Raw genomic sequence first — 144,179 nt, 5'->3', positions numbered from 1 at the left:
ATCCTAGCCCTTTGGGAGGCCGAGGCAGGTGGATTGCTTGAGGTCAGGAGTTCGAAACCAGTCTGGCCAACATGGAGAAACCCTGTCTCTACCAAAAATACAAAAAAGTCAGCCAAGTATGGTGGTGGGCACCTGTAATCGCAGGTACTTGGGAGGCTGAGGCAGGAGAATTGTTTGAGCCCAGGAGGCGGAGGATGCAGTGAGCAGAGATCGTGCCACTGCACTCTAGCCTGGGTTACAGAGTGAGACTCTATCAAAAAAAAAAAAAGACCCAAACACTTGTAATATTAAACACCGAAGTACATGTGAGCTATACATACATTTAAGAAACATGAATAAAAACAAGTAAGATCATTTTTTATTACATTTTTGCTGAATCATCAAGGAACTGCAGTGGCAGTGGTGGTCGGTTAAATCAAGCAATAAGTGTTTGCAAGACAAAAATTGTCAGGAGCACGTCCTACTACCATGCAGTTCAAAAGCAAGCAAGAACCAATCTGGCAGGCCTGCTGAGCTTCTTGGCCCTTGGTACCTCATTGGCCCTTATCGCACATTAGCGTGATGATCATAGACCTTGCACTTCCTTATTTTACAATGATTTGTATTCATCCACTCATTCCTTTTTTCCAGCCCTCTTATTGCAATTTATGGTAGTGGATGGCCAGAGCCTGTCCTGGCAATGCAGGGGAGAGGTGGGACCCACCCTGGACAGGACGCCGTCCCATCATAGGGTGCACTCACACCCACCCACACCCGTTCACTCACACTGGCATGTGTGGACACACCCATCCACCTAACCGACACACCTTTGGGATGTGGGAGAAACCGGAGTACCCTGAGAAGAGCCGCTTTCTCTGCTGGGAGAACTTGCAAACGCCACACATTCAGTGGCTCCTGGAAATCAGGAGTCACTTGTTTTTCTCATCAATGTTATAATGGAACCATGTTGTTTGAGGACCTGCTGAATCAGCTCATGGCAAGGGCTGTGAATAAGAAATTCAAGACCAAAAGGTCTGGCAACACCATGAGAAAAAGGGGAGCAACAATATACAGAGTGGTTAAAGGAGGTCTTTTTGAGGTGAATATACTGGAACTAAAATTGAATGACGAGAAAGAGACAGCCTTGTGATGATCTGGTTGGGAATTTTGGGTAGAGGGAATAGGCGCTGACACCTCACCTTTACCTACCATTGTTCCTTCCCTAGCCCTATTAGTGGGTCTACCAGGATGCATCATCACTCACATCCACAGTGTCCTTTGCACTGACGCTCTGAAATGCAAGCCTGATTCCATCAGTTTCCAGGTCCTCTTGCCATGCCTGTCAAAACACCCGATGGCTCTATGTTGCTACAGCTCTTAAGGAAAAATGCCCTCACCCTGGGAGCTTGTGACCCGCTGGTGCAGGACCAGCCCGTTGCTTCTTCTCCAGCCATGTGTTCACACCTTCTGGCCCCACATGCTGGGCAGCCTTCACAGCCATTGTACTTGTACACGTGCTATTTTTCCTGTGGTCAGAGGCCCTTTTCACCTCTGTTTTCCTAGTAAATCCAGGCTCATGCTTTAGATTCCACATTACTCCTCATTACCTCAGGAAAACCTTCCCTGAGGCACTTTTTTTTAGAATTAGATGACTCAACAGCATGTATTCAGGGCACAGTGGTCTCCCTTATATAGCACTGATCACTCTGGAAATTTCCCATGCAATTTAGAATTATTTGATTAATGCCTGTCTGTAAGATTCTGTTGTGTGGGGGATGTGCATGTGGTGTTTGTGTGTGTGGGAGTATGTGCGTTGTATGGGGGATGCGGGGTGTGTGTGTGTGTGTGTGCGCACTCTGGTGTGTATCTAGGAGAAAGAAGTGATGAGCATTACTAAATAATACTCGTCTCTGCAGTGTATATTTTATCAGCAGCTAGTAGAAGAGGGTTTGGGTTAGGTTTTTGTTTTCTGCTTTTTTTATTTTTGTTTTTTAGGTTTTGCTATTACATTGTCCTAGCAGATTGTACATTTCTGCAAAAGTAATAAGCCACATTAAATAATCTCAGAAGAACTCTGACATAGAAATGAATAAAAATTAGGTAAGGTAGTATTGAATAAGGAGGGTATTTTTGTTTTTTGTTTTATTTAAGCCCAAAACATATGAGGCACATATAAGAAGGCCCTTGGTAAATATTTTGAAAAGAAAAAAAAAGGTTTATTTCCTGGAGAAATTAGTTTTGGTATTTATTGCAAAATAGAAAATTGAATTTTCTCAAAATTTTAGAACAATTTCCATGACACAGCAACGTGGTGTGCAGAGCAGTCCTGGATACCCACAGTATTTCCCTGGCTCTGCCCCCGGCCTCTCAGAAGCAGTGATCGCCCGTGGATCGCTATGGAGTCCAGGGGTCATTTCCTGTGTACTGTCAGAGTCCCTGTGGCCGCCCGCTGGCGACCAAGGAAGACCTCACAGCGGGGCTGGCTTGCTGATGTCGGCAGCACCATCCCCGCCTCCCCTTCCCCACCGCTGGGTACAACCCTTCAAGGCTGCAAGCGCCAGCCTTCCCACGGCCTTCTGCTCTCAGTATTCTGTGCAGGTTTTCATTAGGAGATATTTTGTTTTCAGTCACACTTGGGTTGGACTGGATTGAACTGGACTGGAAACAATTGAAGCATAAGTTATTTCTTATAGACTCCAAATGACACTTTCTAGCCCTTACTTGCCAGGTCAAATCACAGTATAATTTTCTTGGAAATCAATTTTTTAAATAGTCGCCAAAGATCTTTCCAAAACAATTTTCCCCACACATCCGAGGCAAACAACTCCCATTTTGTCTCTTGCCCATGAACACAACATGAAATTGTGAAACTGGTTTCAGTTAGAGATGTGTTTCTGAAACTAGCCCACAAGGTACATGTAGATCAGAAATCAGAAGTTTATGCAAACATCTTCAGTGTGTGCAGCTGCCTGCAGATGACACTGACAAAGGCCCTAAGACCTACTATCTTCTCCCTTACACCTTCAACAACTTCCCTTGTTATCCTCTTATTACAATGTGTTTACCCACAAACATAAAACAAAGGTATACTAGGATTCTATCACGAAAGTTTGCATCTCTCTATATTTAAGCTGGCTAAAGTTACTATTAATTTATCTCTACTTGTTGATTCATTTTTTTTTTGTAAGAGTCTATGAGAAGATAATAGGCCTGTGTCTTTTTGGGTGAGGCTAAAGCTCCCAAAGAAAGAGTAGGCAGGAAAGAAGAAAGAGAGAGGCAGGGAAAATGCTGTGTGTCAGCAATCATTTCTACAGATCACTGCAGAGCTGTAATTATCTATAATACTGAAAGCTTCAGAAGGAGAAATTTCAGATCACTTCTACAAAACCTCTAGGACTAAAATTATCTACAACACTTAGAGAGATTTCAGCAAAAAAAAAAAAAAAAAAAAAAAAAAAAATTCAGACAAAAACCATTTTTTTCTTTCGGCGTAGCTAAGCCTGAAGCCTTGTGAATCTCAGCGTGTACGTGTTGCTTCATTGCTATGAGGGAGAAAGTGAGGTCCAAAGACTCTGTCACATTTCAGCTTTCTGGGGAGTAGAGATGTCAATTCACATCAGCAAAAGATAAAGAGGTCACTCCTCAATCCAAGAGAACACCTCACCTTTCTGGGTACTCTGTAGATGTGGCTCCCAGGAGCGTTGTGTTTCGGTTCTGGAAGCATTATATCACAGCTACAGGAATTACATGTTGTGTTATTGCCTTTCATCATTAAAGGAAACCCAACATTTCCCTAATGGGAAACAATTGCCTCCGAGTGGGCTCCGACAACTTTATTGTGCTGAGGAATGTAGCTGTGCTCAACCTGTAATTACAGTGACACAATAAACCTTGGCAAACGCTAGAGCAACCTTTGTTGTTGCCATGTATGCCTTCTGTCTGTTCTACCAGTGCTCCTGGGGACATGCTTCCTCACATGTCTCAAACACCCCATAAACAGAGCAGCCACAGTCCTTATTTAAGTAGATGGACCCAGGCCCACCCTGGACTTATTATGTCAGAATATCCAGGGAAGGGCTGGAGAATTCAAGGTGGACATTTTTATGATTCACCAGCTTGGGAAATGTTGAGGGATCCCTGAAGTCCCTTTCAGGCCTAATAGCACATGAGAATCTCAGCTCATTGATCACAATAAGATAAAACAAACAAACAAACAAACAAAACAGGTAAGTGAGAGCGATCCAAAAACATTTTTCAAAACACAATTTCCTTTTTCCTACAACCCTTGGTCATATTGAGATCTCTAAGGGCACTGGGTCTATTTGTGCTTTGAAATGACATCCAGATTTGAGACAGCCTGTGATGGCAGCTCGTATCTGGTCATTCACAGAGCACCTATCATTTATTTACTTGGAAAATTTTGAGTATTCTGTTCCCTACCCCCACATGTTTCCTATCCAATAAAACTACCATCACATAGAGTTTTAAGCTCCATAGAAAATAGAATAAGATAATACAAGTTCCTTGACCTCATGACACTTATAATCTGGTTGGAAAAGCAAGAAAAATTCCTCAAAGTCAAGTAAAAGTGTATGTCTATCACATAAAAAATATTCCAAAGGAGCATGTGGTTGAGGATTAAATAGCAATATAACCAACAGATGCCTTGAAAAGGAGACTTCACTGTGTGAAGCTGTTCTCAGAAGAAAATGCATAAATTAATAAAAACATGATTCGTTTATCCTGGAAAAGTTAAGTTACCCTATTTTTGTCAAATGGAACACTTTGTTGTATTGCTTTTGAAATGAAATTTATGTATCCTTTGCAAATAAAGAACTTGAATATACAATATTTTGCATGAATGTCAAGTCAACACAATTCTAAGCAAAAAGAACAAAGCTGGAAGTGTCATGCTACCTGACTTTAAACTATACTACAAGACTACAGTAACCAAAACAGCATGGTACTGGTACCAAAACAGATGTATAGACCAATGGAACAGAACAGAAGCCTCAGAAATAATGCCACACATCTACAACCATCTGATCTTTGACAAACTTGACAAAAACAAGCACTGGGGAAAGGATTCCCTATTTAATAAATCATGTTGGGAAAACTGGCTAGCCATATGCAGAAAACTGAAACTAGACTCCTTCCTTACATCTTATACAAAAGTTAACTCAAGATGGATTAAAGACTTAAATTTAAGACCTAAAACCACAAAAACCCTAGAGGAAAACTTAGGCAATACCATTCAGGACATAGGCGTGGGAAAAGACTTCATGACTAAAACGCCAAAAGCAATAGCAACAAAAGTCAAAATTGACAAACGGGATCTAATTAAACTAAAGAACTTCTGCACAGCAAAAGAAACTAGCATCAGAGTGAACAGGCAACCTACAGAATGGGAGAATATTTTTGCAATCTACCCATCTGGCAAAGGGCTAATATCCAGAATCTACAAGGAACTTAAACAAACTTATAAGAAAAAACAAACAACCCCATCAAAAAGTGGGCAAAGGATATGAACAGACACTTCTCAAAAGAAGACATTTATGCAGCCAACAAATATATGAAAAAAAGCTCATCATTACTGGTCATTAGAGAAACGCAAATCAAAACCGCAATGAGCTACCATCTCATGCCAGTTAGAATGGTGATCATTAAAAAGTCAGGAAACAACAGATGCTGGAGAGGAAATGGAGAAATAGGAATGCATTTACACTGTTGGTGGGAGTGTAAATTAGTTCAACCATCGTGGAAGACAATCTGGCAATTCCTCAAGGATCTAGAACCAGAAATAATATTTGACCCAGCAATCCTATTACTGGGTATATACCCAAAGGATTATAAATCATTCCACTATAAAGACACATGCACACTTTATGTTTATTGCAGCACTATTCACAATAGCAAAGACTTTGAACCAGCCCAAATGCCCATCAATGATAGACTGGATAAAGAAAATGTGACACGTATTCACAATGGAATACTATGCAGCCATAAAAAAGGATGAGTTCACGTCTTTGCAGGGACATGGACAAGGCTGGAAATCATAATTCTCAGCAAACTAACACAGGAATAAACACCACAAGTTCTCACTCATAAGCGGGAGTTGAACAATGAGAACACATGGACACAGACAGGGAGGGGAACATCACACATTGAGGCCTGTCGGGGAATGGGGGCTAGGGGAGGAATAGCATTAGGAGAAATAGGAGAAATACCTAATGTAAATGATGGGTTGATGAGTGCAGTAAACCACCATGGCACATGTATACCAATGTAACAAACCTGCACGTTCTGCACATGTATTCCAGAATTTAAGTATAATAAAAAATATATTTCCTAAGTTAAAAGCAAAGAAAACCTATTTACTAGAACTATACAATAGGGTATGATTCTGTATTTAGATATATACACCCGATAAATATTTCAACCATGAATTTATACAAGTGCACATACATTGATATTTTTGTAGGGAAGTATGAAAAATCCTCTTGAAAATGATCTAACAGAAAAGTTCTATTTCAGAATACTGCGGTTACAAAAAGTTTTCACTTTTTACACTTTTATTTGTTTTTCAAATGTGTGAATTTCTTCTGCAGTTAGACATGGATTATGACTGAAAAACAAGTGACTTTTATATAGATTCATAGTCAATATCATAGTCATTTATTTTAAAAAGCTGCCCAGGGCGTGTTAAGTCACTGTCAAGATGAAGAACCGGGGGATCGGCATGTTCAGGCCAAAAGGTGCTGCTCAGGGAAGAGGTGAGAGGAGGCTGCAGGCACTGTGTGCTGACTTACCTGAGCTGGCACAGATGCAGCACACGGTTCACACACCATGCCTTATGGCGTTATCGCTACCCAATCTGCCATTAGCGCATCCCATTAATCGTAATAGATTAAATTTTATAGCTCCCTCTACCACCACAATCTGCAACCAAAACCATCCAGGGGGTATCCTACGCTCTCAAAAGGATCTTTATGGGGAAGAGATTTGTCGAGGGTCAAGAACTGAGCTCTATGCCTTTGAGGATGAGAATTCTGGGGTCCTGGGTGCCTTTTAAAGTGATCTGGGAGAGGTAGGCTCTGGGACGGTATGTCCTGTTGGCATCACCAACTCCCAGCACTGTGAGGAGTTACAGAACCACAAGAAGGCCAGAGGAAAGACCTTGAAAGTGTGGGATCCCAAGCAGATGTCTCAGGTGTCCAGGTCCATGGGTGCTCTGGTAAGTCAGCTCTCCGCAATAAATAAAAATAAAAAGCACTGATTTGAAGAATTTGCCAGTTTTCATGATGTAATTTCTCCCACTATGGCCAATTTCAAGCTACTAATGGTTTTTTTTTTCCTTTGTTTTTGACAGAGTCTTGCTCTGTTGCCAGCCTAAAGTGGTGGCGCGATCTTGGCTCACTGCAACCTCCGCCTCCTGGATTCAAGCGATTCTCCTGCCTCAGCCTCCCGAGTACCTGGGATTACAGGCATGGGTCATTGCACTCAACTAATTTTTGTATTTTTAGTAGAAAGGGATGTCTTATTTATTTTTACTCGTTTATTTATTTGATATGGAGTCTCGCCCTGTCACCCAGGCTGGAGTGCCATGGCGCCATCTCCTCTCACTGAAACCTCCGCCTCCCGGGTTCAAGCGATTCCCCTGCCTTAGCCTCCTGAGTAGCTGGGACTACAGGCGCAAGTCACCATGCCCGGCTAATTTTTTGTATCTTAGTAGAGATGGGGGTTTCACCGTGCTGGCCAGGATAATCTCCATCTGTTGACCTTGTGATCCGCCCACCTCTTCCTCCCAAAGTGCTGGGATTACAGGTCTGAGCCACCGCGCCCGGGCTAAGCTACTAGTGGTTTTATGAGAAGAAGGTGAAACTCTTTAAACATTAGCTTTAGCCAGCTGCTGCAACCTCACAGCAGCACACACTGCTGAGTCCAGCACTGGCACAGCCACTCTCACTTTGTTTATAGTCTGGCAACTCTAATACAAACTGAAAAAATTGCAAATTGAAAAAATGACTAGCATCCCCCTTAATCAGAGGCTAACAGGATTCTGATAAACATAAAATTCCTAAGCCTTTGCAACAAGTAATAGTTCACCCCTATTTTCCACCCTCAAAATAATCACCATTCATGTCTGTTTTGCAAATGGGTCTTGAGAAAGATCCCCTTCTCATACATGCGCCATTCCAATCTTTGAATTTTAAATTCATCCTAAAATAAGTGGGATTGATGACTAAAACAACATCCAATTCCAGTTCACTATCTGCCTGCAAACGTGTTGTTTTCATCAAAGCACAAAGGCACTGGAGTCTATTGTAAAATGGCATTGATATTATCTAATTCACCAGACTGTTGTAAAAATTCAGAAAGGTGATGCATGAATACAATTTGTAAAATATGAAGTGCTCTTCAAATATTATTTAGAAATATTATTACATAGTTTGCAGATGCAATCAATGGCTCAGGGATTTCTGTCTAACAAAGACTTGGGGCAGTAGCGGACTGGGTGTGTGAACGAGGAGAATTCTTCTCTTGACATCATATTTGCATAGCAGCTGCATTGTTTCCTCTTCATGATTTATTTGGAATGACTGGCAAGGTCTGATGGACACTGGTGGAGCTAACATTCCCTAAGGCATTCTGTTGTACCATGCTATGTTCAGAGTCCTTCACTGAGAAAAAGCAAACCAAACAAGAATAACAAAACAAAACAAAACAGGCAATCCTTCTTATATAAAAAATTATGCCTAAAAACCAAATATATATGTGTGTGGGGGTGGGTATACACATGAGCAAATAAACGCAGGCACATACATATACAAATATACATGTGCATGTATATGTTACACATATATCAAGGAAATGACCTCTTAAAACAAATATGTTAGGGCAGAATCATAAATTATGCTCTTTTTGAACACCAGAATCTCAGGAATCGTCAACAATATTTTAAAGTACTATTTTGTAAAAATATCAAAAATGATGAGAATGACTGGACTGAGCCTATATTTTTTAATGAGAACTTGTAAATGCATTTTACTAAAATGATAAAAGCAGCATTAACATGTATAAATCAAATCACATATCATCTCTTTTGCTTTCCTGGGGTTAGCACTGTCTACCTAAGGACTAAACATAAAAATGAAGCACTTGAGCTAAATATGATCAGAGGAGATTTCCATCCCTATGCTACTCACATCCTCTGTGTTGAATGTCAGGAAGTGCCATGTTCATGTCCACGCAATTCTGCAGTGTGCAGGGGACTTCATGACATCAATGCTCTCACGCCTATTCTAAGGTAGTCTTGGTAACTTTACCTGTGATTCCTTAAGGTCCATACTTATTTAAATATAGTCCTCAAAGTATTATTCTTTCCAAATCATATGCAAAAATAGTTCTCAAAGTCTTATTCTTTCCATAGAGTTTATTGTTCCTGGGTCACTACTGCACAAGTCCATTCAATCAAGACCACGGGAAATCTGACTTCTCAGTGTGCCCCGAAACACACTGCTCATGCTTATTTCCAGCCAGTGGTAGCTCAGTTCTGTTTATTTTCCCCCAACAGCTTTCTAGACTATTCACTATCAGATATTTGCTCCATGTGGCTTAAGGAGCTGTTGTGTGGTTGGAGAATCTCTCCTTTTGGTTTCCTTCCTTCGGCTTTCCTGCACACCTAAATTTAAGAAAACGGAGAGAGGGAGCACGGAGACACTGGATCTGCTTCCAAGTAAGTGATCTGAAAGGACTTCCTCCTGGTACAGAGGTTATAGAACATAATGCTTCCTATAGATGATTTGCAAGTATCCTTCCCAATCTTAGAAATGCATTGCTTATGCTTTTGCAAGGTTCTCTGTGGGAGTCTTCAAACACCCTTTAGAGGACAGAAGACATTACATCTTTAGCAGACATTTATAATTTAGCCCAATTAGCCTATCAATTCTTCCCTTGTGATGGAGCATACTGAGCTAGGTGAGAAGAGGCTGAGCCAAAAATTCAATCGCCAAATCCAAAGCCACTGTTGCCATAATGCACACATGCCTTCCTAAAGTCACTAAGTGAAGGCTGCAGGGCAGATGGGAAAATGGGGTTATTGGTACAATACTCCACGACTGCCAGTGACACATAAAAAGACAGAAAGCTAATAACCATGGTAGCACAGTTTCTGCATGCTATACAGTTAAGATATACAAAAGTGCTATAGGACCTATGGCACCTCACCTTGAAAAAGACCTAACTAAGCCTTGCTTATGCCTTGTTGCTCTTATGCCCTCTTTGCCAGAGGAAGAAAACAAAAGAGAGAGCGAGAAAGAACAGAGGGTGAATAGAACTAGGACAGGAGGAAAGAGGGAAAATTAGAGTGGGCAGAGGTACGGACTACAGCCTGGAGCCAATGCGCAGTAACGGAGGGCTACTGGTGGCCCCGAGCTGCAAGGCCAGAGGTGCACAGTGCCCAGGGAGCCAGGGTGTGTTGGAAATGCAGGCAGGAGCCTTGGATTCCTGTTCAGTGCCAGTCAGCTGGTGGCTGTTTCCGACATCCGTCTTGTAAATCACATTTATAAGCAAATGCAAAGCCCACTTATACCCAGTCGTATACCTCATAGTTACCTAACTGTTACTTAACATACCCAACTGTGTGTACCTCATAGTTACCTGTTACCTAACATACCCAACTGTGTGTACCTCATAGTCATGTTTTGGTCAAGGACAGACCATATAGATGACAGTGGTCCTATAAGATTATAATACTGTATTTTTACTGTATCTATCTTTAGATATATTTAGATACACAAATATTTCCCATCCTGTTACAGTTGCCTACAGCGTTTAGTACAGCAACATGCTTTGCAGGTTTGTAACCTGGAAGCAATAGTAAATACCATGTAGCCTATGTGTGTAGGAGGCCACACCATCTAGGTCTGTGTAAGTGCACTCTGCAATGATCGGGTGATGATGAAACCACCTAACGACACATGTCTCGGAATGTGTCTACATCGTCAAGCAACGCATGACTGTACATCAATCCCATTGGCACAAATTTGCACTTTCATGCAAGCACAGGTGACTTGGCAAAGACTCTCTCCTTTGACCAGAACTTGACTCAGCCTCATGAGTTTTTTCCAAGAGACCTGACCTTGGGCTTTCCTCTCTGTCTTGTTGAATCCAGTTTAACCAAGAATCCTGCTAAGTCAGTTCAGTGAAGACACCTCGCCCTTCGTGTCTCACCACTGTTGGTATCTGATCACCCTGGCCCGCCTTCAGCAAGAATCCCAGTGAGTCAATGTAGCCAGAAACTTCTTACTCTTGGTGTTTCCTCTACACCTCTTCCCACCCCCTCACCCCACCCTGCTGCTTGGCTAAAACCCCCGCTTGTCTTTGTTGGAGTTGGAGTTGAGTCCAATCTCTCCCCCACTGCACAACCCTGTTGCTGTGTTCCCCATTGCTGTGGCCTGCTTGAATCAGGTCTCTCTTACCATCTCCAACAAGGGTTGGAAATAATTGTTTTTAATGGACTGTATTTGAGAGATGAGCCCAGGAAGACCTGAAAGGTGGGCGGAGTAGGAAGCCCAGACCTGGTGTGTTAATGAACAAGTTACATTTGAGGGCTATGGGGGCTGTGGAGCACCTGTAAGACTGATCCCAGTCAGGAGCGAGCAAGATACAGTTCGTGCCCCGCACTGTTGGAGGGCATTTCCGGCTTGCTGTGGATGGGTTGGAGGCGGATTGGTCAGTAGAACAAAGCTCTCACTAGGAGTCCCAGGTGCTGAGAAGGGAATTCCCAGAAGACAAGGGCAGAGCACTTGAAGCCTGTTTTGGTCCCCACAGGAGACCTGTGACCAATAAGAACGCACTCCTCCCCCTCTATGCAGTTTTGGGCTCATCTTGAGTTCCAACAACTGGACTTCCCAGCCCACACCTGCTGAGTGCGTTCAGCAATTAATCCTCCCAGGGCCTGTGCCTAGTGCCTCCCCAAGGCCCACCCCATCACCCTTCCCCAAGCAGTGTGCTGATTATCCCGCCCTGATCGACATTGTGCAGTTACTCTTTAATGTGGCATTTGCTTAAATCTTATGCACATTTAGTTTAAATGTGAGCAGCTTCAGCAATCATTTGCAAGAATTGTGTTCCACTAAAATGGAGGGCCTGCTGGGGCTCCTTCCAAATGTTTGCATTAAATAATAAAAAGTACTTTAGAGCTCTACCAGCTGCTTCAATATTAAGTTAAGAGGAATAATGGTAAGTTTAAAGACAAAACACCTAGTTTATATGAGATGGAACTTTTTTTACAAAAGTTACAAGAGTAGAGTTTGAAAGGAAGTGAGGGACTTTCTGACAAACTTCCTTCGTGGCTTTTTTTTTTTTTTTTTTTTTTTTTGACAGAGGCTTGCTCTGTCTCCCAGGCTGGAGTGCAGTGGCACCATTTCGGCTCACTGCAACCTCGGCCTCCTGGGTTCAAGTGATTCTCATGCCTCAGCCCCCTGAGTAGCTGGGATTACAGGCACCTGCCACCACACCCAGCTAATTTTTATATTTTTAGTAGAGACGGGATTTCACCCTGTTGGCCAGGCTGGTCTTGAACTCCTGACCTCAAATGATTCACTCACTTCGGCTTCCATAAGTGCCATAATTACAGGTGTGAGCCACCACATCCGGCTTTCCCTGGCATTTTTAACTGCCCAAACCCTCCCTCCCGCTGCCTCCGCCATCTTGAAACAAACTGCACATTCATTTTTGTCCACAAGTATATCCCTTATTAATAGAATCAAAGGCTGAGACCTTTAGCATTATTTACACATAAGAGATATGCTTAGAACAGTACTCAAAAAAGGTCATTTGAGGGAATTCAGGGCTACTATTTACCATTTATATAAAATTTTAAATCAACCACCAAAGGGTAAAGCAATTACATGAATTGAAGTCCTACTCAGTTGCGACCCTATGCTTCAGAAGTCCCCTGGGTCTCCCAGGCCATTGTTAATGGGGCACCGGGACGTGGTGAGCAGCAGAAAAGTCGGTCAGCAGCAGCTTCTCAATTCCAGTGGGATCTCGGGAAATGCTGAGTTCGCTGAATATTAGCCTGTACATCAAGTCTGGGAGGTTCAAAATCAGTTTGCACCATAATTCAATTTTATAGAATCATTAATGGTGAAGTGTAAAAAAAAACCCTTCATCTTACATTTTAAAAAAATGTATCAAGATTTGGGAATATTTTAATAATAGCTCAATATTACAGGGAAAGGACTAAAGAAATTTAACAGGGCCTTTAAAGCAAGCTTTCCCATAAGAAAAATCACAAAGGTAAAATGCGGCCTGGGGCATCCCTGGTGGTTTATGCTCAGCCATCTGAAATTTACCAAGGCTAAGGAGCAGCAGCAGAACCTCGGAGGCTCCTTTCTGCAGAGGGTTGGGTTTCAGGCAGCTCTGCACAGATCGGCTCACACTGTGGCCTGGGCCCCTGCTTCCAGATCCTTTTAAAGATCCTCCATGGCTTCATTTGCCTTCACAGCTTCAGAGCCTGGTTTCTAGATACAACGCATTTTTTTTTTTTTTTTTTTTCCTGAAGCATGTTTGAACAATGAAGATTTCAGTACTGAGAGTGCCTGTGCTGAGAGAGCACTCCGGTAAGCTGCTGGGGCAGACAGAAGTGAAGCTCTGTGGAAGACCAGGTATAAACAGGGACTGCAGCCAAGAGAAATAATAAAGGAAAGGTTAACATAGGATGGATTAGGAGTGACTCCATAGAGCATTTGAAGCTATGATAGTCTTGCCTTTTGGAATTTAAATAGTCTTCTTTCTTTTTTTTTCTTAAGGTAAAAATTTGTCAATTTTGTTGATCTTTGCAAAGAGCCAACGCTTGGTTTCTCTTATTTTCTTTATTGTTTTTCTCTTCTTTTCCCTGTTTTTTGCTTGCTTTTTTTTTTTTTTTTTTTTTTTGAGATGGAGTGTTGCTTTGTCACCCAGGCTGGAGTGCAGTGGCAGTGATCTTGGCTCAGTGCAAGCTCCACTTCTCGGTTCAAGTGATTCTCCTGCCTCAGCCTCCCAAGTAGTTGGGATTACAGGTACATACCACCACACCCAGCTAATATTTTTGTATTTTTAGTAGTTCTAGTCCAGCCTGGGCAACATAGAAACACCTCATCTTTACAAAAAAGTTGAATATGGTTTCACCGTATTGGCCAGGCTGGTCTCGAACTCCTAACCTCAAGTGATCCACCTGCCTTGGACTCCCAAAATGCTAAGATTACAGGTGTGAGCCATTGCATGCAGCCCCTATTAGTCATTCTTGTTCTAATTCCTTACATTGTAAAGTTGTTGATTTAACACCTTTTTTAAAATGTAAGCATTTGTTATAAATTACCCCTTTAGTCCTGCTTTTGCTGCAGGCCGTGAGTTTTGTCATGTTGTTTTTCATTTTTATATATCTCAAGATATTTTCTAATTTCTCTTGTGATTTCTCCTTTGACTCATTTGTTGTTTAAAAGCATGCTTTTTTACTTTTACATACTGTGAATTTTCCCATTTTTCTTCTATTTTTGGCTTTCTAGTTTTATTCCTTTCTGACTTTTTGAAAACAACTAGTAATCCAGACAATATTTTTTTAAAAATCAGAGACTTCTGTTCCAGACAAGATGGTATAGACTGGTTTCTCCCCCTGCTCCTTGCAATGCACAACCGTAGACCCTGGAAATGGCACCACACAAGCAAGGCATGACTCTGAAAGGGAGAAACACGAGAGTAGACTGGTTGGGGACTCCAGGACTGGCCCAACAGCATAAGCATCTTCTAAAAGAAGAAGGCCCTCCAGACGTGGCATTTCCCAACTCCCACGTACAGCAGAGGCCATCTGAGCAGGCTCATTCCTGTGCCAATGGAAGAATGCTCCATCAGACAACCATAGATAGGACCACACCACTGGCAAGCGGAATGGATCGGGGGCCCACCAGAAATACATGCCCAGTGGAGACATGTTCCTCCCAATCTGACACTGAAACTCCCTTTTCTGAAGAAAGATAACTGGGACGGCAGGTGAAATCAGGAGAAGGGACGTGGTCATAGCAACGTGCGTGACTAGGGAAGCTGCTCTGTCCCCATTGGCCTTGAGACTTTCCTCCATTGCCCAGAGACAGCACGTCTGCCTGTGGATAATGGCAGGGGGAATAGCACCACGTCATTCCTGGTTGTGTCATACTCCTGCTTTGCAAAATGTCACCATATGGGGAAACCGAGCAGACAGTACAATAAATTTCTCTGTTTCATTTCTTACAGCTACATATGGATTAACAATTATCTCAAAAATTTCAACCAAAAGAATATAAAGAGGGGGAAGGGCAACCAGGCTCTGAAATCAAGGAAAAACACAAAGGATGGAAATAAGCCATGACATGAAATATTCATTCTAGACCAGGTGGGATGGCTCACACCTATAGTCCCAGCACTCTGAGAAGCCTTAAGAAGGAGACAGAAAACCTGTAAGCATTGGAACAAAAAAAAAGGAGGATCAGTTTACTCCAGGAGTTGCAGTCCAGCCTGGGCAACACAGAAACACCTCATCTTTACAAAAAAATTTAAAAATTAGCCAGCCATGGTGGTGCTCACATGTAGTCCCATCTGCTTGAGAGGCTGAGATAGGAGGGTTGGGCGAGCCCAGGAGCTCAAGGCTTCAGTGAGCTATGATCACATCAATGCACAAAGAAACACACACACACACACAGAGAAAAGGATGTTAATTCTTGTTCAGTGTACATGAAATATTTGTCAAAACTGACTATATAATCTGCCATAAAAGTTAACAGATTTCAAACTTCTGAAATTATACCAAGTATGATTCTATGATCACAATGAAGCTGGAAGCCAGTGATAAAAAGAAAACTGGAGAATCTCTAAATGTGGAAATATTAAGCAATGACACTGGATATAGTCCATGAGTCAAAAGAATCACAATGGCTTCATAATAATGAAGATCCAACAGATCAAACATGAAATTTTTCTAAAGCTGTGTCTAGAGAAAAATGTGTAGCTTTAAATGTGCATATTAGAAAAGAAGAAAGGTTGGAAAATCAGTAAGGGCTGAGAAAGTAAAAAGTAACTGCAAATCAAACTTAAAGTAAAAAGAATGAATTGTTAAAACAAGAGCAGAATATTATGAAATAAGAAAAAAATACTTAATATATTGAGACAGACAAAGATGGCTCTTCAGAAGATTAAAAAAATGATAAATGACTGGCAATGCTGATTACAACAAAGAAAGAATAAGTAAGTACTTCAGACTGAAAGAGGGAACAAAGCTACAAATATAGACAGAAATGATAATCAGAGATCATTATAAAAAATTCATGGCAATAATTTTAGACAAATTTCTAGAAAAACACAACTAACCCAAACATAAGCAACAATAAGTCAAAAGTGCTAATAGTCCTGTAGCTATTAAAGAAACCCATTATTAAAATTATTTCCACAAATAAAACTTCCACACCAGATGGCTTTAGCAGATAATTATTTTGAGACCCTGCCTCAAGGGGAGGAAAAAAAAAAAAACACTTAATGAAGAAATAACACAAATCTTACATGTATACTTTCAGGGTATAACAAGAGGGAGTTCTCCACTAAATAATGAGAACAATATAATCTGATTATCAAAATACATATGTATCATTAAAAGAAAGGAAAATGTAGACTAATCATTCTCATGAACATAGATACAAATATTCTAAGCAAAATGGTAGCAAACAAACAGATGCATAAAATGATACTAGATCATAACCAAGTTTTGTTTATTTCCATAGTGCAATGTTGGTTTAATACTAGAAAATTAATCAATATAAATCACTATAGGCCAGGCACAGTGGCTCAGACTGTAATCCCAGGACTTTGGGAGGCTGAGGCAGATGGATTACCTAAGGTCGGGAGTTCGAAACCAGCCTGAGCAACATGGAGAAACCCTATCTCTACTTTAAAAAACTACAAAATTAGCCAGGCGTGGTGATGCATACCTGTAATCCTAGCTACTTGGGAGCGTGAGACAGGCGACTCGCTTGAACCCGGGAGGTGGAGGTTGTGGTGAGCCGAGATCGTGCCATTGCACTCCAGCCTGGGCAACAAGAGCAAGACTCAGTCTCAAAAATAAATAAATAAATAAAATCATGATAGTAAGGAGAAAAAAATCACATAAACCTAAAAATGCTGGGAAATAATTAAAATCCAACCTGTGAAAGGAAATGAAATCTTGGGACTCCCAACTCACTGCACCAAAGGGAAAGTTAAGGTTGGGGACTGAGTCACACAAAAACTGCCTTCCTTTAGTTCCCAGAAAGATAGCTGTAACTTCACATGCTTACTTTATCTTATGTGATAAACAGCATGGGAGGAATGCATAGTAGACTGTTCCTCTACCCCAGGGATAACCAGTATTTCGGCTTCCTTGGGCCAGATTGGAAGAAGAATTGTCCTGGGCCACACATAAAATACACTAACACTAACAATAGCAGATGAGCTAAAAACAAAAACAAAAAAACACAAAAATCACAAACAAATCTCACAAATGTTTTAGGAAAATTTGCTAAGTTGTGTTGGACCGCATTCAAAGCTGTCCTGGGTCACATGCGTCCCACAGGCCGTGGGTTGGACAAGCTTGCTCTGCCCCCTCCTTCCATAAGTAAAATGTGGATTCAGTGAGTGCTAACAAAGGCCTAACAATAATGTAAGCACTTCCTCATTGCCTACACTCTTCCTCTCTTTTTGCCTTTTGCCTTTTCCCACCTGCTCACTCTTCCCCGCTTTAAATACTGAAGTCCTCAAAACCCTCTTTGGAAGAATCTCAAGTCACAAATCCACCTGTAACTTGTGTTTCTTTTTTCCTAAGTGTCTCCTCAACTTTTTCAAAATAAACCTCAAAACCAATTGAGACTTGGCCATACAGTCTTTTTTTGTTTTTTTGTTTTTTTGGTTTACAAGCCCCTTACTATGATTAAAACTCTCAGCTCACATGTAACAAACAGACAGGAATGTCCTCACCCTGAGAAAGGATAACAGGATGACATGATTGTGCATGGAAAACATCCAAAAGAATCCACAAATAAATTTAGCATGTTAATCATTGAGATAAACAAAGTCTCTAGATACAAAGTTATACAAAACTTAACTGTATTGCTACATGCCAACAGGAGAAAATAAGAAAATGCTGTTTTAAAATTCTACTTGTTACAATAACCAATAAAATAAATCAAATACCTAAGCATAAAACACTCACAAAATCGCAAGAACTTCAGACACAAAAAACTAAAAAATATTATTGAGAATAATTCAGCAAGGCCAACACCAACAGAATATGTAGTGCTTAAGGGTTAAAAGACTCAACTCTGTGGCAACGTCAGCTCTCCTGGTATCGAGACTAAGGAATCAGTGCTCGTACTGTACAGATCTACCCTGATTTGTTTTGTTTATGCTTTTGGTTTTTTTGCAAAAATTAGCAAGCTCGTTAAAAAAACCCATATGGAAATACAAAGGGCCAGAAATAACCTAAACAATCTTAATAAGTGAAACAGAGTTTGAGGACTGGCACGATCGGCTATGAGACATTGTAAAGAATGTTAACTAGAATTCATGGGAAGCCATTGTTTTGGACTGAACTGCGCTGGACCCCAGCTGATCAGACCAAATCAGAATGGAGTCACAGGTCTAGGTGCCACATGATCAAACTGAACTTTGAAATGGGCCAGTTTTCCGAGAAACAGGAGATTCACCTGGCAAAAGGGGCCCAGTTTACCTGAGCCAGCATACTAAAGAAGTCCCCCTTGGTTAACCCTATAGAGAACTAACTTTGAAAAGACCAATCCCATCTCGTTTCCTGTTTCAGCTTTCTTCTTATTGCCAGTAAAGCCAGTCTCCTCTGCTCAGCTCATCTGAGCATTCATTTTATTTGTCCCGTTCTGGATTCACTAACAAAAGCCAGTTCGATTCTTAAACTAAATCTGTTGCATTTTGTCTTTTGACAAGGCAGTGTAGTGTGGGAACAAGGATAGATAAATAGTCCAATGGAACACAATAGAAAGTTTGTTAACAGACCCAAGCATAAAAAGACACTTGATTTTGGACAGCGGTAACACCATGGAACAGGGGAAAGTATGGTTCTTTAAAACAAAACAGTACCAAGTAAATTGAATATAAACGCAGAAAAAAATTAAAATGGTCACTCTGTTTCACAGGATAAAGAGAAATTAAGTCTTCATAGATTATAGGTCTAAATGTGAAAAATAAATTAACAATGTTTCAAAAAATAACATATGGTCTTATGATAAGATGATATTTCTCAAACAAGATTAAAAAATGGAAAAGATTGATCAATTAGAATCATTAAAATCAAGCATTATTTATCAAAATATCTTAAAAAAGGAATGGCTTGCTGCAGAGTAGAAGAAATTTGTGATACATATTAAATGTAGGTAGCAAAAGACTAATGCTCAGAATACATTTTTTAAATCATTAAGAAAAAGATAATTTAATTTTTAAGTGAATAAAAGTCAGAAACAGGTACTTTATAAAAGATAATATCCAAATAACCAATACACCTAAGAAAACATGCTCAGCCTCAATCATCAGGTTAATAAAAATAAGCTGAACTGCCCAGGTGCGGTGACTTATGCCTGTAATCCCAGCACTTTGAGAGGCCAAGACGGGTGGATGACCTGAGGTCATGAGTTTGAGACCAGCCTGGCCAACATGGCGAAACCCTGTCTCTACTAAAAATATAAAAATCAGCTGGGTGTGATTGCACCTGCCTGGAATCCCAGCTACTCAAGTGGCTGAGGCAGAAGAATCGCTTGAACCCGGGAGGCAGAGGTTGCAGTGAGCTAAGATTGCTCCATTGCACTCCAGCCTGGGCGACGAGAGAGAAACTCCATCTCAAAAACAAAAGGCGAACCTAAATACCATTACACTTTCACCCAAATGGTAAAATTAGGAAGTGTGAAAATACCAAATATGAGTGGGAACATGGAACCCCTGTAACCCTTGTGCTGAGTGTGTAAATACACGCGACCACTTTGGGAAACACTTGGCAGCTGTGTACTCAGCAGAAGTTTTATCAATATTCCCCAAACACATATAAAAGAATGAGGAGAATCGCTTGAACCTGGGAGGCGGAGGTTGCAGTGAGCTGAGATCGTGCCACTGCACTCCAACCTGGTGACAGAGCAAGACTCCGTCTAAAAAAAAAAGCCATTACAAAACATATGACAAAAAAGCCATTTTCGAAAACACTGTTGTTTGTAGTAGTATACAGTGTGATAGTAAACACTGCGACAAATGCAATCATTCCTGGACGGTAAAATGGAAACCGAAGTTGTGATTTGGGCCTCAATGCAGGGCCGTGCTTCAGTGGGAACAAAATAAGCTGCAGTTCCGCACAGCAGCACCGATGAGTCTCACAAACATGAAGCTGAGCAAAACAAGCCACATGCAAAACAATACACATTGCGTGATTCTCTTTTTTTTTTTTTTTTTTTGAGACAGAGTCTTGCTCTGTTGCCAAGGCTGGAGTGCAGAGGTGTGATCTTGGCTCACTGCAAGCTCTGCCTCCCGGGTTCACGCCATTCTCCTGCCTCAGCCTCCCAAGCAGCTGGGACTACAGGCGTCCGCCACCACACCCAGCTAGTTTTTTGTATTTTTAGTAGAGATAGGGTTTCACTGTGTTAGCCAGGATGGTCTCGATCTCCTGATCTCATGATCCACACGTCTCGGCCTCCCAAAGTGCTGGGATTACAGGCATGAGCCACCGCGCCTGGCTGCGTGATTCTCTTTAGATTAAGTATAAAGATCAGCAAAACTAATATGGGGTCTATATGAGAGAAAGTGTGCTGCTCCCTCCCCCTGTGTACTCCATAGGAGGCCTTCCATGCAGCAAGATGCAGCGAGAAGACCCTTCCTTGATGTGGGCCCTCAATCTTGGACTTCCCAACCTCCAGGACTATGAGCCAAATAAACTTGAATGTTTGTAAGTTATGCAGTCTGTGCTACTCTGTTATAGTAGCAGAAAGTAGACCTACACATCCGGGAAAGCTAACAAGAAAGCTGGGATGTTCTCTCCTTTCACATGGCTGGGAGAGTCAGACCCCACCAGTCTCTGCCTTCACAGACACCCTCACTCAGCCCATTCCCTAACCACAATAAAAACTTCAACCAGCCAGTTGTGGTTGTGCATGCCTGTAGTCTCAGCTGCTTGGGAAGCTGAGGAGAGAGGATTGCTTGGGCCCAGGAGTTCAAGTCAAGCCCGGGCAACATAACAAGAACTCATCCCTAAAAATCAGAAAACAAAAATTTTAGGCCAGTGTTCTTTCCTGGCTCTCTCAGGCCAGGATCTGCTTGAGAGGTCTGTGTTATTCTTCCCAGAAAGCAGTTATGTAAGTGATAAACCTTTTCACATGTTCTTTGGGTAGGTGTGCTGGTGTCATCAATATCAATATTTGAACCAAATTTTGCGTGAGAATCTTCGTGCTTTTACAGTGACCACAGCAGTTTGTCCAACAAATATTAGGGTTTTAAAAAGTAATGTACACAATTTTTGTGTTTTGTTCTAAATAGTCCCCAAACTTGTAGAAAAGGAATCGGAGGTGCACACACACATGTACGTATGCACACACACGTATAGTATCTGCATACCATCAGAAACAGCATTTTTTTAAAGGACCCAGAAGAAATTGACAACTATAGTTGCCTCTGGGGAGTGAGAAAATTATTTTGTTACAGGGCAACTATCTTTAACATTGGCATTTTCCTTTTATTATATTTACTTATTATTTCTCAAGTTAAAAAAGAAAAACTAGTTAAAGAATAAACAAACAAATTTAGTTCAGTCCAACCTTTAAAAAAGAGGAAAGAAAGGAAAAGAAGAAGAAATAATTTTTCTTAATAAATAAAAGAACAAATAAAAATGCGTGCAACAGAGTCTAAAGTCCATGGTACACACTGAACTGTCGCTTTTGCAGGTGCTATGAAAAGTACTCCACTGATGCTTTAGCTACATGGACCACTCCAGATAAAAAGGAAGATCCTCCTGTAACAAACAGTTAATTTTTGCAACTTCTTGCCATCCTTTGGAAAAATATATTTTCTAGGGTATACACTATTGTTAGGACTTTTATCCTTTTGTACACTTGAGAACTCAACTGTTGAAGAATAAAATAAGCATCATCCAGAGAAGCCTTTGAGCATCACAATGCAGTGGTCCTTTCATGGAACACATTCTAAATGGAGTTTCTCTTTTTGAGGCTATTGTTAAGTAATGGAAATACCAGCGAAATTTGCCAAGACTTTAAACATGGCGGGAGTTAGATGAATGTGGCTCACTTATTTCTGAAATAATGGGGCTGGAGCATATGCTCTTCAGACCACTTCTAGCCCAAATAATCCAATATCTGAGCAATTCACCCACCCAGCTGTCTTTTGTATGTCTCAATGTGTGCAGCATTTTAAAAAGTAATGAACTTTGAATCATTTTGAGATAATAGGGCACCTGGAGTGGAAAAAGTGAATGTCATCTCCAGCCATGTCTTGGACCTCTCTCCATTTCATTAAGTATATCTTCCTGAATTTAAGGGGAGTGTGTTGGATTGATGATTGTGTCTGTGTGACTTTGACCAAGCAGAAGTGACACTGTGCAGGTTTCCAGTTCGAGGCCATAAGAGATCAGCAGCTTCCACCCCCTGTTCTGAGCCACTCACTCTGGGAAAAGCCAGCTACAGGGTAAGAAGTAGGGCCCCGGAGGCTGCCATTCCTGGGCTGCCAAGGTGTGAGCATTGGAGAGGCTGCATGGAGAGACAGATGTCTGACCAGACTCCAGCTTCCCTTGTCTTCCCAGCCCAACCACCCTCTTTAGTGAAGAGTGCAGAAGCCAGTGAAAGCTGTCTCCAACATTCCACCTCCAGCAGGTGACATATGGCGAGTACAAAAGAACCTACTCTTGTACCAGGCACATGGCCACGGCCAAGCATCCCAGCCCTGTCCAGCCATTAATGTTGCCCTATATGAAGCTCAGGAGACCAGCCAATCCCGCCATGACCTGTGTGAATGCCCCACCCAGAACAGCATGAGGAAAAATAAAATGGCTATTTTACACAACTGAGCTTTGGGGGGATCGTTATGCAGCACTAGAAAACTGGAGCCAAAAGCCTGTGGGAAAAGGTGGAGAAGATGCAGGGGGTGGGCAGAAGAAGCCCAGCACAGCCATCCTGCTCATTCGTGCTGAAGCTGAAGACCAAGCTGTTACCTGCATGGCACCCAATTCCTAATAAAATGACCCAAGTAAGAAAAATCAACAAAGAAGCAGCAAACTGTAGCAGCAAATACATACAGAAAGGGGGAAAAAACATGTCATTGTTTAATGTAATAATGTAGAATATTGTGGCATGCCTTGCTATCAATCTTACCCCAGACTCTGTCTCCCCACACCTCAGGTGCACAGGTGCACATTGAAGTAGACACAAAACCCCAAGAATCCTTACCCATCCCTCAATTCTGGAAAGAAGGTAGATTTTTTGGTTGGAGTTCAGGGTAGTGGATATGATTGTTATGAAAGGTCTGACTTTTAGGGAGTGTGCAAAGTCCAAGGATCCATTTCATGGCCCTAGGAAACCCATTGTGGTGGTTTCTGTAAACTCTGCTGCAGGACGTTTAACAACATTTCACTAGAAAGGAGAGGAAAGCCCAGGTCTCCTGAGGGACCTCTCACCCGCACTCCACTCTGATTCCCTCCGGCCACTCGAAAGTGGCTAAAACTTGCAGTATCTGGTCTTGACAGTGAAAGGTGGAGGGAAAAGAATTAAATGAGTTAGTGGTCACCAGCCAGACCCATAGTATTCACCTTGAATAGAGCTGCCCCAGCCTCATTCTAATGAAAAAGAGCCAGTATGACTGCAAAACAGAAGCAGCACAGCCATAAAGGCAGGTGAGAGAAACAGCATAAAAATGCAAAAATGTAAAGTGGTTCCTAGGAGCTTTGTATGGAAATGTGAAAGGAAAATATCTTGGGCCCCCAAAATCATACCGGTAAAAGGAGATTTCAAGGTGGAAACTGCTCAGTGCAAACCTGCCTCCCACTCTCTTCAAAGTCATCCCTCTGCTCACTGAGATAGATGCATGTTCTGCTTGCCTCCTTTGGAAAGGTTTATCAGAAACTGCAAAGAATGCAATCATTTGTCTCTCACCTACCTGTGACCTGGAAGCCCCCCTTCCTGCTGCAAGTTGTTCCCACCTTTCTTGACAGAACTAATGTAGTTCTTACGTACATTGATTGATGTCTCATGTCTCCCTAAAATTTATAAAACCAAGCCGCCCCCCAACTAACTTGGGTATGTGTTGTCAGGACTTCCTGAGGCTGTGTCACGGGTATATATCCTCAACCTTGGCAAAATGAATTTTCTACATTAACTGAGACTTGTCTCAAATTTCCTAGGTTTACAGAAGAAAATCTAACCTAAGGAACAGAAATGAATTCCTGGTAATATTTCAATCCAGAAAATAATTTAATGAGAATGAGCACATATTTTTTTAAAGGAGTACTCAAAGACCAAACAATTAACAAAACAGTATTTAAGGAGCAATAAAGAGCTAAGAAAACAAACTGAAACCAAAATTTAAAACTGCAAAGAGCAAACTAAACAATCCTGAAAACTGAATCAATGACACACAGAGAGGCCTATTATGATGATAGAAAAAGAAAAGGACAGAAATTTAACCAACTAGAAGAAACTGAAAAGAAAGAACCCCAAAACACCAAAATTGATCTGATGTTAGGATAATTCAAGTCCATGAAACAAAGAACCAAAACTAACAGAGAAGAAAAAATTTTCCAACATAAAAAGCAAGAAAATTTCCTTGAGTTGAATTAGAAGAATCAAATCTTTCGGTAACAGGAAAATTAACAATGTAACATAATATAGCTAACTTATCGCAATTCAAGATTGACAAAACAAAAATTTCTACTCCTTGAACAAATCATCTAAAGGGAAAAAAATCAGGCTGCTCTCACAACTCATTACATTAATATTTACTTAATGCTAGATGACAATGGAGAGATATCTACAGTGTTCTGAGGAAAAGGCTATGGGACCACAAAAACATGACCCCACTAGTCATCTGCAATTGGTGATGCCAAAAAGAAAAGAAACAACCAATAAATCTTTGAAAAACAAAACAAAGCTCAGAAAAATCACAAGCAAAAGAAGAAATAATTATAAAAGCCTACTCATTACAAGTAGCTAACATTTGCTCAAGGTTTCTTGTATGACAGGTCCTGATTCTGTTATATTTATCGTCCCAGGAGCCTTGAGAAGTAAGCACACTGTCTACTGTCACTTAACTGAACATGGTGGTACACAGAATAGTGTGTTTAACAGTAATTCAGGATTTCTCTTTGATAGAGACAGGAGATAGTAAAGGGCCCCCTGCGAAACCCTGCCTTCAAGTCTAAAACAGCCTGAAGGTTGAAAAACCGGACTCCTAGTCCTGGATGAAGCCCACTCTTCCCGATTTATTTATTTTTTATTTTTATTTTTTGTGAGATGGAGTCTCACTCTCCCAGGTTGGAGTACACTGGCATGATCTCAGCTCACTACAACCTCTGCCTCCCTGGTTCAAGCGATTCTCCTGTCTCAGCCGCCCGAGCTGCTGGGATTACAGGTACACACCACCATGCTCAGCTAATTATTGTATTTCCAATAGAGACAGGGTTTCAACATATCGGTCAGGCTGGTCTCAAACTCCTGACCTAAAGTGATCCACCTGCCTCGGCCTCCCAAAGTGTTGGGATTACAGGCACAAGCCACGAGGCCTGACCACCCAACTGATTCTTTCTGAATAATGCCCACCCACGCCCTGGGAGGAAGGGGTGGAGCGGCGGGAAATTCATGCCCTTTGCAGCGAGGAGGAGCCTGGGCTCTCCTGTTCCTGTGTGGTGACCTGGGATTCAACCTGTGAGGTGGGAAACATGCAAGAAGAACACTCTCTCACTTTGCTGAGAATTACATTTCCTTTTTCCTTTTCACCCAATAAATTCCATTTTCCTCACCCTCCTATGTGTCTGCAAGCCTAATCCCTCCTGGTTGTGTGACAAGAGCCCAGTCTTAGCTGAACTAAGGAAAAAGTTCTGCAACATCTTGGTGATGAAAACAGCCCATTAAGACATCAATCAAAATAAACGAATAAGAAGCAAAGTAAGATGGGAGGACTGCTGGAGGCCAGGAGTTAGAAACCAACCTGGGCAACACAATGCGACCCTGCAACTACTAAAAATAAAAATAATAAATAATTTTAAAAAGAAACAAAGAAGCTGTAGTTTAAAATAAACAAGCACACATCTAGAACTCTTTATATCCATTTTATATTTTATAAAAACAAGTTATAAACTCTTGGTTAAAAGTTCTTTAAGACTTAGAGAAACTCAGTGGAAATGAATCCAGCTGGATAGTTACACTGCCCAAAAGTTACCCTGGAATTCAGAGTTAGGGCTTTTTATCCAAAGATAGTGCCTGAATAGAAAAGTTGAAAAATCTCAAGTTATAATACCTGATCGGACTGTTTTTATTTCTCCCTATAAATTATATTCCCAGATCTCAAAAATCTAGGATTGCTAGTCAAACGTATCTGTTATTTATACATACCTTGTATAAGGCAATTCGTTTCTACTATGGGTACTCTCAGGTTGAAATGTGGTACTTCTCAGAACCCTGTGAAATTCTTGAATAGACTGGCCGTTTCTCTAGGACCACTGTCAATAGAACAATAATGCTTTTAAATGATTGCCCTACAGCATTCAGATAAAAGTACTTTAAACCGTCAAAACATGTCTGGAACACCAAGTTCTGTAACCTGAAGTTCTACATGACACTAATAGTTTTTTGTCTATGTTACAAACACGTAACATGATAAAATTGTAATAACTATTTAAATATCTATGCCGAACATTCAGAGTGCCAAAACAGCCACAAATTTTGAATGAGAAATTACAGTTCAAATTATTATCAGTTAATGTACTCCAGAGACTGTGTTTTTCTATCTTATCAGAAGAGAAAGCTCAATTGTTATATATGACTTTTTCATGGCAAAGATCCATGTAATTATTTTGAGAAACTTGTGTGAATTGACTGTTATATTTCACATGATGCAAGGATATATCTTCAAATAGGTATATGTGAATCAAATTATGTAAACTGGAATATTTTCTAGTTCACTTAGTTTAATACCTTGTTTTGTCCTAAATTATGTTTCAATGGGTAGCGTCTCTTAATATTTTAGTTGATCTTTCTTTATTCCTCCTACTTCTAATCTCCCTAAAACACATACACACACATGCACACACGCACACACTATTAATGCCTTTTCTCAAATTCCCTGAAAGAGAATTTCTTAAAGCATTTATGAAATATAAATAATGAGTTCTAATTTATGTTCTGAGGAAATTGAATTATTTTGTATTGGTGCTGTCAAACTGTTATGAAACAGTGATATCTGCATAGAGTTTTGAGGCTAAAGGGAACCTAATCAATCAACTAATCGGCTAATCAAACTCATCAAGTCTTCTTATTTCATAAATAAGAAAACCAGGCATCAGCATCATGGGATTGCCAGAATTAAAAGGGAATCTCCCTTCTAGCACCTTGCATAGTACCAGAGAAGGCAATTTCATTTAGGGACAGCTGTAGCTTAGATCTTTCGTGATTCTTATTCAATATAAGGCTGGTAATTAGGGAGAACTTAGGTCCTACAGGTCTGGCAAATGTAGGAAGGATGATGTACAGTGTTTAAAAATACTGCGAGGGCAGGCTATGCTCCCTGAACTCCTGTCCTTCATGCCCACATAGCTAAATGCCTTCCCTGTCCATCAGTTTCATGGTAACTTCTTGAGAGCCTGATCTCTGCTTCATCTTCTAACCTTGTAACCAGCTACTACTTTCTACATAGCAATCTGACTCCACTCAACTTCTCCATCAAAGCAGCTCTCCCATAAGGTCACTGTCCTAGCCCATTCAGGCTGCTACAGCAAAATACCATAGACTGGTGGCTTAGAAACAGCAGAAGCGTGTTGCTCACCATTCTGGAGGCTGGGAAGTATAAGATCAAGGTACCAGCAGATTTGTTGTCTAGCAAGGGCCTGCTTTCTGGTTCACAGATTATACCTTCTTGCTGTGCCCTCACACGGTAGAAGGGGCCAATGACCTTTCTGGAGTCTCGTTAATAGACAGGGCACCAAACCCATTCATGAGGGCTCCACCCTCCTGCCTCAGTCTCCCGAGGAGCTGGAACTACAAGCATGCGCCACCATGCCTGGCTAATTTTTGTATTTTTAGTAGAGGTGGGGTTTCACCATGTTGGCCAGGCTGGTCTTGATCTCTTGACCTCGTGATCTGCCCACCTTGGCCTCCCAAATTGCTGGGATTACAGGCGTGAGCCACCGCATCCAGCCAGACCCCACTTTCTAATAACATCACCTAAGGGGTTAGCATTTCAACATATAAACTTTAGGGGGACACAAACATTGAGACTATAGCAGTCACCAAACACCTCTTTTGGGTAAATAGGTATTTGTCAGCCTATTTCTTATTTAACCTCCAGGAAGCATTGGGCCATGCTGACAGCTCGTTCTAGAAGTACTCTCATGAAATACTTCTCGTGAAGTAATCTCAGGGTTCTCTCCTTACTCTGCAGCCCTTTATAGCCTTCTTTGCATAGACTTCTTCCTCTGTGTGCCACACATGATAAAGTCAGCTAAAGCCTGCCCAGTTCCTTCTCTTTTCTCACACATCATCCTCTCCCTGGGAGGTGTTTCATCTAGTCCAATACCTTCATTGCCATCTCCCAATAAATGGCTCCATTCCAGGGTTCCCTCTGATGCCCACGTCCTGGAGGCAATTACAAATGGAACAAAGCCAACAGGATGCCTCATCAGATCATCAAATATAATCAGCCTCTGCCTAAATGTTCAGTTTCTCACTACAAGCTCCCTCCTGCCTTAGATGGTATTTCAAAAGTGGTATTCCCTCTGCTAAATACATTGAATTTATTTTTCGGGACTCCACTTAATATTGCGTATTCCCTGTGGTCCACCCTGACCACTCAGGTGCATTTCCCTTTGTAGTGCTTCCCCTTGGCCCCCCTCACCTCCCCATCATGACAGGTCACAGGTTTCATAAAAGACTTACTTAATTTTTTTCTTCAACCAAATCGTGGGCAAATAGCACTGATAATTCGCTACCCTGACTTTCACAGCTTAATTTTTTATTGTACTTCATAGCACTTAACCACCCTCTGATATATTACTTATTTGCACGTTCAATTGACTTTATCATCTTGCCAGAGCATAAGATCAATGAACCCATGAATAGGCTTTTCCGTTCTGTTTTTGCTATATTGATACCCAATGTCTGGTGGATAGCAGATACATAATTTATAATTTTAGATGAAAGAATTAACAGAACAGTTAATATCTCAAAAATAAAGTTATCATACATGCTGGGCATGGTGGCTCGTGCCTATAATCCCAGCACTTTGGGAGGCTGAGGCAGGTGGATCACCTGAGGTCAGAGACCAGCTTGGCCAACAGGGTGAAACTCCCATCTCTACTAAAAATACAAAAATTGGCCAGACATGGTGGCAGGCACCTGTAATCCCAGCTACCCCAGATGCTGAGGCAGGAGAATCGCTGGTACCCAGAAGGTGGAAGTTGCAGTGAGCTGAGGTTGTGCCATTGCACTCCAGCCTGGGCAACAAGAGTGAGACCCAGTCTCAAAACAAACAAACAAACAACAAACGTTATCACACATTAGTTGGCTACTCACCATTTTCCCAAGATTATTTCATGAGATGGATTGAGATAATTACTGAATTGCAGGAAGTGTTAGAGCACTATATTTGCAACCCATGTATATTTTCTTTGGATTTATTAAAATCGGCAGTGTGACTATATCTCTTCCTGTATATTTCATATAACCTCTATTTTCTGATATAGAAGTGTTCTCCCAGACTCTGACCACTGTTCCTATTTAGCAGGGATCCTCCTGGAATGGTGTGTATCCTAGCTCAGATATAAGTCAATGACAAACATCCGTGCCATCAACACAAATGTGTGTGCATTTATTTTCAGTTTTTCACAGCAGTGTATGTAATATTAGACTATTAAGATATAAATAATATGAACCGAGAGTTTGAGCTTGTCAATAAAGGACTGTCCTTGCATTACTATTTACTTTGATGCTAGCATGGTATTAAAATACATATTTGACATAAAAACAATAAATGGGATCTGTATTAAGCTCATCCTGATTTTTCCATGGCAGGTTACTATCTACTGGGTCAAAGTCTAACAATTGTCTGATAACAGCTTCACACAGTTTTGTCCTCTTCTTGAGAGATTTCTCAAAAGTGTATTCAATTATTCAAAAGGAAATTAATGATCCAGAAATCCACCATTTCTTCTAGAAAAATACAGAAGTGGGAACCCCAGACAGACCTGGAAATTGTTGAGAAGAAAGACAGAAAAGAGTTGCGAGACAATACATAGGTTGTTTCGCTGTTTCTGGCTTTGTTTTTTGTGAGCAGTTGTTGGGTAGCAGTGGATTGAGTGCTTGTATCAACACAGTCCCTATACTTTCAGAGATGTTATTGGTGTCCCCTAGATCGGGACTGTAATGTCAATAGTTATTATTCATTAGTTAATATGATAAATTACTCGCCAACATTCTACCCATGGAATAAATGCATCTAAAGTGTTTGTGGCCAGCATGGTGAAACAAAGACAGATAACAGAAAATTTCAGCTGTTCGTCGAGGACAAGGTGAGATAAAAAGACGCTGAGGAGCAATGTCCTAAGTGGATGTGGCCCAAGTAAAGTGTCATCATAGCAACAAGGGCAGGACAGTAAATTGGTGACATTGGGGGAGGGAAGTGAAATACTATTTCAACTGACTCTTCAAGGAATAGGAGTTTACCAAGCAATTAAAGAGAGAGTGAGTGACATTCAGGCAAAGGAACTCCTTGAAAATCACCTCTTATTTCTCCATAATTGGTTCAGGGTCATAGACATACGGGGAAGAAGCAATGGTGAGACTGAAGATGGTGTCAGATAATAAGATGCCCAGGATTGTGAAGCACTTGGTATACATAGCTAAAGATTTAAAATTTTATCAATTACAAAATGTATTCTTTTAAATTTTTACTTAATTGTTACCATATATGACTTTTAATTATTAAGATTTATTGGCCTGTCATGGTGGCTCATGCCTGTAATCCCAGCACTTTGGGAGGCCGAAGCAGGTGATCACAAGGTCAGGAGTTCGGGACCAGCCTGACCAATATGGTGAAACCCTGTCTCTACTAAAAAATACAAAAATTAGCCAGGTGTGATGGCACGTGCCTGTAGTCCCAGCTGCTTGGGAGGCTGAGGCAGAAGAATCACTTGAACCCGGGAAGTGGAGGTCACAGTGAGCCGAGATTGCCCCATTGCACTCCAGCCTGGGTGACAGAGTAAGACTCCGTCTCAAAAAAAAAAAAAAAAAAAAAAAAAAAGATTTATCTTAGAAACTTGAATTATAAACCCATCAGGTTTTAGCTCTTTTAAAATTTAATCAATATAATGATGATTGTGATGTATTGGATAAGCCAGAGTGAGAAGAAGATGGTGATAAAGAGATCGGTTAAGAGCCTACTGTAATAACATAAGCAAGAAATAATAACAGTTGGAGCTCAAGCATTGCATTACTGCCAAGTTTTAGAAGAAGCAGTGACGATGATCTGGTAAATAACTACTGGAATCCAGTGGGGGCTCAAGGGAAAACGTGGGGATGACACCGGGATTTCTAACATGGGAGAGAGAGAGAAGTTCTGCTAAATGATGTCAAGAATCAGACAGCAGAAAAAGTGAGGAAGCAGAGAGCATACTATAGCTCTGGCCACACTGACTGTGAAGACCTGCAGAACACCCAGGCATGTGTACTCAGGCTGAAGAGAGGCTGCTCCCACACATATAACCTTGAGTTTTAGGACATGGCAAATCAGAGATCCCCCAGACCCACTGTGTATAGCAGAAGAAGGAGAACACCAGTGTAGGTTATTCAGAAAATGCTCTAATACTTTAATTCAATGGCTAATTCTTAGCCTTTTTCTCAACAGTCACCTCACGTGCACCTGACCCGGTTGATCACTCTCTCGGGAACAGTTGTCCACTGGGCTCCTAGGCCATTGTCTGGATTCCGTCCTATGCCCAGAGTGCTGCTCCATCTTCTCCGGATCCACCTCCTATTCCCAGTCTCTAAATACTGGGATGTTTTAGGAATGTCTTAAATAAAAACTTATTTAAGAATAAGTCCGGCCGGGCGTGGTGGCTCACGCCTGTAATCCCAGCACTTTGGGAGGCCGAGAAGGGCGGATCACGAGGTCAGGAGATCGAGACCATCCTGGCTAACATGGTGCAACCCCGTCTCTACTAAAAAATGCAAAAAACTAGCCGGGCGAGGTGGCGGGCGCCTGTAGTCCCAGCTACTCGGGAGGCTGAGGCAGGAGAATGGCGTGAACCCGGGAGGCGGAGCTTGCAGTGAGCTGAGATCCGGCCACTGCACTCCAGCCTGGGCGACAGAGCGAGACTCCATCTCAAAAAAAAAAAAAAAAAAAAAAAAAAGAATAAGTCCTCAGCCTTTTTCTTTTTCCTATTTATACTTACTACCTAGTGTAAGTTTCATCTGGTCCCATGGCTTTAAACACTGTACATTCATCCATTCATTTAGCAGATATTTGAGCGCCTATTTTGGACCTAACCCTTATTAGCCTCACATGGGTATGAATAAAAGAGACTCCGTTCTCATGAAATTTACCGTCTTATTAGAGGGAAATAGAAAATAAAAATAAAAATGTATAGGTATGCAAAGAAAAATAAAGGATATTAAGGAGCTGGAGGACAGACCACAGCCCCTGTAAAAATACACAGAATTTCTCTCTGAACTTCTCCTGCCTTCCTTTCACCTGCCTGAGTCAGGACTCTGTGGGTCATGAGATCCTAATTCCAGAGAGGGTCCTGCCCGACACCCTGGAGGAAGGAAGGCTACACAGAGAGGCCAGGTAAAATCTGAGCTCACAGGGCTCCCTGGATTTAGATCACACCCTTTTGTCCAATCACATTTTGACATAGTTGTCCATTCTTCAGTCATGCCTGTGTAAGGAAGGCTCCATCAAACCCCAAAAGGGCAGAGTTGAGGGAGCTTATGCAGAGCTGAACCCTTGGAGGTTCCTGGAGTGTGGAGCTGGGGAAGGCATGGAAGCTCTGTGCCCCTTTCCCCTATACCTCATCCTATGCATCGCCTCATCTGTATCCTTTGTAACAACCTGCATAATAAATGGGTAAATGGAAGTGGTTCCCTGAGTTCTGTGAGCTGCTTCAGCAAATTAATCAAACCCAAAGAGGGGGTGGTGGGAACCCCAATTTGAAGTCTGTTGGTCAGATTTGGAGGCCTGGAATCTCAACTGCTGTCTGAAGGGAGGCAGTCTTGGGGACTGAGCCCTCAATCTGTGGAATCTGCCACTGTCAGAACTGAACTGGACGACACCCAGCTGGTGTCTGCTACTTGTTGGCGGGGAACCCCCTGCCCACGTTAGTCACGGAAGTATTCTGTGTTGGTTTTTTGTTGTGTTGGTGTGAGGGCAGAGGAAAAGCACGGTTTGAGGGGTTTCCAAAAACAAATGTATACTCATTCATTCGTTCATTCAGCAGATACTGATTGGGTAGCTATTTTATACCTAATGCTCCTATAAGTCTCTCATGGCTGTGATTAAAACAGACTGTTCTCATAGAATTTACCCTCTATTAGAGGGAAATCAAAAATAAGAACATATAGTCTGTAGGTGCCTAAACAAAAATAAAGGAGGGTAAGGGGATAGAGGACAGAAAAGCACTTCTCAAAATGTCCCATGTGAGCAGGAACATGACACGCAGCTGTCTCGGGGCAGGATGCTTCCGCAGGAGGAAACAGTAAGAGGAGGGCTGCAGGTTCCTGTCCAAGCCAGCGAGCCGGAGGCAGGGAAGGGGTAGATGGCACCAGAGAGGTATCCATGCCCAGGGTAGCAGGAAGCCAGCGAGCAGGAAGCAAGGAGGGGGAAGATGGCATCAGAGAGGAATCCAGGCCCAGGTCAGCAGGAAGGTCCTTATGGATCATGGCTCAGGTTTGAACATCATTCTGAGAAAAAGAAACACTTCCATAGTTGGAAGAAGAGTGACGTAACCAGGCTTACGTTTCTAAATATCACTCCCTCGGGTCGGAAGAAGCAACCCAAATCTTGGTTGCATACACTTGGGAGTGTATTTTGAAGATCGAGCCAGCATGTTTTGTGAATGAACTCGAAGTGGGGTGGAGGAGAAAAGAGGAGTCAATGACAGCTGCAAGGTTCGGATGCCAGGAGGTGAGACGAGGAGCAACAGCTGTAGAGGAGGAAGGTGATGGGTGGTGGGGGTGGAAGGAGTGGTGCAGAAAAACAACTTTTAGTTTGAGTCACCCTTTGAATTTCCTGGTGGAGATGGTGAATAGCAAGTAGGAGTGTGAGTTGACAGGAGAGATCCGAATGGGAGGTATACGTGTGGAAGTCATCAGTGTCTGCTGCTACAAGATACTTCCAGTGCGTCCTAAATCCAACCCCTTCGTACCCCTCCCACTGCTACCAGCCTGCACTGAGCAACCCTTCTGCCTTATGTTACTTTCTGTAATAGATTTATACCACGTCTCTTTGCTTCTAAATTTGCCTCTCTACATTCCATTTCCATAAAACAGCCAGAATCATATATGTTCTCTTATTCACAGTCCTCACTTAGCTTCCTATCATCCCTCAAATTCGTATGGAACCACAAAATACCCCAAATAGCCAAACCAAACTTGAGAAAGAAGAACAAAGTTGGAGGTCTCACACTTCCTGATTTCAGAATATATTATAATATTAGGTAATTAAAACATTATAGTACTGGCATAAAGACATACATATAGACCAATGGAACAGAATTAAAAGCCTAGAAATAAACCAATGTATATACAATCAGTTAAGCTTGAAGGAGGGGGCCAAGAACACACAATGGGGAAAGCACAGTCTCTTCAATACATGGCACTGGGAAAACTGAGTATCCACATGCAGAAGAATGAAATTAGACCATTATCTCATACCACACACAAAATTCTATTCAAACTGGATGAAAGGCTTAAATGTAAGATTTAAAACTATAAGACTTCTACAGGAAAACACAGTGGAAAAGTTTCTTGATATTGTTCTGAACAATGAATTCTTCCATATTTCTCACTATGGCCAATAGGCCTTAATGAGCTCTGGCCCAGACTACTCTCCACATTCATTTCCAATTCTCTGCTACTCATTTGTTGAGTTCCAATTTAGTGAACTCGTAACTTTTAATTGAAAACATCTATAAAAATCTAACCTCAGGATGAGAATGTGGAGAAATTAGAACACTTACACATTGTTGATGAAGATATAAAATTATGCAGCCACTGGGAAAAACAACTTCATTATTTCCCAAAAGCTAAACATAAATTACCATATGATTTTGGTATATATCAAGGAGCAATTCCACTCCCCGATATATACCAAAAAGAACTGAAAACGGGAACTTGAGTAAGTACATGTACCCACATGTTCACAGCACATGATTTACAATAGCCAAAAGGTGAAACAATGCAAATGTCCATCAATAAATGAATACGTAAACAAATTATAGTATATACATACAAAGGAATATTATTTAGCCATAAAAAAGGACTGACAAACTGGTATGTGCTACAGTGTGGATGAACCTCCAAAAAACATTGTGCTAAATTAGAGGAGCCAAACACAAAAAGTGTATATTACATGATTCCATTTAAGGAAATATCCAGAATAGATAAATCCATAGAGACAGAAAGCAGATTGGTGGTTGCCAGTGGCTGGGGGTAGTTGAGAAAATCTGTGTAATGGGTGAGAGGCTTTACTTGGAATGACGAAAATTATTTGGAATTAGACAGAGGTGGTGGTGACATAATACTGTGAATTTAATAAATGACAGTGAATTTTTCCTTTAAAATGATTACTTTTGGCTGGGTGTGGTGGTTCATGCCTGTATTCCTAGCACTTGGGAGGCCAAGGCGGGCAGATCACAAGGTCAGGAGTTCAAGACCAGCCTGGCCAATATGGTGAAACCCCATCTCCACTAAATATAAAAAAATTAGCTGGGGTATGGTGGCGCAGCTATAGTCCCAGCTACTCAGGAGGCTGAGGCAGGAGAATCACTTGAACCTGGGAGGCGGAGGTTGCAGTGAACCGAGATCCCACCACTGGACTCCAGTCTAGGCAACAGAGCGAGACTTCATCAAAAAAAAAAAAAAAAACTTTTATGTTATGTGAATTTTACCTCAATGAATTATGATTAATGTAATCTTGAGGCATTTTCATTTGCTGTTCCTTCTACCTGGGCCAGTCTTACTCTGCCAGCCAAATGGCCTGTTGTCTCACTGTATTGAGCTTTTAGACTAGGTATCATCTGCTTAGAGGATTTCTCTGACTTCTCAATATAGCATCTCTTTTCGCTGTCTTTCTCTTTACCTTACTTTATTTTTCCTAATCATAATTCAATATTATATGTATGCATATGTAAATGTATGTGTGTATGTGTACATATATGCTTTATCATAGATTTATATCTTTATTCTGCTACTATTTACTATGCGGCTATGTGACCTCAGGTAAGTCACTTGAACTTCTTTAATCCTCAGTTAATGCAAATGGAGATATTAAAATCATCCATGTAGTTTGTTCAGAATTAAGTGAAATAAGGTATATAAAATGATTGACAGAGTGTCTGGGACTATAGTAGGTGCTCAATAAATTAGGTTATTAGCTTCAGCTTTTAAAGAGTAGACCTATGAGCAGGGGCGGTGAAAGGAAGAGAGAAGGTGCCTGAGCGAGTTAATAGTCATGTTCTTTACTGAGCCTGAGAGCAGAATGATTCTGTGGACTCTTAACGGATGAAAATGTGTAGAAAACAGTGACCTCATGTCTGTTTCTAGTGAGTGGGAAAGTGAATGTGAGCCACTGTCTCAGTTCATTTGTGCTGCTATAACAAAATACAAGAGTCTACGTAATTTATAAACAATAAAAATTTATTTCTCACAGTTTCAGAGGCTGGAAGTCCAAGGTCAAGGTGCTGGCAGATTGGGTATGTGGTGAGGACTGTTCCTTGCTTCCAATATGGCAATTCATTGCTGTGTCCTCACATGGAGGGAGGTGGGAGAGAAGAAACACGTTTCTTCAAACTTTTTTTTTTGGAGTCAGAGTCTTGCTTTGTCCCCCAGGCTGGAGCGCAGTGGCGCGATCTTGGCTCACTGCAAGCTCCACCTCCTGGGTTCACACCATTCTTCTGCCTCAGCCTCCTGAGTAGCTGGGACTACCGGCGCCCGCCACAACGCCCGGCTAATTTTTTTTTTTTTTTTTTTTTTTTTGTATTTTAGTAGAGACGGGGTTTCACCGTGTTAGCCAGGACGGTCTCGATCTCCTGACCTCGTGATCTGCCCCTCTTGGCCTCCCAAAGTGCTGGGATTACAGGCGTGAGCCACTGCGCCCGGCCTCTTCAAACTTTTTAATAAACTCCCTATTCTATTTGTGAAGGCTCTTCCCTCACGGCTTAATCATCTCCTAAAGGTCCCACCTCTTAATACTATCACGTTGGCCATTAAGCTTCAACATATGAATTTGGGAGGGATACATTCAGACTATAGCAGCCGCAGAGCAAACATTATTGATGGCAACAGACAATATGGAAGGACTTCAAGCTTGACTGGAAGCAAGTCAAGGAAAGAACTGTTGGTTAATCTGGTGTTGGTTTTGGATGGAGACTTTAACATGCTTGAATATACAAAGTAAAGAGGAACATCAAAGGTACCGAAGAGACTAACGGAGCAAATTCCCAGAAAAGGCAGAGGTGACGAGACCATAAGGTAATCTTTGACTCTCAGAGAAACCAACATTGCCCGTAACCTTAGACGTATTTATAAGTTCTACCTTATTGAGCTTATTATGCTCCATGAACCATTTCAAGCACATTAGATTTGAATTAAAATTGAAGTTGCTTATATGCTCTCTTTCACCAGGCAACCTCCCTCTGGTTAGGGAGAGAAAGAAGTACATTCATGATTATGAGCACGTGCTGTGATTTATGTACATAGATTAGGGGATTGAGGGGACAGGGGAAAGATCCAACAGCTCATCTGGGGATGTTTGGGACAAACAAGTTTCTTTTTTAAATGGGAATTAGAGTAATGGTATTTTTTCAGGATCATTTCAAAACCTATATTTGTGACATGGTAGAAATTTTCAAACATACAAGTCCAGACCTAACAGTAATCTAGATTCTGCTGTACTTGCTCCATTTATCTCTGTTTTAACTGTTGTTGTTGAAGTACTTTAAAAGCAAATCCAAGACTTTCTGCATTTCACTCTCATACCTCACCATATTATAATTCAAAATAAAAATCATCTTTTTTTAGCATAGTCTCAATGCCTTTGCAACACTTAACAAGATTAGTAATAATTTCTCAGTAACATAACAATAACACCCTATTAAAATACCTCTAATCATATCAAAAAAGTGTTTTGTGTTTGGTTTTTTCACATGTGGACCAAATAATATTCTGCAGACTTTCTTTGCTTTATCCCATTGATCCTTTTTAATTCAGCGCATTTCCTATTCTTTTTTGAAGAAATTGATTTGTTAAAGAAACTGAGTCAAGTAGCGGGTTATATCACACTTTCCTCGGGTGCACATCAGTTCAGGTTTTTTAAAGTCAATGATAAACAGAGTCCTTTATCATATTATAAATCAAAGAACAACCCAGCTTTTCTGAATCTAACAGTGACAAATTAGACACATACTTTACTGCTAAAGCTAAATCAGTCATTTCTCAGATAATACTAAAAAGTAAACTTAGTTGGATCCAATGGCTTTTACTGTAGTTTTAGGGTGTTACACTAGTTAACTAACATGTTTTCAATAGCAGTAGCAAAACAAATAATTTAATATATCATTACCAGTGATTTAATATTATCAAATATTATTATCTGGGAATCACAAGCCTATTTTCAAAAGGAACAATATATCTGAAGGGAATGTGAACTGTGTGACACTAACAGCTTCTCTTTTATCTGATCTCTATATTTTCTCTCTCTCCCTCCTTCCCTCCCTCCTCTCCTTCCTCTTGTTCCTTTCTCCCTTTTCTCCTCTTCCTCCACCTCCTCCTTTTTCTCTTCCTTCTCTCTCACATCATCTTCTTTTCTCCCTTAACTAGCTTTCTTTTTCTCCTGTTGAGTTAGGGGAAAATAAAAGTGGTTGGGACTGTCTCATTGCCCTGGTTTATTTAAACACATAGATGTCTTATTAGAGAAAGCTTTGACTCTCCCAAAGGTTCATTTCCTTAGGCTTACTCTGGGCTTTCTGCAGGTGGATTCCAATTCACTGACTTCACACACATGTGCACACAGATGCACACACATCAGCATAGGAACATTAAGATTCAGTTGCACTAATCTGAGAGGAAACATTTCTGCTTAAGGCAAATCTATTGACATGCTAAGGAGTGGTGTCACTTGTCATAAAGCATGCTTTTTGTTTCCCTCACAGTCATGTTGATTACTTATATGCTCTAGGATGAAGCAGTAGGAACTATAACCATAGGTTTATAGATATATTTATCTTCTAGCTATCTTTATCCTCAGAGAGACGATTCCCAAAGTCTGGACCAAAACTATGGTGGGGCTATAGAGTATCTAACAGCTGTCCTCACAACCACCTATGCACCTGCCATTATTGATACATGAAATAATGCTGCCTACCACATATATATAAGATTGAAGTATATCATATTGCTAATCTTCCATTCCTGTCCTATGTAAATAGCAGTTTCATATGGTTTATCCTAACTCTAATGACACACTTATACACATGCATTTATATAAATACATTATTTTTCAAATATATGAAAAAGCTATTGTGATAACATAAATGTATGTAACACTTCATTGAATTTATTGTTGCTTTTTAAAAATCTTTACTGCTGGAGTAATTGAGTTAAAAGGGGTCTAGTCAAAGAGGGGTGATGGGATGTTTTAGCTTCCTGTTGGTGCTGTAACAAATTATCACAAACTCAGTGACTTAAAACAAAATAAGTTTATTATATTTCTTATTGGTCAAGGTGACCGCAGGGCTTTTGGAGATTCTAGTGCAGAAATGATTTTCACGCCTTTTCCTACTTCTGGGGGCCTCCTGTATTCCTGGGCTTGGGCCTCTTCCATATTCAAAGCCTCTCAAGTTCAATTCTTACTTTGGTTTCATTTTGCTTTATCTACATGGTAAAACCTTGGTCTCTACAACCCTTTATCTTAACCCAGACATTCCTTTCTATTGAGTCCAGGTCTTTAGATGAACTTTTTCAGCCAATTGCCAACAGAAAATTTTTGAATCGACCTATGATCTGGAAACCCCTCTTCCCACTTCAAGTTATCTTGCCTTTCTGAGCAGAATCCATGTACATCTCACCTGTATTGATTGATGTCTTACATCTCACTAAAATGTATAAAACCAGGCTGTAGCCCAAGTACCTTAAGTGCATGTTCTCATGATTTCCTAGAGCTGTGTCACAGGCTATTGGTCCCTTATATTTGGCTTGGTAGAATTCTTTTCAAATATTTTTCAGAGTTTGACCCTTTTCATCTACAGTCTTAAAAGGCAAGCATTAGTGGTCGGGCAGAGATGAGAAGATGACCCAGCAAGGCTCCCCGTGCACCAGGAGTTAGACACTCTGAATGGCTTTAGACGAGTCACCCAAGCACTGGGTCATAGCACACTTTCCTCGGGTACACATCAGCTCAGGTGTAACTACAGCAATGCAGATAGCGAGAGTGGTATGAAGCTGCCAATTTGCAAATGAGACACTGAAGACAGACGTGGGGATACCTCGGCATCTGGGCCTTGGAGATAAATGAAAAGCTGAAGGTCTGAAATCCCCCTGCATTTGGGAACACTGGCACCGGGAAGGGGCGGGAGGTTGAACCATGGAAGACTGTGTTGTCAGTGTGGTCCTGGGTAGGCTTCTCACAATTTTTAGGTTGCGGTCTTGGAAATAGCTGAGGTGACAAGGACATAAGGACATAAAAGTGATTCATGTCATCAGATTTGAGGCTGAGCTTCCACTGGAGTATCTGTTAAATAGGAACAAAAATGCATACATGCACAATTGTGATGAGTAATAAATGAGAAGACTGAGGTGAGGCAGGGTCTCATACTAGCAACTTGCAGGACAAATGCAGCCTGCACAGTGGATTTGGCTTGGAACGTGAACACCCATGAGATAAGCACTCATTTTCAAGAAACACTATGGTCCCCAGGAGGTAGTGCCCCACCTAGGACCCTCAGTTTTGTTTGTTGGATATGCCTAAACATTCTAGTTTAAGAACGCTGATGAATGGACAGACTCATTCAGCAAGTCATGACCATGGTGTGAAGGGAGATAATGAGAGGGCGTTAAATGAAGAAATAACAGGGAAGACTTTTTTTTTTTTTTTTTGAGACGGAGTCTCACTTTGTCACCCAGGCTGGAGTGCAGTGGTGCTATCCCAGCTCACTGCAACCTCTGCCTCCCAGGTTCAAGCGATCCTACTGCTTCAGCCACCTGAGTAGCTGGGATTACAGGCACCCAACACCATGCCCAGCTAATTTTTGTATTTTTAGTAGAGACAGGGTTTACGCCATGTTGGCCAGGCTGGTCTCGAACTCCTGACCTCATGTGATCCATCCGCCTCGGCCTCTCAAAGTGCTGAGATTAAAGGCATAAGCCACCATGCCTGGCCCAAGGAAGACTACTTCTTGCTAAAAACGATGTTCAATTTTTGTTTCCAATCCAAATAGTTGTTACATACTTTATATTTTGTCCGTATTAGCCTATTATTATTATTATTATTATTATTATTATTTTTTTTTTTTTTTTTGAGACGGAGTCTCGCTCTGTCACCCAGGCTGGAGTGCAGTGGCCCGCTCTCTGCTCACTGCAAGCTCCGCCTCCCGGGTTCGCGCAATTCTCCTGCCTCAGCCTCCCGAGCACCTGGGACTACAGGCGCCCGCCACCTCGCCCGGCTTATTTTTTTTTTTGTATTTTTAGTAGAGACGGGGTTTCACCATGTTAGCCAGGATGGTCTCGATCTCCTGACCTCGTGATCCACCCGTCTCGGCCTCCCAAAGTGCTGGGATTACAGGCTTGAGCCACCGCGTTAGGAAAGATGATCAGTTTAACTCTCAACTTAGGAACCTCTGCCTTTCTGAATCAGCAGTTTCTCCCCCTTAAACCTAAATCTAAAAATACTGGTCACTGCGTATGAGCCAACTAATACACAGGAAAAGTTGAGACAGGCAAGCACCCAGATTTTTCTTTAAATAAAACCATCATGCTTTGAGTTAGCCATGAGTTGATAACTGTTGAAGCTGGGTGATGTGTACATGGCAGCTCATTATACTCCGCTTTTGTGTCTGTGATTTCCATAATAAAATAGTGTGTCCTTTACTCTGCCAGATGGTGCACCTGGCACAATGAAGACTATGCACACCTACAGCTGAGACTTCAACATCAGACCGGCTTTTCTGGAAGCAAAGTCTATCTGTGAACTGGAACCTAAACCACATTTCAGAACTGCCACTGCTGGTGACTTTGAGAAGTCACATGAACACAAAGTCATTGCCTCCAAAATAACTGTCTTCCATCTTTCGTGGTAATATTTGTCTTTCTGTGAACTGTTCATTTCAGAGAAGACCGTTCTCTCTTCTACACTGAGGAAGTCATAAATGATGCCTGTCCCTTCCCTTGTTGAAAAGACAGTTGACGAGAATGTGTGCAGGTACCTGGTTCTTGGATGCTCATTAAGAGATAACTACTTGATTCCAATCTATACTACAAGGCTACAGTAACCAAAACAGCATGGTACTGGTACAAAAACAGACACATAGACAAAAGGAACAGAATAGAGAACTCAGAAATAAGACTGCACACCTACAACCATCTGATCTTCAACAACCTGACAAAAACAAGTAATGGGGAAAGGATTCCCTATTTAATAAATGGTGCTGGGAGAACTGGCTAGCCATATGCAGAAAATTGAAACTGGACTCCTTCCTTATACCTTATACAACACTTAACTCAAGATGGATTAAAGACTTAAATGTAAAACCCAAAACTATAAGAACTCTAGAAGAAAATCTAGACAATACCATTCAGGACATAGGCACAGGCAAAGATTTTGTGACAAAATACCAAAAGCAGTTGCAGCAAAAGCAAAAATTGACAAATGGTATCTAACTAAACCAAAGACCTTCTGCACAGCAAAAGAAATGATCATCAGAGTGAACAGACAACCTACAGAATGGGAGAACATTTTTGCAATCTATCCATCTGACAAAGGCCTAATATCCAGAGCCTACAAGGAACTTAAACAAATTTACAAGAAAAAAACCAAACAACCTCATTAAAAAGTGGGCAAAGGACATAAACAGACACTTCGCAAAATAAGACATTCATGCAGCCAACAAACATATGAAAAAAAGCTCAACATCACTGATCATTAGAGAAATGCAAATCAAAACCACAATCAGATGCCATCTCATGCCGGTAAGAATGGTGATTATTAAAAGTTCAAGAAACTACAGACGCTGGCAAGGTTGCAGAGAAAAAGGAACACATCTACACTGTTGGTGGGAATGAAAGTTAATTCAACCATTGTGGAAGACAGTGTAGCAATTACTCAAAGATCTAGAAGCAGAAATACCATTTGATACAACAATCCCATTATTTAATTTATACCCAAAGGAATATAAATCATTCTATTGTAAAGATACATGCATGTGCATGTTCATTGCAGCACTCTTCACAATATCAAAGCCATGGAATCAACCCAAATGCCCATCAACAGTAGACTGGATAAAGAAAATGTGGTACATATACACCATGGAATGCTATGCAGTCATAAAAAGGAGCAAGATTGTGTCCTTTGCAGTGACTTGGGTGGACTGGAAGCCATTATCCTCAGCAAACTAATGCAGGAACAGAACACCAAACAGCACATGTTCTCACTCATAAGTGAGAGCTGAACTACGAGAACACATGGACACAGGGAGGGGAATAACACACAGTGAGGCCTGTCACAGGACTGGGGAGAGGGAGAGCATTAGGAAGAACAGTGAATGCATGCTGGGCTTAACACATGGGCAATAGGTTGATCTGTGCAGCAAATCACCATGGCACATATTTACCTACGAACAAAGCTTTATGTCCTGCACATGTTCCCCAGAACTTGAAATAAAAGTTGATAAAACAAAAAAAAACAAAAAAGAAACCTGCACATGTAGCCCTGAATCTAAAATAAAAGTTGAAAAAAAAGAAAAAACAAAATCCCATTCCAACTATAAGACTGAAAGTCAATTGCACACATGAGAACAAAACTCAGCAAAATTCTCTATCAGACTATTCTATTTCCTCAATAATTTGTTCTTTTGGCCAATTCATTAAAATATTGTAACACCCTTGAAAACAATATTTTATTATAAACTTATTGGCAATTTTATAAAGAGAGATGACTACCAGTTCTAGAGTTTTTATCATAACATAGGCACTTGCGCCTGGCCAGCCTTCAAGTCACAATCATTTTGTGATGTTATTCTACTTCAGGCTGTTTTTCTGTCAATTTTCAAGACATTCTCTTGCCTGCCAGCTTCTAATCACATTGACAATATATGACAGCTGCTTGGAAGCCTATTTCTGATTAAATGTCCTTTAAAATTCACTGGATTTGGCAACAACTTTAAACCATTGGTTATCGGATATCCTGGACATAGCTAGAGAAGCAGATGGTGTGGGACCCAGAAGGGAGTGGATTTATTTTTCCAAGAAATACCTTAGAACTCAATGACTTAGAGTCAGTCTTTATTTCAAACTTTATTTTTACACAGTTCATCTTTCTTACAAAAAAATGGATTTCAGAATGTGTAGATACAAGGATATTCCAGACAGAAATGACGAAGCTTTCAAGGCAATGTAAATTATTGATTCAAAAGTGGAAGTCATGTTGTTTCCAATCATTTTCTCATCGTCCAAAATCCTGGCTTTTAAAGTTAGACTTACTGGTGTTCATTTTTGGATTTTGAATTCCACTAGTTTTGTGACCTGAAGCCAATCACTTAAGATCTCTGAGCATCAGTTTTCTTTTAGATAAGATAATTCATATCTTTCTTGCTATTATATTATTATGCTATTATATATTCCTTTCTATCCTGAGAGTTAAATAATCATCCTATACATGGGCCTGGTTAATGTTAACAAGGTTAGTATCTTCTTTCTTTCCCTGCTGGAATTGACTTTCGTGCTTTATTGATGTCGTTTGATTTGTCAGTATCATTCAAACTTTTCTCTATAAGTCCTTCCACTTGCAAGATATCTCCTTGTAGGTTCATACCCACTCTCTTATTTTCCTTGTAACAAGTTTTCTGATCGAATGTGGATAACAATTTCTGCTGTTTTTAAAGTTGCATTGAATTTTCAGGGAGAATATGCCAAAACCTATGAATAATTCAACATTATCAGAAAAGGTCATCTTTCTGCCCCTCTGCCACAATTTTCTACAAGTTTTCTTTTCTTTTTTTTTTTTTTTTGAGACGGAGTCTGGCTCAGTCGCCCAGGCTGGAGTGCAGTGGCCGGATCTCAGCTCACTGCAAGCTCCGCCTCCCGGGTTCCCGCCATTCTCCTGCCTCAGCCTCCCGAGTAGCCTGGACTACAGGCGCCCGCCACCTCGCCCAGCTAGTTTTTTGTATTTTTTTTTTTTTAGTAGAGACGGGGCTTCGCCGTGTTAGCCAGGATGGTCTCGATCTCCTGACCTCATGATCCACCCGTCTCGGCCTCCCAAAGTGCTGGGATTACAGGCTTGAGCCACCGTGCCCGGCCAAGTTTTCTTTTCCTTTTTCTTTCTTTTGTTTTGTTTTGTTTTGTTTTGTTTTGTTTTTGTGACAGAGTTTCACTCTTGTTGCCCAGGCTAGAGTGCAATGGCCCAATCTTGGCTGACGGCAACCTCCGCCTCCCCAGTTCAAGTGATTCTCCTGCCTCAGCCTCCAGAGCAGCTGGGACTACAGCCATGCGCCACCATGCCGGGCTAGTTTTTGTGTTTTTAGTAGACACAGGGTTTCTCCGTGTTGGTCAGGCTGGTCTCAAACTCTAATCTCAAGTGATTCACCTGCCTCAGCCTCTCAAAGTGCTGGGATTACAGGCGTGAGCCACCACACCCAGCCCCAAGTTTTTCTTAATGCATTTTTTTATCTTTCTCAAATGCATGCTTTAGCTGTGCAGCTTTCTCTGTCAACCTTTGATGGTCTTGTACATGAGGAATAAATTTGGTTGAGTTGAATCCATGAGGAATCTCTGGAAATGGAGACTTGGAGACATTTCCTTGGCTTCTCTAGTTCTAATCCCTTCCTAACTAGCTAGCATTAGCTTCTCAACTGTTCAAGAATACAATAATACTGCCGTCCTCAGTCTATCCTCACTCAAGTTCTTCTAGGCTATGCCCTTCAGCTATGTTTTCATATCTCCATTTGAAATTCTTCCAAACTAAGTCTTCTGAAGTTCAGAATCTGGCACAGCATTTTAGTGCACATGGAACACACTAGAATGTGAAAGACCCAGCACTGCAAGCATTTTAGTGCATTGACCTCTGCAGTGTGCAAGAGGGAGAATTTAGCTCATTGCCAAAGGCTGCACGTTAATCTCCTGCAGCTCATGTAGCAAAGCACCACAAACTGGATGACTTCCACAACAAAAATGGATTCACTTACAATTTTGCAGGCCAGAGGTCTGAAGGCAAGGTGTCCGAAGTGTTGGTTCCTTGTGAGGCTATGAGGGAGAACCTGTTCCAGGCCTCTCTCCCAGCTTCTGGTGTTTTGCTGGCCACCTTTGGTGTTCCTTGGCTTGCAAACTTCTGTCTTCATCTGCACATCTCCTGTTTGCACGTCTATCTCTGCGTCCAAGTTCCCTTTTTACAAGAATACTGGTCATACTGGATTAGGACCCACCCATAGGACCTCAGTTTGACTTGATCATCCGAAAAGACCATTTCTCAATAAGGTCAAATTCTCAGGTGCTGGAGGTGAGAACTTTAATATGTTTTGGGATGACAAAATTCATCCCATACTAGACCACTCCATTTTTGTTCTTTGTGGTCAAGATAGCTGAATTTTCTTTTCTCACTGACTAAGAAGAATGTCAGTAGGTGAGGTCTACAGGACTGAAACCCAAGTGCACAGAGACAGGAACAGCTGAAGTTCACTTTCACAGGTCCCTATAAATGACTCATTTCCTCAGGTACCAGGCCTCCTGCTCTCCCTAACTGGAAATTTGGTCAGAGGAAAGGGCTGCAATTTGCTAAAATAATTACCAAAGCTGTGGATGGATAATTCAAGTTTAGATCATACCATTTGAAAACGTTAATGTATCCTTTACATTTTGACTACCATTTATCTTCCAGCATTATTCTGAAATATACATTAAAATATTTTCTGCTGACTGTATTTATTGCAATTGTTCCTCTTCAGTTGTCTCACATCTGGAAAATATATGTGAGAATTGTTTCTTCGGGGATTCATGTATTTTTTAAAACTGTAGATGATGTAAATCCACACAGAGTTCATGAATAAGCAACCATTTAGGAGGTACTGGGCACGGACACCCCACAGAGATTCTCAGGAATTCACAGCTCAACCCTGCAATGTGGATACGATGGTGCCTCTCTGTAGTCTCAAAGAAACTGTGATGGGCTCATTCCCATGAAGCTGAAGGCTTGCCATGCTGGGTCTTTCAGATTCCAGTGTGTTCCATGTGCTAAGAGCTATGACTTTTCTACTAATGTAGCCCACAGTGAGGTTGTCTCTGAAGTCAGCCTGCCTAGGCTTGGATCCAGGCCCCCACACTAGCTAAGTGAACCTAGACAAGTGATGTAATCACTCAGTGACTCAGTGTCTCCCAACCAAATACATGGTATTTATTTGTAGGGCTGTTGTGGAAATGACATGAAATTGTGCTGATAAAACATCTAATATAGGACCTGACACATAAGAAATATATGATACATAGTAGCATCATGTATGTAATTGTCAACTAAGAGTCAATCTCTGTAAAATATTTGAAGAGATTTATTCTGAGCCAAATATGGCTGACCAATGCCTGTGATTCTGCCCTCAGGAGATCCTGAGAGCAAGTGCCTTAGGTGGTCAGGGCACAACCTAGTTTTATACATTTTAGGGAGACATGAGACGTCAATCAATACATGTAAGATATACATTGGCTTGGTCTGAAAAGGCAGGAAAACTTGAAGTATTGTCTGAGGAGTGCTTCTAGGTCACAGGTATAGTTAAAAATGTCCTGATTGGCAATTGGTTGAAAGAGTTATTATGAATAGAAATGAATAAATGCCAGAATTACATACAATAAGGGGTTGTAGAGACCGAAGTTTTATCATGCAGATGAAGCCTCCAAGTAGCAGGCTTCAGAGAGACTAGATTAGGTTGTATATGTTGCTTATCAGACTTAACGTGTGTGTTGATGTTAAATGGTGGTTGGCTTTTCCTGAATTCCAAAAGGGAAGAAAGTATAATGAGGCATGTCTAACCCCCACTTCCCATTAAGACCTTAACCAGTTTTTCAGGTTAACTTTGGACTATTCTGGCTGAAAGGAGAGGTCAATTTAGATGGTTGGCTTTAGGATTTTATTTTTGGTTCACGTAATGAAGTGATAAGGTGGTAGAAAATAAAAATGTTATAACTTACTACAAAATAACGGCAACTTAAGGAAGGAGAAGCCACTGTCTTTGGAACCAAAGTCTCATGCTTTTAATTATCCTGCTGTGTTTTCTGTTCTTCTAAAGGCAGGAAAGTTGCCCTCTTGCTCGGGGAAGCTAACGACATCCCAATTCACTTACCTCGCCACACGTTTTTGCACCTCCTGTGATGACATAAACCCACTCACAGTTGTGGGAAGAGGTGGTGGTCCTTGGCAGAATGTGTTCTTGGCACAGTGGATTTGAGCTGAAATATGCCCTGGTCATGCTGAGATCCATCCAGTACGGCCATGCCAGTTTTGCTCAAACTCAATTTTTCCACGTTCAGGTGACCCTGAAAGGACGCAAAAATATTTGCTTTTGTTAAAAGTGCATTCTAAAAATCTAAAAGTGACACTTCAAAACTCTGGCTGCTTCTCCAGGGATGGCTAGAAATAAACATGCTCACTATCAGCTTTTTTAATGTACCTTTGGGCCACATAGAGGAGTAGAACTGTTGTGTGGATTTTAACTTCGGTAGCTGTATTTAAATTGCCATCCAGCCTTGCAGCCTGAGGAATTCCGGGAAGCATTGTGTGATTTCACACTTAAATTGGTAAAGTGAGGTTGCACATGAAAGCCTTCCTATCCTAGAACCTCACAACATGAACAGAGAATGAGTTATAATGGAAATGAGAGGAAAAAAGAGGCAGCGAAGGCAGGAGAAAGGACACCAGCACACATTTAAAATGAATTGTTTGATGGCTAGGTGGCTCACCATTAAGCAGAACAATGAATTATCTAAAAATATTCAAAACACAGCATGGTGCAGCTCCACATAGCTCTTCCCTTTGTGCTCCTGGAAGTGCTTGGAAAGAGCTAACAGGGGTCCTGACCAGCTCATGTGATGCCTGGACTGGGAGAAGTAACAGGAGAGGGGTGCGTGTGACCATTTCCACACTCCTCATTCGTGGGAACAACAACCACAAAACCAAAACAAGCCCTCAGGGAGTCTATAACGGTGACTTCCTCAAGGGAGAAAACAGGGAAAAAAAGGAACAAAAAGGCCTACTTATCTTGAGTAATAAATTAAAAATTAGGGGAATAGATTGTAGGTAAGAAATACACACCCAGAGAAGGCCTTGTGGAGTCCTCTCACAGCGGCCCAATCGCCTTCCATCAAAGCCATTTCTGCTTCCAGGAGGGGCAATAGGTGTGGGGGTGGAACAGTCAGGTGAGGGCAAGGATCAGTCCATTTAGCAGGAGGGAGGCTGCAGGTACAAGTTCCTACCCAGGAAGGAGCACATAACCCAAAGAAGGTAAAATGTCAAATCAGGTTGGGCCGGGTGCGGTGGCTCATGCCTGTAATCCCAGCTCTTTGGGAGGCTGCAGTAGGTGGATCACCTGAGGTTGTGAGTACAAGACCAGTCTGACCAACATGGAGAAACCCTGTTAATACAAAATTAGCCGGGCGCGGTGGCACCTGCCTTTAATCCCAGCTACTCGGGAGGCTGAGGCAGGTGAATCGCTTGAACCCGAGAGGTGGAGGTTGCAGTGAGCCGAGATCGTGCCATTGCGCTCCAGCATGAGCAACAAAAGCAAAACTCCATCTGAAAAAAAAAAAAAAAAAAAAAAAAAAGGTCAAATCAGGTTAATGTTGACTGCTGGATTCCAGGACCTCTTGCAACAGGATATGCTCCCTTGACTTAAAGATACTCAAGAGAAGTGCAGAGGACAGGGCAGAGTCTGGGACTACCTATGTGGCTGCTCATTGTCCTCTCTGAGCCTATACCTCCCCACCCGGCACATCAGACCTGAGCACACAGTGACCACAGCACTGTACAGGGGACGTGGAGCAGGTTCATGCAGCCTGAGAAGGAAGCTCTTACAGCCAGAGGGGCTCTTCTTGCCTCTTGCCCCAGAAGAACCAATGGGAACCAATATCGCAGCAAAGAAAGAATTTAATAATCACAGGGCCAGCCAAGAGTAGGAGAACAGGGAGAAACGTCTCCAACTCATCTCTCCAGTAATTCAGAGTCTAGGGTTTTTAGAGGGTGCTTTGGTGGGCAGGGGACTGGGGAACTGGAACAACTGATAAAATCATCGGAGCATCTAAAACTGTCTTCTTTCAGCTGAGTCAGTCCTGGGAAGGGGTCTCAGGACCAGGTGGCATCTCTTACTCTGCCTGAATGCCAAATCTGAAAAACATCTCAAAGACCAGTTCTTTAGGTTTGTTGATAGTTATGTTATCTCTAGGAGTGGTTGGGGAAGTTGTAAATCTTGCAACCCCCCGTTACATGATTCTGGGGCAGTCAGCAACTTTTAGGAAAACATGCTCCACAATGCAGATCATTGATTAATTCTGCCTATTGTTTAGCAAAGTTCAGGCCTTACTGTAATTCTAACCTCTCTTAAGAATGTAGCTTTGATCTCCTGGCAAGGAGCGGGGTCAGTTTCCCTTGCCTCTAAGTTGAACTGTAAACTAAATTTCTCTCATGGCCATCTTGGCCTCTGGGCTAGAATAAGCAAAAAAAAAAAAAAAAAAATCGCCCATGATGTTAGGTGCAAGATGGCGTCAGTCATGTTAGATTTCTCTCATTACTTATAATTCTGCAAATGTGGTTTTTAAATCAAGGAGAATCAACCCACATCATATTAGTACAAATAGAAGTTCTTAGGCTGGGTGCAGTGGCTCACGCCTGTAATCTCAGCACTTTGGGAGGCCAAGACTGGAGGCTTACTTGCGCCCAAGAGTTGGAGACCAGCCTGGGCAACAAAGTGAAACCCCATCCCTACAAAATCAAAATATTAGCCAGGCATGGTGCTGCATGAGATGGGAGGGTAACTTGAGCCTGGGAGGTGGAGGCTGCAGTGAGTCATGATTGTGCCACTGCATTCAGCCTGGGTGACAGACAGAGTGAGACCCTGTCTGAAAAAATTAAATAAATAAGTAAAAATAAAAAATAAATAAAAAAATAGAAGTTTTGGACAGAGTCATCCACTTTCGAATCACGGTATTTATGCAGCAATCAGTACCTGAAGAAGAGGAGAGAGAAAGAGAGGGACTGGAAGGTGGGAGAGTGAAAAAAGGAAAGAAAGGAAGCAAAAGATGAAGGAGGCTGGGTGTGGTGGCTCACACCTGTAATCCCAGCACTTTGGGAGGCCGAAGCAGGCAGATCATTTGAGGTCAGAAGTTTGAGACCAGCCTGGCCAACATGGTGAGACCCTGGTTCTACTAAAAATACAAAAATCAGCCAGGCATGGTGGCATGTGCCTGTAGTCCCACCTACTCAGGAAGCTGAGGCAGGAGAATCACTTGAACCCAGGAGATGGAGGCTGCAGTGAGCTGAGATTGCACCACTGCACTGCAGCCTGGGCAACAGAGTGAGACTCTGTAAAAAAAATTAAAAAAAAATAAAAAATAAAAAAAGATGAATGGGAAATAAAAAGTCACTAATATTTTACTCTATGCAGAAGAATGTGTAAATAATGATTTACGTTTAAATAAACTCAAACATAGGGTATTAAATGTAGCTAAAGACAGAGATTGTGGTGATTACAAAATTCCAAATAAAATTTATATATTACTGAAGAAAGGGAAGAAATAGAAATAGCAAAGGAAAAAGTCAGAACAGCTTAAAACTAAATTACAGATATAGAAAAATGGTTTTAAATAAGCATCATGAATGCTGAGTACAACTTTATTAAAACAATTAAAGGAAAGATAATACGTTATGGAGAAAAAATAGGTAATCTAACACTAAGATAATACATGCCTTTGTAATAAATAACTCTTAAAAGGAAAGCAAAATTTTTATTCAAAGTTTTAATGAAATGGAATTTTCCAGAGGTAAAGAAAGAACTGCTTGTGTGGGTCACAAAGGCATACTTAGTTCCAGAAAAATTGATATAAAAATGCCCAACATTGAAACATATTCCATTTGTTAGTGAATTTTAATGAAAAAGGGAATTGTTCAGATCACCAGCAGACAAAGCAAGTTACTTAAAAAGAGGAAAAATAAATTGGCCTCGGATTTCTCCAGAGCAGCATCTGATACCAGGAAGACAAGACAGTCCTGAGGGAAAGTGGAATGCAAGATGTCTGTCCTCACATTGTCACTCAAGGGTCAAGAGAGAGGACGGACCACATATACGAAGAACCTCAGCAAGCATGATACCCAAAAACACTTTTAGAAAAAGAACCAGACAACAGAATTTAGCCAAGCAACAATTCAACTTGGAAGCGTGGAAAAATGTTCTGGTGTAAGGTGTTAAACACTTGTACGTGTAGAAGAATGACTAAACTGGGGGAAACATGATTCAAAAGGTAAATGTTCTAATTCTCAACATTGTGTCACAGGATCATTTTTTGGAAAAGGAAAAGGATGACTATGCTACAAATATAAAGTGAACATATGTCAAACATTTTATTTAACTTAAAAAATTAATGAGACTACTTATAAAATGTTATAACCAGTTCAAAAGAGAATTCAAAAAATGACCAATGGGCCAGGCACATTGGCTCTTGTAATATTAGCACTTTAGGAGGCCAAGGTGTGAGGATTGCTTGAGCCCAGGAGTTTACACCAGCCTGGGCAACATAGTGAGACCCTGTCTCTACCAAAAAAAAAAAAAAAAAAATTCCTGGGCGTGGTGGCACGTGCTTGCGGTCCCAGCTACATGGGAGGCCAAAGTTGGAGGATTGCTTGAGCCCAGGAGTTCAAGGCTGCGGTAAGCTATGATCCCACTGCACTCCAGCCTGGGTGACAGAGCGAGAATTTGTCTCAAACAAACAAACAAACAAAAAACACAAAAACAAAAATAAAACTAACAACATATAGGACATAAAGAACTCTGAAGTCTATTTACAAATAGATGTAAAGCAGCTCTATCCATAAGACAATAAGCAACCTAGAATTAATTCGCATTTCTATGGATGAGATGTTTGCATTATCATCAGTTTTCTACTACCTACCAAGTTGCAAAATAGTTCAAAGACCATGAAAGGCAGTGATAACCCAGATGGATGAGCTGGATAGGAAATCAACTACACTTTTCGTTGCCCATTTTAGTCTTTCATAGCTTTTATTGACAATTGTAAAAGTTATAATATATGAATCAAAAGCACAATAAAATGGAAGAAATTATATATGTGTTATTTTTCTTACTTTAAGGATGCTGGATAACTTCTTAGGTATATAAATCAAAGAAAATATATTTATATTTATTCTGTAAAGGCACTGCAAGAGTCTCCAGAAAAAAAAAAACTAAGATTAATTTGATAGTTAATTTTATATGTCAGCTTGAGCGGGCCATGGGGTTCCCAGATTAAACATGTTTCTCGGGGTGTCTGTGAGGGTGTTTCCAGGTGAAATTAGCATTTGAATCAGTGAACTGAGTAAAGTAGCATGCCCTCTCCAAAGTGGCTGAGCATCATCCAACTCATTGAGGGCCTAAAAAGAATAAAAGTTGATGCTCTAGTTTGGATATCTGACCCTCCAAATCTCATGTTGAATTTTAATCTCCAATAATGGAGGCAGGACCCGGTGGGAAATGATAGGGGTGGACCCCTCATGAATAGATTAATGCCCTTCCTTGCAGTTGAGTGAGTTCTGGCTCTGTTAGCTACCACAAGAGCTGGTTGATACAAAGAACCTGGCACCTCCCTGCACTCTCATGCTTCCTCTCTTGCCATGTGATCTCCGCACATACAGGCTCCCCATTCCCTTCTGTCATGAGTGCAGGCAACTTGAGGTCCTCACCAAAAGGAGATGCAGGTGCCATGCTTCTTGTACAGACTGCAGAACTATGAGCCAAATAAACTGCTTTTCTTTATAAATTACCCCACCTCAGGGTATATTCCCTTATAGCAACAGAGACTAAGATAGGTAAAGAAAGGAGAAATTTGCTCCTTTTTCCTATGTGACTACTTGAGATGATGCATCTCATCTCATTTTCTCTTGTCCTCAGATTGGGATGTACATCATCAGTTTCTCTGGTTCTCAGGCCTTCAAACTCAGACTGAATTACATCATTGACTTTCTTGGTTCTGTAGCTTGCAGATAGGAGTTTAAGGGACTTCTCAGCTTCCTAACTATGTGAAGCAACTCCTCATAATAAATCCCTCTCACCCACACAAAGCAATATGCACATACATATATTGCTGCTTTGAATGGTTGAACACTTTTTTTTTTTCCTTTCCAAACTCATGTGTTGGAAACTCAATCCCCAGTGTGACAGCGTTGGAAGGTAGATCCTAACGGGAGTTGATTAGGCCATGGGGGGTCCACCCTCAATAATGGATTAATGCTGCTATAAAAGGGGCTTGTGGGAATTAGTGCTTTTTCCTTTGCTCTTCTGCCATGTGAGGACATATTGTTTGTCCTCTCCAGATGACATAGCATTCAAGGCACCATTATGGAAGCAAAGAGACTAGACCTAACCTGCCTTGATCCTGGACTTTCAAGCCTCCAGAATTGTAAGAGAATACATTTCTGTTATTTATAAATTACCCACTCTGTGGCATTCTATTATAGCAGCATAAAATAGAGTAGGCACACACACACACACACACACACATTTTATATATATGTAATTGGTTCTTTGTATTTGGAGAACAATGACTAATGCAATTAAAAATATAGGTAACCAAATTGAACGGATTCAACAAAGGATTTCTATGTGAGAATTGATTGCTAATTTTTATATAATTTGTAGCAGAGTCAATTATTATTCACAGTATGTTAAAGACAAATCATTCTGACATTTTACAAAATGGTAAGAAATATTTTATTCAAGACTATTACAGCAGGGCGGGAGAGAGTTGCAATAGGACAGAGGTTACACTCAACTCCAAATACAATGAGGGCCAGTGGGGATCCATAGGCAGTAGGCAGTAAGCAGGAGAGGATGGAAAGTTACTGAGAGGAATGCAGTTGAGTAGCAAAGGTGATAAAAGTAGAGGAGCTTGATTGGATATCAGCGGTGGGATGGTGCTTCTGGATAAACTGGCTTAGGAAGATTCTTTGCTAAAGCTGGACTGAGCAGGCCATGGAAAGGGCTAAGGATGAGGCCTGGTTGAAAAGAGGACTCAGAGGAGCCAGATTGAAATTTGATCAAGCAGAGAGTCCCTGTTAAGTAGTAAGTTAGTAAATCCCAAAGAAGAGGTATAGTGTTTAAAGTTATGTTGAAGAAAAAAGGCAACGAAGAGAATTGCAACAAAATCAAAAAAGCAGAAAAATTAAGGATGATATTTTATACTGAAATATATTTAAACACCAATACTAAAATTCAGGGCAAAAGTAAAAATAAAAATTGCATTTGAAAATGTAATGTATTAATATTTAGTTAATCTTCATTGGTAACAAATTAACAAGTACCTTTCTGTCCTGTTGAAACCTTAATTTTCCCCTCTGTTTCTTCGTCATTTTAATTTTCAGAGGCTCTCCATGCCCACAGAATGCCTGTTAACGCATTGACTCTCAGAGCACAGATGAATATAGATCCTCTACATGATGACTGGGCTGTCTTTCTTTTCCTCCAAAGAATTTTGATCCTTATGCATCTTGTGTTCAATTCCAGCTTCCATCTTTCCATTCAGATCTTGGTCAAAGCTGTGGTAACTGCTTTTTTGATGATTTGAAGGTATTTCTGCAACCTTGATTATAGTGTGGTACACAATATTGTTCTTAGCATCAAACAATGTGCCTGTTCTACAGTAAAAGTGCTTAACAAGATAATAAATTAAATCATAGCTTTGTAAGAGTCTTGTACAATGATGTTTCTAGGCAAAAATAATGATTATTTAAAAATTTTAAGTAGACATTAAACAGTACTGGAATAAATAATTTTAAAAATAAAAATGTATCAACCAATGATTTTCTTTCCTTTCTCTTTTTCATTCCTCTCCTTCTTTCCTTTGTTCTTTTTATCTTTATTTTTCTTTTTAAATATTATTTACTTTATTTATTTTAGAGCTGTGTAATCTTATTTCATGTTATTTCCATCACACAGATGTTTTTAGAAAAAGTTGCCATTTTATTATATTTTATTTTATTATTATTTTTAATAGAGACGGGATCTCACTTTGTTGCTCAGGCTGGTCTCAAACTCCTGGGCTCAAGCGATCTTCCCACAGTACTGAGATTACAGGCATGAGCCACTGCTCCTGGCCATAAAGTTGCCATTTTAGAAAAGTAACCTGTCACAATATTAATTTAATTTTATAAATATAAGGATATTTCTACATTTTTGTTTTTTTAGAAAACATAATGTCAGAATTCAAAAGTATTTTTAGAAACTATTTTTGCATGTCTTATTTATAGAAAATCAAACATACCGAAAGCTGATATTATGGTATAATAACCCCCTTGCGTCCATTAACCATCTCCAACAATTATCAGCTCTCAATGGTTTTGTTTCACTCATCTCCCCAATTCTATTTGATGACGTTGTAAAATATTTCAGAAAAAATCCTAGACATCATGCCATTTCAACCATGAATATTTCATCATGTACTGCCAACAGATGCTGCTTTTACATATTTACCGTGCCATCCATTATCATACCAAAATTAAAATATTCCAGCCAGGCGCGATGGCTCACGCTTGTAATTCCAGTATTTTGGGAGGCTGAGGTGGGGAGATCACCTGATGTGGGAAGTTGGAAACCAGTCTGGTCAACATGGTGAAACACCGTTTTCATTGCAAATACAAAAAATTAGCCAGGCATGATGGTGGGCACCTGTAATCCCAGCTACTCAGGAGGCTGAGGCAGGAGAATCGCTTGAACCCGGGAGGCGGGGTTTGCAGTGAGCCGAGATCACACCACGGCGCCCCAGCTGGAAGACCAAAAGCGAAACTCCGTCTCAAAATAAAATAAAATAAAATAAAAATACTCCTTCATATCACTTAACACATAGGTCATACTCAAATTTCCCCGATTATTGTCTTGATGTATTTCACAGTGTTTAAATTGTTTAAATTAGAATTCAAGCAATACCCATAAATCGTATTTGTTCTATCTGTTTAGTTGTTTTCTGCTTCCTTTTTTTTGGGAGATGGGAGGAGAATCTGAATCATTCATGTTGTTCATTCCTCACATGTGCATTTGGTTCAGTGCTTTTTTGTGGCACTATTTTACATGATCCTCTTTCTCCATGTGTGTACTATAAACTCTTTAACTCAGAGTTAAAGTTCATTTAAGTCAGTATTTTTCAACAACACATCACAGGTGATGTTATAGATTTCCTGTTGCATTATGAGAATTTTAAATTTGTATTGTATCACTTCTAATGATGCTAACATTAAATAGAACATTTAGATGGTATCAGCCTGATCTTTCCAATATACATTTTTACATCAACCAGTCTTTGCAAAGTGTGGCTTTCTAATTCCATTATTTCTTCTGTATTTATTACTTGGAATTTTGAATAAAGAGAACCTTTTGTTATGTTACAGTTAGCTACTCAGAAAGATAAAATAAATGTTTAATTATTTCTAATTATTTTTAAATGCTTAGAGGAACAAGTTAGTATCTTAAATTAATGGTAATCAAGATTTTGTAAATATTATTTTTAATGATAAAGTTTTAAAATATACTTTTTGTTTTACAATAGTTTGGGATTTACAGAAAAGTTATGAAGCTAGTGTACCAGTCAGGTTTCTTCAGAAAAACAGAATCAGTATTATTTATCTATCTACCTATTTATATCTGTCTATCAGCTATCATCATCTGTCTGTCTACTTATAAAGAGATTTATTTGAAGTCATTGCTCACTTGATTGTGGGGACTGGCAAGTCCAAAATCTGTACTGCAGATAAGTTGGCTGGATGCTCCCAGGCAGGAGTTTATGCTGCAGTCTCAATGTAAATATTTTCAGGAAAATATAGGCGTTGCTGTTAAGGCCTTCCAATTGATTGAATAAGGACTACCCACATAATAGGAAATAATCTTCTTTGCTTAAAGTCAACAGATTGTAGATGTTGACCACATTTACAAAATACCTTCACAGAAGAACCAGGTTAGGGTTTAACTGAATAACTTGGCCATCACTGAGAGTAAATACACCATGCCCAGTTTGCTGTTATCTTCCATTAGAAAGGTCGGTTTCTCACAATGAACGAAATGATGCTGATTCATGATTATTAACTAAAGTTTGTACTATATTCAGCTTCCTTTACTTTTTCGTCTAATTCACCTTTTCTGTTCCAGAATTGCATTCAAAAATTCCATGTTATGGCCAGGTGCAGTGGCTCATGCCTGTAATCCCAGAACTTTGGGAGACCAAGGAGGGCGAATCACAAGGTCAGGAGTTCGAGACAAGCCTGGCCAACATGGTAAAACCCTGTCTCTACTAAAAATACAAAAAATTAGCTGGATATGGTTGTGGGTGCCTGTAATCCCAGCTACTTGGGAGGCTGAGGCAGGAGAATCGCTCGAACCTAGGAGGCAGAGTTTGCAGTGAGCTGGGATCGCGCTACTGCACTCCAGCCCGGGTGACAGTACAACACTCCGTCTCAAAAAAAAAAAAAAAAATTCCATGTTACACGCAGTTGTCCTGTCTCCTTAGGCCCTGCTTGGCCATGATAATTTCTTAGACTTTTTTTTGTTTTTGATAACCTTGACAGTTTTGAGGAATACTGGTCAGATATTTTGAAAAATGTCTCCCAATTGTAACTGATCTCTTTTTAAAAATAATTAGACTAGGGTTATGAAGTTTTTAAAGGAAAACCACAGAGGTAAATTGCTATTCTCAACACCTCGTATCAAGAATACATGCTATCAACATGACTTGTACTGTTGATGTTGACCTGGTCAACAAAGTGTTTGTCAGATTTCCCCACTGTAATGCTACTTTTCCCCACTTTCCATACTCCATGGTCAGTTTGGGTTGGTTAGGTTGTCTTCTCAGTATAGCAAGGCCTTTAGAGAAGGTCCTGTGTGGGTAAGGCTGCTGATGGAAGTGCAGGGTGACTGCTAAGATCTGCACAACAGTCACTATGAGTCCTTGCCTCTTTCCCCATTTCTAGCTAACCCCACGCTCTAGTCATGTCAGTTCTCCCAGTGTTTCACATGAGGCAAGTCAGAGGTGTGCCTCTTAGTTAGTGTCCCCAAATACTAGGAGAATTGAACATAGGCCTTAGTCTGTCTTTCTCCCACTTGATAAATCAAGGGTCAAGGGACATCTCAGTGTGTGGCTGTGTAATCTTGGGGGAGAGGCAACACAGACAAAGTAAGTCTGCTCATCTTACCCTACTTGATGCAGTTTTGGGGCTCCACTGGCATGCTGCTGCCTCTCTAGTGGTCTCCTGGATTCTCACAAAGGCATTCCCATCTATGGGTAGTTGCTAAGTTGGTGTTTCTGTGAGGGGACTAGGCATGGGGACCTCCTCTTCCACCAGATTGCTGATGGCACTCTCTCTTTCACTTCTGAAAAAAAAAATACTTTTTGAATATAGAATCTAGAATGTAGAATTCTAGGATATAGAATTTTAGGCTGCCAAAAAAAAGATTTCAAACCTTTGTGTAGTTCATTCTACTCTATTCTTGCTTGCATGGACCTTGATGAGAACTCTGCTGTAATTCTTATTCTTATTTCACTATATTTGAAATGTATTTTTCCTTCAAGATTTTGTTTTTGGTTTTCTGCAGTTTGACTAAAATGGGCCTAGATATGTTGTTTTTATTTATCCTGCTTGGTGTTTACATTTTGGGCCCCATAACCTTCAATGAGTAACAGGGAATACAGGACAGAAAAATAGTTAAACAAGAGTATATGGCAAGACTGTGGGAAAGACATGGAGGACAAGTCAGAGAAGGACTAACAAGTAGCACAACTTTTAACCTAATCCGTTACTCACTTTTCAAAACATGTGTTTGTTATTGTTGTGCTATACAACTGTGTGTATCTGTATTACATATACATGATAGAAATAATGTGAAAACTTTAAAGCAAGCTGCATTGATGGAATTCACTGGTATTCCTATGTTTCATGTGTTTCCAGTAGCTTGGTAACATTTGACTCTCCATTTGTTAAAAGAAGTCTCATCTTCTCTCAGCTCTTGCAATTGGTTCCATCACTTTTTTTTTAGTAACCACCCTACTGCACTGAAACCATCTTTAGCAAAATACAGAGTTGGAAATAGGGCTAAATAAGTAATTTAGTTTCTTTCCAAATGAGTAGGTGTGAAGATCTTAAATGCAAAATCTTTTCTAACTATACTAGTTGAAAGATATTTTGGTCTCAAAGTCACTTATTTAACTTCCTGTAAATCATTAACATGTTCTTTGTCCATTTTAAATGAATTAATAATCAGGTCTAGTATATTAACCTAATAGAAATATTTAAATCAATTATTATACATTTTAAGTAATATTATAACCAAAATATTTCCAAATAAAACCATTAAGTGTATCCTCATGCAATTCTCAGTGAACAAGGTTATGTGCAATATACATATTTATAGTCCCCTTTGAATTACCTAATTTCCTTAGAACTTGGGAAGATCTATTCAAGATTTTAAATATGCCTGAGAAATATGTCCCATATTTTCTCAATAATTCAGCTTCAACATATAATTTTTAAACAAATTTAAAAGTTATTCAACAGCAACAAAAAGTGAATAAGATCTTTTTTTTTTTTTTTTTTAAATGGAGTCTCCCTCTACATGCAGCCAGGCTGGAGTGCAATGGTGCTTTTTCGACTCACTGCCACCTCCGCCTCCCCGGTTCAAGCGATTCTCCTGCCTCAGCCTCCTGAGTAGCTAGAACTACAGGTGCCCGCCACAACGCCTGGCTAGTTTTTGTATTTTTAGTAGAGATGTTGGCCAGGATGGTTTCGATCTCTTGACCTTGTGATCCACCCATCTCGGCCTCCCAAAGTCCTGGGAATACAGGCATGAGCCACCGCGCCCGGCCAAGATCCATTTTTTAAACATTCTCCTTAGCAGAGCTACTTCCTTTGCTATACGGAATAAGACATCCAAATACGTTTTCATTGTCACTGCAAGTTCATAAAATAATCCTGTCATTCAGAGGTGCACTTTCCATGCTACTGGGAGCACTAGCAACACTGGAGATTCCTGTGGTCTTTCACTAGGATTCTTGATACCTATGTGTTGATGAGCATAAGATAAGCAATGGCTAGAACACCTGGTGCAGTTTTTTAAATTCCTCCTGCCATCCACTCACCTCATTCACCGTGGCTGCTGTTCCATCTGCAGCAGAGGCGATGATTCTGAGAAATGCACTGTTTTCATGAATTTTAAGAGTGTCAGGCAATGGAAATGTGTTTATATTCATTGTCAGTAATTTTGAAAGTAACATTTCCTCTGTGGCTTTTCATCCCTTACAAACTTGACATATGCAAGCAGTAAACCTTCATTACCACCTGAGGTGTTTCTTTTTCTTCAATGCAAATTTACTAAACGGCAGTGCATTATAAAGTTGTATCTAAATCTTTCCCCACCTCAAAAGTTTTGAAGCAGGAAAGTTACTTGTTGAAAAAGAAAACAATTATCTCCTTGGAATTTATTTCCATTTTAGTATTAATAATTATTCACACAGTTAATATGTTAACTTTTCTCTAGTATTAGTTTGCCATATTTTACATTAATTTGTTAAGTTAGTTTTACCTGAGAAGCAATGAAACATTTTCTTTCTGATCCAAAAACGCCTTCGGTATTTTAGTTACATTATTCCTTTTGTCAAATTGTTACAGGAAAGGGGTCCTGGTAACAGGTCTTAGGTCCCAGACCCTAAGAGAGGGTTTCTGGATCTCACACAAGAAAGAATTCAGGGCAAGTTCATACAGCAAAGTGAAAGCAACTTTATTAGGAAAGTAAAAAAATAAAAGAATGAAGACTCCGTAGAAAGAGCAGCCCCGAGGACTGCTTTGCCCATTTTTATGGTTCTTTCTTGATTATATCCTAAACAGCGGATGGATTATTCATGACCCCCTTTATAGACCATGTAGGGTAACTTCCTGGCGTTGCCATGGCATTTGTAAACTGTCATGGTGCTAGTGGGAATGTAGCAATGAGGACAACCAGAGCTCACTTTCATCACCATCTTGGTTTTGGTGGGGTTTAGCTGGCTTCTTTACTGCAACCTGTTTCATCAGCAAGGTCTTTATGCTGTATCTTGTGCTCCTATCTCATCCTGTAACTTAGAATGCCTTAACTGTCTGGGAATGCAGCCCAGTAGGTCCCAGCCTTATTTTACCCAGCTCCTATTCAAGATAGAGTTGCTTTCGTTCAAATGTCTCTGACAAAAATCATATCTTACAAGTTCAATAGATATCTGACATCTCTCTTTATCGACATATTTTTGGAAAATGTTTTGCCTAATATTTGGTTTTATTCTGTTTTTTTCAAAATAAAGTTTGAAACAAAATCACTACTAAGAATCTAAATGTTACTTAGTAATTTATTCCTATATTTAACATTTTAAATAAAATCTAAACTTGCGTATTTTCCTGTATAGGTAGATCACTGTAATCAGGAGAGTTACAAATGCAAATGGACAAAGTGTGCTTTATCAGGAAGTCAAATATACCAGAAATAAAATTCTGGATGACAGCATGCTTCTCCAGAATAATGGACAATTCTCAGTAAAGTGCCAAATAAAGCAATATGTAATTTTCCCTTAATTTATATGGTAGATCCATTTGTGCCAAGTTCAACACACATCACAATTGTGTGAAAGCATCATACTTACAGGTAAAATGGGCTCCATCATTTTTTCAGCTTCATCATTTTCACTGAAACATTCAAAGTAAACTGGAACACAGCATGGTTTTCTAGGGTGCAGAAAAGCATATCTAGATTTTGGAGAATTCTAGATGTGGACTAACTAAAGTCCCAGTCCTCATTCTCTAAATGCTCAGAAAATTTCCAAAATTCCCTGAAGAGAAGGTATTACCTCCTATGGGAACCACTGATATCTTACAACCACTGGTATCTTTGCAACCTCAGAGTAACAGTGCTCCAGTTTACAAAAAGAAAACTGAGCTTCAGAATGGGGGGAAAAATGTCCTGTTATGGTTACACAACTAATACATAGTAGAGATGGAATTAAAATTCAGGTCTGTGTACTTCAGAGCCAAGCCTTTTCCACTAGAATGCGCTGGTGCCAATCTCTTTTGATTAAATAAATAGGTGGATCCAAAATTAATAAATGGACTCATCATTTGGTCTTAAAGATCTTTTGCCGTCCCAACTGCTCCTTGAAGAGAAGGAGATTGAGGCCCACATATACTATCGCACTTTCTAATATCGGAAGTCTTGTCCACACTACAGTGACCATATTTCACAAAGCCAGCATGTTCTCTTGGATGGACTTAAAGCCACTGGATACAAAACTCACTACTATTTTAATTGCATGACTCTTTATTGCTTCCTTGTATTTTCTGAACTGATAATGAGTCACAGTGATATTGCAGAATTGTGATTTTTTTTTTTTTTTGGCTGTGAGCTTTGAAAAATTAAACAGGTTGAGGTTGAACTAATTTTGCTAATGTGACCTTTTAATGTTTAAAAACTGCATAATTGCCCTCAGAAACAAGTTCCTCTTGCTTTTACTAGGAAAATGATACTGATAAAATATAAATTAAATCAACTTGATAGACAGATTGGGCAACTCAACCCACAACACCTAATTAATTCCACGGTGATAAAATTGCCAACAATGAAGTTTCATGAGAAATATGATAAAATGATATATCACTGCATTTGAAACAAGATAATTTCCAGAGAAAGATTTTAAAAGCAGTTTCTAACTGATAATGTGTGAAAAGTTAATTAAATGTAATCACTAATTATCATTATTGCCCCATTTAGAAGAAAGCATCAAGCACAAGGGTGTTTTTTATATCTGCCTCATTTAATCCTTATGAAGCATATGTTACTTTTTCAGTTATACATATGAGATAAGTGAGGCTGAGAAAGTTAAAAGGAATTGTAGGATCCGGGATCACAAAGCCAGTAGAGTCAGACATGATAATCCAGTTCTGGTATGTTTTGCTCCAAAGGCTACATCTCAAACTTACAACGTGCTGTTTATGAACAGTGCAACCCCAATATGTGTGTTAAATGTGAGCTAAGAAGGTTATAAAAAGTGTTATGTATTTATGTGGCCCAAATGTCCTTGTGTTAACCAAGCTATGGATATAAAACAAAGCTATGCTTTTTTCTTATTAGTTTGAATTTTACTGAAGCAACCAGGCACACAATTAAAAATAAATAAATAAATAAATAAATAAAAACACTAATAAAACCTGAATGGGAATTTTCTTACCTCTGCTGTGCTGAGGTACGAAGACAGTAGATGCGTCATTTTAAAGCAAAGCCAAGATGAAAAATTGTTTTTTTCATCTTTGCAAAATTGGTGTGCTAGGAACCATGCATTTCTCTCCTTAGCTTACCACTTCCTCCTATGCAAGAGACTGGTCATGCTGCAAAAGGAAAGAATTCAGAGGAGAAGAATTTTAGAGCAGGGCTGGGGTTTCCCTTCCTCCCAGTTTGGATATGGAGTGGGGGCTTGCCTTTTCCTTCTGGCTTCATAATATTTTGCAGTTGGTGTCTGACTCCAGCCTGGAAAATTTAAAGAGGTAGAGAAGGTCTGGAGAATAGCCAATGGATGAGCCAAGGGGAAGTGGTTGTGTCAGAGGCATTTGAACCTGAGCAACTCCATCTTGAATAGAAGCTGGGTAAAATGAGGCTGCGACCTACTGGGCTGCATTCCCAGATGGTGAAGGCATTCTAAGTCACAGGGTGAAATAGGAGGTCAGCACAAGACACAGGTCAGGTCATAAAGACTTTGCTGATAAAACAGGTTGGAGTAAAGAAGCCAATTAAAACCCACCAAAACCAAGATGGCCGCTAGAGTGACCTTTGGTCATCTTCACTGCTACACTCCCACCAGCGCCATGATAGTTTACAAATGCCATGGCAATGCCAGGAAGCTACCCTATATGGCCTAAAAAAAGGAGGCATGAATAATCCACCCCTTGTTTAGCATATGATCAACAAATAACCATCAAAAATGGGCAACCAGCAGTCCTTGGTGCTGCTCTGTATGTGGAGTAGCCATTCTTTTATTCTTTTACTTTCCTAGTAAACTTGCTTTCACTTTACTACGGACTCGCCCTGAATTCTTTCTTGCACAAGATCTAAGAACTCTCTCTTCGGGTCTGGATCAAGACCCCTTTCCTGTAATAGTTGCATTGGGAAAACTGCCAGGTAAAAATTGTATGAATGTTTCCTCTGGACTCATGTTCTGTCCAGATGGAAGAGAGCACCAGCTCGGGTCATCATAGGTCCTGCTCACAAGGGTCAGAGGAAAGGGGAGTCAGATTTCAGCAGAGAGATACTGCAGGATGTCTAGAGCCTGAGGCAGGAGCAAGGGAAGAGTGGTAGGAGTGTGCATCTCTCAAACAGAGACCTGAGATTGAGTACCTGTGATCTGGCAAATACAGATTGACCCCAATCCATGCCACATGAGCTAAGGGGTCATCATGGTGTGTACTGCCCAAATTCCTGGCCCACAAACTATGAGATATAATAAAATTGTAGTTGTTTTAAGCAATTATATTCTGGGATGTTTTGTTACATATCAAATAAGTCACTTTGAAGAACCATTAAAAGCGCTCATTAGAGATGAAGTCAATTTAAAACATCTGCCAGACACAGGGCCTGAGCCCAGATAGTAACAAGACCAATTAGGTGAAAATTTCTCTTACTCTTTCCCATCTCCAAAGAGAAGCAGAAGCTCTAAATTGTCACAGAGAGAATAAACCCGACCTCATTCCCAGAAAGACTGGATTGCCCTATCAGCAGGAGGCGTTCACTGCTTTAGTTACATGTTACTGACAGCGTTAATTATTGATCAGAGGATTTCATGTTACCCAAGAAAGAACAAATTTGTGGGCCTGCTCAAGTTTTCATCAAAGGCTGGAGAATAACTTGTTCCAGAAAATAAATTTTAAAAGGAGAGATATTTTATAATTGCATACCATAAGTTATGCTATTTCAATATATCAAAGAGCTAGAGCAAACCCTTTCAACTTCTTTCGTTGTGTCTTCGTATATTCAAATATGTTTCTTCTAAATACTGCAACTGCATGAGAGATTCAAAGGCAGAGCAGCCCAGCTGAAGTCAACCCAAAGAAGTAGGAAGATAAATCATTGTGTTAAACCATTTTTTCTTCTTTTTAAAAGTTTGTTTGCAATATTGGTATTTATAGCTCTAATCTTGAGCCTATATCAAGATTGTTGGCAAAGCCAACAATCAACTTGACAAATGTGGAACAGCTCTCAAACTTTACAGGTTGAATTTTAAAAACCCTTGACAATTGTTAACAAAGTTGTAGTCAAGATAATGCATACATTGGAAGTCACTTATCCCAGTGACTAATAAATTGTTGTGCTCAGTCTTAGACTATAGCTGTGAAAATCTTGCACAATTGATGAGGAGTCATAGGACAACCCTGAAGATCTTTGCATGTGCAGAGGAAATCTGAATTCAGCCACCAACTTTTGCAGTGGTTGTCATGCAGAAATAGATAACAGGTACAACTCTGTATATCGAGATTATAAGAGGAAAACTGGAAGACTAGCAAAAAATCAGAAATTATATTATTCAGCCACTGAACTGACCCATGTCACAAAAGCCTCTCTCTAAATTTTTATTATATGAAGAAAAATAAACCCATATTTGTGTTAGTCTCTGTGAATGTGTTTTCTGGAACTTGCAGATAAACACATTTCTAAGTGGCATTGTTATTTATTCATCCCACTGGTCAAGTGGACATCAAGTGCTCTTTTTATGGTGGTCATTCCAGTACAGGAACTATATGGCGAGCAAGACAGTGCCTGCCTCAAGAAGGTAATCTTACGTGAGAAGAAAGAGATAAACAGATGAAGAAGTACCATCATTTCAGACTGTAAAAAGTTCCATGAAAATAGAAAAACAGGTAAATGGAGGAAAAAGAAGAAATAAGGGGCTATCTTAGCTGCAGTAGTCAGGAATGACTTCTTGAGGTGAAGCATTTGATCCCACATGCAATGACAGAATCAGTTCTATGGGTTCTACTTTATTAGTAACAAAACAACAAAACAATAAATGCAATGGTGCCTCAGGTTGCAGGTCATATAAGCTGAGCATGCTCATATAAGTGTGCCCAATTCGTGGCCCCAGAGCCAGCAGGAACGAAAAGGTCAACCACAGGCCAAACCATACTGCTCAGATCAAGAAATGTGAAAAAAAAATCAATAAATGAGTGGTACCCTGTTTTATTGCATTACAGACTCATGACCCAGCCACGGACTTGGCATCATCTCCTTGCATGAGCCAATCAGATCATGCCTCATTGCATTTCCCTGTCTCCTGCATAGCAACCCTCTGACTGTAAAACCTGTCACCAGACCCCAGCTCAAGGAGAGATTTGAGCATTGCCTCCTATCTCCTTACCAGATGACTAGCAATAAAGTCCTTTCTTTTCTCAAAAGTCAGTGCCATGGTACTGGCTTCTATGCATATTGGGCAACAAGTCCATTGCTCAGTGACAATACCTGAAGAATAAAGTTGTGGGCCATGAGAAGATCCCAGTCAGAGCATCACAGGGAGAGGAAGTCTCAACCCAAAGTCCTGTGGCAGAAAGCAGCTTGCAGGAACAGCACAAAGGAGGAAGAGAAGCAGGCTTGGGGATAGGAACAGGTGAGTGAGATTCAGGGCAGGAGGAGCTGGAGTCAGAGGAGCAGGGCCAGATCATCATAGGAGGAGTTTGGAGTTTACTTCAAGCATGATAGGAAGGTCCTATTTTTCTCCACCATTTGGTCATAAGCTCTGGGAAATGTGCGCTGCTTATTTCCAGAATCCAGCACAATCTCATACATACGACGAGCTCAATAAATAGTTTCAAGCTAAAGATGTAATGTCTGGTTGCAGGGAAAGAGAGACGTAATATTCAACCGTCATTGATTCACTGATGCTCAGCAGAAATAGAAGAGTTTCATTTGGCATATTTGAAAGGCATGGAGAAAATGCTGGGTTTGCTGTCTAAGAAATTACATGGAAGTCATGAAATTCTCTAAGTGCACCACTGGGCAGGATCTCTCAAGGGTCATAGAGCCAATGACTCAGAGATCAAATTGCAGTACTCAAACTCCATGGCTGTCCAGTCCACTGAAAACATAGTGAGATGCCAGGGGCGAGTGACAGGGAGTTTAACACCATGGATGGACTGCAAGGAGTGGGGAACGGCCGTGCTTTCTCAATCCTGGGTTATGCAATAACCATATGCTCCCTCTCCTCTTTTTCTCTTTCCCTCTTTTACTCTCTCCCTTTCTCTCCAAAGCATCAGCCTTCTCATCAAATGATGTGTTTACAAGGTCCAAAGTTGAGATTTGAAGCAAGGGGCAAACAGATGGGGATGACTGGAGCCAATACACACATTCGCTCCACCAGCGAGAGGCAGGGTGAGAACTTCTGGCCAGAGCAGAGCTGTAGCTGCCATTTAATCCAACAAGCAACTCTGGATTTTATTTGTACTCCTTTCCAAGAACACCTGAGGACGCAGTAGGTGTCACCAAGGAGTGGCTGGTTTAAGATCTCATGAATATTCAGTGCTGCATGCGCTGCCTATATTTAGTGTACCATGAATATGTACTGCCTGGGGTCCTGCCACCTCTGTGCTCACAGCCATGTATGCTCTCCTCTAGCATTGTCAGATGTGCCTCACAGATGACTCACTCATTTGTCCAGGCTTTGCTCAGGGTACAGGTCGACCATCTCACTGGCCACTTGTCTTTTATTGCAGAAGTAGATTTTGCAAACAACACAGCAAATACACTCTGAGAGTTTGTTTGAAAATCAAACATGTTTGGTCATTAGGCTAAGTCCTTTGTAAATAAGCCTTATACGTATGTATATTTTATTACAGAAAGAAAGCAACTCATCTACGAACATTTTCAAAAGATAACTTGGTAATTTGCTGGGAAGGAGAGGTCCAGGTCTATTGGCATCTGTATGATTATGATGACCTGTTGTTATCCAACATTGGAGCCTGAAGAAAAATTCATGGAGACAATCTGTAAAGAATTTGGGAGAAACATCCAGGCACTATCATAAAATCACAGTTTTGTTTTTGTTTTCATTTTGAGACAGGATCTCACTCTGTGCCCCAAGCTGGAGTATAGTGGCGTGACCTTGACTCACTGCCGCCTCAATCTCCTGGGCTCAAGGGATCCTCCCACCTCAGTCTCTCAAGTAGCTGGGACTACAGACATGTACCACTATGCCTGGCTAATGTTTTGTAGTTTTTGTAGAGATGAGGGCCTCACTGTGCTGCCCAGGCTGATCTTGAACTCCTGGACTCAAGCAATCCTCCTGCCTTAGGTTTCCAAAATGCTGGATTACAGACGTGAACCACCACACCTGGCTGATCACTGTTTTGGGAGTCAGACTGTCCTACGTTTGAATAGTGCCTCTGCTACTTATTAGCCATATTCTTCATCAACCCAAAATTTTAATTAAAGGAACAAATCAGTGATAGACCCAGCTAAGTATTAGAGGCACCCCAGTACATAGTGGCTGGTGACTGGCACAGAGTGAAGGAATGAACTTACTATGCTTCAGCCTCAGTTGCCCTGTGTGCAATGAGGGTCGCGACTCCCCATCTTCTGGTTGAAGAAGCATTTAAAAAAATGATTAATGTGTCATATGGTTTGGGTCTGTGTCCCTGCACAAATCTCGAATTGTAATCCCCAATGTTAGAAGAGGGGCCTTGTTGCAGGTGATTGGATCATGGGGGTGGATTTCACCCTTGCTGTTCTCATAATAGTGAGTTTTCATGAGTTCTGGTTATTTATAAAAGTGTGTAGCACCTCTCCCTTTGTTCTCTTCTTCCTTCTCCGGCCATGTAAGACGTGCCAGCTTTCCCTTCACCTTTCTCCATGATTATAAGTTTCCTGAGGCCTCTCCAGCCGTGTTCCTGTACAGCCTGTACAATTGTTAGTCAATTACACCTCTTTTCCTTACAGATTACTCAGTCTCAGGTAGTGTTTGTTGTTGTCGTTGTTGTTGTTGCTGTTGTTGTTGACAGGATCTGGCTCTGTCGCCTAGGCTGGAGTGCAGTGGTATCATCTCAGCTCCCTGCAACTTCTGCCTCCCAGGTTCAAACAATCCTTCCACGTCAGCCTCCCAAGTAGCTGGGACTACAGGTATGTGCCACTATGCTTGGCTAATCAGGCAGTTCTTTATAGCAATGTCAGAACAGACTAACACAATGTGTCAAACAGGCCCAGTATTCACACCTAATAAAAGATAATAGCTATATCGTTGTATTTTGTTTGCAGAAGACAAAACCAACCTGGTGAACCAAAGGGGTTTCCAGGTTTAAAGAAAATTATTTAAGGAATTTGTTTAAAGAAATTCTTCCCTAAAGAAAATTGTCTCTTCTCTTCTCCCTCTAGGCCCATTTTTTTCCTTTTATATTTTAAATTTTATTTGCACATCTGTTAATCCCTTCAGTGAATGTCTATATGGGAATCTCTGTGGACAAGGAACTACTTGGTCCATATTACCAGCCTCCTTGGTGACATGACAAGTGAAGCCTTCACCACCAGGGAGAGGCTAGAGTCAGAAGCTTCTCAATGTGTCATTTTCAAAACCTCCACTTATCCGCAATAGTGTTTTCAAAACAAAGGAGAAGCAACACCTCTTCCCAGGAGCAGCTGAAAAATTAGTTGTTGATATTAAATCAATTAATAAATATAAAGCCTAAGAAAATGATTCATGGATAAAAAGTTATTTTTTCCAATAAATTTGTGGTTAAAATGCATGTGTATAATACATGATCTTATCATCTAGCTAGTTATACAAGAAATGTTGAGAGATATATTGTCAAAACTATCAACCACACGATTGTGGGAGCCTTACCCAGGGCATGAAGTTGGCTCATTAACCTTAACCCACACTGGTGATTAGAAATGAGTTTGTTTACAATTGATGCTTTTAGGGGCAGCATGTGCACTGAAATTCATTGCACTTCCCTACCCCTACTTTTTGCCTTGTACCTGGTCACTTACAAGTGTCAGTTGGTCTACTGACCCTTCCAGGCATCTGGGTCTTCTGCAGCATTGTTTCTGGAATCTGCACCATATTGTCTATTCTTTTAAAGAGTTATTTAGCTGTATTCAATTCCTTTAAAACTACATAATTTAAGAATTTTGATTTTTTGACAATTTAACAACAGCACAGGTTGTACTAAGAGAACATAACAACTTGTGAGTAATAAACCTGTACAATGGTGTCTCTAAAACTGCACGTGCTTTGAGAGGTGCCTGTTGGGTTGCGTTTTCTGCTGAATCCCCTCAGTATAAAGTCCCGTAATGGAGACACAGGGAGAGTTGCAATCTCGAGATACCTAACGTCATGGGGGAGAATGTCCTTTTGTGACTCTCCAAAAGCCAAATTTAGGGACTTCGAGTTTAAGATGATGGAATGACGTGAGAAATCTAAATCTACCTCTCACAAAACCTAAAACAAAGAATGGCAAATAAGAAAACTTAGAAGCCAGTCCCAACAATAGCAACTCAACAAAAGAAAGGGCATGTGTCCCACCATATGGAAAGGCAGCAATTTTGAGGCATTCACTCAGGTTAGTTTCACGTCTTACCACAGTCTCAACTCTGCATTTGAAGGGACCACTACAAAGGAGAGGTTAGAAGCAAAATTCTGGGGGGGGTGGAAAATCATAAATAACCCCCAACTTGGAGAAATGCCATGTAGGTGTGGCTCAGGCAGGACTGAGAACTCACTAGAAAATGTCCACACAGGGCAAACTTCCCCAACCCTTGTGATTTCCCATCAGAGCAGAGGAGTACAAGCAGAAAGGCCGCAAAAACAGAGATAATTATCTCCCAAAATTAAATAGCAATTAGTCAGAGAGAAAATGTACAGGAAAATTCTCTGTCAGCAGGAAATGGGAGAACAGAACCAGGAAAGAAGCAAGTAAAACCCCTGCAGGCTTTGTGGGCCTATTGCTGGAGCCCCAGTCTGTTTCCATAAGCCTTTCCAGTCTTCCGCTCCAAGTAGATCTGAGGTCGTGCTGGAGAGAGGTGAGAGAAGCTAGGTAGGGAAACACACCCAGCAACCGTGCTCTCCCTAAAGACAACTGGGGTTGGATAGAAAGAACCATCAAAAGCTGAAGGTATCCTGTACCAGAAGAGAGGTGCTGATGGGGTTTCTGACCCCCACAGGCTGCAGGAAGCCGGATGCAAGACAGGGAAGGAAGCCTCAGGAAAGCTAGCACGGCCCAGACATCCACCTCTGCACCCTCCTGATGCTGAACCCAAAGCCACCCCAGCCCGTCCATCCACACCGGCACTTGCCTGATGCAGAGACCTCAGAAAACCCAGAAAGCCCAGGGAAATCTCAGAGAAACCCTAGAATTCAAAGAGGAAGACAGCTAGGTTTCAGAGAGGGTAGAGAAGGCACCTGGGAAAACCCACCTACACTGAATCTGGACAGAAAAAATTACTGAGACAGAACTACCCACGTTAAGCATGAGCAATATGGAAAAAATAATGGTATTTACACAGTTATAGTGCAACATAAATAGATGAATGGTTAAATGATTAAAAGAAGGAAAAAAAGTGATGCGAAGAAAATATAAAATTGCATACATAAAGATCTATTCCAGAAGGAAAGAGGCAGCTGAGATAAAAATTTTGAATCAAAACATCCCCAATTCATGCTTGATTAATGAAATAGTAAGGAGTGTAATAGGCTTGCTGCAAAGCCACGTCATTTATGAACAGGAAAGATATGAGGCTTTCCCCATGAAAGCAGAAGGAAAAAGCCAAGTTGATGAATGCAATTGGAGAGAAGCTAACATGAATGGAGAGCTGGCACATCCAATACAAAGGTCATTGTTGTCCACACAATGGGACCCTGTATAGGGAACACGAGTATGTTCAAAGATACAATGGAAAAAGTTTCTCCTGGATCTGAGGAAAAACAGAGTCTGCAAGTCTAAACAGCAAACCATAACCCTCCCAAATCAGCACAGAATTATCTACAAAAGCACACGGACTAGTTAAGTTTTCAAATGTCATTTTTAAAATACAACAATTCAGACCTCTTGGTAGGACAAAACCAAATAACTGGCAAGAGCAGGGACAAAACAACAGTCTCTCCAAGAAAAGAATGCAGTGGCTTCTTTCACATGCCGCAGCAGGGAAGCTGAGATCCGGGGTGCCACGTGCAGGGAATTTGTGATTTAAGGATAGGTCAAACAACGTGGGTCAGCTCACACAGGAGGTAATTCCTGTCTTAGGAATTGTGACTGTCTTAGTCTGTTCAGGCTGTGATCACAAAATACCACAGGCTGGGTGGCTTTTAAACAACAGAAATTAATTTCTCACAATTCTGGAGGCTGGGAAGTCCAAGGTCAAGGCACTGGCCTATTTGCTGTCATGAGGGTGCCTTGTATGTGTCCTCACACGGTGGGAGGGGTAAACAGGCTCCCTCAGGCCTCTTTTTTAAAGGCACTAATTCTATTCATGAGGACTTGGCCCTCATGACCTAATCACCTCCCAAAGGTCCCATCTCCCAGTACCATTACCTTGGAGGTGAGGTTTCAACATATGAATTTTGGAAGACACATAAACATTCAGACCATAGCGACTACCATTGTGCATTGTTTGTAAAAACAAAAGCTTGATTCTGGATATTCAGTAACGGAAGAAGTGCCAGTAAAAGGAGTGGTAGCAAACAGAAAATCATTGAAACAGAAAATCATGACAAAATTTCCAAAGGCAGTTTGGTTCCAGGAGGTAACACTTTATGAACCTCAAGAAAGTAAAACTCACTATTAAACAAACCAGAGTCAAGGGAGGAAGAAGCCATGTGAGGGCTGTGATTTTCTCATCTGTCACGGGGCGAGCGGGAAAGCCAAGAACCGAGCCTTGTGAGCACTACTTGGAGCTGTAAAGGGAACCACCAGAAGAACTAAAATAAGAAGGAAACCAAGAAAAGTCTGGAGGTGGAGGGGGAAGAGAGAGGAAGTACAAGAGCAGTAATTTTCTCTTAGTCATAACAGAGTTAACAGATGCTCTGTAAGAGTGCTAAATTCAGAAACAGAGGGTTAAGTATAATATAAAGGATTATAAAAAGAACGAATACAAAAACAAAAAAACAAAATATATGACTTCCAAATTACCAAGAGGCAGACACACATGTACACACATTCATACACAAAACAACCCTAAAATAGTAAAGATAGGTCAACAGCAAAAGACAGAAATAAAAGGAAGCTTAGAATCAGGCGATAAATTAAGACCAAACATATGTTACATCGATATTGTAAAATAGGATAATCTCATCTATAAAATGAAAAAAAATTATAAAGTCAAATAGGAGAGACTAACCCTACAAGAGCCCAACTAAGAACTAAAGAACATTGCAAAAACTGTGCAAAATTAGGAATGATATAAGAGCCTTTACCGTAAATAAGCGGGGAGACGTGCAATGTGGTCAGTAGAGTTATGAATGAATTATTCTGCAGGCAACATTCTGTAATCAATCTAAAAACTTGGAAGAAAGAGATGATTTTCTAGCAAAATATAAAATACTCAAATTGACCCAAGAGGAAGACCAATTTTCATGGAAGAAAAAAAAATGAGGACAACTCTTTACGAACAAATAAGGTCTATAGATTCCCTCTCATTTTTGTGGATATTTCCACAGATAAGACAGGGGAAAGGAAAGAAGGCCTCAGATTTATTTGACAAGGTTAGAATAATTCTAAGCCCAAAATATAAAGGTAATACAGGGGAAAAAATGAGCATAGACGTAAAAATTCTAAAGAATATATTGGCACTGAGAATAGAAAAAAACTTATTAAATATGACAATGCCAAATATTAAAAATCAAAGGTAAATAGTATACTTAAATAATGGAAAAATAACTGACATATAAGGTCACCCTATCCATTAGTTTACAACATTGTCTGGTCAGTTTTAATGAATCCGACAAAAATTATATACCTATTGGAATATAGGAGGTAAAACTATTTCTCTTTGCTGATGATATGAGAGTATCCTAGATAAGCCAAGACACTCCAGGTAAGAATTTGGTGAATTAGCTGGACATAAATGAAAATTAGTAAGTGCTTACTTGCTTACTACTCTACCACTATGATCCATTTCTGTCCACAGAACACTTCTGATATCAAATGTGTGGGTTTTCCACTTGCTGCGCAATTCTCCAGTCCTCTGTAGATACCAACTGTTATTCACACCTGTAGTCTTAGGACTGTCAATTCCATTCTGACACTACCCAGAGTCAGCAGACCCCATGGGTTAAGGGCTGAGTCTTACACTGCCCCCACTTCAGACACCAGTCAAAATTAGTAGGTCCTCAGGTTACCCCCAACTTCTGTCCAACTTGACTACACATTGGGGGTTCTCACAACCCACTCGTTATGTTCTATAATTTGTTAAATTAACCTACAGAACTCAGGGAAACACTATACTTACATTTATGGTTTATTATAAAGGATATTATGAAGGATACAGATGAAGCTAGATAAGGTGTAACACAGGGTGAGGTTCAGAGGGATCCCAAGTGCAGGAGCTTCTGTCCTTGTGGAGATGGGGTGTGCCACCCTGCCAGCATATGGATGTGTGCACCAGCCTGGAAGCTCCCGGAACCCCATTGTTTAGGGATTTTATGGAGGCTCCGTTACTTAGGCGTGATTGATAAATGGCCATTGGAGATTGTCTCAATCTCCAGCCCCTCTCCCATTCCCAGAGGTCCACATTGGGGCTGAAAGGTCCAACCCTCTAATCCCTGGCTGGTTCTTCTGGGAACCAGCCCCATTCTAAAGCTATCCAGGGGCCCGCAGGAGCCACCTCATTAGCATAAACCCAGGCATGGTTGAAAGGGGCTTATGAAAAACAAAAGACACTGCTCTTACCCCATTACTCAGGAAATCCCAAGGCTTTCAGGAGCTCTGTGTCAGGAACACAGAACAAAGACCAAATATATATTTCTTATTATAGCACAAGATCACAGTGCTTTTTTCTAATAAGCAACTAGAAAAGAAGATGTGAATATACAGTACATTCCCAAGAAAAAGAAAATCTTTTTAAAATGTGTAAGATTACATTTAAGAATGCTGCAAGGCCTATGTGTCTTTTTGAAACTATATAATATGGAAGGGCACAAAATAAGAAATGAGCAAGTGGAAGACAAAGACTTTTGAAAACAAACAAAATTTGTTTTCATAAAATTTTCATTTTATGCTAATTTTACAAAATTAATATAAAATGATTTAAATTCCAAAATCGAGCACCTGGTTTCCAGTAATGGTAGACTAAATTATTTAGAACACCCTTCAACTAAAGCCAATTTTTAAAAGTGGATATGATTTTTTTTGAATTGTCTTAAAAGCATTGACATTCCCTGAACTTAAGAAATTGAAGAGGAACAGCTGAAGGGACACGGAGTTCAGAGGTGTGAACGCACAGAGATACCTGAGGTACTGGTCTGCACAAGCTGTATGGGTTCTAAGGCAGATATACGTATTGAGATGGTTATGGAGAGAGTCGAGGACACAGATATAGACACAGACATGGATACTGATAAATGCACATGTGATATTTGTGTGTGTATAGCATGGGAAAAGTCTGGAACATGAATATCGGGGTTGCATCATGGGTTCTCTGTATAAGAAAAGGGACCTAATTTGGGGAGCTGTGGTGGCTCAGGCCGGTTGTCCTGGTGCATAAGGAGGCGAGGCTAGGTGTTTGAGGCCAACCTGGGCAACATAAAAACCTCTCATCCATTAAAATAATAATAATTAATTAATTAAGGTCAGATGCAGTGGCTCACACCTGTAATTCCAGCACTTTGGGAGGCCGAGGCAGGCGGATCACGAGGTCAGGAGATTGAGACCATCCTGGCCAACATGGTGAAACCCATCTCTACTAAAACTACAAAAATTAGCAGGGCGTGGTGGCACACGCCTGTAATCCCAGCTACTCTGGAGGCTGAGGCAGGACAATTGCTTGAACCCGGGAGGCGGAAGTTGCAGTGAGCTGAGATCACACCACTGCACTCCAGCCTGGGCAACAGAGTGAGACTCTGTCTCAAAAAAAAAAAAAAAAAGAAAAAGAAAAAGAAAAAAAGGAAAGAAAGAAGAAAAGGACCTGATTTGGACAGAAGAAAAAAAGTAGGGAAAAGAGTGAACTATACTAAAAATAAGAAGTTGGGAAGAGACTAATAAACAACAGTGGTTTATAACATTTATGCCTGCATGTAAAATCACATATGTGTGTGTCTATGTAAGTAAAAGTGAGCCCAGTTAAAACTGCAGATGAAAAAAAAAGAATCCTCAACAGTGAGTTCTTTCTAACAGACAGTTTTAACAATATTTATAACTAAACGGATCTACAAAGAAATACAAGATAAATTCCAACCAAAAAGAAATAGGGTTCACAATAACACCTGATAAGCTGGAACTAAAGGCAAAGGTTGTTAAACAAGACAAAGAAGAGAAAAGGATCATGATAAAGGTTGCACTTGAAAATAAAAATCAGGCACAAGAGATTCATGGGGTAATGGACAGAAACACAATAGTAGATAGAGACCGGAACTCACCTTTGTCAGCCCACATCAGATAGACACAGACAAGAAGCCAGACATTGGAACAAAATACCGTGTGTGTTTCAATCATCTACAAAATAGTCAAAAAACTCTCAATAAAGTATAACAACAACAACAAAAATTTTAAACTATACAAATGACATTCTCTAATCATAGTATGAGACAATTAAAAAGTAATCACAAGGGGCTGGGCGGGGTGGCTCATGCCTGTACTCCCAGCACTTTGGGAGGTCGAGGCTGGCAGATCACTTGAGGTAAGGAGTTTGAGACCAGCCTTTCCAACATGACGAAACCCCATCTCTACTAAAAATAGAAAAATTAGCCGGGAGTGGTGGCAGGCACCTGTAATCCCAGTTACTTGGGAGGTTGAGGCAGGAGAATGGCTTGAACCCGGGAGGTGGAGGTTGTGGTGTGCCGAGATCATGCCACTGCACTCCAGCCTGGGCAACAAGAGCAAAACTCGGTCTCAAAAAAAAAAACAAAAAACAAAAAACAAAAAAAACCCCAAAAAACCAAAAAAACGTAATCACAAAAGAACGAGCAAAAGATATTTAGAATTTTTAAAGATATGTAAATAACAGGTCAAGGAAGAAATCAAAATCTAGAAAACATTTATGAAAAGGACATGTTAAATTGTTGTATAAGATGTGCTAAAACTGACCAGAAGAAAATTTTTAAAACCACTTGCATGACTAACTGCTTCCTCAAGAAATGAGAGAGATGAATACAATTAAACCTTCAGTAGAATTCAAAATTTTAGAAGTCAGTAATAAGAACAAAAGCAAAAATACATTTTAAAAGAGCAAAATACGTCAAGCACAAGGCAAGGCCAAGCTCAATAGATTCTCACCATAAAGAAATGCGAGCCCTTTGCAGATGCAGGTAGTTCATTACTTATGAGACAGTAAAAGCCACAGTGCCAGCTCCCTGTGCCTTACACAGGATAACATGGAAACAGAGACAAGGCTACATGAATGATAGGACAGTTTACCAGTCACCAGTTACTCTGTCGCACCCTGTTACACGACACTACCAACCCCACGCTTTGCTACGCAGTTTGATAGCCTGCGTCTGTACCCTAAGGTGGGCAAGGCAGAAAGCCTGATGTCTCATCAGAACCATATCAGGTGACAATAAGGAACTCTTTTATGTCAGCCTCCTTGTTAGGTAAGAAAAGAAGTGAGAAATCGTCTTGTAGGGGCAACTTACAAGACTCTCATGCTCTTGTGTTCTCCTAGGATCAGAAAATGTTCCAACCAGACTTACAACAGTTGCAGTACAAGCCTTGCCAACGTGGCCTGTGAATCAGGGAAATGCATGGAGGATTTCCCCTTATGGTAAAATTGATCACTTACACCAAAACTTATGTCTTGAGAGTAATTATTTTTAAAAAATAATCACAGTTTACCTAATTAAAGAGGAGATGAAAATCCCCCAAATTAGAATTTATAAAATTAAAGAACAACCTTAGGGACAGGTAAAATTAAAGAATCAGCATAATTTAATTAATAAATCTTGATGTAAACACTTTTTAAAAATCTGGATAAATTGATAATTTTCTAGGGAAAAAATGTTAACACAATCTTCCCCAGAAGACATAAAATCTCAAAAGAGAAAACAATAATTTAAGACTCGAAGATAATCATCAGAGATACTTCATGATAAAAAATAAAAGGAGGTACCAGACCCAGATAATTTTACTGAAGTCTTTCAAAGTTTCAAGATATAGATACTTGTACTAGTGTCATTGTATAAAATATTTTTACAATACTAAAATAAGAAAATGCACAAAAGCAAAGAAAATAGAAAAACATAAAATAAGTATAAATTTTAAAAAGAAATAATCTAAAAAGTATAACGATTAAATCATTTTAATTATTCTTGGTCTTTGCATTGCCATATAAATTTTAGAATTAGCTTGTAAATTTCCATGTATGCAGGTATGTACACTCACATACACTCACCCACTTCGGAATTTTATTAGAATTGAACGTAATTTATTAATTTGGGAGAATAGACATGTTTACAGTTTGAGCCTTTCTATCCATCAACATGGTACTTTCTTCCATATGTATGTTTTCTTTAATTTCTTTCAACAATATTTTAAAGTTTTCATTGTATTGAAATTACAGGCCCTTTGTTAGATTTATTCCTATGTATTTGATGAATTTTTAAATCACCATACTGAAACTGGCATACTGAAATATATTTTTAATTTTGTTTTTCATTTGTTGATTGCTGATGTAAAACAAAACAATTTTATATTTAACCTTGCTGAAGTCACTGATTAATTATAAATTTGCCTAGAGATTCTGCTGCATTTCACTTAAAGAAAAACAATGCATGCTATTGTTGTGCTATAGTTACTCAAGATCCTTTATAAAGCAAATTAAATATTATGAAGTTTAAGTAAGTAATAAGAGTGTGGTATTAGTGCAAGGATTCACAAGCTGATGAAAAGGACAGAATGGAATCCAGGAACAGACTTGCATTTATGGCACATAATGGTGTGGAGAAGAATGGCCTTTTTAATAAATGGTGCTGGGCCATTTAGATAGCCATATGAAAACTTTGCATCTTGACCCCATCCTCACACCATAAAGAAAAACCAATTCCAGATGGATTGCTGATCTCAATTCATATGATAATCCATATGACAGGCAAAAAAAAAATCACTTTTTTCTTAATAAAGATACAAAAAATATTAACCATAAAGGAAAGAATTGGTAAATTGAACTATAGTAAACTCAAAGATCATGTCCAAAAAAAAAAAAAAAATGCTACAACAACAGTGAAAAGAAAGGCCATGGAGTAGAAGATATTTACAATGCATACATGTGACAAACGACTGTGAGAGAAGAGAAGAGGATGCCTGATGTGATGATAAAATTCTACAAATCTATCTGGAACGGTTTGCATAGATGTATTCTTTTCATGAAAATTTGTTGAGCTGATTTGTGGTTGCCAAGGGCTGGAGGGAAGAAGGTATGAGGGGTGACTGCTTAATGGTTGTCAGGTTTCCATTGTGGGTGAGGAAAATATTCTACAACTAGGTCATAGTTGGTTGCACAACATTGTGAATACACTTAATGCCACAGACTGTTCAACCATAAAATGTTTACAATGGTAGACTTTATACTCTGCACATGTTCCAATAATAAGAAAAAAGAATGTGGGGAAACTAGGCCCTCTCAGTTACTTTCAGTGAGAGCTCAGTTTCTTTAAAAGAGAGTAGATGATACTATTATATTTTTATTTAGACACATACTTTCAGACATCAATTTCACAGCATAAATTTAGTAGAACTTTAAGGATATGTTTCAAAAGTATATGTTCATTTAAAAAAAAAAAAAAAAAACAAATCTTTAATTCAGACTGAGCATATTGGCTCATTCCTGTAATCCCAGCACTTTGGGAAGCTAAAATAGGAAGATCACGTGAGCTCAGGAGTTCAAGACCAACCTGGGTAACAAAGGGAGACCTTGTATCTACAAAAAAATTTAAAAGCTTAGCCTAGCATAATTAGTGAGCATGGTGGCGCACGCCTGTAATCCCAGCTACTTAGGAGGCTGAGGCAGGAGAATTGATTGAACCTGGGAGGCAGAGCTTGCAGTGAGCCGAGATGGTGCCACTGCACTCCAGCCTGGGAGACAAGAGCAAAACCCCATCTCAAAAAAAAACCAAAAAACAAAACAACAATAACAACAACAAAAAGCCTAGTGTGATGGTACATGCCTGTGATCCCAGCTACACAGGAGGCTTTGGTGGGAGGATCACTGGAGCCTAGGAGATCAAGGCTGCAGTGAGCTGTAATCATGCCACTGCACCCCAGCCTAAGTGACAGAATAAGATCCTGTCACACACACACAAAAATTATTACTTCAGCATTAAAAAGAAATTGGAGCCAAATTAACAAAATGAAACTGGTTTGAAAAAATAGGGTATAATTGTATAATGCTGCATTATTATAATATTCCATGCTGTTATATTACAGTATTATATTAATTACAGTATTATAATACTCCATGCAGCATTAAAAATTATATCATAAATCTATGCTGATATAAGAAAACTTTTACGATATAATATTAAAGAAAAATAAAGAAAAGTACAGATATATGGTAGAGTCATTTGTGTATATAAAATATTAAATATATTTTTAAAATTTATTACACAAAAAACTCACTGCACACTTACAGTATAACAGGTATCATTCTAGGCTCTGCACACTCAGTGGTATAAACCACCTACATGGCTGGTCTTCTGGGGAGCTTAGATTTCACAGGTAGAAGTGGGGCAGAAACTTACAGCCAATTCTCAACGCCATCCGGACCCCTTGCATGGGCCTCCCTGGGGCCAGGGGCTAGGGATCCAGATGTAATTACCCAATGGGTTTTTCTTGCCCACTGCCCAGAAAAACTAAGGCACTGGGGACAGCAGGTATTGCACCAAAGAAAGAGTTTAATAATCACAGGGTCAGCCAAATGACTAGACAGGAGTTATTGCTCAAATCCACCTCTCCAGGTATTCAAAGGCTAGGATTTTTCAAATATAGTTTGGTGGACAGGGGGCTAGGGAATGGGGAGTGCTGATTGGTTGGGTTGTGGATGAAATCACAGGGTGTTCAAGCTTCCTTCTTGCACTGAGTCAGTTCCTGGGTGAGGGTCACCAGTCCCGGTGGTGTCAATTGTTTCACTAGAATGCAAGGCCTGAAAGACACCTCAAACAGCAGTGATAGGTTTTACAACAGCAATGTTTTCTATAGGGACAATTAGGGAAATTACAAATCTTGTGACCTCCCCTACATGACTCCTGAGCAGTAAACAATGACTAATTATCATTTACACATAGGTCTTAGCAGAATTCAGGCCCCTCACATAATGTTCACCTTGTGGCCTTTCAAAAGTTTTACACAGGCTGGAGGGGGGCAGTTTGGGGAAGGGGCTATTACCATCCTTGCTTTAAGGTAAAAGTAGAAACTTAATTCCTCCCATAGTTAGCTTGGCCTATGCCCAGGAAAAAGCAAAGATAGCTCATGAGGTTAGAAAGTAGATGGAGTCAGCTATGTGAGGTTTCTCTCACTGTTACAACTTTTGCTAAGGCAGTCTCTTACACAGCTCACTCCCCAGATTCCCTTGCAGCTAGGCTCTGCACTGTGCAAGATGTGAGATGTGCAATGCACGTTGGAAGCCAGGGCCTTGTGTTTTTCAAGAAAAACAAGCCTGGAGGTTTTTGTTTTTCTTTGCTGTGGCTCTAGTGGAAAACCACGACTCCAGCCTCTGGCTATTCTGTCTGGCACCAACAGGAGGATTTTCACTCCGACAGGTTCACACTGAGCAGCCTTCTACGTAGATTTCTTCTGGTTGTGTAACAACCAAACTTGGTTTCCTAGGACTCTGATATTATGTAAGCCAAATCACACAATGTAAAAAAAAAAAAAAAAAAAACTCTTTTGCTGCTTGAAAATGACAAACTGTACTGTGTTGTCTACAACTGAACCCTCACCAGTGCAGCAAATATCTAAAGAATACAATTTCAGATTGTTATCAGTGCAAAAAAGAAAACAAAGTATGAGGCTGGGCGCGGTGGCTCACACCTGTAATCCCAGCACTTTGGGAGGCTGAGGTGGGTGGATCATGAGGTCAGGAGATCGAGACCATCCTGGCTAACAAGGTGAAACCCTGTCTCTACTAAAAATACAAAAAAAAAAATTAGCCAGGCGTGGTGGTGGGTGCCTGCAGTCCCAGCTACTTGGGTGGCTGAGGCAGGAAAATGGTGGGAACTCAGGAGTTGGAGTTAGCAGTGAGCCAAGATCGCCACTGCACTCTGTCTGGCCTGGGCAACAGAGCGAGACTCCATCTCAAAAAAAAAAAAAAAAAAAAGAAAAAAAGAAAAGAAAAGAAAGTATGATATTGGGACAAAGTGTGGTTGTTTGAGGGCAAAATCCCCAATATTTTGATATTAGGTGATAAAATCAAGAAGAAGAAGGTGATATTAGAGTTAAGACCCGAATGAAAAGAAGAAAGCAGTGCGGGGAAGAAGGGGATATAGCTTCAGGTCAGAGGAAATGCAAGCCACTAATGGGGTACATATTCTAGCAAGGAAAGGTTACTAGTTGGAGCTTGAGGAAGGGAGGTAAGTTGAGAGAGGAAAAAGAGAGACTGGGGGCAAAGTGGGGGAGAGAAAGAGAAGGGGAGATGAGAGAAGGGAGTCTGGGAGGGGAAAAGAAAGAGAAACACAAAGAGAGGGAGAGATAGAGAGACAGAGGAGTAATGGTATCAAACAACCATATTATTGCCTCAACAGGAACCCAACAGCACACTCAATGGAGTAACTGGTGACTTTTTAGACACTATTTACAAAGTTGTGAACCAACAAGAAAAGCCACGTAGCGGGATTGAGCAATAGCAGGAAGCCATCTTGAATCCCAGGCCTGGGGGGTTAGGCAGTAGCTTGAAGATAAGGCCCTTGGTGTCATGAACAGAGACCCTCCTTAACCAAGGTTTGGTTGGGCTCCCCAGGCCCTCTTTCCAACTAGGCCTTGACCTTGGGCTTGCGTGCCTGTCCTTGCAGAGTCCAGTGTTAACAAGAATCCTGCTAAGTCAATTTAGAGAATCCTCTCACCACCCTTGGTATCTGATCACCTCCTTCCCGTCCAAATCTATTGAATTCCTCATCCCCCCACCATCCTGCAGGTGATATTTGAAAATCCTGGGAGGTCAATTTAACAAGAGTCTGCAAACTTTATTCTGTTCCTTAGCTATAAATCTCTAGCAGTCTTTGCTGCCTTTGGCATTGAGCCCAATTTCTCTCTGCTACTGGCGTAGCCTGGATATCTATCGATATAGTACTGAATAAAATTGTCCTTACCATCTTAACAAGTGCTCAAGGAATTTTTTCTTTAACAGCATCTCTGCAGAGACAGTTCTCAGGGAATCAATACCTGACTTCTCTCTCCTTCTGCCTCCTAGTCTCCCATCAGCCCTTCCCACTAGGCAAACATACGTGGGAGCCAGAGCGGGAGCCTGCTGATGAAGTCCACTCATAAAATTAGCTCCTGTGACAGGAAGCGGGATGGAGAAGTGTGGTGGAGAGTGGACTGAGGGGCAACTGGACAAATGTCCACCTCCTCCTCCTGCGCCTCCACTCTTGGATACTGTCGGGACCAAGCAGGGAGCACATGAACGTCCTCGGCTAACATGACCACTTATAGGAAAGGTCTACTGGACACCTTCTCACCAAACGCCTGGACACTCAGCCGTCATGAGGATCCTCCAGGCATGTGAGGAGATGACACAGATGCTATCATTCCTGTCTGACACTGGACCTGAGGTCTAAATCAATAGCCCGGTCCTCTTCTTCCGTCTCATCCTATATACCTCTCGTTGATTAAAGAAGATGTGAAGACTGAAAACAGGTAAACTGCTCCATGATGTTCCCAGTGGTTCTTCTCTGGAGGGTTAGTGAACAGAGGCGGGCAAGTGGAACTGTGGGTGCTACTGGGATTTGGTTAGGCTCTGATTTTTCCTTTGAAATTTTATATATTAAATGTAAACTAGCGAATATGCCATTAAAAAATTTTAAATGTCTGTAGTTAAGGTGCATTAATAACGCTAAAAATATTCAAAATTATAACAAATATTTTAAAAATGACTTGATCTTCCAATGACTAGTAATGTTGGCAGTCAGTTAAAGACCAGTACTTTACAGAAATGAAAAGCCTCAATGATTGAATTTAGTGAGCTATTTTGCATGTCATTCTATTTCATTCAATTTCACAAAACTTAAACGAAGGTTGCATTTGCATCTTTGCCTAAGCAGAAGCAATTTCTTCTTCCAGGACTCTGACTGGAGAGATTTCACACTTAAGACCATAATTTATCTCAGAAAAACAGAACCCTGAATCTTAATGAACATTTTAATTCTAATGTAAGACAAAATATTTGTGTCATCTAACATAAATGTAGAAATGATATGCCTTATAATCCCCGTGCTCTGCTTAAAAACAACTGGAAAATGTATTTTTGAATGTTTAATTGAATGCTTTGTTATATGCATCTATCTTTATCTCAACATCAAAACTATGAACAAAGTACTCAGCCTACCTCACCCTATCTGTTCCCTTAGTTCAATAGTTACATTAATATTTCTCTGTTTACATTCTGTAGACAAATACCCATTACATCAAGATTTTTATTCAGGAGATTTTTTTCCCCTCTTCCTAGGACTGTAAGAGGGAATTATTTTTCTCTGCCAATCCCACAAATGTTTTGGAAAGATTAAAATGTCAAAGGCGGAGGGAACAAGAGTCACTGGAAACAAACACAGTGTCATTCAATACTCTCCATGATGTAAGAGTTACATATGTTTATTTAGGATAAGTGAAAAAGAAACATATTAGTAATGCTGCCCTTTTAACAGCATTCAATTATATACCATCAAAACCTTGAATGCACGTGAAAATTCTCTATAAACTCCGATAATACAAAACTATTTCATAACAACTTATTATAGTATCTATTCAGAGACCTAGGTCTGTCCTAACATATCTAAGTAAATGTTCACGTATGTGTAGTTGATATATTTTAAATAGATGCTGCTTGAAATAATTAATTAGAAAAATAAGAACAACAAAATTAAAAATTAGAATAACAAAGTACAAAATGTGTACTCTCTTTCAAGACTAAAGCATCACAAAGTCATAAACTTGAGTTCTGGAGACTTTTCTTGAGCTGCCTGAGGAGCTGATCTTCCCACAGTTCACCAGTAGCATAAATACCCTGTTCCTGATCACAAGCAATCAGGTGGGCCGCAAGCCCTTCAAATTAGCTGAGTGAACCCCAAAATGCATTCCTGGGAGACGTCATGATCACAGTTATATTTAATGAATTTTCAAAAACATATATTATTTCACATGTCAGTGCTGCTAGTGACTATTAACTAAGGTTTTTGGTGTGTAGTATGCAGTAAATTTAATTATATAGTTCAGAATTAAGATATAAAATGAGTTATAATGCAGTAACTTCATCTGCCAAGGGAAGCTTTATAAAGAGCAAAGCTGATAGCATAATTTTATTGCATAGAAATATCTCAATGTTTCCCATTGCCTTTAAGAATCATTCTGAAATCTGAAATCTTTCTCTTGGCACTACCCTCACAAACTCCATACCTTCCAGCTGTGCCTGTCTTCTTTTTGCATCATGCTAACATCCCAAGGAGCTTCATGAACAAACTATGTTAAGCACATAGCTTATCTCCTTTACCTCTCTAACAGCCACATACAGCATTACAGCCCCATTTTGCAGGTGAGGAACTTGAGTCAGAAAGAGACTAAATAACTTAACCAGGATTTCACAACTAGAAAATCCTACAGCCAGGATTTAAACCTAGGCAGTGTCAACATAGGGAAAGTCTTTGTTCTTAAAGTTCTTTGTTCTATTTTACAAAATGAACTTAATGGCAAAAGAAGTGAATGAAAGAGAAAATACACAAAATCTCGGAAAGTTTTAAAAGAATATTTGAAATTATATAATTCATTAAACAATATTTCTTGGTATGAAAGATTCAAACACTTAGAAGTGCATAGGGACGTTTCAGTACTGTCCCCCAATCTCATACCCTCCCCCCAAGGATGGCTGACATCAGGTGACAGGTGCACCTTACCATTCTTCCATAATCACCACTCACTCTGAACACCACGACGTTCATGTTTGCAATACGACCATGTATGTGTGTGTCTATCTGAATTCTCTATTCAGTTCTTCAAATTATTTATTTACTCTTATCATCCATATATTTTTAGTACTATTTATTTATGTGTTTCATGATATGTTGTGATATTTTCTGGGGCTGGTACCCCTCATTCTTCTCTTCCCATCATTTATTGAGCTAATCTTCTATATTTTCTCCATAACGTGAAACTTTAAAATGAACTTGTCAAGTTCTGTAAAAATATTCTTGGAATTTTGATTAGGATTACATTAAATGTAACAGTTTGAGGATTGACGGTTTTGAATGTACCTTTCAGAAATAAGATCCTTATTTTCCTGTGTTTGTATTTTTTGTATCATTAAAAGATACATCACTTTTTTTTTTACATAATATGGATTTATTATCATTTTGGGGCAAACTTAGTCAGCTGAGTCGATTCATTTTTTTTCTCCATACTATAGAACAGCTTCATGATATTGGATGCCATTCTTTCTTAAAAAAGTCATGGCACTCACCTGTTCAGCTGCACCTGGTGCATTTGCAGAGCTCCTGGACTACTTTTATAATTTCTATTAAAATTCTCTATCCCTTGAGTTAATTTTGGTTCCATCATTTTCTGAAAAATATGACTCCATCTCGATCTTTGAATTCATTTCCCTAAGTCATTCCTTTTCTGAGTTCTCTCAGAGACCCTTCTGGCCACCATGCCATGCCAGGCCCCCTGAGTCTTCTAGACATGGCATGACTTTCAGGTCCTTAGTGCTGGGAGCTGTTTATTTTTATTTTTATATTATTTATTTACTTACTTTTTTAGAGAGACCAGGTCTTGCTCTGCCTCCCAGGCTGGAATGCAGTGGCACAATCATGGCTCACTGCAGCCTCGAACTCTGGGGCTCAAGTGATCCTTCCACCTCAGCCTCCCAACACACTGGGATTACAGGTGTGACCCACTGCTCTTGGCCAAAACTATTTGTTGATGTTGTAGAAAGAGTTGGCAATGCAATGTCTCAGATGAGTTCCAACTGTCCACACTGCTTGGATAACTTCATAGACAATTCATGCAGCCCTCCCTAGGAGCAGGTACGTCCCACCTCGGAGACCTCCTCCTACTCCCTTCTCTGAACTAGCTCTCAGTTACTCTTCCTAGGACCTAAGCTCAAAGCTCTGTTCTTGTGTTCTTTTCCAGCTGTCTATCTCCATGAAAGTCACAGCTTCTCACCGTTTAGCTGGTGGGGCAAGGTGTCCATAGGCTATCACTGATCCTCCAACACAAGGTCTGTAAGCCTAAACCAAGGAAGCTAATAATAGAATAGCAACAGTGGCTTTTATGTATTTTACTAATGTGCCAGACACCTGTTATTGCATGTTTGATGTCACTCTTTAATCCTCACAACAACCACGCAATGTGAATACTTGTTATTTTCTCCATTTTATGGATAGAGAAACAAAAGCTCAGAAAAATTACAGAAATTTGCTAAGGCCATGCAGCAGAGCCAGTGGCCTGTCTAGCAAAACAAATTTCTGACTTATGGACTCCAAACAAAGCACCCAGAGATCTCAAAAGGAAAATCTCAAATCATTTCAATTAATAACAGTCATGCCCCAGGCTTTTCATTCCTCCTTCTCGGGAAGTGGGAGATAGTGTGAATGTTAGTAATGTCGTAAATATCACTGTGCACATAGCGTCCGTGGGTGTTTGAGAAATCACTTCTTTATGTCAATTCCCAGAAATATTGAGCATACAGGAAACCATAAACCTATCATTCTGCAAAGCAATAAATATTCAGTTTTCTAAGAAAAATCTGTAGTTGGTCCTCAAAAAATTGAATTTTATTTTTTTCTAGGTATAACATAAGAAAAGATTTCAAATTACATTCTGTGAACAAGAAAGCCGTGGAGATAAGTCAGAGGCCACCCACCCTGCCGTGGTTTGGTCTCAATGAAATCAGAGAACACGGAGCATGAGATGAATAAGGAGCGCTGCATGGCCTTCTGCTCTCCTTTTTTGGGGGCTCCTCGCTATCCCAGCCTACAGTTGAGATTTCCAGGCTTACTCAGTGGGGAAATTAGAAACACAGACTCTGGCACCTGATCCCCTGGGTTTGGGTCAGGCTTTGCCACCTCCTGGTAGCATGCCTTGGGTAACTTCATCTCTAAAAAGGGAACGAATTAAATGGAAGAATTAAATGTGACGATGCCTGTAAAATACTTACCACAGTGACTCCTGGTGACCTAAAGGAAGATGCTGGGGCACAAAATACACTTTTAAAGAGTTCACTTGAGTCAAAGTGAGGACAGCTGCCTGGGACACACTTGCAAGTTGCCTTGGGGAGCGCTCCCTGTGGCCTTTGTTCCATGCAGGTTTTTAAAGGTAAAAAGGGACAAAGAGTGGGATGATTGACACAGAGTTGTTTGACGAGGATTCCCATCAATTTACAAGGATAACATTGATTCGTGATAGGCTGTGCATCATTGAACTGTGAGTTATGGCAGCCAGCATACAGCTATTCATGGCAATTGGCTTAGAGTCTAGAGCCCACATAGCAAGTAGCTTTAAGAGCTAATGCCCCAGCTCAAGGGAGAGTGATGTAGCTGCTGTCACATTACAGTCCCTCACTGTGCCTGATCATTTAAAGGGGATCTCATTCCTCGGGCAAAAATGTTCTTTTCTTTCTCATGCCAGTATAGCAAGTATTCAACCAACGTGAGCAACGATCTACTTCTAATAGTTATTAAGCCGGTAGGGATAGGAACTAGAAAGTGGACTCCCACAAAAACTTGGTAGGGAGTTTTCATCTGCAAACCCTGAAAGGCACGGGGTTTTCAGGCTGAACAGGGCAGCATGTAGAACACCTACTTATAATATTCTTAAATAAAAAGAAGGGATCAGCACCTGATAGAGTGGTACTTTTAGAAGGGGAGTTTCTGCCTTACCCACAATGGTAAATTGTCCGAGCCCAGCCTCTTTCCTCTGTTCCATCCGAGCCTCTTCCCTGGTTAACGTCGTGTCTCCTTCAGGAAGGACCTTGACTGGGCAGCCCTCAGCTCCCCGCATCTCAGGTTTGAAACCAGAGGATAAACATGCTTCCTCCCTCCCCACTGCGGCTGGAAAAGCCCTGGCTAAGGTCACAGGGCCTCTCACACCCATGTCTGGGGGTGAATCCAGTTACCAGGGGAAGGAAAAATGGAATGGAGACAACACACAAACAATAGACACCTTCATACACTCTGGGTGGCAAACATGGATCAATGTGGCTTATTACTACAGTATGTGTCTGATTTTACTTGTGGCTTATTACTAGAGTATGTGTCTGAGTTTATAAGCAACCAGGGAAAGAATTTCAATAATTATAACCATAAATTTAGCTATCCAGGGAGCCTGAGAAGACTGCCGTGTCAGCTCCCTCAGTCATTATTCTCATGAGCAGCAATCTGATATTTGAGAAAGTCAAAACAAATAAAAATAAAGAATGTGTGAGATGACATTGAATAAAAATAGATTTATGAAGATAACTCAATAGACGGGTTTTCACTGCTTCTAATTCATGTTGCTTGATAATTCACCTCATAGGGGATTTTTTGGTAAAATTTTATATTCAGCTGAGGACTCATCATGCCAAGATTAGCTTAGGTGAAGTTCTCACCGCACATAAAATTGACTTCCACTTCTACAGAGAGACTGCTGATGAGTTCTTCTCTATAATGCCATAAAATATTACAAGCAGGAGAGCCATGCTGGGGCTGGGTCATAAACAAGGTTTTTCTGGAAGTCCCTGCAGGGCTTGGCAAGGTCTGGTGAGCACCTCAGGCAGGAAGCCCTGCTCAGGAGACACTAATTAACAGTGACAGCAATGCTGGCAGATTTTCTTTCCCCCAAAATCTATTTGGAGACACAAAAGGGAACCCAGCACTTGGAGGAGAAGAATACTCGTAATGGCTTTGAAGAGGTAATTTAGTGAGGGTGTTAGGAGACATTGCATTTTAGCATTTTGTTATTAAGAGGTGCCATTGATGATTTTGCATTTTCTCATTTCCACTCAGGCAACAAAATCAGCTTTCATGCCAGAGTAATTCACTTAGAGTCAAGCAGACAAGTTAATGATATCGGCAGCCGTGGCTCCTGGAGGAGTTGGAGTTGGAAGACTTTTAAAATTTTTGACATTTTAAGGAAGTTCATGTCTAGTGGTCATGAGCCATTTTGTGATTTTTAAAATATACTGCATTTTGAACTTCATAAAAACAAACTTGATATCTATTATGCTACCTATCTAATACTAGATACGAGTTGTTTAGAAACCCCTGTTTTGGTTATGTTTTAATGGAGGTTTGAGCTCATTATTTAATAATGAAGTAACTCAGGATGACTCTCTATTAGTTCATCTAATACTTACTTGTTCTCTTTTGTTCGAATACTGCCATCCCTCTCTGAACATCATACACTTGTCATGAGAAGAGTCTGCACTTCCAGTGCCTGGCACTGAAGGTCTTGAAATGTTTCTCCTCAGTTCTATTTACTGGCTTCATGACATCTTATATTCTGCCTTCATCAACTGGTTCCTTTATTAATGACGATGCCAAAATACTAATATGGCACTCAAATACAACTAAACAGCAATTTGTCTTTACTCCAGAGACAAAAGAAGAAAGATTTTTTTTAATCCTAGTATTTGGGAAATATCTTCCATGTCTACTGTCTTCATGGCCAGATTCTAATTTCTCAGTCTTATGGGAAGTGCTAGCTGCTGGACAAGAAGTCAAAGGCACCATAACTTTTTGGATTCCCAGTTTTGCCGATTTATCACGTGTAGGAGGCAATGCTTCCTCCCCCCGGTTGAGATGTGAATGTGAGTTCCGGGAAGCTGTATTTTTATGCAGGGTTAATAATATAACTAACATAACTGTGCATGGGAATTGTAAAGACGTGAGAGTTGGTGGGTTAGTGTCATGGGAATAGCAGGTAGAATCGTGAATATCAGGTTGTGAGATGATTGTATTGGTCTGAAGGTCAATTTGAGAAGACTCAGAGGTTGGATGTGCAGTGCAATATTTATCTCAGAGCTTAAGAAAGAACTAAAAAGAATGGTGAGTGATAGAGAGGAATAGTCCCTGAGGAGACCTGGCTAGAGAGTAAATTTGCAATTATAACAACAAGGCAAAGGTTTTGGTATGTTGTTCTCAGATGGTTAGATGCTTTCCAAAAGGAACTTTCCTTTGATGTCTTTTAATTCTTGAAATTAAAAAATCCGGATAAAAAAATTTTTCAGAGCCTAAGAATTCAAAATATTTTAATACTGGGAACTAATGTGATTGACTTTTCAAAAATCTGAATTAACTCATGTCTTAACCCACTGTTGTTTTGGCCTCAAAATGACAACTGCTAATCATCTAGAAAAATGTGATTTACAAACATCTTTATTTAAGAACCTCATTCTAAAGTGGAAAAAAAGCAGTTGAAAGAATATATAGTGACCAAAAAAACTACTTTGATTTCACTAAGACATTAATTAGGATGTGCTACTATTTCTAAAAATATAGGGCCTGAAGTATAAAACATGTCATTTAAATACTCTGCAGACAATGATTACTTCGATTTCATGTAGACTCATGAATATTTTACAAATTTTTCTGAGGTTCCCAGGGCTTTCTGGGTCATACTACTGAGATCTTTCTCTTGGGCTCTTGTTCCCAGGAAACAACATGTGACGGTTTCATGCATATGCCTCACAATTTGGCTTTCAGCATATTACTTAAGAATAAATAGCAGTCAGCATTCAGGTTTATACAAGGGACAGTTTGCATATTTTCCTCAGTATAAGCTACAAAAGAAGGAGAAAATGAGAAAGAAAAAAAGAAAAAGAAAAAGAAAGAGAGAAATCCCCTCTTACTATCCTAGCTCTCCATAGATGTGATAGAGACTGTTTACCAGCCTTACTTTCTCTATGATAATATAGTTAGACTGTATTTTCATTCTTCCTTTGCAATTAGATGTGGCCACTGGGCTGCATCCCAGCAAATGGAATGTGAATAGAAGTGGTATGTACTCCTGCTAGCCTGGCACTTTAAAGCTTGTCAGGCATGATTCTCCAAGCTGTTTTCCTTTCCAGCTGACTGGCATAGAGATACATGTATCTGCTTTGTGATGTGTAACAGGCATGTCTTTTACATATATCAGCTCATGCACTTTTTAATAATTTTATCAAGAGAGCATTTAGGTGTAGGGAAATGGACAAGACATAAGTGCACAATTCAATGTTTCTGTTAAATTCAGTGTTCTATTGGATCTGTTATGGTATTCCTTCTTTCATTCCAGATATTAATAATTTGTATTATGTCGGGCTTTCAAAAATCATAGTTTTTTTGCTCTATATTTATGTATTTTTCTTTTTATTACTTTGAAATAATTCTTTGAGATCATTTACTCTAATTTTTCTATTTTTTTATAATTTCAACTTTTATTTTAGATTCGGGGGATACATGTGCAGGTTTGTTACCTGAATATAGGATTCTGAGGTTTGGGGTACAATTGATCCCATCACCCAGGTACTGAACATACTACCCAGAATTAGTTTTTCAGTCTTTTTCTCTCCTCCTTCTCTCCCTGCTCTAGAAGTCCCCAGTGTCTGTTGTTGCCATCTTTATGTCCATGACTACCCAATGTTTAGCTTCCACTTAGAAGTGAGGACATGTGCTATTTGGTTTTCTGCTCCTGTATTAGTTCACTTAGGATCATAGCCTGTAGCTGAATCCATGTTGCTACAAAGGACATGATTTTGTTGCTTCTTATGGCTGTATAGTATCCCATTGTGTATATGTGCCACATTTTCTTTATGCAGTCTACCATTGATGAACACCTAGGTTGATTCCACATCTTTGTTATTGCTAATAGTGCAGTGGTGAACATGTAAGTCCAGGCATCCTTTTGATAGATGATATATGATAGAATGATAGGCTGATTTATTTTCTTTCACATATATACTCAGTAGTGGGATTGTTAGATCTAGTGGTAGCTCTGTTTTAAGATCTTTGAAAACTATTCAGACTGCTTTCCACAGTGGCTGAACTAATTTACATTCCCACCAACAGTGTATAAGTGTTCCATTTTCTCCACAGCCTCACCAGCACCTCACCACCATTTTTGGCTTTTTAATAATAGCCATTCTGACTGGTGTGAGATGGTATCTCATTGTGATTTTGATGTGCATTTTTCTATTTTTAGAAAAGGCATACTAACAGGAAAAGAAGAAGTCAAAATACCTCAGTCCACAAATATGATTCTATACCCACAAAACACTAAAGACTCTGCCAAAAGGCTCCTAGAACTGACAAACAGCTTGAGTAAAGTTTTGGAATTACAAGATCAATGTGCCAAAATCAGTAGTATTTCTATACACCAATAATGTTTGAGCTGAGCGCCAAATTAAGAACACAATCCAATTTACAATGGGTGCAAAAAAAAAAAAAAATAACCTAGGAATACACCTAACCAAGGAGGTAAAAGTTCTCTACAAGGAAAACTACAAAACACGCTGAAACAAATTATAGATGACATGAACAAATAGATAAAATATTCATTCCATGCTCATGGAATGGAAGAGATAATAACGTTAAAATGGCCATACTGCCCAAAGCAATCTACAGATTCAATGCCATTCCTATCTAACTACCAATGTCATTATGTCACTTATCACATAAATAGAAAAAAAAAAAACTCTTCTAAAATTTATATGGAACCTACAAAGAGCTCCAACAGTCAAAGCAATCCTAAGCAAAAGAACAAAGCTGGAGGTATCACATCACCCAACTTCAAACTATGCTATAAGACCACAATAAACAAAACAGCATGCTACTGAAGCAAAAACAGACATATAGACCAATGGAACAGAATTGAGAACCCAGAAATAAAGCCATACACCTACAACTATCTGATCTCCAACACAGTTGAAAAAAATAAGCAACAGGGGAAAGACTCATTATTCAATAAATGATGCTGGGATAGCTGGTTAGCCATAAGCAAAAGAATGAAACTAGACCACTACATTTCACCATAAACAAAAGTTAACTCAAGATGAATTAAATATTTAAATGTAAGACCTCAAACTCTAGGAATCCTGGAAGAAAATGTAGAAAACATAATTCTGCACGTCAGCTTTGGGAATTTACGACTAAGTCCCCGAAAGCCATTGCAACAAAAACAAAAATTGCTAAGTGGAACCTAATTAAACTAATGAGCTTCTGCACAGCAAAAGAAACTATCAGCAGAGTAAAAAGGCAACCTACAGAATGGGAGAACATATTCACAACTATGCATCCAACAAAGGTCTAATATCCAGAATCTATAAGGAAGTTAAACAATTGAATAAACAAAAATCAAATAAGCCTATTAAAAAATGGGCAAAGACGTGAACAGACTCTTGTATTAAGTTAGAAACTCAGGTTATTAATTTTAAGTTTTTCTGCTTTCTAATGCAGGCTTTTAAAGTTATGCATTTTCTTCTAAGTATTGATTGAATTGTATCTCAAGAGTTTTTTTATATGTTTTGTTTTCATTTTCATTCACTTCAGTGCATTTTCTAATTTACCTTGGGATTTCTTATTTAATTTGTTCTTTATAAGTGTTTTACTGAATTTCCAAATGTTGTATAATATTTTGGATATCTCGTTGCCACTGACTTTTAATTTAATATGACTGCAGTCAGAGAATATATTTAATAATATAATCAATCTTGAGATATAATAACACTTTATGACCCAGCATATAGCCGATCTGGTGAATATAACATGTGCTTTTGAAAAGAATGTATATTCACTACTCCTGGGTAAAATATTTCACGAATGTCAATTAGGTCTAGTTTGTTCATTGTGTGGGTTACATGATATAAACTTTACTCTTTTTATTTTTTCAAATTGATTCGCCTATTACTGACAGAAGGGTATTGAAATCTCTATTTCTTAATATGGATTTTCTATTTCTTCTTTAGTTCTACCAAGATTACTTCATGTATTTAGAAGTTAAATGCACATAAACATTTAAGATTTTTATATCTTCATGATAAATTGACACCTTTTCATCACTGGTCATATTGCTTGTCTTGAAATTCATATCTGGTTTTAATAAGATCACAGCAGCAATTTTACGCTTACTATTGCATAAATTTTTTTCCATCATTTGTTATCTGTGTCTTTATAGTTAAAATGCATCTCCTATAGATAGCGCAAAATTAGCTATAATTTTTTTCCATCTATTCTTTATTATGATGCTAATTTTTACAAATTTGTTCAGTGTCTATGATTACAACTTATAAAAACAAAACTTCTACTGAGTGCAGGTTTTTAGATTCCTGGCTTTATATATATATATATATATGACTTCTTATTTGGAGGGTTTAACTTATATTGCTATAATGTTATTATTGATGTAGTTGGGATTATACCCAATTTCTTGCTATTGTTTTCCTTCCATTGTTGTTCCTCCTCTTCCTCCTCCTTTTTGTTTAATTGAATATTATTATTTGACATAATTTAATATTCCATTTAATATTTGAATTTATCTAAATTTAATATTTCTCTGAGACCCTTAGGGGTCAGAGTCTTACCCTACACATATGCATCCAAGCCTTCACTCAAGAACTTTTTTTTTTTTTTTGAGACTGAGTTTTGCTCTTATTGCTCAGGTTGGAGCCCAATGGCATGATCTCGGCTCACTGCAACCTCCCCCTCCCCAATTCAAGTGATTCTCCTGCCTCAGCCTCCCAAGTGGCTGAAATTACAGGCACCCACCACCACTCCCAGCTAATTTTTGTATTTTTGGTAGAGATGGGGTTTCACCATGTTGGCTAGGCTGGTCTCTCGAACTCTCAACCTCAGGTGATCTGCCCGCCTCAGCTTCCCAAAGTGCTAGGATTACAGGCCTGAGCCACCGCGTCTGGCCTCAAGAATTTTTTTTTTTTGAGACAGAGTCTTGCTCTGTCCCCAGGCTGGAATGCAGTGGCCCAATCTCGGCCCACTGCAACCTCTGACTCCCTGGTTCAAGCAATTCTCCTGTCTCAGCCTCCTGAGTAGCTGGGATGACAGGCATGTGCCACCACACCCAGCTAATTTTTGTGTTTTTAGTACAGACAGGGTTTCACCATGTCGGCCAGGATGGTCTCGATCTCCTGACCTTGTGATCCGCCCGCCTCGGCCTCCCAAAGTCCTAGGATTACAGGCGTGAAAGAACTTACTCTGAGGACTCATGTAAGGGCTTCTAAAAAGCTCCTTCTCCACTTCCCTGCGCTACTATTGCCAGCTACCTCAGCCATCCCAAATTTCAATCTTTACCTCCTCAGTTAAGCAAGACCACCATTTGCCATTTGGGCTCCATCTTCTCCCACAGTCTCATGGTGCCTCCAAGAAGTGAGCAGGAATCTCACCTTCTGTGTCTCTTTTCCGTTATTCTTTCTGGATCTCACCTTTTGTGCCTCTTTTCCATTATCCATTCTGAAAATGCATTGCTTCACATATTTCATCTGGTTTCATGGTTACTTCTTCTTGACTGAAAGCTGAACTCCCATGCTGTCAATGTTTTCTAACTCAAACAAATGTTTGGCAAAAATGCATGACCCCCTAATGCCACCTACATTTCCCCGGGTCACGTTTCCATTGCTGTCTTCTCCAGTGTGAGACTCATTGGGAAACTGGATTAGATTACTGTCTCAACCATAGTCATTTGATAGAAAATGCTATTAGGTTTATTATTCTGTTAGGAATATGGATGTGAATTTTAATATGTCTGATTAACATTGGCAACAGCTTAGGGAATGTTATCAGGAGATCAGTGAAAAACCCATTACTCCAAATGAACGTATTTGTTTTTAGCAATAACAGGCTATTATGGATTTAGTCATTTAAACTGCTCCAGAGAAGTAAACTGTCATTTTACTTGGCTTGGTTTTTAACCTTGAAAAATATTTGGATAAGTTTTCTGGAGTCTTGGAATAAGTTCACCTAAAATTTTATCCAGTGTCTCCTACTACAGTTTCAGAAACATATGTTCTATTGTCATAGGCCATCTCAAAATAGGGTAACAACTATTTTCCACATACAAATCATATCAAAACTAGTATTGTTTAGTACTTCACTTCAATCTTTGCCTCTTCGTCTGGAGATTAAATAATCTTCAATGGATCAAGATTTCTAAATTTAATATAGTTCGGTGTCTCACATTTCCCTTATGGTGAGTGATTTTCTTGTCTTATTGAAATCTTTTTGTGTTCAACTTATCAATTTTTATGGGTAGTTAATTTTGTGTTTTGTTTTTAAAATGCTTAACTACCTAAGATTGAGAAGATATTATCCTATATTATCTTCAAATACTTCCATTTTTTCCTTTAATATTTTGATCTACATACAACTTGGTTTTGGTTTTGTGTATAAGAAAAATCAGCACCACTACTAAAAGGTCATTCTTGTCCCATGACTCTGCAGCACCAACTGTGTCATAAATTACGTATCCATGTTACCTATTATCTATTTCTAGAATTTCCATTCGGTTTGTCCATATATGCACTAATATCACACTCCATTACTGGAACTTTATTATTAGTTTTGATACCTAGTAGCATGGGCTCTCTTGCTTTCTTCTTCGAAGTTCTGATGACTCTAGCCTTTGAATATTCATATACATTTTAAAATCAATTTATCCATGTTCTTTAAGTCTTACAGTGATTCTGAGTAAGACTGCATCCAGCAATAGATCAATTTTGGGAGAACTGACACTGACACCATATCCATGACTGTGATCTGTCTTCCATTCACTTACTTCTACTTTAATAACTATCACTATCAGCAATGGTGGCAATCATGTGCATATTTCATTAAATTTATCCCTAGGCATCTTTGATGCCATTTCAAATATATTCTTTTGGACAAATTTACTGAGGTATAATTAACATGCAATAGACTACACCTATTTAAAGTGCACACTTTGATACGTTTTGACATATGACACAGGTATACATCTATAAAAAATGACTAGAGGAAGCTCTCTAAACAGAAGAAAAATAATAAAAGAAGAAATATTGAAACATTAGTGGGAAGAAAAAGCAATGGAAGGAGTAAAAGTATCAGTGAATACAATGTATTTTCTTTAAACTCCTCTTGGGCTTTCCAAACTATGTTTGATGATGAAGGAAAAAATTATAACATATTTATATGATCCTAAATGTGTGTGAAGAAATTATGTATGACAATTATAAGTGGGAGAGGGTAAAAGGACATAAAGAAGGGTAAAGTTTCTGCTCTTCGTATGAACTGCTACAATGTTGACACTAGTAAACCGTGATCAGTAGTATATATTTCATACAATACTTAGAGCAAACCATGTTCATGAATTGGAAGACTCAGTACAGTAAAGATGTCACTTCTTCCCAAATTTAAATTTTAATCTAATTTTAAGGCAGTTCATATCAAATTCCTGCAAGAGTTATTGTAGGTATAACCAAGATTATTGTAAAACTCATATGAAAAGGCAAAGGGATAAGAATAGCTAAAACAATTTTGACAAAGAAGGATAAAATAAAAGAAACCCACCTACCCAGTTTCAAGACTTACAGCTACAGTAATCAAGTGGTATTGACAGAGGCATTGACACATAGATCCATAAAACAGAGCCAAGAAATTGACTCACATGAATATGCCCAAAAGTTGAAAGGCAATTCAATGGAAGTAGGATAGCTTTTTCAGCAAATGGTGTAGCAATTGGACAACCATAGTAAAAACAACCACCAAAACAAGTCTTAACCTAAACCTTATGCCTTACAGCAATATTAACTCAAATTGGATAATGGACTTAACTGTAAAACATAAAAGTATAAAACTTTTAGAAAAAATGAAACACAGGGAAAGATCTTAAAGATCTGGAGCTAGGCAAATAATTCTTAGGTTTGACATAATAAACACAATCCATAAAAGAAGAAATTGAAATATTGAACTTCATCAAAATTAGAAACTTTTGCTGTATGAAAGACTGGGTATAGAGGATAAAAAGGCAAGCTGCAAACTGGGAGAAAATATTCCTAAACCAGAGAGTTATTATCTAGAATATATAAAGAAGAATTATCTAGAATGTGTAAAGAGCTCTCAAAATGTAGTATTGAAAAAGAAAACTGCCGGGCTCAGTGACTCAGGCCTGTAATCCCAGCACTTTGGGAAGCCGAGGCGGGCGGATCAGGAGGTCAGGAGAGTGAGACCATCCTGGCTAACACGGTGAAACCCCGTCTCTACCAAAAATACAAAAAATAAAAATTAACTGGGCATGGTGGCGGGCGCCTGTAGTCCCTGCTACCGGGAGGCAGAGGCAGGAGAATGGCTTGAACCCGGGAGGTGGAGCTTGCAGTGAGCCGAGATCGTGCCACAGGACTCCAGCCTGGGAGACAGAGTAATACTCTGTCTCAAACATAAATAAATAAATAAATAATAAAATAAAATAATAAAAATAAAATAAAATAAAATGAAAGAAAACTAACAGCCCAGTTATAAAATGGGCAAAAGGCATGAACAACATTTCAATGAAGGAATATACAGATAGCAAATAAGCACACAAAAATATGCTCAAGCCATCAGAGAAGTACCAATTAAAATCAAAGTTAGATATCATTATCTAACAGAATGGCTAAAATAAAATGAATGACAACATCAAATGTTGGTGAGGATGCAGAGAAACCGGATGACTTATACATTGTCAGTGGAAATGTAAAATGGTATGGTCACTCTAGAAAATCATTTGCCAATTTCTTACCAAAAAAAAAAAAAAAATTGCAAATACCATATGGCCCTGCAATTAGTTTCTTAGGTATTTATCCCAGAGAAATTAAAATAGGATTTTTAATTTTTCCCAGGCTTATATTTTATTTTTTACTTGGCTTAGATTCTTTATCTTTTTTTATAACATACGCTCCCACAAGAAAGATACCAAGGTCTTTGAATTCTGAAGCCATGTTGTTCTCCATGAATTTTGATTTAACTAAGGCCATGCAATATAATAAGGTAATTTAGGTACTCATTTTGCTACCCCTACTTTGAAATGCTTGGGGTTTTCTATATAACTAGATCAAAGGTATCAGAGCAAATGTCAATAATCTTATTTAAGATGATGCCCGCCATTAAATAGTCTATATTCTTGAGTACTTTTATTGTTGTCATTGTAGGTATCTTATTTAAATTTCACAAATATTGACAAAGCTCTTCCTATATGCCTTGCTTTATGCTCTGTCCAAATGGTCACGGTCCAACAAAGAAGTCACATCAAATGAACAACTGCAATGTAATAGAGGGTATGGAGAGGTCTAAGCAGTATAGAGGATGATGTGATCTCCTACGGAGTAGGGGTGCATAACGATAGGAGTCAGAGAGTTTGCCAAAGCAGTGGCCACTAAGCTAGATGTTCATCACTGAGCATCATTGGTTCATGAAATCCACATGTTGAACAAAGGGCAAGGAAACCTGGACAGTGCCATAAACATCTTCACAGGGAATCTAGTTTGAGGTGTTTTCCTTATTACCGAAGGATACAAGTAAAAGTGAACATGATTGAAATAAAAAGAATGGGTTAAGCAGACCTAGCTTAGCTGGGTTGTTCATAAAACATACTGTGTCATTGTCTCTTTAAATCCATATTCCCTTCCTAATAGTCAAGGGATATGACCATGTACTTTCTAATTTTGCTCAATTCTATGTTCTGCCTTGCAGAAGGACCCCAAACTGTTATTCTTCGTTAAACTGCATTTTCCTATGGCTTTGTTCAGAAATGTACGTGTTGTTTAGAGTTTGACATGAAATGATAACACAGGTTAGTTAAAATACTAATTTAAAATGTTTAGAGCATGACATGTTTTCTAAATTGCAGAATAGGAAAAAAGAAATGAGAATATCTGAGAGAAAAGACCAGAATATATTAATAGAACAGCATGTTTAAGATGATTAATTTAAGTACCTAAAGCACTTATTGACTGATATTTTGCTTTAATCAAATTTATTAAATACTCTCTATGGAACAGAAATTGTGTTAGGTGCTCTAATATGTCTATCTTATTACTTTTGAGAAATAATATCCTGTGGTTATATCCCCTTTATAGGAGTGAGAAAATTACAAATTTTACAGTTCATTTCTGCTGACATGTCTTCTGACTCCATAAATCTATCAGGATCCTGGAAAGAAAGAGCTGATGATACTCAAGTTGGGTGGAAGGATAGTGCTGTAACCCAAAGCTAGTAACTGGAGGGAGTTATTCCTGCCTAAACGGTCCAGGTGCAGAGCAGTTACTAAAACCTGCCTGACAGGAGCTGTTGACTTTCATCAAGATACTAACCTGCCAGTGGTGTCCCTACAGAAGGAAATAAATCCCCCAATCCTACTTTTGATTTAACTAAGGCTGTATGGTCTAGTAAGGTAATTTAGGTATTCATTTGTCTCTCCTTACTTTGAAATGCTTGGGGTTGTCCTATATCACTAGATCAAAGCTATCAGAGCAAAGTAGCTTTCATATCATTTACTCTGTTATGTTTTCTTCTCGTCTTTTGCTGAACTTCACTGACTAAACTCAACTAGAAGCCCAAGGGGCACAGGAAAAAGGAGAAGGAGAAGGAAATATCTGGAGGAAGACATAAAAGATGCCCAGCTCACTTTCTGATCATCTCAGTAGACAGGAGGTCAGAGCAGGGTCTCTGCTGCACAGACACTTTCAGCTGCTGCATGATGTTGAGCAATATCCCTAACCTAACGAAGCAGTCATTCTTCCCGTATGCAACTGGGAATGAAAAAGTGCGGTTATAGTGCCTGTTACATACTTTGTTCTCAATAAAAGGTATTTACCTTTATTATGATTTTACTAAATTTTTACAAATGTGTTTAGTGACTATGATTACAACTTATATAAACAAAAACATCTATCGAGTGCAGGTTTTTAGATTCCTGGCTTTATATACATGAACAAGGAAAATAAAAATAATATTCCTTTTTTTTTTTTCTTTTTTGAGGCAGAGTCTCGCTCTGTGGTCCAGGCTGGGGTGCAGTGACATGATTTTGGCTCACTGCAACTGCCACTTCCTGGGTTCAAGCGATTCTCCTGCCTCAGCCTCCCAAGTAGCTGGGACTACAGGTGCATGCCACCACACCCAGCTCAATTTTTGTATTTTCAGTAGAGGCGGGGTTTCACCATGTTGGCCAGGCTGGTCTCGAACTCCTGAACTTTGAGAGGCCCACCTCGGCCTCTCAAGGTACTGGGATTACAGGCATGAGCCCCTGCTCCCAGCCATAAAAATCATATTCCGAGTGCTTTCCCAAAGAAAGAAGCAACTATGGATCTATATTTCTATATTATCTTAAACATGGAAAATATATATCTCTCTCTGATTCACACTATTTTACAACAAAACCTCAATTATTCAAGGTTTTTGTAAATCATAATTTTCATTTCTTCCCTATGTATGAAGTTATGAAGGTGCATGGGACTTTACAAAAGACAATTTTAAAAAAGTCTGACATCTATCTGGAATTTCACAGCTTATAGCTTTTCAAGTGTTTTTCTGTAAATTATCTCTTCTATGTAGCTTCAACATTTAGGTAACTTCCAGCTGGCTCTAGAATTCAAAAGAATCAATCCAGGGTGAGTAAGAAATTCCAGAGATGAGGACTGAGCCCAGAAGCTACTGTGTCAATGGTCCTTAAAGTTTTACTGCAAAACTGGAGGTTTACAATATAAAAATAAAATTCAAGTTTCTTTAGGAACTCTAATCTAACATGTTGTATTCAGTGACAGATATAATGTTTCTGGATGTGTTGGCGTCTTTCTGAGGGCTAGCATGTGATAGTTGCTTGTCCTGCTGGCTAATGAGGCATATAGTAATTAAAATATGAAGAGTCTGATAAGTTACCTCCCAGAATTGAAAACTAAGCAGGCAGTGCACTGTGTCTCTCATGAATGTGCTTGTTTCTATGAATAAAAGGCTCTTGGGATGAAGGATAGAGCTGGATGAGCGTGCATCTTCACCTTAAGGTCCCCAAAGTGAATCTTTGCCCTGTTTCATTTTATTCTAAAAAAAGTCAACTGAACACCTCTCTGTGAGCCAGACACTGTGTTTTTCAGAATAGCTGACTGAATAAACAGATGCAAACATAAATCGTGCCTAAAGAAAACACAACAGAGAAGTTGTTCCAAAGAAGTCTGTGAAATAAAATATCGTTATCTTAAAGATTGAACATTTAAAAATAGTTGTGAATTACATAATTATGATCTAAAAAGGAATCCATTACAAAGTTAAACTCAGTGATTTTGATCATAAATTATATATCTGAATTTTTGCTAGGCTATAGCCTGCATGAAAAAGAAAAATAAATCATATTGCTTCAAGGGACTTCAGTCTTACAGAGTGTGCACGCATGAAATGGACACAAGAAAAGTCAGGACCACTAAAGATACAGACGCCATGGGTCAGATAAAGCCAGGAAATAAAGCAACAAGAACAGGAAGCACCAGATTAAGGCGGAGAAGTACTCAGAATGGATCCAATTCCAGGAGTAGAAATTAAGGGAGAGAGTGTCTGTGTGTAGCTGGATACAGAAACAAGAATGTCATAGTGTGAACATGCAGGAAGGTCCCAATCTGAAGTCAATAAGTCACTTTAAAAGAGGTAAAGTAAAGGTGATAAAATGTGACAGGTAAAGAGAGACTTTACTGTGTCCTGAATACCAAGGTAAGCTCATTTTTAACTTTATCAGGTAGGTTGTTTGTAAACAAAAGCTAAGAAGCACAGTAAGAACTAATGTTTATTTATCACTAAATATATGTGAGATGCTGTATTTCAAGCCATCCCATAAATTATCATGTTTGATCCTGAAACACATATATTAACTATTCAATAAGTCTCAGCCATTATTATTATTATCAATTTTTATTTCTAGATTTTCTCTTAATGACACTTGGATTACAGGTGGGTAAAAGCAAGATTGGTGTTTTTTAGGAAAGGAGAATTTTTTTTTTATTTTGCAAAGTGCATCTCTCAATTTATTTATGTCATCTTTAATTTTTTTCAACAAAATTTTATGGTATTCAATGTAAAGATATTTCACATCTTCTGTGGTGGTTTTTTAATCTCTGACTGTATTTGTGGGTTTGTCTATTTCTCTTTGCAGTTCTATCAGTTCTTACTTCATGCATTTAGAAGCACTGTTACTACATTGGTAAATATTTAGGGTGGTGACATGGTTTGGCTGTGTCCCAACCCAAAATCTCATCTTAAACTGTAATCTTCATAATCCTCATGTGTCAAAGGCAGGACCAGGTGGAGGTAATTGGATCATGGGGGCAGTTTTCCCCATGCTGTTCTCATGAAAATGAAAGTCTCAAGAGATCCGATGATTTTATGAACATCTGGCATTTTCCCTACCTGCACTCACTCCATCCTGTGAAGAAAGTGCCTGCTTCTCCTTTGCCTTCCGCCATGATTGTAAGTTTCCTGAGACCTCCCCAGCCACGCGGAACTGTGAATCAATTAAACCTTTTTCCTTTATAAATTACCCAGTCTCAGGTCTTCCTTCAGAGCAGTGTAAGAATGAACTAATACAGATGCTTATGTGTTTTAATGAATTGGCTCCTTTATCACCGTGAAATGACTTTCTTTATTCCTGGTCTATTCCTTACTTTGAAATCTACCTTGATAGTAATACAGCCCCAGCTCTAGAAGAGAATTTAAGACCAGAAAACAGGAAAGGGCCCAAAGCACTCACTCTGGATTTGGGCACTGGGCTCAGTCAATTTCTGTTGCAGCTATGAGGGAAATCTTCTGTAAATGTCAGCTCAGCCAGGAAAATGTATTTTTTGCTCTCAGCAAAAAATCTTGATTTCAGGAGCTTTGAATGTCTATGGTTTTTCCAAAGTAAAACAATCTTGACCTGAGGCTCTGATCCATTTAGTTACCTGTCATATACAAAGTCTATACACGTATTGGGGAAATATTTCTTATTGCTTACAACATCCAAATAAAATGTGCATTCACTCTTATATGAAAGAAAAATGAATTTAAGAGTGTCTTCTTTCTCTTTGTCATTTGTTATCTTTCTACCACTTTCCCCAAGCAAGGAGATTATTCTTTCATTGTACTTTATGTTCTGCACATAGCTTCTGTGAGTGGAATAAAAGTGGAAAGAAGCAATAATAGTACCATCTCATCAAAGAATAAACACGCCTTCAAACAATCAGGTCTTTATAATTGTAAAACATTTCCCAACTGTGAAAATTGAACAAAGTCACTAAATCAATAAGTCCTAGTTGTTGTCCCACAAAACATAGTACCCTACAAACAGAACTTTTCTCATAAGCCCTGAACTAATAAATTTAAATAGGGACCAAATTCCCTTTTAAAGAGTTGCCTTTGTGTGACAAGAGGAAGTAGGAATGGCAGGACTGGTAAATGTGAGGTGACCCACTTCAGCAATGCTGTCAGAAGCCAAGAACAGTGCCTTTCCTTCACAGTGGCTTTGTTGAGTGTTTAGGAAAATGTTGCCAAAATGTTCATTACCAGATGGCATTAAAAATGTATTTCTCATGTCAATGAGGCACTCTGGGGAAAAAATACTGACAAAAAAGGTAATACCACATCAGTTTATTTGCCTTCAGTATTTTGCATGAAAAAGGTCTATAAGTCCAATTAGAGGTTGGTCTGCAAAACTGTCCTTTATGTTTTCTTTTAAATATAAAACTCAGTTTCATAATTCCAACCCTCTTTCTAATAATCCCTGAATATGCAATATATCATAACAATCAGCAAAAAAAAAAAAATATGCAGGATTCTGTTCCAATCAAAGGTACTCTTTATAAGTCGATATCCTATGCCCTTGTTCGATAATGATTTGAAGGTTCCAAGGAATGCCTCACCTGACTACCAGTACCGGGTGATACCCCTAGTGCCTACTAATCTGTTTGCAGCTCAGAGCAAGTGTTGAATTGTTCTTCTGGGTTTAGATCATAAGCACAGACCACAAGTCTGAACCAATGCACACACAGGGGCATCACTGTTCAGAGTAAATGGTGTTTAGAAAAATGCTGCAAAGGATCATAGAAAATAAAAGTAAAATTTCATGATTTATGCTGTAATCTCTGGGATTTCTTGGCAAATTTGTGAATAGTTTTGTAAATGTTTGATTGGAGTAATGAACAACTGATGCCTCAGGGATATGCAGCTTCCTTGGTGGACAGTTCCAGCCCAAAGAGTTTCATTATAATATGGTACTGGAAGTCAAAAAATGCTGAATGTTCTGAAGACTTGAACAATGGATAATGCCTTTTTACTGCAGACAATGATGTAGTGTAGTAATGGTTGGCTTTGTGAAATGAGAATATAATAGAAAATTACTGGATCAAGGAGGACTAGAATATCTTACTCTCTAGGAGTAGGGGTCTCATAGTTGTCTGTATCTTATTGAGAAATAGTAAGACTAAATAAATGAGAAGATATAAAAAGTTCATGGATTGGATTACTCTGTATTTTAAATACCTCAATTTCCTCCAAATTGCACTTCCAATGAAAATCTCTATTTTTTGTGTGTGGGATTTCATAAGCTGATTCTGAAATTTATGAAATAAGAATATGAAAGGCCAAGAACAGTCAAAATATGCTTAACAAAAACAAGCTGAGAGGACTTGTTCTAACACATATCAAAACTTATGTTTAAGTTGCAGTAGCTAGGAGTGTATGGTATTTTTGCAGGGGGAGTCAAACAGACCAATCAGAATAAATGTCATAGAAACAGACCTCATGTATAACGGCATGTCATTTTGATGTGTTGGAGCCAAAACTCTTCAATAAATGGTACTGGGACAACTATGTATCCATAGGGAAATAAATAAAATGACTCATATCTCAAAGCACACATAAAACTAACTCCAAATAGATTAAAGGCACAAAGAATAAAATCTACAAAACTGTCAAGCTTGTAGAATATAGGATATCTTCATGACCTTAAGGTAGCTATAGCTTCCTTCAATAAGACCAAAAAAAAAAAAAAAAAAAAAAAGCACTGGCACTGTATTTCTGTGTACATGTGAATATATGTGTGAAAATTAACTAAATACACATGATCCCTTGGGTGGAAAATTAACAGAGACCTTATGAAATGCCTACAACTCAATGACAATAAGGATGTGATGAATCAGGAGCAGTGAAGTTTGCTAAGGCAATAGTAAAAGAAAACTTTCAACTCAGAAGAGCAGAAATGTTGAGTACCAAAAATTCTACTCAAAAAGTTGGAAAAAAAAACCCAGGTAAATACCATAAAATGAGAAAATATAGAAAAAGAAAGAAATCAATGGATTAAAGAACAACCATATAATCAAAATATTACTAGAACCTGAAACTGTTTCTTTGAAAATATCAACAACACAAATCCCTAACAACACTAATCAATTAAAAATAAAGTACATTATCTTTAATTGATGTTAAAAATTCAAACAAACATATTAGAAACAACCAAACATACTATAAAATGAAAGAGGAGAGAGCAGATATACAATTGTTTTAATGTTGTGCATAAGTATCAATTAAACCTTGAAGGAACTGATAATTTTCTGGGAAAATGTAAAAAGACAAAATTGTCACAGAATGAAATTTAGTAGAACTAATATAGGCCAATAGCATTTAAAGAAATTGAGATTAATTCAAGATATTCCAAGGCCCAGGTCCTGGAAGCTCACAGAGGAGTCTGTCAGGCTTCAAAGAAATAGGTAATTCCTCTCATGTACATGTTGTTCCAGAAAAGAGAAAGAGGATGAGCTGCTCAAGTAATTTTATGACACCAGGATAACTAGATAAGGCCATTGGTTAAAAAAAAAAAAAAAAAAAAAGTGACAATCAGGCCAAATTCTTTGATTCTGCATGAGAGACTTAAAGTTATAGTTGTAATCATAAGCCATGCATTTAATGGAAAGCCTTTCAGTAATGTGAAGACTGATGGCACAGAGGTTTTGAAAATATAATTTGTCAAATTGGGTATTAAAGTTCTTTACCTTGAACACACTAATAATACAATAGTAAGCAAATGTAGGGTGGAGGTCCTTTCCTGTCATATTCATTCTTATTCTGTGTCATGTAACATGAATTTTGGTCATTTATTCTAGTCATCCTAAGACATCCTTTTTTTTTAATATAAAAGGTCCATTGTTAATTTATGTGACTCATCTGTGTATCTGTTTATTGGCAGTTACATTTACTTATTTTATTTATCATGAAATTAAAGATTGCCAACCTAATTTTTACTATGCACCCCAGAACTATGATGATATGCTAAGATCTCTTGACTTCATCTAATAACATCACCTTTATATTAGTGGATTGGTTTAACTATGTAGTCAAAGTATTAATAATATTAAGTAGGTGGAATAAATCACCAGTTCTCAGTGAAGACCTAGGGATTTGCAGAGACCCTTTCTGAAAGCTCATGGTGTCGAAACTATTTTCATAGTAATGTGAGGGTATTAGGTGCTCTTCTCACTGCACTGATATTTGCAACAGTGGTGTGATGCAGAGTGGGGTAAAAATGCTAAGTCAAGTTTTACTTCACTTGATTTACTAAATCAAGCAGTGGCACCAAACTGTATGAGTGGTGATTACATTCACCATGACCATGTACTCACATTGAAATAAGTGCCAGTGTTGCTTAAGAACGACCTTAATAGGCCAGGCACAGTGGTTCATGCCTATAATCCCAGCACTTTGGGAGGCTGAGGCAGGCAGATTGCCTGAGCTCAGGAATTCAAGACCAACCTGGGCAACACGGTGAAACCCCGTCTCTAATAAAACACAAAAAATTAGCCAGGCGTGGTGGCAGGCACCTGTAGTCCCACCTACTTGGGAGGCTGATGCAGGAGAATCGCTTGAACCCTGGAGGTGGAGGTTGCAGCGAGCCAAGACCGCACCATTGCAAGATTGCACCATTGCAGTCCAGCCTGGGCAACAGAGCGAAACTCCATCTCCAAAAAAAAAAAAAAAAAGTGGCCTTAATAAAAGGAAATGTCCTTAATAAAAGGAAAAGGTGATAATTTTTTACAATCTTGGATGATATATAGATACACATCTTTTTAATATTGTGTCTGTTGTGTCTGATGAAATGAGAAGTGCTCATAGAACTGGTCTGCTGCACACTGTGGCATGAGAGCTGTCTCCAGGAAATCACCTGCACAGTTATTTGAGTTGTGAGGTGAAAGACATAGTCACAGTTTTCTTGGAACGCTATCTGTATGCTCGATAGAACAACTGAAAGACAAGTTATGGTTATTCAGGCTTAGACTTTTGCAGACATGTTCTCAAAAATTAACAATGTAAGCCTGTCAATTCAGGGAAAATAACTGAAATAAAATGAAAATTAGAATTTTTGAATACTTATATCTGTCATTGTGAGCTTGACAACTTCCCCAAACTTAAAGTCTTTTCTGATGGGCTTTGTAGTGAGATATCAATGGATGTAATTTTTGATATTATCGAATTAAATGTGTCATCATTTGGAAGATCTGCATTAGTCAGTGAATCAGTGTTTAGTTAAGTGACCAATGTCTGATGCTACAATATCACATTTTGATAAATGATCCATTCAAAGCCCAAGATGGACCAATGGATTTTGATATAAATAAGTATAAAAGGCTGATGACATGGTTTCAGATTCCATATTGCAATTAACCTTTAAGAAACTACTACTGCCAAGCTTTGTTAGAATATTCACAATTAACTGACAAGGCTATTACAATACTCATCTTTTGTCCAGTTATATAGTTAATTGAGGCCATAATTTCTCCATATTCTTCAAATAAAACAACATATTGCAACAAATTGAATGCAGAAATATATGTGAGAATCCAAGTGTCTTTTATTAAGCCCAACATTAAAGAGATTTGCAAAAATGAAAAAGAATGCCACTCTTCTAAGTTTTTAAGAAAATATCTTTAAATACATATATTATACATTATTAAATATATGTGTTAATGTGTAGTGGATTTATTATTGTCATTTCAAGTAAGTTAATATTTTTTAAGTTCTCAATTTTAATTGAGAATGTGATAACTATGGATAGATGTAATACAGCAATAAAAGAAAAGCAGCTCTTTGAAATCCTCAATAATTTTTAAGAGAATATTAAAAATTTTAAGAAACTAAATAGTTTGAGACCTCTTGAACCAAATATGCATTTAATAAGAAATATATTTCAAACAAAAAAAACTAAAAAATTACCAACTAGAAAAAAATTGTAAATGTATATGTTATCAAAGTAATATATTGTATAAAGTATATGCAATTCAATGATAAATATCAAACATATTAGACTGGTGCCTACCAAAGAGATTAAGAAAAAAAGAAATGAAGAACACTGAACACTTGTGGTCATTTCAGGAGGACATCAAATTAATCTGTATCATCAGCTTAATGAAGAAAGCATAGGGGATAAAAAACTATATCAAGCATTCATTTTCCTTTTTAAGAATGATCAATCCTTGATAAATTCCCTTTTTCTAGAATCCATAAAAGTTAGGGTCATTGGATTCAATTCACCTTATAAGCTTTACATAAGAGCCTTTCTAAATTTCCCAGGCAGTGTACGGCAGTTTAAACACCGTGTTCCTGCAATTGCATCTCTCTTCTTTGATGCACATACCAGGCAACCAACCTCAATGCTTTATCCTCTCTTATTACAAGATAAGATACATTCCCTGGGGCCATTACGATACAACTCAATCACTAAATAAACTGGTATGATTCAGAGAGTCCTTGACTGTCTTGAACTATATTCTAAATGGAAAAGTAAAATTCAATGCCTCAAATTCTAAAATACCTCCATAAAATAAAATAACATAATTCCATTACAAAAAAAATCTTCTGTATTATTTTGTATAGTGAACTCTGAATTTCTATAGCCAGTCCTGATAAATTTGCATATGTATTCAATAAGATAAGTCAATTAAGCTTTTAACAAGGGTAGGTTTTTGAAAGAGTTCAATAAATAGTTGTCTTTCCACCTGAGCACTGCCTTTCATAAACACTAACAGAGCAAAGTCAAATGACCTCCATATTACTGATTAATCTGGGTAGCAGGGCACCTCAGCTTAAGACCAATGGGCTGGCTAGTATTCTCTCCAAGGTGGATCTTGGAACAGTCTCCCAGAAGGAGAAAGCTCCAGGCAATAGGAGAGACATACCTACCTTGTTTCTTCCTCCCACCATTAGATGAGAAAGCCCGCAACTCAGTATTGTTGGCAGATAAGCTCCATCTAAGTGAGAAACTGGGAACAACAGCTGTTTTCTCCGTCTGTATCTCAATCCAATGTCAAGGGGAGAGTTAAGACATGGGTCAGGAGATTTCATATTTAGTGGAAATCGCTCCTCAGGGTACCCAGAGAAATGTAGGCATTCTAACCCTCGAGGAACTGTGGTACTTAGTAACAGTGAAAATGACAAATACTCATTTATGATTTTTATGTCAGAAACTAACTTAAGTATACCAACATATTTTCACGTAAAGTTCACATTTCAATCTTTCTACTATAATTTGTTTCTTTTTCACATATGAGAGAACCAAGCCAGAAGAGGTTGAATAATATTTTGAAGTTCTCGGAGCTGTTAGGTGAAGGATGCAGCCATTAAATCCTCTATTTTTTTAATTTTGTATTTTGATTTTTTGTGGATACTTAGTAGGTATATATATAGTGGGTATATATATTTATAGTAGACATATATATAGTAGGTATATACATAGTAGGTATATATATTTATAGTAGGTATATATATAGTAGATATATATATATATATAGTAGGTATATACATAGTGGGTCTATATATCTATGGGACACAAGAAATGTTTTGACACAGACATGCAATGTGTAATAATCACATCAGGGAGAATGGGCATCCATCCCCTCAAGTATTTATCGTTTGTGTTACAAAAAATCCAATTATACTTTTAGTTATTTTTAAGTGTACAATTAAATTATCATTGACTATAGTCACCATGTTGTGCTATCAAATACTAGGTCTTATTCATTATAACTATTTTTTTTGTACCCATTAACCATCCCACTATCCTTCCCAGCCCCTAGTAACCATCCTTCGGCCCTAAATCCTAACTTTAAATTAAATGCACATCTTCTCTGAGCTGATAAGGATACTTCAGAAAACATATCTTTCAAACATAGCTAGGGAATCAAAGTACACTTGAAATTTATCAATAATACATTTTTCTTTCTTTTTGCAATTGCTGTAATGGCTGAAACATGGCACAGAACATAAATCATGCCCATTTGTTTTCATTTTATCATCAAGAACATAGTATTAACCATGCATCAGTAGCTGTACCATAATTATCATGTTGTCTCCACAATATTAAAATCAGACTTTTTGTTTTGTTGCAGATTGCATTTTAGCAAAACAGATTACCCATGCTTTTATGGGGAGAAACCATTTTTAATAAGGCAACTCCACACTGTCCATTTTCCCCTCCTAACTGGCAGCTCAAATGATAACAAAAGAGCCTAAAAGGCAATCCTTGGCCAGATGCACATTCTTCCCCTTTGGAGATGATGAAGTCAAGCAGAGAAAACGCAGTGAGTCACCGTGCTTCTTGCCCACACGGTCATCACCATGGCAACGACAGTTGCCAGGTGGAGAATTCTATCATACATCGTAATTGCTATGTCCACTTTAAGCAGATTAGGAAGGAAAAGATCTGCAATTTTGGCCTGAATTAAAATACTCTGAAGTAAATAAGAGAGTATTGACATCATAAGCAATAAACTGTAATTATATGATATGTACTGCTATAAAAACTGTATGTATTTAGACATAAGAATACTGGTAACTACAAATAATACCCCTCACTACATATTTGATATCTTGATGTATTACCACAGTTAATGGTAACTGTCACCCATGTTGTAATTCCAAATAAAGGAAGTTTATGATGAGTACTACACATACAAAAAATGATGCTTATAAGATTCTAATATCCTTCAAATAAGAAGAGAAGCCACTGCAATTTTTAGAGTTTCCCTGGAGCAATAATACAGAAAAGATATTATTGAATCCACTGGAGAAGATATTGAATAAGAAATATGTCCATTTGTTAATATGTCTAACACTTGCTAAGAATAACAAACTCAGAAACAAATATTAGAGAAGTAAATAATAATCCACTTCACTTCTCAATAACATTAAAGGGCATTACAATGTACATTGTCTTCCTATGGAAAGTCAGAGTTATTTTAAATGATTTTTTTTTCTAGCTATATACAGATTTTTCCATCTACATATGTAATTGTATAAGATTGGAAAAATGTACAAGGGTGTACAAACTTTAATTTCACAATGTTTTGATGCCAAATAGTCAGATATTACACTCCCGTAATCCCAGCACTTTGGGAGACTGAGGTGGGCGAATCATAAGGTCATGAGTTCGAGACCAGCCTGACTAACATGGTAGAAATATCTCTAGTCAATGAGATTCACATTCCCATTGCTTCCCTTAAGGCTTTCAGAAACCTACAAGTAAGGCTTAAGTACAGCAAACAAGCCAATGCTGGTCTCCTGGTGCCATTATCTCGAGTCTCCCTCTAGGGGACTCATTTTTCTGTTTTAATGTTAGAGAATATCTAATTTTCATTTTTTGAAAATAAGGTACATGTTGAAAATAATTTATTCAAAAGTAGAAAAGAATCCAGACTAGAAGGAAAATATCCTGCCAATGTTAATCTGACTCTGTTTGAGAAATATGGGATTCAAAAACACCCTTAGAAGTTAAAGTGACTCACCTAATTTTGGAGTGATTTTTAAGTGAAAAGGAAAAACTGAGTGAGAAATGTTATCTGATAGAAAAAAATATTCAAAAGACTTTAACAAATACTTCGCAAATAACGAAGTCTAGTGGCAATTCCAGGAAACATGGAATAACCACAATCTACCCTGTCTCTCTCATGTAGAGTTTTCAGATAGCTGTCCTATACATTCTGTCCAGGATTTAAAACATACATTCTGTCCAGGATGTATCAGTTCCATCCTGGACAGAATGCACAGGACAGCTATTTGAAAACTCTGAAAAATAAATGGTCACAGGTTAATTGAGGAAGGAGAACAAGATTAAAAACATCACCAAACGGGGGGGTATTTTTATCCTTTCATTTTCTTCCAAGATAACATGATCTGGACTCAGAGACAGACAGAATGCCAATAGTATGGATTGGATGTGGGCAGAGGAGCTCCATAAGAAGCCCTCTCTTTTTTGTCTAAGGAGTGGGAGAGGGGACACCTAATGGTCAGAGAGTGAAAAAATCCTTCAGGGATTTTTTTGCCTTTGTTCCTTTCTCTTCTGCCTCCCAATCCCACTCTCAGACAACACCATAGCTGCTGTAGCAGCATGACAACAGCAAGGGTAGCCAGGCATGTCCCTAAAACTTTAAGGAAAGATAAACTTTTCCTGCAACTGGAGAATTAAGATCTCAAGAGTATGGGACAAGGCCCTGTTGCTCATTTTTCTCTCTTGGTCCTCTAATTGCTTGACCCAGAGTATAGACAGTCACAGCAATTGTATGGAAGAACGAGAAAAATAAAACCCAAAACTTCTGGTGAGAAAACAGGGAGAGAAGGTTCCCAGAAACAAGAAACTGTCAGATAGGTCACAGAGAGAAGGGAGATTGAGAGAGTGATCTCATAATACTACATATAAAATCTTGGTCTCATCCCTGAGTTTGAGAACTGAGCTACAAGGTACAATGCTGCTCCAGACTGTCAACGAGCTGGGTGGTCCAACAACACAGCAAATATGTGAAAACTGAACTTCAAAACAACTGTTATAAATATGCTTCAAGGTATAAGGGCAAATACTATTGAAATGAATAGAAAGTTAGAAAATTACAGGAAAAATAGAAAATATAATAAAAAAATGAAAATTTTAAAGTTGAAAAATAATATCAAAATTAAAAATTTACTAGACAAGCTCAACAGCAGCAGATGGCAGAGGAAAGAGTCAACACATGTGAAGATATAAATTAACCAATTGTGCAAAAGAAAGAGAAAAGATTTAAAGACAGAACTAAACAGAGTCTTAGATATCTATGTGGAAATACCAAGAGATTTAACATTCATGTCAAGCTGTATTGCCTCCAAGTTCTCCCATCTACCTGTGTGTGTGAATTATATATATATATATAAGATTGAAAAAATATATAAGGCTGTACAACCTTTAATTTTGCAATGTTTTTGATGCAAAGTATTTTGATAGAACTGTCGAAAGATTTCTAGACAATGAGATTCACATTCCCATTGCTTCTTTTGAGGCTGTCAGAAACCTAAAAATAAGACTTAAGTGTAAGAAATAAGCCAGGGCAAAGGACAGGAGAAGGAGTGCAACAGCAGATGAGAAAGAATGCAATGTAGAAAATTAAATTTTGAAGAACTAGTAACTGAATTTCCCCAAAAAAAAATTTGTCAAAAGTGTCAAATAAAAGCAAGCTGGACGTACATAAGGAGAGGCTTTAATTAGAAAGTAAGGCTAGTTCAATAGGAAGAACACTCCAAGCTCAAAAATCTGTGACATCTCAAAATCCTGTGGGAAAAAATTTCTTCTTTCATAGGTAAAGGAGTATGTGGGTAGAGATATGCAGCATCTTTGTAGGGAAGGTTGGGTCTGACAGGAGAAGGGTCTTACTGCAGTCAGCTGATTCCCAAGAGAAACTAATGGGGCGGGGGTGTCACACCACACTTTTTTGTGCTTGCTCAGGCTTGAGTGCAAGAAGAGTTCCTGGGCCTGTAGGAAAGAAAAAAGCCTTACTAAAGCTTGGTCAAGACAATGCACAGGTTAAGAAATGGGCAATAGCGAGTCCTTGGCTAAAAGACATACACTTAAGGAATTCAGCTGAGCAAATTTGAAATACTTCCATTTCAGACACATTATGTTCAAACTGCTGGAAACTAAAGACAAGAAAAAACTTGGATGCAGACAAAAAGCGATACATTGTCTATGGTTAAACATATGACATTGTGGAAAAGACAAAATTATACTGACAGAAGATAAATCAGTGGTCACCAGCGGTTAGAAGTGAGGAGAAGATTTGACCCCAAAGGGATAATATGACTGGCTATTTTGGCATCATGGGACTAGTTATGAAGGGGGTTGCACAAGTTGATACACACATTAGAAACAAAAGTCCATTGTATTGGATGTCAGTTTCAAAAGTAAAATAAAAAATTTTAAAATAAGGTACTTGAAAGATATTTAAATTCATTAGTCATTAGGGAATTGCAAATTAAAATCACAGTAAGATACAACTATATACACAGAAAATAGGTAAAACTTAAAAAACTAATAATACTAGGTTTTGGTAAAGAGGTGAAACAACTGGAACTCTTGTACACTACTTACTGGTGGGAGTTTCAATTGTAACAATTACTTTGGGGAAACTCTCCAAATTATCTAGAAATATTGAAAATACACACATCTGAAGACCCTGTCATTCCACCTTTACATAGGTACCCCACAGAAATGGAGCACATAAGGTCCAAAAGATACATTCAAGCGCATACACACACACACACACACACACACACACACACACACACACAGGCATCATCCTTAATAGTTCTGAGGAGGAAATAGCACAAATGGATGTCAGCATTAGAATGAATAGCTATCTTGTCATATGTGTTTACCATGAAGGACTCTCCAGCAATAAAAACTAATGCCTTTACAGCATTCACTGCACAGCTGCCTGGATGAATCTTGAGTAAAAGCAACCAATTTTTTCAAAAAAAAAAAAAAAAGAAGAAGAATAATGCATATGATTTGATTCTACTTAAATGAAGTCCAAACACAAGCAAAAGTAAACTCTGGAGCTTAGCAGTACTTAGATGAAAAATCTAAAAATAAAAGCACAAAAGTGACTGATACAAAAGAGAGGACAGTGGTTATCTTTGAAGGCAGAAAGAAGGATGTGTGATTAATAATGCCAGTGCTGAGGCTTGGCACGGTGGCTCATGCCTATAATCCTGGCACTTTGGGAGGCTGAGGCAGGTGGATCACGAGGTCAGGAGTTCGAGACCAGCCTAACCAACATGGTGAAACCCTATTTCTACTAAAGATACAAAAAATTAGCCCGGCAGTGTAGCAGGTGCCTGTAATCCCAGTTACTCTGGAGGCTGAGGCAGGAGAATCCCTTGAATCCGGGAAGTGGAGGTTGCAGTGAGCTGAGATGGCGCCACTGCACTCCAGCTTGGACAACACAATGAGATTCCGTCTCAAAAAACAAAGCAAAACAAAAAAACAAAAAACAATGTCAGTGCTTCCAGTAAGGACTTTGCAATTTTTTCTTCCTTGACCTAGGTTCAAGTAACAAGGTTATTAATTTTATTAAAATGCTCTTTATGGATTTTGCATTTTTCTATTTAGTGTGTGATTTAAAAATTTTAAAAATGTATACTTTAAAAGGAAAGGAAAAAAAGCAAAAAGCTGTGGCTATATTCAAGAGAAGACTAATAAATTCTAGGAATGAAAGTTAAACAAAAAATCTGGGCATAAGTTAACTAGAAATAGGCACAAAGTGTATCATCAAATGAACTAAATCCTCCCGTTTAGGAGGTAAGTCCTTCTAAAATTCATTAATTGACTCCCAAAACAGAGGAGCAAGCATGTCATCATGGGACCACACTAAGCCTGGCCATCCTTAAGTCAGATGATGGCGTCTATCCACATGTATGCTCTACAGCCAGGGTGGAGGTCGGGGCAGATGGACAGACAGGTAGATAGATAATGAATAGATTAGATAGATAGATGCACAGATACATAGATAGAGAGATAATAGATAATGGATAGATGAGATGGATCATGAATAAATAAATAATGGATAGACCAGGTAGATGATGAATAGATAGATAATGGATTAAATAGATGGATGGATAGATAATAGATTAGATAGATAATAGATAAATAGATAGATAATAGATAAATAGATAGATAATAGGTAGGTAGGTAGATAGATGATAGATTTGATAGATATAGATAAATGATAGATGGTAGAGAGATAGTTTCTCATACACATACACATTGAGAGATAGTTCAAAACCCAGCCACAGCCAAGATTCATAAATTAGAAAAGAATGCCTTATTTCCTATAGCTGAGATAATTATACAGCAACTTAATACTATTCAAACATAAATTGTGCTGTGAAGGATTCAGGCAAAATACAAGGAAAATGCCCCAGTAGGGAAGTCTATAAGACACTCTGAGTTTCTGTGTGCCTGCAAAGAATTGTATATTATTGAGTTCTCTATTTGATCTGAAGAACTGACCATGTCCCTCCTGAGGGCTGGAACTAGACAAGGTGTTCTCCTGAGGATTTACCAGGTGTTGGATCCTCTCCTAGGGTCTGTGATGAAGACTGGACTATATAGGCATGCTAGTCCAACAAGAAGGCCCAAATGATTTTGAAGGCAGCTTCTTTTAAAACTCCCCGTCTTCTCACCCTAGACCAGTTATAGGAACTGAGAATTTTTTCTGAAAGTTGTCAGAATAAAAAGGGAATTTAGTTTTCAACACACACACATTAGAAGCAGTATCTCCTTGTGGGAAAAGTATCAACCATGTGTTTTCTGTTGTGAAAGGAAATGAAAGCACAGGAGAACGGTGCTGGTGGCAGAGGAAAAGGCTTCTTGTCTGCAGCTGGGGCCAGGCAGCAGCTCAGAATTTCCGGGCCTAAGCTGTTGCTCAGGCCGGAGGTCAGCTCAGCCTGAAGACGTTCTCAGCCACAGCCCCTGCGGGAGCTCCACAAGGCCACTCTGTCAAGCATCGCTGTGGGCTGAATTAGGCACCCGGCATGGTTTGTCATCTTATTAGTGAGTTTCGTTGCCTGGAGTTCTAGTTCTATGCCTGGTAGTATTCAGTATGGCAGCAAGGATTGATCTCACACAGGGAAGTGAAGAGTTTGGGATTAAGCCTAAGGACACTCACCTAAGATGGGGAGAAGCCAAGTCCCAGATCCCTAGAGGGCTACAAAATCTCTGCATTGTGAATTCCCATCCCCTTGGATGAAGGATTTTAATGATAAACGTAAGTCTTTGAAGCTTAATGCTAGTCTTGGATGTCCTGAACACTATCTGCTATTGGATACAATTCATATTTTGGGGAGGAGAACCTCTATTGTTTCCCTGGTCTATTAGCTTCCTATGACTGTTGCAACAAACAAAATCAGCTTTGAACAACCAAATCTGTTCTCCTACAGACCTGTAAACCAGAAGTCTCACTATTCTAAAATAAAAAATGTCCTCAGGACTGGCTCATCTCATTCAATGGGGAATGGTTTCCTTGCCTTTTTCAGCCCCTGGAAGCCATTTGTATTCCTCTGCTGGTGGCCCATTCTTTGCCTCGCTCCAACCTCTTGCTTGTCTCTTACTTCTGCAGGCAAAGCTCCCTTTGCCTCTCTCTGATAAGGACACTCTTGATTACATTTAAGTTCCACCAGGATAATCTTCCCAGCATGTTTTCAAAATCCTTAATTTTATCACATCTGCAAATTCCTTTTTGCCATAGAAGGTAAGGGTCATAGGTTCCAGGGATTAGGACCTGGACATCTTTAGGAGCTTATTATTCAGCTTACCACACTGGGTTTGACAACTCACAGAGGGTGCACCTGGTCTGGGCTCCCACACACATGGTCTCCCTCCCCTTCCCTGCTCATGGAGTTGACCAGACAACTCTTGACAATAAACAGATAAATATATACATGGATTTATACATGCATACCTATAAACTATATACTGATTTATGGCTATAAATTGGGAAAATATAATTTTCTTTTTTTCAGAAAAGCAGGTCTTAATTTTTAATTTGAAGACTAGAAAGGTTTTTCTTCCTATACCTAATCATTCCTCCTAATTAAACCAAGTATTTGCTGGTGAGCATCAGAACTGGCTGAGCACTATGGAGAACCATCTTCTGTAACCTTATGTGTTCAAGAATCATCATTTTTGGCCAGGCGTGGGGGCTCACACCTATAATGCCAGCACTTTGGGAGGCTGAGGTGGGTGGATTATCTGAGGTCAGGAGTTCAAGACCAGTCTGGCTGACATGGTGAAACCCTGTCTCTACTAAAAATATAAAAGAAATTAACTGGGCATGGTGGCGCATGCCTGTAATTCCAGCTATTCAGGAGGTGGAGACAGGAGAATTGCTTGAATCCTGGAGGCGGAGGTTGTAGTGAGCTGAGATCGCACCACTGCACTCCAGCCTGGGTGACAGAGTCTCGCTGTGTCACACACACACACACACACACACACACACACACACACACACAGAATTGTTATTTTTATGTAGCAGCTTTGTGGGAGTTCTGCCCGTGTTAGGTGACAACGTTTTTGAGTTGTCATTTGCTTTTCCCAGGTGTTGCTCATCAGCTCCTCTGAAGTGAGTGGGAGTTTGGTTGAGAATTGCAGTTGGTATTTTGAAGAAATAAAAACAATGTGACTTGCTGGAGCCCTTGTCCCTGTTGCTCTCTAAGTCAGGGGCCTGTTTATTTCACCTTCTTGTTCAACACACCCCTTGATTAGAGAACTGGCATGTCCCTTAAGAAAGTAATGGAGATGGTGCCTATGCCTTCCATTTGTCCCAGTCCGATGCTGAACCCTAATTGCAGTAATAAGTTGTTGTTTCTTTCCTTGTAGTGAAGCTCCTGCCTATCTGTGGTCATGAATAGCTTTGCACTGTGCTGGCAACAAATGCTACCAGTTACTATTCAAGTAGACGAGTTGCTTACCTCTTCTTTCTACTAACCCACTTCCTCCAGAGCTAAGGTCTGGCTTTCCAAACATGTAAATTCTCTCCCTGAAATCCAGACCGTACACACAGATTTCCATTACCTGCTCGTTATGTCTCCCTCACTTTTCCCACACCAGGGACTGTCGGAACTACTTGCTTTGTCTCTGAAACCACGTTCAACTTCTAGGTTCTAGAAATCTCCAAACTGGCCCACCCTGTCCCAGCCCGAGCCCCACTTTGTTTTGTACCACAAGCAGGTTATCAACGAAAGCTTTTTTTCTTCCTTCAATGTTGGGTTCTCCCTATTTGATGAATGACTGAAATAGAAGCCCCATGCTCTGGGCACTGAGGCATTCTGCCCTCACGGAGGAAAGGACAGTGTCTGGAATGGACTCTGTATGGCATCAAGCATAGGCCATGGTGGCAGGACAGGGAGCTGAGGCAAAGAAACACCACACTGAAGGAAGCGAATGCGGGGCCTGCTGGCATGAGCACACGGTTCACCAGACCTTTGTTTCCACTTGAACCACTAAGAGTGAGTATTTAATAAATGCCAGTGGAGGATGACCCTCTACTCTAGTCACACAGGCTGCTCACAGTGTCTGAGGAACACATTAAACACGAACTATTGTGTAAGAAATGTTATCTTCTGTATTTTCTTTCACTATTTTCCCACAAGTGTTGAAAGATTGAACTCTTATTATGAAAGAGCACGGCAGGAGGCCAGGGTTGACGTCCATCACTTCGTGCCCTCATTCCCTAAGTGCACCAGGAGGCGTCGTTATTTATCTTCTTTTGTCACGGAAGGGTAAGGGTTATGGTAATATTTGTCAACTCACTGTGAAATGTGAACTGCAACACAAATGAGCCGCCATCAAACTAAACGAGAGTGTGGAGAGATTTCCCAGGCATGGCCATAGCCCAGTGAACACAGCATGGCTGGAACTCAAGGACCGAGGTTCCTTGGGAGTTTGTCAAACAATGAAGTACAACCTCATTGGATGGTCATTTGTCAACATTCGTGACAGTTCAATATCCACACATACGTTGACCAAGCAGCTTCCCTCCGGGGAATTTAACCAACTGAAATATTTGCTCAACTGTGCAATAATAAATGTACAAAGATGTTTGTTTTGTTACAGGGAAAACTTTTAAATATACGACCATAAGTAAATCACTAAATAAATATAGTATGCTTGATTCTTACTATCTGCAATCGTTGTGTTCTATAAAATTTCCATGGACACCGAGTTAGCAAATTCTGAACCAACACAGAAACATCCAAAATAGTGTTTGATGAAAATGTCTGGGCACTGCTGCCCAGCCAAGTTGACACATAAAATTAATCATTACATCTGGGAACTAGGATTGGGTGGAAGGAAAATTTTAACATTTGAACATGTATAGCTCTAGACACTCAAACTAAAGCAACATTAACAAAAGCTAACAACCACTGAGACCACCCATTCGAGGGCAGAGCATCAGAGCAGGCTGCTTCTGAGACTTCACCCTTGGCACCTCACCATCTCCATGTCCAAAACTGAACTCAGAGTGTGTCACCCCCCCAATCTCTGAACTCCAGCTTCTTCCTCACTGCCACACCCTCCACACCACTAGTCAATCACGAAATCCTGTGAATCATCCTTCCAAAGGCTTCTTGAAGCTGTCTCTTCCTTTTCTATCTACTGTGCTAGTCTAGACCCTTGCCAAGATCTCTGAATCCAGTCTTGCCCAGCCTAAAAGCCTCTCCTCTTTGCCTAAGGAGTAACCAATCTAAAATTCAACTATCAATCTTGCTTAAAATCCATTAATAGCTAAAGCCCATACTGTGTCAACTAAGGCTCTATTATTGGTCCTGGCTTCTGACGGCGTATATGCTCCATAGTCTCACTGCCTTACATGTCTATGAAAATAGACAGTGTGTTTCCATGAATTATTGCCATGTTTCACATCTCTAGAAGATGGATGATGTAGGTCCTTCTTTCTGGAACACCAACCCTAAAGCCAGTGTTACATCTGGCTGCATTTCAGCTAGACTCAGGTATCAGCCCTTAGAACAGTCACCATCCAACCTCCATACCTTCCCTCTGCACTTCCGGAAGATTGTACTTGGCCTAACAAACCCATCTATCTGGTAAAGCAAAACAAATCCATCTACCTGGTAAAGCAGCCACCATCTTCACCCATCATCCACTGTGTCTAGAGAGGGGCAGAAAGAGCACAGGTCTTGGACATAGGCCTTAGCACATACTGGGTAACCTATAACTATTCACTGAATTAAACATTCCTTTATACTTCCTCTTTTTCTAGCATTAAAAATGAATATTTTTTTTTAACCATGAAAAAATTTAACATTGCTAACATAAAACTCAATCAATTTGAGAAACTTTTTTTTCAGCCATATGAATTAAAAGGAGATGTTTTCACAGAAATCAGGAAAAAATAATTTTGTGAAATAAAATCCTAATGTCAAATTGCGTAACCTTTCTGTGGGTCTCTACATTTCTTTCCTACAGTCGTTGTATTGTTTTACTGCTACAATGAATATGATCTATGCACAACATTGTGAGTTATGCAGAGTACACAGGGGTCTAGGTATTCAGGGACACTTCATCAATGCTACAGGAAGGAGCTACAGGAAGCACTGTTAAGGCTAAATGCACCAAAAGCACAGGTAAAGCAAACCTGTCTTCTCTCCTTGAACAAACATGGATAGCAGATAAAAATGATGTTTCTAGCATGTCATTTTTGCCACCTTGGTCCATTATGAACTGGTTCACAGTGAAGCTGCCTTATGAGTCAAAGACAGTTTGCCACCTTTGACATAGATAGAGTTGCCTAATACTCTAAGGGAATAGAAAATTTTTATGAATTCATGAAGAAGATGGGGGAAAGGAGTTCAATTTATTGAAAGTCTGCTATGTGCCAGGGATGATTCTAGATAGTTTCAGAGAGGTTAATTAACTTTCCCAAGGTCATGAGACGATTAATCAGCAAAGATGGGACTGTTTGCCTAGCTCATTGTGGTACTAAAATTGTTTTAGGCATAGTTCAGTAAGGGCTTCTTTTAGAATCTCTCCATTCCATTCCATTGTTGGTTACTCTAATGAGTAAACCACATTTTCTAAATAAACATTGACAGATAGAGCAACTAACTATTTTATTGTGCTCGAGATCGTCAATTTAATGTTCCTAAACCTTCACAATAATTATGTCACATTATTTTCCCAACTACCTCTAATGCCTTTCCATTTTCACAGAAAGAAAAAGCCTAGGTTCTGTAAAATTACTCCAATCAAATGTTCCAGCTTTCACTTTACAGCACAAATTCTCTACTCCAGCCTGCTCGTCTTTGCGTCATTCTAACCTTAATAAAGGTAATTGACTTTACCTCTTTCTCATGACAGGATTTAGAAGTTCCAATACAAATTTCAGCACAGTTTTCAAACACATGACTTCCACAGAGATCTCATTTTTATTTTGTAAACCTTCGGTGACACAAATAAGCTTATAATGTGGAATAATAATTGCTAAAAAAATCATCTAGGTATTAAAGATATTCTGTTGGAAGTCACACATCTTTATGGATGATACTGTATGATTGAGTGTCCTTTTACTTTTTTTATGTGACTATGACTTGTGAATATATATATATATATATATATAGAGAGAGAGAGAGAGAGAGAGAGGGAGAGAGAGAGATGGAAAGAGAAAGAACTACTGTATATCCATTTGGCAATAAAACTAGATGGACTAGAAATAAATTCTACAAATTGTCACATGCGTTTACTTTGCTGGGCAGAATGCAGTGCAGGACCTGGATAGATTCTGGATATCTATTTGGTTCTAGCAAAGGGTTGTCATATATTGCAGAGAATATTTGATTTTGTAAGTAATTTAGAGTCATTTTATTAGTTAACATGAATAATAGTACCATGAATATAATTTCTTGTTACAGAGTTTTCCTATGAGATTTTCAGTTTTATTTTATTCCACTCTGGCAATAATTGCAGTATTTTGACAGAGGGGTGATAAAAAGCTGGCAAGATGGCAGAGTAAGTTAGTTTATTCCCTCCGGATGCACTCAATGCTGCAAGTTTCTCACTTCAAGATTTTAGCTAAGTTTGTTTAGTGTGGTTGAAACTCCTATCTCTCCCCAACTAATTTTGGATTCAGGAACACCCTAGATCAACATCAGAAGAGAGAGATGGGGGCGGCAAAGATGAAACTGCAGACTCTTTCATCACTTTGATAGTTTTCAGAGAAAATGTTTTAAATGTTATGAATTTGAACATGCTCTGCTGCATTCTGGTTATAAATCCCAGCCAGGGGAGTGTGGCCATCCTGAGCGGGTGGGAAGAGGAAAGGAGGAATGGCTGTGAAATCCGAAGGGGAAGTATGTGGATGATTGTGATGGCTTGTGCATGACTCTGAAAGGAAAGAGCATAGGAAAACCATGGATGTGCCTGGGCTCCCAGGTCCCCTGACTGGGCATGGTCCGGGGGTGGGCTGTGGGAGGGCCATGCTTAAGGAACTGTGAGTGAAGAGGGTGGCTAGAGGTCAGGGGGCTGCCCTTGCCCACAGAAGACTGGCTGGAGCTGGAAGGAGGGCTCCTGGAATGGAAAACCTCAGCTAGTCTAGGTGAGCCAGCCTTCTCCACCATTTCACAGTGAGTGAACCTGCAGGTGGTGGTGGGGTAGGGCCCTCGGCCAACCCTGTGCATGTCAGCACTAGCCGGAAGACCGCTTCCCCGGCCACCTCCCCTACAGTGCTGCACACAGAGGGGATCTCTGCCCACCAAGGCCTGGCCTGCATTCCTATTGGACCAGGAGCCCCCTCCCCCGTGGCCCTGCCCTGCTGAACATGCCCTTTAGTTGGGAGGTCCACAAGGCAGAGAAGACAAACGCTGGGTAATGGAGTGAAAGCATGGAAGTATATTTCTCTCAGAGAGCATTTTAGTGAAAAGAAAAGAAAAGAAAAGAAAAGAAAAGAAAAGAAAAGAAAAGAAAAGAAAGCAGTCGAATAGAGAATCAGGATGGAGTGCTGTTAAGATGAGAGGTGATGCCTCAGGAGTCCTAAGTGTTGAGAAATAGGACTGAGAAATGCTAAGGTAAAGCTGAACTCAGGCTTCACTGCTAGAGCTCAGGCATGGACTTCAGGGAGGTGGTCAGAGGCCCCACCCAGAGCAAGGATGGGCAGAACTGTTCATCCAGCATATCTTCTCTATTGATGCTGTTAACAGGTTACCATGAACTTAGTGCTTAAAACCACACACATTTATTATCTTACAGTTTTGTAGATTAGGCGTCTGACAAGGCTCCAACTGGGCTAAAATCAAAGTTCAGCAGGTCTTAGTACTTTCCCAAGGCTCTAGGGGAGAATCCATTTCCGCAGCCAGAGGCCCCGGAATTCCTTGGCTCATGGCCTGGTCCTTTGTCTTCAAAGCCAGCAATGTTGCATCTCCCTCACTGTTCTTTCATAGTCACATCTCTTTTTGATCACAGCCAGGAGATGCTCTCTTTCAAGGACACTTATAATTGGATTGGGCCCACCTGGATAAGCCAGGATCCTCTCCCCTTCTCCAGGCTCCTAACTTAATCACATCTGCAAAGTCCTTTACCACACAAGGCCACATATTCACAGCTTCCAGACATGATGATTCGGGTATCTTGAGGGGCCATTATCTGCCTATTGCACTTCCCAAATGAGTAAGAATTCAGATTGTTAGGATTGTGATTTTGGTAAAAATCTAAAAGAAATTGCATCAAAAATGTATTTCCTAGCAAAGGCATAAAATGTATAATGGACTTTAGGGACTCGGGGAAAAGGGTAGGAAATGAGTGAGGGACAAAAGACTACACACTGGGTACAGGTCACACTGCTCACATGGTGGGTGCACCAAAATCTCAGAAATCACAGTAAAGAACTTATCCATGCAACCAACCACCACCTGTTCCCCCAAAACTATTGAATAAAAATAAAATAAAGTAATGGTGGGTCTTTTCTTAAAAAAATTTCTTCCTGATATGGCTCTGCTTTTTTAGAGGGTTGAAAGGGACTGAGAGAAAGAATCTCAATGTGTCTCCAGAAAGCGAAAATGGGCTGCATGTGTCCATGTCTGTCTCTGCATGTGTGCACCCCAGGATGGTCAGTGTGTCCCCTTTTGCCACTTTGTCTCCATGCTTGGCTTGTGGTTGGGTCTCCAGCATGCTTACCTTTTCTTTTCATTGAGGATAAGATGACATGTGCACTTGGACATGGAGACATTTTCTACTTAGAAAAAGAGGAAAGGGTGCAAGTTGTCACACGAGGCTCTGTCTTCACAGGCAAATGTGCACCCCACTCCTCATGGTTGATGGCAGAAAATAACCAGCAAGTAGGGACGTAGCCTCATAGCCTCCATTTTCCTCAATTTGATGCCAAGTGCTGGCTTCAAGAAACTATCTTATATAATGTGATCTCTTTCACCTGAATGTTAGATTCAACTCTCGACAGGTGGCATTCATGACAACAGTTATTTATTGATCTTACATACACTGTGGTCAGGGTACTGGGAGTTCATGGGTTTATTTATTTACGTCTTTGTGCAGCATGTTTTACACAGACTCCACAAACATTTCATTAGGTCCTTTCGACCTGTCAAAAGAAGTGTAACAAGTATAAATGTCATCTCTATTTTGCAGATGAAAAACTGGAGGCTAATTGAAGGTAAGGGTCACTCAGGGTTACAGTGTAATCAGTGATATTGTCAGGCATAAAATGCACGTCTTGTAGTGCCGAATCCCAAGCAAAATAATGGTCTCCAAAGGCATACTCATCCTAATTTTTAGCACCTGGTAATATGTTAGCTTACATGGTAGAAGAAAATTTTGCAGATCAAGATAAGAACCTTGAGGTCAGGAGAGTATTAATGTCATCACAGACGTACTTATAGGAAAGAAGTAAGAGGGTCAGAGTGGCTGGAGAAGGACACATGGCAATAGAATTCGAGACACAGTGATGGGATACCATGAGCCAAGGCACATGGACACCCTCTAGAAGCTGGGAAAGGCAAGGAAATGGATTGTCTCCTCAAGCTTCCAGAAGGAACCCAATCTTGCTAACGTGTTGATTTTAGCCCAGTGAAACCCATTTTGGACTTCCACCTCCAGAACTGCAAGATAACAAGCCACTAATTTTGTGGTAATTTTTAACAGCAGTAATAGGAAATGAACACACCCACTATACCTAACCCTGACGTACCTCTAGCCCAGATCTTACCACAAAGCCCTAGATCCACAGACCAAACTGCCCAGTCCATCATGGAAGACTTCAAGGGGATCACACCCAACACACCTAAAACCTAAGTCCTTTCATCCTTCCCCCTCCAAACCTACCGCCTTACCTGTATTCCCCTTCATTGTGAAGACTATACACCTGTGTGTTCACCAGATCAATTAGCTCATCCAAACTCTCCTTTTACTCACCCTCCACATGAATATATTATATATACATAATACATTTTCTACTTCTTTACAAATAATACTTGCTCAATGATGATTCTCGTCTCTTAATTTCAAGGCCTCACAGCTTTCCCATTTATATCATATATTCTTCTTTCATATCGTACATTGACTCAGGTTTAAGATGCCATGGCCAGCTGATCAATCCTCCATACTGCTTGCAAAATGATATTTCAGATGCATTACTTTCAGGTAAAGATCAAACCAGTTTCCCTGTTTAGCACATGGATCCAGCATCTGCTTCTCCAACCATCTGTGCAGCTCTTTTCAGAGTTTGCCGCATCTAATTAAAGCATTATTAATCAAAGCTTATTCTTGCTCCGACTGGATTTGCCATTCTCTGCCTAACGAGTATTTCCAAATATTTTGTCACAGCAGCACATGACTGGTCAACTGCCAGAGGTGAAGGGTCATGACGATGGGACATTAAGGCCACTCCTAAAGGACCTGACATTTTCAGTGGGGGCAGGTGGCTGTACCATCAGTAATGAGTGGGTATCACTGCCTTCAGTGTCCAAGAGAGTGTTCAAGCAAGGCCTCCAGAGCCTGCTGTCAGTCACACTGCCCTTAACTCCATCCAGTCCTCCCTCCCTCTTTAACTTTGTAGCAGCTGCTCTTTTCTACATAAGGCCCATCTTTCTCTGTCCTTCTCTTTCCTCTCCTCCTTCTTTTCTCAGTCCCTTCTCAACTATCATTTTATCATTGTCTTGTTTCTCTCTAATATTTGCAACATATTTTCCCAAAATTTTAAAATAGCTTTTAAATGAATATTCGTGTTGAATTTTTAGACAACAAACATCTAGAATAAAATCCCTCGATTCTCCTTTTCTGCCAGCCTACCCTCTCTTTCCCTTTGCACCAAATTTCTCCTGAGTGTTCATACTCAGTGCCTCCAGCTCCTCCCCCCATGTGCACTCCTCTGCCATCTGCAATCTCACTTGCTTCCACCAGGCCAATGAAACCACACTGGTAAGCTTCACTTTCCTTGTTTCAAAGGTCATCTTCTTTGTGCTTTTATAAAATGGCAGCACAGTTGACCACGTCCTCCTTTGAGTAAGCCTCTCTTATTGTGGCATCTGTGATTTATGCTACCCTGGTTTTCCTCCTGACACTCTGGACATATCTTCCCAGGCTCATTATTTACCCATCTACTAAATAGTGGATTTTCCCAATAATAGACCCATGAACCTCTTGGCTTCTCATCCTACTCTACTTTCTTGGTCAATCATACTCACATTCATAGCTGCAGTTTTCATCTTAATGTAAATGAACCGTAATGCTATATTTAAATTCAGATAATCTACAAGCTCAAAATCCAGGGGGTCAGCCAATTAGCTATCATTCTCTGCCAACTTGGATAGCTAAAATTTACCCCAAACCAAACTTATGATAACCATCCTCCATTGCTACTAAAACCCTGTTCTCTAGTGTTCTACATCCTAACAAATATTACCACCAATTATCCAGCCATGCAAACCAGCAATCTCTTCATCTCCCTTCATGCCCCTTCACAGCAAATCCATTACCTATTCCAACTGTTTTATTTTTGGAGTCCTATATCCAGACCACCCTTATTTCCATCTCCAACCACCTATGGGGGACAGATAGGACGAACTATGCCCACTCAGTCTTTTCTGAATTCCTGACCCACAGAATGCATGGACAGAAAACTGGTGCTGCTTTGTGCTACCAGAGAGTTGAGTGCTTTATGATGCAACTCACCCACGAGCATTGATTATCCCCTTTCAAATGCATTATCCACATTGCTGTCAGAGGTACCTCTGAAATGCAAATCTGGCCAAGTCACTCCCTGCGCCCACCTCTGTGTAACCACCCACCCAATAGGTTCTTTCTGTCCACTGCACAAACCAAATCAACTCACCAAGACCATGGCATTGCAGTAAAGAAAGTTTTAACTGATGCAAGTCCAGCCATGCCACACTGGAGACGGAGTCATTCCTCAAATCGATCTCTCTGCAGGCTTGGAGGTTAGGGGTTTTTCAAAGACAGTTTGGAGGGCAGGGGGCTAAGGTAGGAGGCATGCTGAATTGTTAGGTCAGAGATGAACTTCTAGGGAATTGAAGCTGTCCTCTTGTGCTGAGTCAGTTCCTGGGTGGAGATGACAGGACTGGTTGGTGGGTCCAGGTGGGGCCATCTGATTGTCAGAAATGCAAAAAACCTGAAAAGACATCTCAAAAGGCCAATCTTAGGTTCTATGATAGTAATGTTATCTGCAAGAGTGATTGGAGGAGTTGCAAGTGTTATTACCCTGGAAAAATGGCCGGTAATTATTTAGAACTCAAGACCCTCTCATCCTCCTTACTTGATGGTCTTTCATTAGTTTTACAAGAGCAGTTTAGGTTTGGGGAAGAGTTATTATCATTTAAACCATAAAACAAGCTTTTCCCAAAGTGAGCTTGGCCCACGCCCAGAAATGCGCAAAGACAGCCAGCCTGTGAGGTTAGAGGCAAGATGGAGTCTGCTACATCAGATTCATCTTTCTGTTATACTTTTCCAAAGGTGGTTTAATCTGCAATGGAATTAAAAACTCAGATAAACCTATATCCCATACTGTAAGCCACAAGACCTCAAATTGCATGCCCCCTCCAAGTCTCAGGCCCCTTCTATTTAATTGTTTTCTTCTCTGTGTCATTGTTACATGCCATCATTTTTTCCGTGTCATACAACTATCTCAGGGCCTTTGCACGTGCTCCATTTGCCCAACTCCCCTCATTTCAAGCTCTTAGGAATGCTGCTCTCCTTTCTAACACAGCATAGAGTTGTAGTTTTACATTTAATTTGGGGTTTAATTAATTTCCATCTTTCACACTACACCTTTAGTTCTCACAAGAAAGTGTCCATATCAGGGGTTTTTTTTTTTTTTTTTTTTTTGACAACTACAGCTTTACACAGTATGTGCACAATATAGGTGTTCAAAATATTTTTTGGAAAAAACAGTTCTTTACAATGGCAGGAAACAGCAAAGGTCTGAATTAGGGTCAAAGTAAACCTCTGTGTCCCACGGAGACTTCCTGGAGCATTATTTTACTCTGCATAAATAATCCTTTAGTATTATGACCATGGGGAAACTTCCAGGAGTGGGGCCCTCTGATTATATACTAAAAGTTAAACTTTAACCAGCATTTCCCTCATTGTTTAGCTTTCGTAGTATGGTGATACTCCCTCCTCCTTCTCTCCTTCCTCACTCCACTGAATCCCTTTGTATCAGATATGGTATATTAATTCTCTATTGGGACAAAACAAATTACCTAGCACTCAGCAAAGTCATAATGAATGGTTCTTCATTATCTGTCTGCTTCCGTAAGTCAGGAATCTGGCCATGGCCTAGCTGGATGCCTCTGGCCCAGGGTTTCTCATAAGGGTGCGGTGCAGCTGTCAGACAGAGCCGTCTCTTGGCTGACTTGCATCCAGTAGTCCAGCCTCAGTCCTGAGCCACATGGGCCTCTCTCAGGGCAGCCTCATGACACTGCAGCTGGCTTCCCCAGAAAGAACCACAGACGGAGCCGGTCTTTTATACTCTCATCTCAAAGTGACATCCTGTCACTACTGTCCATCACAATCAAGTCACCAAGGCCAACTCACATTATACAAGATTATACAGGATGCGAAGACCAGGAGGTGAGGACCACTGAGGGCCATTTCAGAAGCTACCTACCACAGGTGCAATTTCAGAATAAGACTCTAATAAAATAAATGAATAAATAAATAAATAAATAAAATTTTTAAAAATTTAAAAAATTTAAAAATTAAAAAAAATTTTAAAAATTAAAAATAAAAAAATAAAAAAAAGAATAAGAATTGAGTTCAGGTTGGTAACATTCATCCAAGATGGGTCAAAAAGAATGGGTAGGAGTATATACTTTTTTCCCATAATTTGAATTAAGCTGAAGAAAAATAAAACATGTCATGACATAATAATGTCAGAGTTTGCTTGAGCCCAGGAGTTGGAGACCAGCCTGGGCAACATAGTGAGACCCCATCTCTACAAAAATTTTTAAAAAGTAAACTGAATGTGGTGGTCCGTGTCTGTAGCCCCAGCTATTTAGGAGGCCAAGGTGGGAGGATCACTTGAGTCAGGGAAGTCAAGGCTGCAGTGAGCTATGATTGCAACACTACACTCCAGCCTGGGCAACAGAGTGAGACCCTGTCTCAAATAATAATAACAATTCTAATGTCAGAGTTTCCTAAGAGAGCGTGATGGTACTTCCTTTTATCACAAGAAGCAAGTTCAAAGTTATATAAACAAGAAAATGCTTTCCCCATATACAACTAAGCTGTGTTTTCCCTGGGAAAAAGTAATGCCCACTTAGAAAAACTGCTTGCTTCTTAGGTAATTAATAAAGAAGTCAGTGGTCAGAAGGTGCTACTTATAGGGAAACTGAGAGCAGAACCCATCTCCCCTCCCCCATTATCACCCCCAGACCTCTCCCACCCAAACAGCAGCCTCATTCTCATGCTAGCAACCCTGAAATCCTGTGTTTATAAGGCTGGAGAGTTTGCACTTAGATGCAACCATGTGGTTGAGCTTCTGCAAACTGAACATGAGCAGGTGATGTGCACGCCTTTCAGGCATGGCTCCTAAAAAGCCATCTATCAGGCTCGGACCTTCAGCAACATGTTTGGAAGTGTCATGCAGACTGAATGCATTAACTTTTATTTTCCGCATTTAGCAAGTTACAATGAGGAAGAAATGAATTTAGGAAAGGATCATTCAGTTTGCAATAGAAAGTCCAGAAATCTAGGTCCTTGAAACATAGAATAAACTATTTTTTCAACTCAAATTTCAAAAGGTAGACTGTAAAATGCACTGAATAAAACAGGCCCATTGTGATTCTTCTGTTATATAAAGCAATTCCACTTTGTGACAAAGACCCAGTGAAGAGCCTCTCATCCTACTCAAGCTCATTGTTTTGGACATCCTCCAGGTAGCTGCTGTTAGTTTGGAAAGAAAGGATGTAGGCCTGAGGAAACAGAAAAATAAAAGAGACCTGAGAATCATGCTTAGGAAACCTATTGATATGTATGATATATAATTCTGCCCCCAAAAAAACATAGCTCAAAGGCCTATTTGGTTCTAGAGGAAATTAAATTTTGAAAAAGGAGCCAAAATGTAAAAAGCATTTGACTGTTGAAGTCTTTGATCATTCACACTTTAAAACACCTCTTAGCCTTCTCAAATTGTACGAGCCGGAATTAGGCTGCAAACCTGAAATTAAAGCAGAAAGGGGCTGTAGGCCCTTGACTTTGGAGAGGGGTGAGTGTGTGTATGTGTGGAGGAAGACTGGAAGCCACAGCTGTAGTTGAACCTGATCTGCTCAACTGCATCTCTTACCACTTTACCGAGTTCACGCTGCGCTTCCCTTGGTATCAGGAGAAGCCCTGTGAACGTGAACAGAGGTTCATGCTTTCCAAGCCCCCATGTGTGAGACGCCATACTTCTTCTTCAGTGACCTGAAAGGACATGTGCTTAGGATCATAGCTCAGTAAAGCACAGGAACCTGGGTCTCTTGAATCCCTGTGTGGAGCAGAGCCTCCCCAGAAACAGGCATATTAATTCTGAGCAAAATATAAACGTGTATTGTCTAACTTCTTGTTACAAGAAAATTATTTATTTTTGCATTGCATTTATTTTTGTCACGGCAGCTGGTGTTGCTTTAATCAAATCAAGTGTCTTCCGCATTGGCCTCAAGCCAACACCACCTTTTCCTCAACTTCCCCTCATAATTCATTGAGGAAAGAGAAGCAGGAACCAACAAGTCAACCCCTTCGCCTCACCAAATATGAACGCATGTTTTAGGGCTAACCACTTGTGAAGTGATGAAAGTGTCCCTCCTCCCATCAGCGCGAACTCCCACCAGTTGTGTTGTGGGTCCTATCTCTAACTGTTGGAGGACTTTTTACTGTAGATGGCCTTTCTGCCTGCATTGTCATCTCTCTCCCTTTATTGTATCATTTCTCTCAGCAGAGAAATGTTATCCATTTGTTATTTCCCTGATGAAAAATTGTTTGTTCCCAATTTACAGCAACATTTCTCAAAGGAATTTTCTGCCTCCCTTGTATCCACTCTATTGTTTCACTTTAAGAAAAAAAAAAAAATATATATATATATATATATATATATATGTATACACACACACACACATTACTAGTGAGCATGATAGCTGGTACAACAATGTTGAAAATAACTGACACCAAACATATGCACACCCGATAATCCAGAAATTCCATTTTTAAGCACATATCTAAGAGAAATGTATACATGTGTGCACCAAAAGATGTATACAAAAATTTTCCCAGTAGCCAAAATCTGGAAGCAGCACATGCCTTTGAGAATAAGTGAATGAATAGGTTGTGAAATATTTATGTAAAGAAATAGCACTCAGCACTGAAAATTAATGAATACTGTTATGAGGAAGAGCAGGGATGAGTCTCACAGCCATAACGTTAAGTGACAGAAGCCCGATGTAAAAGACTATACATCCTGACTCTATTTCCATTTATACATTGTTCAAAATTAGGCAAATCAAATTTCTGGCATTGCAGAGCAGGAGGAAGGGGTCATGATTAGAACGAGTAAGATGAAGGCTTCTGGAGTCTAAAAATGTTCTATTTCTTGATCTGGTTGTAACCAGTTGGGTTAATTTTGTGATAATCCATTGAGCAATACATTTAATGAATTGTGTCTGTGTTATAGAGATGTTGTACTTCCACATATCTGACATTTTTTAAAGGTAATAAAATATGATAAATAATGCTGTTGTATCCTTTAAGAATTCTTCCCAGATCCATCTCCCTCACTCCACGCAGACAAGCGCAAATATGAGTTTATTATGCATCCTCCTAATCTATTATGGTATTATGTCTGCATATATATGTAGATATGTATGTTTTTGTCATAAAATAATATACATAACTAACACTGTTCTGCAACTTGCTTTTTTATGGATCATGGCTTTTGAGCTCTATGTATTTATCCTTATGCATTTGTATAACTTATTCCTTTTAACTACTCTATCTTATCACATCATAGGAGTATAGCACGTTGTATCTACCCATTCCACTATCGATGGGCATCAGTCCTCTTTCACGCTTTCCCTGCCATGAAAGTAGTTCGACAGTGAGCACACTCCTTTCCGTCTCTCAGTGCTCATAGGAAAGAGGTCAGCTGGCACAGCCAGGTGGGATGAATGAAGAAGGACCAGACTTACAAGCGTGATTCAAATCAAAGAGTTTGATGTGGGGAGGCTATCCTGGATTATCCAGCTGGGCCTGATGTACTCACAAGAGTCCTTGTAGAAAGGACACCTGGGATCAGAGTGATTACTAGGAAATGCAACAACAGAAGAAAAAGCTGTTGTGATGAGAGGAAGGGGTCTCAAGCCAAGGAACGCAGGTGGCCCCTTGCAGCTGAAAGAGGCAGGGAAACGGATTCTTCCCTCGTGGCCTGCAGAGTGCACCGGCCTTGCCGATTTCAGCCCAGTGAAGCTCATTTTGGACTTCTGATCTCCAGAACAGTACAAGAATAAGTTTATATTGTTTTAAGCTACTAAGTTTGTGGCAATTTGTTACAGCAACAATAGAAAACAAATACAGAAGGAGAGAGGAGAATCCAGGCCACCCACACTTCAATCATTAGAATTTCTGCCTCATGATGATAATGAGGTCATGTTACATTTAACTTCACGAGTTTCCTCTACAACTTCAAACAAAATGTGCCCCTTGGCTAATATTTAGAAAGCTGTGTAAACGTTGCCCTGGCTTCTCATAAACACACACATATCAATGATCCCGTTGGGTCGTCAGGTCAGGTCACAGGCCACACCACCTCTGTGTCCCTGCTCTACGTTCCTCTGTGAGGTGTGCTGAAGGCCAGGGAGGTGAGCGTCACCATTCTCAGCTGCTTCCACTCTGGGGTTGATGCTGTTGTTGCTTTGTTGGTTTAAATGGTGTCCATTTTCTGCCCTGTGTCATTTAAATACATGATTCCTTGATCTTATGTTAGAGAGAGGAGAAGAGGCTCTTATGAACTATGTGAAGCTTTCCTGAGGCAAAGCTGCCAGGAGTAATCTGTGGCCTTATTTTTTGTTTCTTATCCTAACATGACCTCCTTGCTCTATTGCTCACATTACTACTTTGAAAGTGATTCTCCAAATATTATATTAACTTGCACTGAACCAGTGCTTTTAAAATTTTATTTATTTTTAGGAAAACAATTTGAAAGTGTTTCTTGTCATACCTATTATTAATCTTTTGAAATACAGCTATTATTTCATTAGGTAGATACTGGAACAAGATATGTGCATAAATAAGGTGGAAGGGAGGAAGAGAGGAGAGACAGAGCAAACACCACTCGCTAGGAAATAGTCTTTCTGAGAAAATCAAACCCGAATCTGGTCTAGCCTCCATACTCAATTACCTAATACAGGAAATGCATAGGACAGAGAAACATATTAAATGATATCCCGGACAATCAGGAAACAATCCAGATTCTCTCATACAGAAATATCAAAAGATACAGTCAATAAAAACTGGAGGAGGAAGCCGCAATGGACATTATTTGGATCCCATTTCAAAGAACCAAACTGTAAGAGAACCACATTTATAAGACAATTTACAATTTGAACACTAGGTGGATGGATGCACAGATACAGATAACAGGAGATGGATAGATAGATAGATGATAGATAGATAGATAGATAGATAGATAATACATAGACAAATAGAAGAGAGAAATAGACAATTAGAGTCCCATGCCTCCCATCCTTCACCCTACTCATTCATAAGTAGACTATAAAGTAGAGCTTGTCAAGCTTTAATGTGCTTATGAATCAATGAGGGATTCCGTTAAAAATCAGATTCTGTGTGAGTAGGTCCAGGGCAGGCCCGAGGTTCTGCATTTCCAATAGGCTCCCAGGTGGTGCTGACACTGCTGGTCTGTGGCCCACACTTTGTACAAGTAGCAAGAGTATACAGAGTAAAAGTTGAGCCAGACTAGGTGATATTGGGCAAATCATTAAACTCCTGAGAATGTTTCCATAATACTAAGTTATAGAGCTGTTGCAAGACCTGAACTCAATCTGGTGCTCAAAGTTCTTGGCCATTAGTTTTGTTATAATTATCTTCTAACTGTCTCTTTTTTCTCTGTTGAGCTGGATTCATTGGCTGTCTTAATGCGATTGCGTAAGTTTATATATTATGTATATCTTTTTCATTTAAATAGTATGAGCATTTTCCCACACAGTTAAAAATTCCTGATAAAAGTATTATTGTCATTATTATTAAAAATAGTAGTAGTCACATCTGCATATGTTTTTAAAAACACATAGGTTAAAAAAGGACCCAAATAAAAAAGAGGTAGCCTCTTTCCTGCCATCCACAGCCTCTGTCTCCAGAGACAACCACTATCAACATTTTCCATCTTCAGTTTTTTGGTGTTGATCCCTATAACTTGATAAAATACAATATCCACATTCTGTTATTTCTCATTTAAACTTCAGACAGGGCTATTATGAAGGATAAGACATGTGGCATATAAATAAATCAAGTCACTATTTTGAAAACTGGTAAATAAAGGGGAAAAATCCTGCATTTCCTATATAGAGTCTACCACTGACTAGCCAAAGAGTAGATGAGTCAGAGTTTCTCCTTACATGTATATTCCAGCTAATGACTGAGAAGGGAAGAATAAATTAGAATGGTACCATTTAATAATCCTAATAATTATTTAGACATTAAACATCAGAGCAGCCAATATCACAAAAGAAGACAGAGAGTATGTGCCTTCTGATGGAAAAGTCCATCAGCAACTGTAAAGTAGACTGTCAAAATAAATAATCTGAATCTTTTCGAGTCTCTAGATCTAACTACAATTTATAAGTAGAGAGGATAAAAGAAAATGTTAAATTTGACACCACCTGAAGACAATAATCAGAATCCAGAATGTGGGAAGGTATTGAACAAATGAGCAGATTTGTTCAACAACAAATTAGAAGGGGGAGAAAATGAGAAAGAGATGAAAGCTACAAAATATGTAAGGGGCCTATCATCAAGACCAGTGGGTGCATTTTATCTGGATCCTGACTCAAACACGGTGAGAAAAATCTAGATAATGACATTTATAAAAGAATAGAAAATGTGAACACCAATTGAATTTTAATCATATTAATAAATTATTGTTCATTTTTTGTTGTGATCATATTATTTTCACTATGTTTTTAGTCATCCTTATCTTTAAATTTATGTTCTGAAGTAGTTATAGATGCAATGACATGATACCTTGAATTTGCTTTGAAATAATACAGGGTAGGAGAAATGGGTGGGAATATGGATGAAGTAAGATTGGCTATGAATTGATAATTTTTGAAGGTGGGTGATGGGTATATGAAGGCTTTCTCTTTTATATGTTTAAATTTTTCTGTATTAAGAATTTTTAAAGTTTTAAAGAAAGTATATCTAAATGTTAACAATTTTTAAATCTAAGTGGTAGGTAATAGTGTTTATCAAAATACTTTTTTTGTATTTTCCTTTTTGAAATATATATAATTAATAATAAGCAATAAAATAATAAAACAAAAGAAATAATAACCAAAAAGAAATTTAGCTTTTCTACTACTTCATCCTTTCTATTCTTCCCAGACACCCTCAATTTTTGTATGGTAATATTATTCTTATTTTTAATGTTTCTTCTGAGTGGATTTATGAATTTAAAATTGTATTCAATTTAATCCTGGAGTAGAATACAGAATCTGACTCCCCAAAATCTAAGTCTATCACAAATGTGTGAGGAAATGTCACTGGAGGGGAATGGGGGAAAAGTGTTAACCTAAATAACTTTGGGGGAAAAAAATGGAGTCTGTAAGACTAAAGGTTAAAAAAACAACAACAACAACAACAAAAAACCACTGTGCATGACACTGTACTGTGGCTGATAAAGTTTTTTCTCACTGGGGTACAGATTATCAATGCTGATACTACTATACATGTGTGCTGGAATGGGACAATTAAGTAAATGGATGGAAGACAACTGGAGCCAGGTTGCTCACAATTTGGGGCCATGAGTTACAGATAAGTAAGAGAAGGAGGCTAAAATGATGTTTCATTGATAATGGATTAGAGTTGTGGACATAGCATAAATTCATGTTCTACCTAACGTAAATACAGATGGTTACACATAGAAATATTCATAGATGTGTATATAGAGATTGGATCATACACACATATGTATTTCCTTGCTTTGTCAGCTGAGAGAGCCCAGAAGCAACAAACTGCAGTAGCAGTGAATACATATAGTGCCCAGATCTTGGTTTCTAATACCATTCTCAATAAAAGACACCAGGGATACTTGGAGAAATGGCTGATCCTACGACTAGGACAGAAAATATACAAGACAAGCCTGGAGCATCTTGTAGCGCCAACAAGTAAGAAAGTGCTCAAAAACAAAACAAAATGACAGGAGTATATCCATGAATATTAGAGTCAACTGAAAGCTCCCAGTGGCCAAAACTGGAACAATTTGAGCAAAAATAAGTAAATAAGTGATGTCGGCTTATAGCAAAATGTAAAAAATAAATATCCACATGTCCTTTCCAATATGAATAAATGAGAGGATAATAAATAAATAAATGCAGAATAGATAAATACTCCATGCAGAAGAATTCCAAATAATGTATATAGATAAGCCACCTCCAGGGTCATAAAGCATTACTCTGCATTTAAGTGTGGGCAGCATACAGTGACTCCCTTCCAAAGGGTACAATATGGAAAATGGAGGAAAAAAAACACGTAACTTTAGAGTGGAGAAACCTCACAAACACTACTCAGCCAAGTGTTCAAAGTTAATATCAATAGTGATGTCGTGTTTATAATATGTACCCTTGAGATAATGCTTATTAAAATTTTTATTTAAAAATTGTATGTATATAGATACACATATACAGTATATATAGCTATATTTACTGACATTAGCTTTCTAATGTGATTAAATCATTTTCTTCTAGCATATTGGACTCTTTGCTTCCTTTTCTCTCTCCTGCCATCCTAATTTTTGTTGGTTTTATTGTTTACTATGTTTTAAAGTTTCCAATGTGTACATTCCATTTTGAAACTATACTTATTTCTTTAAAACTTTGGTTTGCTATAGATTGGTTATAAGAATGAAAAACTAAAACATGGCAACCACAATATTAACACTCTAGAAATATTTATGTAGAACTACATAGTATGGTTTGAGGGATATGAAACAATGTTTTGTCTCTTTCCTAATTAAAATAAATCCTTTTAAAAAATTCTTTTTAGCTTTATTTCACTTCTTCCTTAACTGAATCTTCTACATTGTTATATTGTTTATATCGTCTCTCTTTTTTTACCTTACTGCTGTCTTAACAATTTTTAATTTTTAATTCATGCAAGGTTCACAGTATTTCATACTTTCCTGAGTAGACACAGACCTGTGGGAAACCTGCGCATCGTAAGGCATTTTCTCCTTCACAGAGTTGCATCCTGTTTTCTCACACTGTAACACTTTAATGTCCAGGCAATTGTTGGTAATTTTCACTTCAATTAAAAATGAATTAGAAAGTAAGCTTAGCTCTAGCACATATAACCAATGAAAATACGACCAGGCAAGGAAGTGAGTGCTCCCTCAGGCACTGACCCAACTCACAAGCAATGTCACCTTGTCACATTCTTGACACCGAAAATCTGCCTGTGAATCTCAGTCCAACTGTTTATTAGCTACCAAACACCAAGTAGAAACACAGAAGCAAAAACAAAAAGAATAAATTATAGAGACACCACTCAATAAGTTAAAAACACGTCCATGAATCTTAGGACTGGTTAGGAAATAGGAGAGTGAAGCAGGGCATAGGGAATACAGAAAGACCGAGTCATGCTCATCGTTAAAAATAGTTTGGACACTAGGAGACAAAAAGGTGAAAACGACACCTGTGTGTGTTGGTAATAAACTCTGGATCTTATCAACTGCATTACACTGATTTCAGGACTGTACCAATCAATGTATGTTAACCTAGAAAGTATGCATTTCAATGAAAAACGTAAAGGATTTGAAGTCACTATAAGTCTCATCCTATTTCATTTACTATGCATTTTTTTAAAAAATTTGTACTTTCCATAACTTGAAATAAAAGAGTTTGGTTAAAGCCTTGTATTTCCTAGAAATACCACATGTAATGTCAGGTGATTGGGCCTGAGAGTGAATGTGAGGTATCTTCATGAATACTCAGATGTAATGAGGACGCAGAGAGATTGTGACACCTGCCCTTCTGCACCGGATGGATAATTGTACTTTAATTAGAACATATTTTTTTGTATTCCCGGAAGGAACATACACTCTGTAGGAAACAAATTGAATAGTAAGTAATAAAGTTGTAATTAAATTGATAATTGGTGATACCCCACTGTGAGCATTGGACACGATGCTTAGGTTTTCTACGATATTTTCTGTAGAGCCCTCATGGGGTCCAGGGGACTTTTTGCAACATATGAGGCAGTTATTATCATGAAAAGCAAGTCACTTAAGATTCCAGAACATTCTCACATGATGTACCCTTTCGTTTGTTAATTGGACTTTT

This window comes from Chlorocebus sabaeus, chromosome 12, assembly GCF_047675955.1.
Source record: "Chlorocebus sabaeus isolate Y175 chromosome 12, mChlSab1.0.hap1, whole genome shotgun sequence".
Classification (NCBI taxonomy): Eukaryota; Metazoa; Chordata; class Mammalia; order Primates; family Cercopithecidae; genus Chlorocebus; species Chlorocebus sabaeus.
This window is presented reverse-complemented; position numbering follows the sequence as displayed.